The sequence below is a fragment of the Macaca nemestrina genome, chromosome 17 (assembly GCF_043159975.1).
Source record: "Macaca nemestrina isolate mMacNem1 chromosome 17, mMacNem.hap1, whole genome shotgun sequence".
Lineage (NCBI taxonomy): Eukaryota > Metazoa > Chordata > Mammalia > Primates > Cercopithecidae > Macaca > Macaca nemestrina.
The window spans coordinates 19,105,793-19,245,281 of record NC_092141.1 but is presented as its reverse complement, the minus strand read 5'-3'; the positions used below and the strand labels follow the sequence as shown (position 1 = coordinate 19,245,281).

General features: G+C 54.0%; 3 protein-coding genes and 2 non-coding genes across 7 annotated transcripts; 2 read left to right on the top strand and 3 right to left on the bottom strand.

Annotated features, from left to right (window-relative positions):
• Nucleotides 1-1,797: 1,797 nt before the first annotated feature.
• On the bottom strand, nt 1,798-2,014 carry LOC112428811 (small nucleolar RNA U3). The gene has a single exon (XR_003020861.2). It is a non-coding gene; the product is annotated as a small nucleolar RNA U3 (small nucleolar RNA).
• A 17,688-nt stretch (nt 2,015-19,702) lies between these two features.
• On the bottom strand, nt 19,703-19,910 carry LOC112428806 (small nucleolar RNA U3). The gene has a single exon (XR_003020858.2). It is a non-coding gene; the product is annotated as a small nucleolar RNA U3 (small nucleolar RNA).
• Nucleotides 19,911-37,700: 17,790 nt separating this feature from the next.
• GRA (GRB2 related adaptor protein) lies at nt 37,701-64,109 on the top strand. Of its 3 annotated transcripts, XM_011760932.3 has the most exons (5): nt 37,705-37,983; nt 43,203-43,300; nt 49,283-49,405; nt 60,417-60,585; nt 62,644-64,109. In XM_011760932.3, the coding sequence occupies exons 1-5, from the start codon at nt 37,906-37,908 to the stop codon at nt 62,827-62,829; spliced, it is 654 nt and encodes a 217-aa protein (XP_011759234.1). In that variant the 5' UTR covers nt 37,705-37,905; the 3' UTR covers nt 62,830-64,109. The 3 variants fall into 3 exon arrangements, with proteins under 3 accessions (XP_011759233.2, XP_024652193.2, XP_011759234.1); XM_011760931.3 differs by lacking the exon at nt 62,644-64,109 and having other exon boundaries at nt 37,701-37,983; nt 60,417-62,637; XM_024796425.2 differs by lacking the exon at nt 60,417-60,585 and having other exon boundaries at nt 37,702-37,983.
• Nucleotides 64,100-133,139, bottom strand: LOC105493349 (solute carrier family 5 member 10). Its single transcript, XM_011760930.3, has 15 exons — nt 132,770-133,139; nt 125,690-125,761; nt 125,205-125,309; nt 124,806-124,865; nt 123,865-123,969; nt 116,327-116,432; nt 116,062-116,142; nt 114,263-114,468; nt 109,656-109,791; nt 72,713-72,820; nt 69,640-69,790; nt 65,212-65,380; nt 64,861-65,076; nt 64,579-64,636; nt 64,100-64,466 (listed from the first exon to the last, which is right to left on the bottom strand). The coding sequence occupies exons 1-15, from the start codon at nt 132,878-132,880 to the stop codon at nt 64,360-64,362; spliced, it is 1,791 nt and encodes a 596-aa protein (XP_011759232.2). The 5' UTR covers nt 132,881-133,139; the 3' UTR covers nt 64,100-64,359.
• On the top strand, nt 83,058-114,268 carry LOC105493348 (family with sequence similarity 83 member G). The gene is made up of 5 exons (XM_011760929.3): nt 83,058-83,712; nt 98,794-98,961; nt 106,970-107,094; nt 107,799-109,065; nt 113,733-114,268. Exons 1-5 carry the CDS (start codon nt 83,191-83,193, stop codon nt 114,120-114,122), a joined length of 2,472 nt encoding a protein of 823 aa, XP_011759231.2. The 5' UTR covers nt 83,058-83,190; the 3' UTR covers nt 114,123-114,268.
• Nucleotides 133,140-139,489: the final 6,350 nt, after the last annotated feature.

Here is a 139,489-nt window from a genome sequence, read left to right as displayed (position 1 = left end):
TTTATTTTTTGAGACGGAGTTTTACTCTCGTCGCCCAGGCTAGAGTGTAATGGCACGATCTCATCTCACCGCAACGTCCGCCTCCCAGGTTCAAGCGATTCTCCTGCCTCAGCTTCCCGAGTAGCTGGGATTACAGGCATGCGCCACCATGCCTGGCTAATTTTGTATTTTTAGTAGAGATGGGGTTTCTCCATGTTGGCGAGGCTGGTCTCCAACTCCTGACCTCAGGTGATCCACCTGCCTTGGCTTCCCAAAGTGCTGGGATTACAGGTGTGAGCCACCCAGCCCGGCCCAAATAAAATGTTTTCTCTCTCTCTCTCTCTCTCTCTCTCTGTGTGTGTGTGTGTGTGTGTTTCTTTCTTTCTTTCTTTTTTTTTTGAGACACAGTCTTGCTCTGTAGCCCAGGCTGGAGTGCAGTGGAGTGATCTGGGCTCACTGCAATCTCTGTCTCCTGAGTTCAAGCGATTCTCCTGCCTCAGTCTCCAAGTAGCTGGGACCACAGGCGGGTGCCAACATGCCCGGCTAAGTTTTTGTATTTTTAGTAGAGACGGGGTTTCACTCTGTTGGCCAGGAAAGTCTCGATCTCCTGACCTCGTGATTCGCCCGCCTTGGCCTCCCAAAGTGATGGGATTACAGGCGTGACAAATAAAATGTTTTTTAAAGTATCTGTAGGCTGGGCATGGTGGCTCATGCCTGTAATCCCAGCACTGTGGGAAGCCGAGACAGGTGGATCACTTGAGGTCAGGAGTTTGAGACCAGCCTGCCCAATGTGGTGAAACCCATCTCTTCCAAAAATACAAAAATCAGCTGGGAGTGGTGGGCATGCGCCTATAGTCCCAGCTACTCGGGAGGGTAAGGCAGGAGAATCGCTTGAACCCGCGAGGCGGGGGTTGCAGTGAGCCAAGATGGCACCACTGCACTCCAGCCTGGGGGACCAAGCGAGACTCCGTCTGAAAAAAAAAAAAAAAGCTGATTTTTAATTTTACTAAAGAAACATAAAAGAAGTACGTATAGCACCCAAGAGTGATTAGGAGAACACTAAATTGCTTTCCTTTGTAACTCTCTTTAAAGAGAGCCAACTACACTGTTGGCTGTATCGCATTGCTCAAAACACAGGAACAGCAGATGTTTCGAATTAGGGAAACTCAGACTCCTACTACTATCAAATGCTACCGATTCCAAAAGTGGTAAGTTTAAAAAAAAAAAAAAAAAAAAACGGGAGCACGTCGGGCACGGTGGCTCATGCCTGTAATCCCAGCACTTTCGGAGGCCGAGGCGGGAGGATCACGATGTCAGGAGCTGGAGACCAGTTTGGCCAATATGGTGAAATCCCGTCTCTACTAAAAATACAAAAAATTAGCCGGGTGTGGTGGTGCGCGCCTGTAATCCCAGCTACGCAGGAGGCTGAGGTAGGAAACTCGCCTTGAAACCGGGAGGCAGAAGTTGCAGTGAGCCGAGATCGCACCACTGCACTTGAAGCCTGAACGCCACAGCGAGACTCCGTCCAGGGTTGGTGGCAGAGAAGAAAAAGTTCAACTTTAAAAAAAAAAAAAAAAAAAAAAAAAAGCGAGGGCAGAGGAGGTAGCAGGCGGGAAGAAACGAAAACATAGGTAGAACATACCACAGCATCACCTCTGTCAAGATTAAAATTGAAAAATCACCGAGACGAAACACCAGGTTTACCAACGCAAAAAAAGGGAACAGAACTTGCCCATAGATGAAATGAGCTCATTAATGAGGTGAAAGAAAACAACAGCTACTAAATTATTATCTGTCGTCAGACCATTAAGAAAGGAAACCGCTCAGACCGCGTCCTCTCCCTTTTGCTCTCCAAAGCGGAGAGAAGAACGAACATCTACCGCAGACAGCAGTCGCACCGAAGCCACGCCAAAACACCGCTTCGCACTCAGAACAGAACACTACGCCTCTTCCGCCCGGTTTTCCGCTGCTCTACATATTGAGAGAAACTTCCGTAATAATAAACTATAGAAACGATCCCTGGAACTCCAGTCTTAAGCTTTTAAGCCCAGCCTCTGCTGGGTTCACATCCGCCACACACTTTTTTTTTTTTTTTTTTGAGAGGGAGTCTCGCTCTGTCGCCCAGGCTGGAGTGCAGTGGCTGGATCTAAGCTCACTGCAAGCTCCGCCTTCCGGGTTCCCGCCATTCTCCTGCCTTAGCCTCCCGAGTAGCTGGGACCACAGGCGCCGCCACCTCGCCCGGCTAATTTTTTTTGTGTTTTTAGTAGAGACGGGGTTTCGCCATGTTAGCTAGGATGGTCTCGATCTCCTGACTTTATGATCCGCCCGTTTCGGCCTCCCAAAGTGCTGGGATTACAACCTTGAGCCACCGTGCCGGGCCTTCGCCACACACTTTTAACTGACGGCGAGATACTTTCGCTATTTCCGATTCCATTAGGAAATAAATAGGAAAATCGTTTGGCAGTAACATCTTTTCCAATATCATGACTTAACGACATCATATTAACGTTTCAGGTGGAAACGTAATTTTAAAAAACTTTTAAAAGTTAAATTAACGTTTTAGGTGGAAACGTAATTTTTAAAACTTGTTTAAAATGTATTTAAATTAAACTAAATTAATTTAATTTAAGGAATGCTTAATTAGCATAATACTGAATGACAGCCAATCACAACCTGAAGTTTTAAAGTGGGACGTGTTTGTTCCTGGTGTGCTGTGCCCGCCTGTAATCCGGTAATCTCAGCGTTCTGGGCTCCCACGCCCAGGCCCAGGCGGGAGGATCCTTTGTTCTATGAATTGGAGACCAGCTCAGGCAACATAGCGGAATCCGGTCCCTACCAGGGGGAAAACAAAAATAATAATAAAAGTAAAAATCAGGCTGGGCGCGATGGCTCACGCCTGTCATCCCAGCACTTTGGAAGGCCAAGGCGGGCGGATCACCTGAGGTCGGGAGTTCCACCAGTCCAAAGTGGAGAAACATCCTCTCTGCTAAAAATACAAAATTAGCTGGGCGTTGTGGTGCATGTCTGTAATCTCAGCTACTTAGGAGGCTGAGGCAGGAGAATCGCTTGAAGCCAGGAGGCAGAGGTTGCCTGAGCCGAGACTGCGCCATTGCACTCCAGTCTGGGCAATAAGAGCAAAACTCCACCTCAATAAATAAATAAATAAATAAATAAATAAATAAATAAATAAAATAAATGAAATAAATTAAAAATGAGCTGGCTGTGGTGGCACCGCCTGTAGACCCAGCTACTCCGGACGCTGAAGCGGGATGATCGCTTGCGCCAGGGAAGCTGGCTGAGTTCGAAGCTGCAGTGAGCTTTGATTGCTCCACTGCACCCCAGCCTGGGAGACAGAGTGAGATCTTGACTCTTAAAAACAATTTTTTTTAGGGGGGATGGTATAAAATAGACGTAAAACGTACCATCTTAACCATTTCTCACACATACAATTCAGGGGCATTAAGTACATTCCTGTAGCCATTGGTATGTAACCATCAGCATTATTTATCTCCAGAACTTTTTCGACATCCCAAACTGAAACTCAGTACCCATAAAACAAACTTCCCTTTCCTCCCTCTGCCCAGACCCTTGTAAGCACTATTCTACTTTCCGTCTCTAAGAATTTGATTCTTGTAGGTACCTCTGTAAGTGGAAATATGCAATATTGTCTTTTTGTGTCTGGCTTATTTCACTTATATTTGTTTTCAAGGTTCATTCACGTTGTAACATGTTGCAGAATGTCACTCCTTTTTCAGGCTGGAGTGCAATGATGCATGACGTGATGGCTCACTGCAGCCTTGATCTCCAGGGCTCAGGTGATCCTCCCACGTCAGCCTCCTGAGTAGCTGGGATTATAGGCACATGCCATCACGCTCGGCTAATTTTTGTATTTTTTGTAGGGAGGGGGTTTCAACACATTGCCCAGGATGGTCTTGAACTTCTGGGCTCAAGGGATCCAACCGCCTAGGCCTCTCAAAGTGTTGGACTAGAGGTGTGAGCTACCACGCCCAGCAGTTTTCTTAATTACATTTTTGAATTGCTCCTCGCTAGTGTATAAAAACACAACTGGACCAGGCGCAGTGGCTCACGCCTGTCATCCCAGCACTTTGGGAGGCCGAGGCGGGTGGATCACGAGGTCAGGAGATCAAGACCATCCTGGCCAACATGGTGAAACCCCGTCTCTACTAAAAATACAAAAATTGACTGGGCGTGGTGGCGCGTGCCTGTAGTCCCAGCTACTGGGGAGGCTGAGGCAGGAGAATGGCTTGAACCCGGGAGGCAGAGGCTGCAGTGAGCCAAGATCGTGCCATTGCACTCAGGCCTGGGCGACAAGAGCATAACTCCTCAAAAAAAACAAACAAGAAACCACACAACTGGTTTTTGTGAGTTGATCTTGTGTCCTGAAACTTTCCTGAATTTGCTCATTAGCTCTAGTAATTTGTGTGTTTGTATTCTTTGGGATTTTCTGTATTTATAGAGATGGTTTTATTTCTTCTTTCTCAACTTGGTGCTTCTTAGTGCTTTTTCTTACCTAAAGGCTCTGGCTACAACTTCTAGTAAAATGTCGACTATGCCGGGCGCGGTGGCTCACACCTGTAATCCCAGCATTTTGGGAGGCCGAGGCAGACAGATCACAAGGTCAGGAGATCAAGACCATCCTGGCCAACATGGTGAAACCCCGTCTCTACTAAAAATACAAAAATTAGCCAGGCGTGGCAGTGTGCACCTGTAGTTCCAGCTACTGGGGAGGCTGAGGCAGGAGAATGGCTTGAACCCAGGAGGCAGAGGCTGCAGTGAGCCAAGATCGCGCCACTGCATTCCAGCCTGGGCGACAGAGCAAGACTCCCTCTCAAAACAAAACAAAACAAAACAAAACAAAACAAAACATTGAGTAGCAGTGGTAAAGATGAACATCTGTGTCTTGTTCCTGGACTTAGGGGAAAAGCTTTTAGTCTTTCACCATTAAGTATGATGATAACTGTGGGTTTTTCACAAATATCTTTTATTATGTTGAGACAAATCCCCTCGTTTCATAGTTTTCTCTGTGTTTTAATCATGAAATGTTAAAATTTCTTAGATGCTTTTTCTGTGTCAGCTGGAATGACTGTTTTTCCCTTTGTTCTACTAATACGGCATATGACTTTAATTGATTTTCTTATGTTGAACCACCCCCTGCATTCCTGGGGTAAATCCCTCCCATCCCCTCAGCTGCAGCACCTGATTAAAGCCTTCGTCCTTGACAATAATCGTTTGTCTCAGTGATTGGCTTTCTGTGAGGTGAGCAGCAGGCCCTAGATGGAACCCCTGGTGTTTTGGTAACACCGGGATGGCCAGTAGCCTCCAGACGCTGGAGAAGTCGAGGAAGGATCCCCTTTCGAGGCTTCAACACTTTGATTCCTGACTTTGAGCCTTCAGAACTGCAAGAGAGTAATTTCTGTTTTGGTAGAGTTTCACTTCATCACCCAGGCTGGAGTGCAGTGGCACAATCTGGGCTCACTGCAACCTCTGCTTCCTGGGTTCAAGCGATTCTTGTGCCGCAGCCTCCTGAGTAGCTGCGATTACAGGCCGCGCCACCACGCGTGGCTGATTTTTGTATTTTTAGTAGAGACGGGGTTTCTCCATGTTAGGCAGGCTGGTCTTGAACTCCTGACCTCAAGTGATCTGCCTGCCTTGGCCTCCCAAAGTTCGGGGATTATAGGTGCAAGCCATCATGCCCGGCCTACATTTCTGTTTTTCTTTTTTTTTTGAGATGGAGTTTCACTCTTGTTGCCCAGGCTGGAATGCAGCTCTTGGTGTCTACCCAAATGAGTTGAAAACGTATGTCCACACAAGCCTGCACACATATGTTTATAGCAGCTTTACCCATAATTGCCAAAACTTGGAACTAAGATGTTGCTAAATAGAGCCGGGGGAGGTGGCTTGTGTCTGTAATCCCTGCTACTTGGGCAGCTGAGGCAGGCAGTCACTTGAGATCAGGGGTTTAATAGCTTCCTGGGCAACAGAGGGAGACCCTGTCTCTAAAAAAATAAAATAAAATAAAATAAAATAAAATAAAATAAAATAAAATAAAAAATATGTGTTCCCTTTGGGAGTCTGAGGCAGGTGGATCTCCTGAGGTCAGGAGTTCAGGACCAGCCTGGCCAACATGGCAAAACCCCATCTCTACTAAAAATACAAAAATTAGGCCGGGCGCAGTGGCTCACGCCTGTCATCCCAGCACTTTGGGAGGCCGAAGCGAGCGGATCACGAGGTCAGGAGATCGAGACCATCCTGGCTAACACGGTGAAACGCCGTCTCTACTAAAAAAAATTAAAAATACAAAACATTAGCTGGGCGTGGTGGCAGGCGCCTGTAGTCCCAGCTACTGGGGAGGCTGAGGCAGGAGAATGGCGTGAACCCTGGAGGTGGAGCTTGCAGTGAGCCGAGATGGCGCCACTGCACTCCAGCCTGCGTGACAGGAGACCCCATTTCAGAAAACAACAACAACAACAACAACAAAAATTAGCCGGGCATGGTGGCGCGCGCCTGTAATCGCAGCGACTCAGGAGGCTGAGGTAGGAGAATCGCTTAAACCTGGGAGGCAGAGGTTGCAGTGAGCTGAGATTGCGCCACTGCACTCCAGCCTGGGAGACAGAGTGAGACTCCATCTCAAAAAAAAAAAAAAAAAAAAAAAAAAAATGTCCTACATAGATGAATGGATAAATAAACTGTGGTACATCCAGAGAATTAGATATTATTCAGCGCTAAAAACAAATGAGCTATCAAGCCATGAAAAAACATTCAAGAACCTTAAATGGATATTACTAAGCAAAAGAAGCCAATGTGAAAGGCCATATACTGTATGATTCCATACACATGACATTCTGGAAAAGCAAAACTATGGAGACGGTAAAGGGCTCAGTGGTTGGCAGGGGTTGGGGGAGGGAGGGATGAACCGGCAGAGCACAGGGGACTTTCAGGGCCACGAAACTACTCTCTATGACATGACAATGGTGGATACGGCATTACGCATTTGTCCAAACCCACAGAATGTACAACACCAGGAATGAGCTGTAATGTGAACTATGGAACTCCTTGTGCACATTGGCGCATCAGTTGTAACAGAAGTATCACGCTATAATGCAAAATGTTACTAATAGGGAAATGAGTGTAGGGGTGTGAGAGAGAGGATGTATGGGGATTCTGTTCTTTGGGCTCAATTCTTCTGTAAGCCTATAACCGCTCCTCCCAGAAAATTCTACTAATTAATTTTTTTTTTTTCTCTTAAAGACAGAGTCTTGCTCTGTGTCCCGGCTGGAGTGCAGTGGTGCGATCTTGTCTCACTGAATCAAGAGCTTCTCCTGCCTCAGCCTCCCAAGTAGCTAGGATTACAGACATGCACCACCATGCCTGGCTAATTTTTGTATTTTTAGTAGAGACGGGGTTTCACCGTGTTGGTCAGGCTGGTCTTGAACTCCTGACTTGAGGTGATCTGTCCACCTCGGCCTCCCAAAATGCTAGGATTACAGGCATGAGCCACTGTGCCTGAACTCTACTAATTTTTTAAAATACACTGGCATAATGACAAGTCACTGGCTGTACACACACAAACAGAATAGCATGGATTATGATCCCAGTCTTAAAAAATCTTCCTGGGCGCGGTGGCTCACGCCTGTAATCCCAGCACTTTGGGAGGCTGAGGCGGGCGGATCACAAGGTCAGGAGATTGAGACCATCCTGGCTAACACAGCAAAACCCTCTCTCTACTAAAAATACAAAAAATTAGCCGGGCATGGTGGCGGGGGCTTTTAGTCCCAGCTACTTGGGAGGCTGAGGCAGGAGAATGGCGTGAACCCAGGAGGCGGAGCTTGCAGTGAGCCGAGATCACGCCACTGCACTCCAGCCTGGGCGACAGAGCGAGACTCCATCTCAAAAAAAAAAACTTATCTGTCAGCTGGACGCGGTGGTCCACGCCTATAATGCCAGCACTTTGGGAAGCCAAGTTAGGCGGATATCTTGTGCTCAGTAGTTCAAGATCAGCTTCGGCAACAGGATGAAACTGCATCTCTTCAAAAGAATACAAAGCAATTAGCCAAGCATGGTGGCACGCATCTGTAGTCCCAGCTACTTGGGAAGCTGAGGTGGGAAAATGGCTTGAGCCCAGGAGGTGGAGGTTGCACTGAGCCGAGATTATACCACTGCCTCCCAGCCTGGGTAACAGAGCCAGACCCAGTCTCAAAAAACCGAAAAACTTACCTGTCCATCCGTTCGTTCATCCTATATAGATAGATAGATAGATTGAGGCTGTGTGGAGAGAATTCTATGATGATATTCATGAAATATAAAACCGCACAGATAGGGGGAGATTTATTTCTTTTTTTCTGTATACTTTTTTTTTGAGATGGAGTTTCACTTTGTCACCCAGGCTGTAGTGCAGTGGCGCGATCTCGGCTCACTGCAAGCTCCGCCTCCCGGGTTCACGCCATTCTCATGCCTCAGCCTCTAGAGTAGCTGGGACTACAGGCGCTCACCACCACGCCCGGCTAATTTTTTTGTATTTTTAGTAGAGACGAGGTTTCACTGTGTTAGCCAGGATGGTCTCGATCTCCTGACCTCGTGATCCGCCCACCTCGGCCTGCCGAAGTGCTGGGATTACAGGCGTGAGCCACCGCGCCTGGCCTTTTCTGTATACTTTCTAAGTGGCTTGGAATTTTTCTGTTCAGCATGTTTATGAAACAAGTACTTTAAAAAATTTTTTTTTTAATTTAATGAAGTAGTGTGACATTTCTTGCACTTCTGAGTTTGTGAGCAAATATTCATAAATTTATATTTGGATGTTTGAGTTTGTTGTGAGAAAAAGACCACAAATCCATATATAAACACCCAAAAACCCAGTGTAGTTATTAATGAGAGGTAGGATAATTGTTTGTTTGTTCATTTGTTTGTATTTTCAGAGATAAGAGTCTTGCTCTGTCACCCAGGCTGGAGTGCAGTGGCACGATCACTGCCTGCTGCAGCCTCAAACTCCTGGGCTCGAGTCATCCTCCCACCTCAGCCTCCCAAGTAGCTGAGACCAGAGGTGCTCGCCACCATACCTGACTTATTTATTTATTTACTTATTTATTTATTGTAGAGGCAGGATTTCACTATGTTGCCCAGGCTGGTCTTGATCTCCTGGCTTCAAGTAATCCTTCCACCTCAGCATCCCGAAGCGCTGGAATTACAGGTGTGAGCCACCATGTCTGGCCCCTGGATTTTTTTAAGTGCATTTTATCATATTCTTTTTCCTCTTCCCCCTCCTCTTCCACTCCCCCTCCTCCTTTTCCTTCTATTTCATTTTGTAATCATGTCATTCCCTTGCTCACTGCTCTCAGTACCAGGCACTAGGGAAATAAAAATTCCTGAAATTGTATGACCTGTTAAATGGTCGCAGCCCCTGTGGGAGGTCCACAGTTCCCCAACCAAACGGGAAAAACAGGTTCACAAACTAGGTACCTTATATTCACATTCTTTAATGCTTACAGTAACCCATTTTGAAGGTGGTAGGATTAAGAGCCTTAACCTAGGAATGGAGCCCGGGTTCGAATCTGAGTCTGGGGCGCTGGGAGTGCGGTTCCTCCCAGGGCTGCCGGGTTAATTCTTAGTCTCATCCCAAGGCAGCCCCAACGGGCAGAGCCCCATCCTATGGCCCCCTCTGCCCTCTTGCGGCGGCTCCCGGAACTACAGTCGCCTTCCGGTCCCAGAAGCGAATGAGGGGTCCTCGCGGGGGATGTGCTAAGGACGGCCTGAGGCAGGGCCACTCCACACCCACCAGCACCCAGGCCACACAGACACAGAACGCAAGAGAGAGACTGAACCACCCACGAACCGGTACCCATAGACGCAGAGACCGAGGCAGAAATGACGGGATCTGCCGCAGATCGGCCAGGAGCCGGGACAGACAGCGGCTCCGCAGACTGTGGTGGGACTGGGCTGAGGCCACTCTCCTGTTTTCACCACACCCTCCCTCATCTATAACTACCTAATAAAACTTAAAATTTTTATATTCTATAAATAGATGGGTGGGGGTGTTTGTTTGTTTGTTGAGATAGGGTCTCCCTCTGTCCCCCAGGCTGGACTGCAGTGGTGCAATCTCGGTTCACTGCAACCTCCGCCTCGTGGGCTCAAGCAATCCTCTGCCTCGGCCTCCCGAGTAGCTGGGACCACAGGCTTGTGCCACCACTCCCAGCTAATTGATGTATATTTTGTAGAGACACGGGGTCTTGGTATGTTGCGGAGGCTGGTCTTAAACTTTTGGACTCAAGCCATCCTCCTGCCTCAGCCTCCCAGAGTTCCTGGGATTGCAGGCGTGAGCGGCCACACCTGGTCAATACATGCACTTAAAGGGGAACTTTATCTATTGCTACCCTTAACTGGAAATTTTGTGTCACTTTCATACCAATAACAATGAAAGTGAATACAATGAAAACAAAACGTTATTAAATGCTGTTGGATGCTTCCCCACAGAGGCTGTGCAGGGTGAGTGCTTTGTTCTAGCAAAGTGTATTTTAGCAAAGTGTGAGGACAGTTTTGCAAACATGTTTCACATTCCAACTCAGTAGACACAATTTTTCACAAAGTAACATTCTTCCTTTTCTGATATTTTCTATTTTCTGTTTTTCCATCTATTTATTTTTATTTTTTAAAGCACTCAAAGGTGGGTAGAGGCAAGAAGTATAAAAACAGGTGGGGGGGCCGGGGACGGTAGCTCAAGCCTGTAATCCCAGCACTTTGGGAGGCCGAGATAGGCGGATCACGAGGTCAGGAGATCGAGACCATCCTAGCTAACCCGGTGAAACCCCGTCTCTACTAAAAAATACAAAAAACTAGCCGGACGAGGTGGCGGGCGCCTGTAGTCCCAGCTACTAGGGAGGCTGAGGCAGGAGAATGGCGTAAACCCGGGAGGCGGAGCTTGCAGTGAGCTGAGATCCGGCCATTGCATTCCAGCCTGGGCGATAGAGCTAGACTCCATCTCAAAAAAAAAAAAAAAAAAAAAAAAAAAAACAACAGATGGGGGTCGTGGCTGAGTGGTGGTAGTGGGGGCTCATGGCTCATACGTTCCACTTTTGTACATGTCCAGATTTAATTTGCAAATTAAAAAGAAGTTGTTTGCTTTTGTTTTTGAGAGGGAGTTTCGCTCTGTCGCCCAGGCTGGAGTGCAGTGGCGCAATCTTGGCTCACTGCAAGCTTCGCCTCCCGGGTTCACGCCATTCTCCTGCCTCAGACTCCTGAATAGCTGGGACTACAGGCGCCCATGACCACGCCTGGCTAATTTTTTGTGTTTTTAGTAAAGATGGAGTTTCACCGTGTTAGCCAGAATGGTCTCGATCTCCTGACCTCGTGATCTGCCCGCCTTAGCCTCCCAAAGTGCTGGGATTACAGGCGTGAACCACCGCGTCTGGCCTTAAAAAGAAGTTTTTAAAAAAACTAGTTTGGATTCAGTATACTAACTTTATAGCTCACTAAGCGGTCACACCCCATAATTGAAAAAACTGAGTGCAAAATACAGAAAGCCCTAACAGTGTGCAGATATTTTATCTGGGCATAATCCACAGAATGAAAGTGAATGAAGAAGGAAATTGCCTTCCCACTATAGTTGATTATCTACTGAGGTGGCCACCAAGAACTTCTTCCCGCCCTGTACACTCCACCACCCCCACATCCGGAGGTGAAGCCTATTTCTCCTCCCCTTGCATCTGGCCTGGCCCTGTGGCTCTTTTCACCCCTGGAATGCACCCCGACTAGAATGCACCAGAAGCAATGTTCTGGGACTTCCGAGTTAAGACCTCAAGAGGACTAGCAGCTGCTGATTGCTATCATTTGGGATGCTCCCTCTGGAAATGACCCACCATGTTGGGAGGAAGCCCAAGAAGCAACACAGAAAGACCCATGCAGAGAACTGAGGCCCTGGGCTAACAGCACCAGCTAAGCTTCTAGCTGGCAGCCAGCAGCAACTGCCAGCCACATACTTCCTATCCATGACTACTGCTTCACACCTCAAAAACACAGGATGGCCGGGCGCAGTGGCTCACGCCTGTAATCCCAGCACTTTGGGAGGCTGAGGCAGGCGGATCACGAGGTCACGAGATCGAGATCACCCTGGCTAACACGGTGAAACCCCGTCTCCACTAAAAATACAAAAAATTAGCTGGGTGTGGTGGTGGGCACCTGTAGTCCCAGCTGCTTGGGAGGCTGAGGCAGAAAAATGGCATGAACTCGGGAGGTAGAACTTTCAGTGAGCCAAGATCACGCCACTGCACTCCAGCTTGGGCAACAGAGTGAGACTCTGTCTCAAAACAAACCAACGAACGAACAAGCAAAAACAGGATGCCCAGTTAAAATTGATTTTTGAAAAAATAGTGAAAAATTATTATCACTATTATTTTTATTTTTATTTTTTTGAGACAGAGTCTGGCTCTGTCGCCCTGGCTGGAGTGCAGTGGCACAATCTTGGCTCACTGCTACCTCTACCTCCTGGGTTCAAGCAATTCTCCTGCCTGAGCCTCCCAAGTAGCTGGGACTACAGGAGAGCACCACCACTCCCGGCTAATTTTTATATTTTTAGTAGAGACGGGGTTTCACCATGTTAGTTAGGATGGTCTGGATCTCCTGACCTCATGATCCGCCCGCCTCGGACTTCCAAAGTGCTGGGATTACAGGCGTCAGCCACCTCGCCCGGCTGGGAGATGACCTTAAGAAATAGTGATAAGGGGCCGGGCGCGGTGGCTCAAGCCTGTAATTCCAGCACTTTGGGAGGCCGAGACGGGCGGATCACGAGGTCGGGAGATCGAGACCATTCTGGCTAACACAGTGAAACCCTGTCTCTACTAAAAAATACAAAAAACTAGCTGGGCGAGGTAGCGGGCGCCTGTAGTCCCAGCTACACGGGAGGCTGAGGCAGGAGAACGGTGTAAACCTGGGAGGCGGAGCTTGCAGTGAGCTGAGATCCGGCCACTGCACTCCAGCCCGGGCGACAGAGCATGACTCCGTCTCAAAAAAAAAAAAAAAAAAAAAAAGAAATAGTGATAAGGGAGTAGGATGGGGGAAATAGTCACCAAATGGCATTGTTATTAAGTAAATTACTGCTACAGGTAACTGGGTCTTAATCCTGTCAGGGAATTCTGGGAGACAGGATAGAACACAGCTGTTACGTGCTGCCACTTAAGGAACCACCCCAAACTTAAGGTTTTTTTTGTTTTTTTGTTTTTTTTCTTTAGGAAATGTCCCTGAGTCATAACTTGTGGTGTAAAATTATCATTAATTGTTTATTACGTCTCTTGGTTCTGGTGATTGCCTCGGCTCGGCTAGATGGTGGCTGCCTCGGGTCTTCCTTGTGGTTACTGTCAGATGGAGGGGAGGGATGGAGACCACAGGTGAAGACCACTCCCATGTCTGATGGTGGATGCTGTCTGTCTGTCAGCTGAGACCTCAGTGGGGCTTTCAGGCAGCCTCTGTGTGTGGCCTGGCCCTCCTCACAGGATGGTGGCAGGGTTCCAAGAGTGAGTTTTCCAGAGAGAGGGTGGACACTGCTCATGACCTAGCCTTGAAGTTTACGCAGTGTCACTTCTTTTGCGTTCCATTTCTTCCTCTCCTTCCCTTTCTTTTCGTTTCCCCTTCCTTCCTTCCCTCCTTCCTTCCTTCCTTCCTTCCTTCCTTCCTTCCTTCCTTCCTTCCTTCCTTCCTTCCTTCCTTCCTTTCCTTCCTTTCCTTCCTTCCTCTCTCTCTTTCTCTCCCTTTCTTTCTCTCTCTCTCTTTCTTTCTTCTCTTTTCTTTTCTTTGCTTGTTCTTTCCCTTTCTTTCACTCTTTCTTTTGAGACAGGATCTCACTCTCCCAGAAATAAACCCAAACAGTTATGGCCAATTGATTCTCGACAAAGGGACCAAGGACTGTCTCTTCAAGGACAAAGTGGCAATAGACGGTATTGGTAAAATTGTATACCCACATGCAGAACAAATTGGATCCTTATCTTACACAGTACAAAAATCAACTTCCTTGTTTCTTTATTTAAAAGTTTTATTTTAAAATTTATTTTAAAAGACAGGGTCTCACTCTGTTGCCCAGGCTGAAATGCAGGGGTGCAATCTTGGCTCACTGCGGCCTCGACTTCCCAGGCTCAAGAGGTCCTCCCACCTCAGCCTCTCAAGTAGCTGGGAGTACAGGCATGCTCCATCGTGCCTGGCTGATTTGTTGCATTTTTTGTAGAGACAGGATCTCACCATGTTGCCCAGACTGGTCTCGAACTCCTGAGCTCAAACGATCCACAAGCCTCAGCCTCCCAAAGTGCTGGGATTACAGGGGTGCACCATCGCGCCTGACCGCATTCCATTTCTTTGTGTTTTTTTGTGTGTTTGTTTGTTTGAGACAAAGTCTCACTCTGACACCCAGGCTGGAGTGCAGTGGTGCGATCTCGGCTCACTGCAACTTCTGCCTCCTGGGTTCAAGCGATTCTTGTCCCTCAGCCTCCTGAGTAGCTAGGACTATAGGCGTGTGCCACCGCGCCTGACTAATTTTTGTAGTTTTGGTAGAGACAGGGTTTCGCCATGTTGGCCAGGCTGGTCTCGAACTCCTGACCTCAAGTGATCTGCCTGCCTTAGCCTCCCAAAGTGTTGGGATTACAGGCATGAGCCACTGTTCCCACTAGCCACATTCCATGTTTTAGGAGCCTGTCACCAAGACCAGCCCTTACTGAATGTGGCATGGGAGAGAGTCAAGGTCCAAGACTGGTCTCGGAGTGTCTACCCCCAGATTTTGTTATGGGAGAGAGAAATAAACCCTTTTCTTGTATAAATCACTGGTATTTTTTTTTTTTTCCTAATAGGTTGAGAATCTAATCCTGGTACCCCATCTTCTCTCTGTCCTGAGAAAGCTTTGCCTGCTCTCCTTACTCTTGTCATCATCGACCTCTTCACCTTAAGTGGGTTACATTAGAATTTTTATAAGAGCAAGAAGACTTTCCTTTTTTTTTTTTTTTTTTTTTGAGACGGAGTCTTGCTCTGTCACCCAGGCTGGAGTGCAGTGGCGGGATCTCAGCTCACTGCAAGCTCCACCTCCCGGGTTTACGCCATTCTCCTGCCTCAGCCTCCCGAGTAGCTGGGACTACAGGCGCCCGCCGCCTCGCCCGGCTAGTTTTTTGTATTTTTTAGTAGAGACGGGGTTTCACCGTGTTAGCCGGGATGGTCTCGATCTCCTGACCTCGTGATCCACCCGTCTCGGCCTCCCAAAGTGCTGGGATTACAGGCTTGAGCCACCATGCCCGGCCGAAGACTTTCCTTTTAAGTGGTACCTTCTTTCAGCCCAGCAGCCCACAGCCCATGGACAGCAAAGATAAGCAGCAAATCTTTTACTCTGAGAGGCAGGAGTGAGAGAAATAAAGTCAGAAGAAAATCAAACCAAGAGCCACCTGTGTACTGTAAGTCCAACGAAATACTTAGGTGTGTCATATGTTGTTTAACATCTGCTAGGCCTCAACATTCCCTGAGGGCACAACATTCCCTGGGTCAGTGCAGTGGAATCCTCGGCACTTATAGGAGCGGGTGAGGGAAGAAGTGACTACACCCTTATCAGTGGACACAGATACTCTAAAACATATTTTATTTACGACTGGGCATAGCGGCTCACACCTGTAATCCCAGTGCTTTGGGAGGCTGAGACGGGAGGATCGCTTGAGGCCAGGAGTTTGAGACCAGCCTGAACAGCACTGCAAGATCCTATCTCTACAAAAAATAAAAAAAAATTAGCCGGGCATGGTGGCATGTGACTGTAGTCCCAGCTACTTGAGAGGCTGAGACAGAAGGATCACTTGAGCCCAGGAGTTTGAGACCAGCCTGGGCAACATAGTAGACCCTGTCTCTACAAAAAATTAAATTTAAAAAAAATTAGCCAGGCACGGTGGTGCACAACTGTGGTCCCAGCTACTTGGGAGGCCAAGATGGTAGGATTGCTTGATCCCAGGAGCTTGAGGCTACAATAAACCATGATTGTGCCACAGCATTCCACCCTGCTTGACAGAGCAAGACTTTGTCTCAAAAAAAAAAAGAAAGAAAGAAAAGAAAAGAAAAGAAAAACACCAAAGACAAAACACTACAAGAGGCAGAAAAAGAGTGGAAGACAAAAATACAAAAATAGAAACAATGGCAACAAATAGAAAACAGTAAAAACAAAACTAGGCAGCTATTAATCCAATTACATCAACATCCCTTTGCATATCGATGGTCCAAATGAACCAATTAAAAGACAGAGATTTTCAGAGTAGAGCAAAAAACAAGACATAACTATATGTTACTTACAAGAACTACACTTTAAAGACGTATGTATTAATGGATAAAGAAAGATCTACTATGCCAACACTAATCAAGAGAAAGCAGGAGTCTCTATATGAATTTCAGACAGTACAGACTTCAGAGCAAGGAAAGTCAATCAGGAATAGGCCAGGCACAGTGGCTCACACCGGTAATCCCAGCACTTTGGGAGACCAAGACAGGCAGATCATCTGAGGCCAGGAGTTCGAGACCAGCCTGGCCAACACGATGAAACCCTGTCTTTACTAAAAATACAAAAATTAGTGGGGCGTGGTGGCACTTGCCTGTAATCCCAGCTACTCTGCAGGCTGAGGCACGGGAATCACTTGAGCGTGGGAGGCAGAGGTTGCACTGAGCCGAGATCACTGCACTCCAGCCTGGTTGACAAAGACCCTGTCTCAAAAAGAAAAGAAAAGAAAAGGCCAGGTGCGGTGGCTCATGCCTGTAATCCCAGCACTTTGGGAATGGAGGCGGGTAGATCACGAGGTCAGGAGATCAACACCATCCTGGCTAACACGGTGAAACCCCATCTCTACTAAAAATGCAAAAAATTAGCCGGGCATGGTGGCAGGCGCCTGTAGTCCCAGCTACTCCGGAGGCTGAGGCAGGAGAAGGGCGTGAACCCAGGAGGCAGAGCTTGCAGTGAGCTGAGATCCAGCCACTGTACTCCAGCCTGGGAAACAGAGCAAGACTCCATCTCAGAAAAAAAAGAGAAAAGAAAAGAAAGTCATCCAGGATAAGGACAGGGCATCACACAATTATTAAGGAGTCAATGCTCAAAGAAGACATAACAATCCTTAACATGTATGATCCTAACAACAGGACATCAAAATATGTGAAGCAAAAAGCGATAGCACTGCAAGGAGAAACTATTATAATTGGTGACTTCAATGTCCCTCTATCAGAAGCAGACAGATCCAGCAGGCAGAAAATCCGTAACTCAGTAACACCTTCTATAACTGGATATAATGGAAACCTATAGACTATTTCATACAATGACAGCAGAAAAAGAAAGAAAAGAAAAACACTTGTTTTTCCTGTATCTTAGGCTGCAGATCAGTGGCACGATCACAGCTCACCGCAGCCTTGAACTCCTGGGCTCAGGAGATCCTCCCGCCTCAGCACCCTAACTAGTTAGAACTACAAGTGTGCACCTGGCCAATTTTCTTTCTTTCTTTTTTTTTTTTTTTTTTTTGAGACGGAGTCTCGCTCTGTAGCCCAGGCTGGAGTGCAGTGGCCGGATCTCAGCTCACTGCAAGCTCCACCTCCCGGGTTCACGCCATTCTCCTGCCTCAGCCTCCCGAGTAGCTGGGACTACAGGCGCCCGCCACCTCGCCCGGCTAGTTTTTTGTATTTCTTAGTAGAGACGGGGTTTCACCGTGTTAGCCAGGATGGTCTCGATCTCCTGACCTCGTGATCCACCCGTCTCGGCCTCCCAAAGTGCTGGGATTACAGGCTTGAGCCACCGCGCCCAGCAGCAATTTTCTTCCTTTCTTTCTTTTTTTTAATTTTTTTCATCATGCAGCTCAAAATGTCATAGTTTTTTAAATTTTACTTTTCTGTAGAGATGGGATCTTGCTATGTTGCCCAGACTAGTCTTGAACTCCTGGCCTCAAGCAATCCTCCTACCTCGGCCTCCCAAAGTTCTAGGATTACAGGTGTGAGCCTGAGTCACCATGCCAAACCACAGTTTTTTGTTTTTTTTTTTAAATTGTTTGAGACGGAGTTTCGCTCTTGTTGCCCAGGCTGGAGTGTAATGGTTCGATCTCAGCTCACCACAAACTCCGCCTCCCGGGTTCAAGCGATTCTCCTGCCTCAGCTTCCCGAATAGCTGGGATTACAGGCATGTGCCACCAAGCCTGGCTAATTTTGTATTTTTAGTAGAGATGAGGCTGGTCTCCAACTCCCAACCTCAGGTGATCCACCCGCCTTGGCCTCCCAAAGTGCTGGGATTACAGGCGTGAGCCACCGAGCCTGGCCCAAATAAATATGTGTGTGTGTGTGTGTGTGTGTGTGTGTGTGTGTGTGTGTGTGTGTTTTGCTTTTTTTGTTTTGTTTTTTGAGATGGAGTCTTGCTCTGTAGCCCAGGCGGGAGTGCAGTGGCATGATCTCGGCTCACTGCAACCTCTGCCTCCTGGGTTCAAGCGATTCTCCTGCCTCAGCATCCAAGTAGCTGGGATTACAGGCGCGTGCCAACATGCCCGGCTAATTTTTTGTATTTTTAGTAGAGACGGGGTTTCACCATGCTGGCCAGGAAAGTCTCGATCTCCTGACCTCGTGATCCACCCGCCTTGGCCTCCCAAAGTGATGGGATTACAGGCGTGACAAATACAATGTTTTTTAAAGTATCTGTAGGCTGGGCACTGTGGCTCATGCCTGTAATCCCAGCACTCTGGGAAGTCGAGGCAGGTGGATCACTTGAGGTCGGGAGTTTGAGACCAGCCTGGCCAACGTGGTGAAACTCATCTCTTCCAAAAATACAAAAATCAGCCGGGAGTGGTGGGCATGCGCCTATAGTCCCAGTTATTCCGGAGGCTAAGGCAGGAGAATCACTTGAATCCGCGAGTCGGTGGTTGCAGTGAGCCAAGATGGCACCACTGCACTCCAGCCTGGGGGACCAAGCGAGACTCCGTCTGAAAAAAAAGAAAAGCTGATTTTTATTTTACTAAAGAAACATAAAAGAAGTAAGCATAGCACCCAAGAGTGATTAGAAGAATGTTAAATTGCTTTCCTTTGTAAGTCTCTTTAAGGAGAGCCAACTACACTGTTGGCTATATCGCATTGCTTAAAACACAGGAACAGCAGACGAATTGGGGAAACTCAGACTCCTACTGCTATCAAATGCTACCGATTCCAAAAAAAAAAAAAAAAAGAGAAAAAAATGGAGGCACGTCGGGCACTGTGGCTCATGCCTGTAGTCCCATCACTTTGGGAGGCCGAGGCTGGGGGATCACGAGGTCAGGAGTTCGAGACCAGTTTGGCCAATATGGTGAAACTCCGTCTCTACTAAAAATACAAAAAGTTAGCCAGGTGTGGTGGTGCGCGCCTGTAATCCCAGCTACTCAGGAGGCTGAGGTAGGAAAATCGCCTAGAATCCAGGAGGCAGAAGATGCAGTAAGCCGAGATCGCGCCACTGCACTCGAGCCTGAGCAACTGAGCGACAGAGTGAGACTCCATCTAGGGTTGTTGGGGGAGAAAAAAAAAAAAAGAAAAAAAAAAAAAAGCGAGAGCAGAGGAGGCAGCGGGTGAGAAGAAATGGAAAACCAGGTAGAATATATCACAGAATCCCCTCTGTCAAGATTAAGATTTAAAAATCACTAAGATAAAATGCCAGGTTTACCACCACCAAAATAAAAACACAGAACTTATTAAACCATCATCCGTCCTTACACCACTAAGAAAGGAAACCACTCAGACCACGCCCTCTCCCTCTTACTCTCCAAAGTGGAGAGAAGAACGATCATGAATGGCAAAGAGCAGTTGCACTGAGGCAACACCAAAAACCCCCACTTCACGCTCAGGAAAGAACACTACGCCTCTTCCTCGTGACTTTGCATGCTCTACACGTTCAGAAAAACTTCTCTACTGGCCGGGCGCGGTGGCTCAAGCCTGTAATCCCAGCACTTTGGGAGGCCGAGACGGGCGGATCACGAGGTCAGGAGATCGAGACCATCCTGGCTAACACGGTGAAACCCCGTCTCTACTAAAAAATACAAAAAACTAGCCGGGCGAGGTGGCTGGCGCCTGTAGTCCCAGCTACTCGGGAGGCTGAGGCAGGAGAATGGCGTGAACCCGGGAGGCGGAGCTTGCAGTGAGCTGAGATCCGGCCACTGCACTCCAGCCTGGGCGACAGCCGTCTCAAAAAAAAAAAAAAAAACAAAAAAAAAAAACAAAAAACTTCTCTACTAACAAACAATAAAAATGATTCCTGAAAGTATAGTCTTAATCCCCCACACTCAGCCTCTGCTGGGTCCACATCCGCCACACACTTTTAACTGATGGGGAGATACTTTCGCTATTTCCGATTCCATTAGGAAATAAATAGGAAAATAGTTTGGCAATAACTTCTTTTCCAATATCATCACTTAACGACACATATTAATGTTTCAGGTGGAAACTTAATTTTAAAAATTTGTTTTTTTTTTTTTTTTTTTTTGGAGACGGAGTCTCGCTCTGCCGCCCAGGCTGGAGTGCAGTGGCCGGATCTCAGCTCACTGCAAGCTCCGCCTCCCGGGTTTACGCCATTCTCCTGCCTCAGCCTCCCAAGTAGCTGGGACTACAGGCGCCCACCACCTCGCCCGGCTAGTTTTTTTGTATTTTTTTAGTAGAGACGGGGTTTCACCATGTTAGCCAGGATGGTCTCGATCTCCCGACCTCGTGATCCGCCCGTCTCGGCCTCCCAAAGTGCTGGGATTACAGGCTTGAGCCACCGCGCCCGGCCTAAAAATTTGTTTTAAAAATTAATTTAAATTGGCTGGGCGCGGTGGCTCAAGCCTGTAATCCCAGCACTTTAGGAGGCCGAGACGGGCGGATCACGAGGTCAGGAGATCGAAACCATCCTGGCGAACACGGTGAAACCCCGTCTCTACTAAAAAAAATACAAAAAATTAGCCGGGCGAGGTGGCGGATGCCTGTAGTCCCAGCTACTCAGGAGGCTGAGGCAGGAGAATGGCGTGAACCTGGGAGGCGGAGCTTGCAGTGAGCTGAGATCCGGCCACTGCACTCCAGCCTGGGGGACAGAGCGAGACTCCGTCTCAAAAAAAAAAAAAAAAAAAAAAAAATAATAATAATAATAATTTATATTAATGTTTTAGGTGGAAATGTAATTTTTAAAAATTGTTTTAAAAATGTATTTAAATTAAACTAAATTAATTTAATTTAAGGAATGCTTAATGACAAACCTGAACTTTTAAAGTGGGACGTGTTTGTTCCTCGTGTGCTGCGCCCGCCTGTAATCCGGTAATCTCAGCGTTCTGGGCTCCCACGCCCAGGCCCAGGCGGGAGGATCCTTTGTTCTGTGAGTTGGAGACCAGCCCAGGCAACGTAGCGGAATCCGGTCCCTACCAAGGGGAAAACAAAAATAATAATAAAAGTAAAAATCAGGCTGGGCGCGGTGGCTCACGCCTGTCATCCCAGCACTTTGGAAGGCCAAGGCGGGCGGATCACCTGAGGTCTGGAGTTCCAGACCAGCCTGACCAACATGGAGAAACACCGTCTCTGATAAAAATACAAAATTAGCTGGGCGTTGGTGGTGCATGTCTGTAATCTCAGCTACTTAGGAGGCTGAGGCAGGAGAATCGCTTGAAGCCAGGAGGCAGAGGTTGCGGTGAGCCGAGACTGCGCCATTGCACTCCAGTCTGGGCAATAAGAGCAAAACTACACCTCAATAAATAAATAAATAAATAAATAAATAAATAAATAAAATGAAGTAAATTAAAAATGAGTTGGGTGTGGTGGCACCGCCTGTAGACCCAGCTACTCCGGACGCTGAAGCGGGATGATCGCTTGCGCCAGGGAAGCTGGCTGAGTTCGAAGCTGCAGTGAGCTTTGATTGCTCCACTGCACCCCAGCCTGGAAGACAGAGTGAGATCTTGACTCTTAAAAATAATTTTTTTAGGGGGGGATGGTATAAAATAGACATAAAATGTACCATCTTAACCATTTTTCACACATACAATGCAGTGGCATTAAGTACTTTCATGTAGCCATTGGTATGGAACCATCACCATTATTTATCTCCAGAACTTTTTTGACATCCCAAACTGAAACTCAGTACCCAAAAAACAAACTTCCCTTTCCTCCCTCTGCCCAGACCCTTGTAAGCACTCTTCTACTTTCCGTCTCTATGAATTTGATTCTTGTAGGTACCTCTGTAAGTGGAAATATGCAATATTGTCTTTTTGTGTCCGGCTTATTTCACTTATATTTGTTTTCAAGGTTCATTCACGTTGTAACATGTTGCAGAATGTCACTTCTTTTTCAGGCTGGAATGCAATGATGCATGACGTGACAGCTCACTGCAGCCTTGACCTCCAGGGCTCAGGTGATCCTCCCACGTCAGCCTCCTGAGTAGCTGGGATTACAGGCACATGCCATCACACTCGGCTAATTTTTGTATTTTCTGTAGGGAGGGGATGTCACCACATTGCCCAGGATGGTCTTGAACTCCTGGGCTCAAGGGATCCACCCGCCTAGGCCTCTCAAAGTGTGGGACTACAGGTGTGAGCTACCACGCCCAGCGGTTTTCTTAATTACATTTTTGAATTGTTTCTTGGTAGTGCATAGAAACACAACTGGTCCAGGCACAGTGGCTCACACCTGTCAAATTTTGCTGAATTTGCTTATTAGCTCTAGTAATTTGTATGTGTGTATTCTTTGGGATTTTCTGTATTTATAGAGATGGTTTTATTTCTTCTTTCCCAATTTGATGCCTTTTATTGCTTTTTCTTACCTAAAGGCTCTGGCTACAACTTCTAGTAAAATGTTGACTAGGCCGGGTGCGGTGGCTCACACCTGTAATCCCAGCACTTTGGGAGGCCAAGGTGGGCAGATCACGAGGTCAGGAGATCAAGACCATCCTGGCTAACATGGTGAAACCCCGTCTGTACTAAAAATACAAAAATTAGCTGGGCATGGCAGTATGCACCTGTAGTCCCAGCTACTAGGGAGGCTGAGGCAGGAGAATTGCTTGAACCCGGGAGGCAGAGGCTGCAGTGAGCCATGATTGCGCCACTGCATTCCAGCCTGGGTGACAGAGCAAGACTCCCTCTCAAAAACAAAACAAAACAAACAAAACAAAACAAAACAAGAAAACATCGAGTAGCAGTGGTAAAAGTGAACCTCTGTGTCTTGTTCCTGATCTTAGGGGGAAGCTGTCTTTCAGCATTAAGTATGATGATAACTGTCGGTTTTTCACAAATACCTTTTATCATGTTGAGGCAAATCCCCTCGTTTCATAGTTTTCTCTGTGTTTTAATCATGAAATGTTAGAATTTCTTAGATGCTTTTTCTGTGTCAGCTGCTATGACTGTGTTTTTCCCTTTGTTCTACTAATGCGGTATATGACTTTAGTTGATTTTCTTATGTTGAACCACCCCCTGCATTCCTGGGGTAAATCCCTCCCATCCCCTCAGCTGCAGCACCTGATTAGAGCCTTCGTCCTTGGCAATAATTGTTGTCTCAGTGATTGGCTTTCTGTGAGGTGAGCAGCAGGCCCTAGATGGAACCCCTGGTGTTTTGGTAACACCAGGATGGCCAGTAGCCTCCAGACACTGGAGGAGTCAAGGAAGGATCCCCGTTCGAGACTTCAACACTTTGATTCCTGACTTTGAGCCTTCAGAACTGTGAGATAATCTTTTTTTTTTTTTTTTTTTTTTTGGGACAGAGTTTCACTTCATCACCCAGGCTGGCGTGCAGTGGCACAATCTGGGCTCACTGCGACCTCTGCCTCCTGGGTTCAAGTGATTCTTGTGCCGCAGCCTCCTGAGTAGCTGGGATTATAGGCTGTGCCACCACGCCTGGCTAATTTTTGTAGTTTTAGTAGAGACAGGATTTCGCCATGTTGGCCAGGCTGGTCTTGAACTCCGGATCTCAAGTCATCTGCCTGCCTTGGCCTCCCAAAGTGCTGGGATTATAGGCACAAGCCATCATGCCCGGCCTAATTTCTGTTCTTTTTTTTTTCTTTTTGAGATGGAGTTTCACTCTTGTTGCTCAGGCTGGAATGTAGCTCTTGGTGTCTACCCAAATGAGTTGAAATTGTATGTCCACACAAGCCTGCACACATATGTTTATAGCAGCCTTATCCATAATTGCCAAAACTTGGAACTAAGATGTTCCTAAATAGAGCTGGGGGCAGTGGCTTGTGCCTGTAATCCCTGCTACTTGGGCAGCTGAGGCAGGCAGTCACTTGAGATCAGGGGTTTGAGACCAGCCTGGGCCACAGAGGGAGATCCATCTCTATAAAAAAAAAATACTTTTAGGGTCGAGCGTGGTGGCTCATGCGTGTAATCTCACCACTTTGGGAGGCTGAGGTGGGTGGATCACCTGAGGTCAGGAGTTCCACACCGGCCTGGCCAACATGATGAAACCTCTGTCTCTACTAAAATTACAAAAAATTAGCTGGGCGTGGTGGTGGGCTCCCGGAATTCCAGCTATTCAGAAGGCTGAGGCAGGAGAATCGCTTGAACCCGGGAGGTGGAGGTTGCAGTGAGCACACATCTTGCCATTGCACTGCCGCCTGGGCAACAAGAGCGAGATACCGTCTAAAAAAAGAAAAAAAAGAAAAAAAAAAAGAAAAAAAATAGGCTAGGTGCGGTGACTCATGCCTGCAATCCCAGCACTTTGGGAGACTGAGGTGGGCGGATCACGAGGTCAGAAGATAAAGAACATCCTGGCCAACACGGTGAAACCCTGTCTCTACTAAAAATACAAAACTTACCCGGGTTTGGCAGTGCGCGCCTGTTGTCCCAGCTACTTGGGAAGCTGAAGCAGGAGAATCGCCTGGGTGAGGCAGAGGGTGCAGTGAGCCCAGATTGTGTCACGGCACTCCAGCCTGGGAGACTCTGTCTCAAAAAAAAAAAAAAAAAAGTAAAAGAAAAGAGAAAAAGAAAAACCCCGAAGACAAAACACTACAAGAGGCAGAAAAAGAGTGGAAGACAAAAATAGAAACAAAGAAAACAAATAGAAAACAGTAAAAACAAAAAAAGGCAGCTATTAATCCAATTATATCAACATCCCTTTGCGTATCGATGGTCCAAATGAACCAAGTAAAAGACAGAGATTGTCAGAGTAGAGCAAAAACCAAGACGTAACTGTATGTTGCTTACAAAAGCTACACTCTAAAGACATATGTATTAAAAGCGAATGGATAAAGAAAGATCTACTATGCCAACACTAATCAAAAGACAGCAGGAGTCTCTATATGAATTTCAGACAGTACAGACTTCAGAGCAAGGAAAGTCATCAGGAATAGGCCAGGCACAGTGGCTCACACTTGTAATTCCAACACTTTGGGAGGCCAAGGCGGGCAGATCACCTGAGGCCAGGAGTTCGAGACCAGCCTGGCCAACACAATGAAACCCTGTCTTTACTAAAAATACAAAAATTAGTGGGGCGTGGTGGCACTTGCCTGTAATCCCAGCTACTCTGCAGGCTGAGGCACGGGAATCGCTTGAGCGTGAGTGTCAGAGGTTGCACTGAGCCGAGATCACTGCACTCCAGCCTGGTTGACAGAGACCCTGTCTCAAAAACAAAAAGAAAAGAAAAGAAAAGAAAAAGTCATCAGAGATAAAGACAGGGCATTATAAAATTATTAAGGAGTCAATGCTCAAAGAAGACATAACAATCCTTAACATGTATGATCCTAACAACAGAACATGAAAATATGTGAGGCCAAAAGGGATAGTACTGCAAGGAGAAACTATTATAATTGGCGACTTCAATGTCCCTCCACCAGAAACGGACAGATCCAGCAGGCAGAAAATCCGTAACTCAGTAACACCCTCTATAACTGGATATAATGGAAACCTATAGACTATTTCATACAATGACAGCAGGAAAAGAAAGAAAAGAAAAACACTCTTGTTTTTCCATATCTTAGTCTGTAGAGCAGTGGCATGTTCACAACTCACTGCAGCCTTGAACTCCTGGGCTCAGGAGATCCTCCCACCTCAGCACCCTGACTAGTTGGAACTACAGGCTTGCATTTCTCTCTTTTTGATATTTTTTCATCAAGGAGTTCAAAATGTCATAATTTTTTTAAATTTACTTTTTTGTAGAGATGGGATCTTGCTATGTTGCCCAGGCTAGTCTTGAACTCCCGGCCTCAAGCAATCCTCCTACCTCGGCCTCCCAAAGTTCTAGGATTACAGGTGTGAGCCTGAGTCACCATGCCCAACCACAATTTTTTTTTATTTTTTGAGACGGAGTTTCGCTCTTGTTGCCCAGGCTGGAGTGTAATGGCACAATCTCAGCTCACCACAACCTCCGCCTCCCGGGTTCAAGCGATTCTCCTGTCTTAGCTTCCCGAGTAGCTGGGATTACAGGCATGCACCACCATGCCTGGCTAATTTTGTAATTTTAGTAGAGACAGGGTTTCTCCATGTTGGCGAGGCTGGTCTCCAACTCCTGACCTCAGGTGATCCACCCACCTTGGCCTCCCAAAGTGCTGGGATTACAGGCGTGAGCCACCAAGTCCGGCCCCAATAAAATGTGGTGTGTGTTTGTTTTTTTGAGATGGAGACTTGCTATGTAGCCGAGGCTGGAGTGCAGTGGCACGATCTCGGCTCACTGCAACCTCCACCTCCTGGGTTCAAGCGATTCTCCTGCCTCAGCCTCCCAAGTAGCTGGGACTACATGCGCGTGCCAACATGCCCGGCTAATATTTTGTATTTTTAGTAGAGACGGCGTTTTACCATGTTGGCCAGGAAAGTCTCGATCTCCTGACCTCGTGATCAGCCCGCCCCGGCCTCCCAAAGTGCTAGGATTAAAGGCATGAGCCAGCGTGTCCGGCCTACAGATACTTTAAAAAACATTTTATTTGTCATGCGTGCCCAGTGAGTCACCACGCCCTGCAATGATGAGTTTTATCTGGGCTGTTGTACATCTGATAAGCGTCCAGGGGATGGCGCCCAAGAGGCATTTGGAGCTCAGAGAAGAGGTCAAAGGTGGACTTGGTGGGGTTGAGGAGGCTCTTGGGGCTGTGGGAGTGGTTCCTGAGCTGTGATCCCCACTGTGCCCCAACTTACATACCCAGAACAGCTGGGCTTGGGTAATAGTGGGATCTCCTGCTCACACTCAAAGGGCAAAACTGGGCAGAACTCAGGGCTTCCATTTTTTTTGTTTTTGAGATGGAATCTCGCTCTGTCCCCCAGACTGGAGCACAGTGGCACAATCTTGGCTCACCGCAACCTCTGCCACCCGGGTTCAAGCAAGTCTCCTGCCTCAGCCTCCCAAGTAGTTGGGATTACAGATTCGTGCCACCATGCCTGGCTAATTTTTTGTATTTTTTTTTAGTAGAAATGGGAGTTCACCATGTTAGCTAGGCTGGTCTTGAACTCCTGACCTCAGGTGATTCTCCTGTCTTGGCCTCCCAAAGTGCTGGGATTACAGGTGTGAGCCACTGCGCCCAGCCAGGGCTTCCTTTTTAGGATCCAAAGTTAGGGACAAGCTGGGGCCACCCTGGCAGGTCTCTTAGCCCTGGAAGGATCTGGCTGTCCATAATTAATGAGTCTTTTCACTCTAGCGACACCAAGGTATTCCAGGGCCCAGCTTGGTAGGGCCAGGAGCCAACAATGAGTCCACTCAGTGGACCTCAGGGACCAACATGGGCAGGCAGCAGACAGGGGCCAGGGGTCATCAAGACAGCAGGCTTGGCTTAATAGCCATCCTAGGGATGTGAGGGGTGTGTCCTTGTGGGTTCGACTTGCATTTCCCTAATGATGGATGAGGCTGAGTATCTTTCAGGAGCTGTGAGCCATTTGCATACCTTCTTTGGGGAAAAGTCTTTTTTTTGTTTGTTTGTTTTTTGAGATGGAGTCTTGCTCTGTCGCCCAGGCTGGAGTGCAGTGGCCGGATCTCAGCTCACTGCAAGCTCCGCCTCCCGGGTTCACGCCATTCTCCTGCCTCAGCCTCCCAAGTAGCTGGGACTACAGGCGTCCGCCACATCGCCCGGCTAGTTTTTTTTGTATTTTTTAGTAGAGACGGGGTTTCACCGTGTTAGCCAGGATGGTCTCGATCTCCTGACCTCGTGATCCACCCGTCTCGGCCTCCCAAAGTGCTGGGATTACAGGCTTGAGCCACCGCGCCCGGCCGGGGAAAAGTCTTTTAAGATCCTTTGCCCATTTTTAATTGGGTTGTTTGTGTTCTAGTATTGAATTCTATGAGTTCTTGTATATTCTGGATATGAAACCCTCACCAGATTTATTATTTACAAATATTTTCTTCCATTCTGTAGGTTGTTCTCATTGTCTTGAAAGTGTCCTTTGATGAGCAGAAGTTTTAATTTTGATAAAATACAATTTATCCTTTTATTGCTTGTGTTTTGAGTATCACATCAAAGGTTCCATTGCCAAATACAAGGCATGAAAATGTACCCCTACGTTTTTAATTTTTATTTAATTATTGTTATTTGTTTGTTTGTTGTTTCTGGTTTTTATTCTTTGAGACAGGGTCTTGCTCTGTGGCCCAGCCTGGAGTGTAGTGATGAGATCTCTGCTCACTGTAGCCTTGACTTCTTGGGCTCAAGCAATTCTCCTGCCTGGGCTTTCCAAGTGCTGGGATTACAGGCGCAAGCTGCACACTCAGTCATTTTTTTTTTCTTTATCAAGATTGTTTTGGCCATTCTAGATCCTTTGCAATTCCATGTGAATTTGAAATCAGCTGGTGAATCCCTTTAGTGAATGTTTTATTTCAGTTACTACACTTTTTTTTTTTCTTTTTTTTCTTTTTTTCTTGAGATGGAGTTTTGATCTTGTCGCCCAGGCTGGAGTGCAATGGCATGATCTTGGCTCACTGCAACCTCTGTCTCCCGGATTCAAGTGATTCTCCTGCCTCAGCCTCCCGAGTAGCTGGGATTACAGGCCCCTGCCACCATGCCTGGCTAATTTTGTATTTTTAGTAGAGATGGGATTTCACCACGTTGGTCAGGTTGGTCTCGAACTCCTGACCTCAGGTGATACACCTGCTTCAGCCTCCCAAAAAGCTGGGGTTACAGGTGTGAGCCACTGCACCCAGCTATTTTAGTTACTATACTTTTCAACTTCATAATTTCCATTTGGTTCTTTTTTTATAATTTTGATTTTTCTTTTTTTTTTTTGAGACACAGTCTCACCCTGTTGCCCAGGTTGGAGTGCAGTGGTGCGATCTCAGCTCACTGCAACCTCTGCCTCCCAGGTTCAAGAGATTCTCCTGCCTCAGCCTCCCGAGTAGCTGGGATTACAGGCATGTACCACCATACCCAGTTAATTTTTTTTTTGTTGTTGTTGTTGAGACGGAGTCTCACGCTGTTGCCCAGGCTGGAGTGCAGTGGCGCGATCTCGGCTCACTGCAAGCTCCGCCTCCCGGGTTCCCGCCATTCTCCTGCCTCAGCCTCCTGAGTAGCTGGGACTACAGGCGCCCGCCACCGCGCCCAGCTAATTTTTTGTATTTTTAGTAGAGACGGGGTTTCACTGTGGTCTCGATCTCCTGACCTTGTGATCCGCCTGCCTCGGCCTCCCAAAGTGCTGGGATTACAGGCTTGAGCCACCGCGCCCGGCCTTAATTTTTTTTTTTTTTTAAATCTTTAGTAGAGACAGGGTTTCACCATGTTGGCCAGGCTGGTCTTGAACTCCTGACCTCATGATACACCCTCCTCGGCCTCCCAAAGTGCTGGGAGTACAGTCGTAAGCCACTGTGCCCAGCAATTTCTATCTTTTTTTTTTTTTTTTTTTGAGACGGAGTCTTGCTCTGTCACCCAGGCTGGAGTGCAGTGGCATGATCTTGGCTCACTGCAAGCTCCGCCTCCCAGGTTCACGCCATTCCTCTGCCTCAGCCTCCCGAGTAGCTGGGACTACAGGCACCCGCCACCACACCCGGCTAATTTTTTGTATTTTTAGTAGAGACGGGGTTTCACCGTGTTAGCCAGGATGGTCTCGATCTCCTGACCTCAGGATCCGCCCACCTCGGCCTCCCAAAGTGCTGGAATTACAGGCCTGAGCCACCGCACCCGGCCCAATTTCTGTCTTTTTATTGGTATTCTCTGTTTGATGAAACACTGTCATCATACATTCCTTTATTTAGTTGTGGTTTCCTTTGGTTTTATGAACATGTGTATAATGGCTACTTTAAAGTCTTTTTCTGATAAATCAACATGTGGCCTCTCACAGGCAGTTTCCTTTGCCTGCATTTCCCCCCGATCTATGGGTCATGCTTTCCTGTTTTTTAAATTTTTTGCATGCTTCATATTTTTTTTGTTGGAAACAGGACATTTAAATAATACATTGTAGCAATTCTGGGTATGAGTCTCCCCTGCCCTGGGCTTCTTATTATTATTTTCTTGTTTATTTGTTTAGTGACTGGCTGGATTATTTTAGTGAAGTCTATTTCTTCCCTATGATGTTCAGCTTCTAAGGTCGTTCTCAGGGGGGCCCAGCTTTGAGTATGCCTGCAGTTACCCTGGGATGACAGTGGTTTTCGAAGGCTCTCTTCCTCTTTCCCTGACCATACCCAGCTGTTAAGCTATGCAAATTTTCTTTTCTTTTTTCTTTCTTTCTTTTTTTTTTTTTTGAGACCGAGTCTCGCTGTGTTGCCCAGGCTGGAGTGTAATGGTGCAATCTCGGCTCACTGCAACCTCCACCTCCTGGGTTCAAGCAATCCTCTGCCTCAGCCTCCCAAATAGCTGGGATTACAAGCACTCGCCACCATGCCCGGCTAATTTTTGTATTTTTTTTTTTTTTTGGTAGAGATGGGGTTTGACCATCTTGGCCAGGCTGGTCTTGAACTGACCTCGTGATACACCCACCTCAGCCTCCCAAAGTGTTGGGATTTTAGGCGTGAGCCACTGCACCCAGCCCTTCTTTCTTTGTTTTAATCCTTGCTTGGTTGAAATAAGCTCTACAAGTTGCCAATGGATTGCTTTATAATTTCCTGTAATGCCCCGCTGTACACACTGATCCTATCAAGTCTGGCTCCTTGGAAGGAATAGTGTGTGAGGTCCATGTCTGTTATTTGTTCTGACTTCGGGAGGGCTCCTTCTACTGGTGCTATTCCCTGTTCTCTCCTGCAAAGGAGCAGCCTAGAGTTCAGCTTGTGTCTTGAATCTTCTCCCAATTATCTCTCACTGTAATCTCTACTATTCTCAAAAGCACCTTTTGGGCCGGGTGCGGTGGCTCATGCCCGTAATCCTAGCATTTTGGGAGGCTGAGGTGGGCGGATCACCTGAGGTCAGGAGTTCAAGACCAGCCTGGTCAACATGGTGAAACCCCGTCTCTACTAAAAATTGAAAAAAAAATTAGCTGGGTGTGGTAGCAGGCACCTGTAATCCCAGCTACTCGGGAGGCCAAGGCAGGAAAATCGCTTGAACCCAGGAGGTGGAGGTTGCAGTGAGCGGAGATTGAGTCACCTCACTCTCAAACAAACCTAACCAAAATCAAAACAAAAGCAACTTTTGCTTTGAATTCCTTCATTCTCTGTAGCAAATGAGGTCAGTTGCTTTGGGAAGAAATTAGGAAGTCTTTTTTATGACCTGTTTCTTCATCAGGCAAAAATCTTTCTCGGAGCCAGGGCCCTGGAGCTGGGGGTGGAGACTTTGGAAAGCTTCTCTCTGAGTGACACCCTGCGCTAGGGGCTGAGGACTTGGTGGGAGTGGGGGCAATGGCCGAGGTCCTCGAAGTTTGCCTCTCCTGGTATGGAGTCACTTCCACATGAGCCAGGGCCGGAGTGATCAGGGCCCCAGCACCCGCAGCACACTGCACCCAAGGCAGAGCCTCTGTTCCATGAGCGGGGCTGGGTGCAAGAAGGAGGCCCCCAACTCTTGGCTACACTCACCCAGGACTTAGTCTCAGCAACAGATGGCTGGGGGTAGAATAGGAAATTGATGTCCTGTTCTTCCTGGAATGAAAACCTCCTGGCTGGGCGCGGTGGCTCAAGCCTGTAATCCCAGCACTTTGGGAGGCCGAGACGGGCAGATCACAAGGTCAGGAGATCGAGACCATCCTGGCTAACATGGTGAAACCCCTTCTCTACTAAAAATACAAAAAACTAGCCGGGCGAGGTGGCGGGCGCCTGTAGTCCCAGCTACTCGAGAGGCTGAGGCGGGAGAATGGCGTAAACCCGGGAGGTGGAGCTTGCAGTGAGCTGAGATCCGGCCACTGCACTCCGGCCTGGGCGACAGAGCAAGACGCCGTCTCAAAAAAAAAAAAAAAAAAAGAAAGAAAACCTCCTATTGGGAGCTGGGGGCAGAGGGAGCCCTGTTTCCTTGGTCTGGAGGCAGCAGGGGACCCCATGTTCTTGCCTGCAGCTGTCCAGAGTGGAGTCTCAGCCTCACTGAGCTGAGAGGAAGGGCACGAGGGGCCATGATCTCAGTGCAAACACCATGGCCTCACCTTTTCAAACCAAATATTCATAGATGTTCACGAATCCATGTTTCTTCATTCGCATTTTCTTTTTTTCCAGACAAAGTCTTGCTCTGTCCTCAGAGGCAGGAGTGCAATGGTGTGATCATAGCTCACTATAACCTTGACTTCCAGGACTCAAGTGATCCTCCCACCTCAGCCTCCTGAGTAGCTGGGATTACAGGTGTGAAACACCATGCCTGGCCTATTTTTTTTGTTGTTTATTTTTGTAGAGATGGGGTCTTACTATGTTGTCCAGACTGGTCTTGAACTCCTGGGTTCAAACAATCCTCCTGCTTCAGCCTCCCAAAGTGCTGGGATTACAGGTGTGAGCCACCATGCCTGGCCTGTTTCTTCACTTTCTTTTCTCTTCTTTTTTTTTGTCTGAGACAGAGTATCCCTCTGTCACCCAGGCTGGAGTGCAGTGGCATGATCTCTGCTCACTGCAATCTCCACTTCCCAGGTTCAAGTGATTCTCCTACCTCATCCTCCCAAGTAGCTGGGACTACAGGTGTGCGCCACCATGCCTGACCAATTGTTGTATTTTTAGTAGACACGGGGAGGCGGAGGTTGCAGTGAGCTGAAGTCATGCCACTGCACTCTAGTGCAGACAGTAAAAGCAAAACTCTGTCTCAAAAAAAAAAAAATTTTTTTTTCAGGGAGTTCTCTCAGGTGTTTCAGCCAATCTCTGCTAACAAAAAGTTCCCCAGTCAGCCTCTTTGGAGTGTTCCAGGGTCTAGTAGTCTAGTCCAGTCTAATAACTACAGAACTCAAACTGCATTGAAATTGCGGTTTCTATCCCATCTCAAGATCTTTAACATAATCACACCTGCAAAGTCCCTCTTGTCATATAAGGGAACATTCCGAGTTCTTGAGGTCAGGACCTGGATGTCTTTGGGGCCGTTATTCAGCTGATCACAGGGGGTTAGGGTTTCAGCACTGAGACAGTGGCTGGGTCTGCCCTGGCCTGGTGTGGCCTGTGGCCAGTGATGAGTCTTCCTCCCATGAGCAGCTTTTGAGGGACCTCCATAAACCAAAACCAAAATCCTAAGCCCCTCAACCATCCAAACGGACTCCTTCTCTTGGCAAGGGCATTCCAAAGTTAACCTGAAAATGAGTTCAGGATATGATGAGAAGGGAGAGCTGGACGTGCCTCGTTATAACCTCCTCACTTTTGGAATTACTGATAGAACAGACTCTTTAAGTCTGATGAGAAACATTTACACTCTATTCTCTGAAGCCAGCTACCTGGAGGCTTCATCTACATAATAAAACCTTGGCTTCCAAAACTCCTTATTTTTTATTTATTTTATTTTTTTTTGAGATGAGGTTTTGCTCTTGTTGCACAGGCTGGAGTGCTATAAGGTGATCTCAGCTCACTGCAATCTCCGCCTCCTGGGTTCAAGCAATTCTCCTGCCTCAGCTTCCCAAGTAGCTGGGATTACAGGCATGCACCACCACTCCTGGCTAATTTTGTATATATATTTTTTGAGATGAAGTTTCACTCTTGTCGCCCAGGCTGGAGTACAGTGGCATGATCTTGGCTCACTGCAACTTCTGTCTCCTGGGTTCAAGTGAGTCTCCTGCTTCAGCCTCCCAAATAGCTGGGATTATAGGCACTCGCCACCACGCCTAGCTAATTTTTTTTTATTTTTAGTAGAGACGGGGTTTCACTTGTTGGTCAGGCTGCTCAAACTCCTAACCTCAAGTGATCTACCCGCCTTGGCCTCCCAAAGTGCTGGGATTACAGTGAGCCACCATGCCCAGCCTAATGTATTTTTGGTAGAGACAGGGTTTCACAATGTTGGTCAGGCTGGTCTTGAACTCCTGACTTCAGGTGATCCTCCTGCCTTGGCCTCCCAAAGTGCTGGGATTTCAGGTGTGAGCCACTGCACCCAGCCCATTCCTTTCTATTGATAATAACTCTCTCAACCAATTGCCAGTCAGAACATTCTTGAATCCACCTGTGACCTGGAAGCCCCCGACACCCGCACCCTTTCTTCCAGTTTCCCACCTTTCTGTACTGAACCAATGTACATCTTACATGTATTGATTGATGTCTTATGTCTCCATAAAATGTGTAAAACCAAGCTGTGTGGCTGGGTGCAGTGGCTCATGCCCGTAATCCCAGCACTTTGGGAGGCTGAGGCGGGTGGATCACTAGGTCAGAAGTTCGAGACCAGCCTGGCCAATATGGTGAAACCCTGTCTCCACTAAAAATACAAAAATTAACCCGGCCTGGTGGCCCACGTCTGTAGTCCCAGCTACTTGGGAGGCTGAGGCAGAAGAATCACTTGAACCCAGGAGAAGGAAGTTGTAATGAGCCGAGATTACACCACTGCACTCCAGCCTGGGTGACAGAGTGAGACTCCGTCCCCCTCCCAAAAAAAGAACCAAGCTATGGCCTGACCACCTTGGGTACATGTTCTCTGAGGGCTGAGTCCTGGGTCATTGTTCTCTCATATTTAGCTCAGAATAAATCTCTTCAGATATTTTACAGCGCTTGACTCTTCCCATCAACACTTCCCATAGGAACCCAGGCTGCAGCCCTGTGATGGGGCTTGATGCTCTGCAAGCAGCTAGCTTCTTATTTTAAAAAAAGAAAAAAAATTATTTAATTTTAATTTTTTTTTTTTTTTTTAAGAGAGTCGCATTCTGTCGCTGAGGCTGGAATGTAGTGGTGTGATCCCGGCTCACTGCAGCCTCCGCCTCCTGGGTTCAAGTGATTCTCGTGTCTCAGCCTCGTTGGGATTACAGGTGTATGCCACTATGCTTGGCTAACTTTTGTATTTTTAGTAGAGACGGGGTTTCACCATCTCTACTGGCCAGGCTGGTCTCGAACTCCTGGCCTCAAGTGATCTGCCTGCCTTGATCTCCCAAAATGCTGGGATTACAGTGTGAGCCACCGCGCCTGGCCTAAGCCTCCAGCTTCTGATGGCCCCTTGTTCCAGGCCCCAGCGTCTCCCTCATTTGGGGTCCTGCATTCAAGGGTCCTCTCAGTCAAGTCCCATTTGTGGGGTCCTCTCTGGTCTCCCAGAATCAGGGCAGATTTACCCTCCAACAAAGCTTTGCTGCTTACCTCGCTACACTCCCTGAGCTCACTGTACAGTAGGCAGCCCAGGCTCCCAACTCTGGCCTGAACCACCTTGGGCAGGAATCCTCCGGGTTGAGGCCATGTGGCGAAGGAGCTGTAGGCATGGTTTGGCCCTCAGGCCTGCCTGGGTTTGAACCCCAGCCCTGCCACCTACCAACTATTGGTCACTTACCTCTTTGTGAAGGACTTGGCAGAGAATAAATACTTCTAAAACACATAAAAATAAACCAGGCGTCTGTCCCACCAGCCCCGGGGGACACACATTCAGCTTCATAAGGGGAAGTCCTTCTCCCCTCATGTGGTTGGAAGCACCTCAAAACTGAGGCGGGGGCGGATCCCAACCCCTCCATTGCATCATTCTGAGGCTTTGAAACCTCAGCTGCAACAAAGCCGGAAAGAGGGGCCTTGTAACATCCTGTCACCCCTGGGGTCGGGGGCAGCCAGAAGGCAGGGGTCTTTGAGTAGAGGGCAGGGTGGAGGAGCCCTGGAATGGGGCTAGGTGAGGCCAGGGCCAGCTCCATCCTGCCTGGTTGGCTCAGGGACTCCACAGTGGGAGGAAAGCAGCTGTCATCTTCCCTTCTTTCCTCTCAACATTTTTTTTTTTTTTTTTTTTTTTGGAGATGGAGTCTAGATGTGTCACCCAGGCTAGAGTGCAATGGCGTGACCTCGGCTCACTGCAACTTCCATCTCCCTGGTTCAAGCGATTCTCCTATTATTGGCCAGAAGGTCAGGGTGCATTCATAGAATGATGGGTCCATGTCAAAAGGATAAGGAGCCAGCTTGAAGGAGACCCCACTGGCCTAATCAGGGGCATTTTGAGCATCAAAATAAATGTGATAGTAGTGGATTATAATCCACTGGCTAAAATATGAAACCATGAGTCCATATTAATATAAATGAAGGAAGAAAAATTTCTTTACAAAAAAAAAAATGTGACTTCACACTGATTCATCCAGTGTCCATGCAACACCACAGGGCTCTGCTTGGTTTTCCTTCCACGTCTGTGTCTCCCTTCTTTCCCAGGGAGAACCCTGGTTCCAAACAATATAGCTGTGCTTGTCCATGCATGCTCTATCCTGCAACACTTACAAAACAGTTTCAGAATTGCTGCACCGATGCCCTGCTCATAACAAACCCACGAAGGAAAGGTAGAGATTTATTTATAATTCTTTTTTTTTTTTTTTTTTTTTTTTTGAGGAGTCTCGCTCTGTCACCCAGGCTGGAGTGCAAGGGTGCAATCTCGGGCAGGAGGATCGCATCGCTTGAGTCCAGGAATTCAAGACCAGCCTTGGTAACGTGGCGAAAACCCATCTCTACTAAAAAGACAAATAATTAGTCAAACATGGTGGTGGGCACCTGTAGTCCGAGCTACTCCGGAGGCCAAGGTAGGAGGATTGCTTTGAGCCTGGATGGATCCTTGGCTCACTGCAACCTCTGCCTCCTGGGTTCAAGTGATTCTTGTGCCTCAGCCTCCCCAGTAGCTGGGATTACAGGCACGTGCCACCATGCCAGGCTAATTTTTTGTATTTATAGTAGAGATGAGGCTTCACCACGTTGGCCAGGCGGAATTCGAACTCCTGACCTCCAGTGATCCGCCCATCTCGGCCTCCCAAAGTGCTGGGATTACAGGCATGAGCCATTGCCCCAGCCCACAAGTCTTATTGACCTTAGAATTTAAGTTACACCTAAGGTGCCCGTGTTTAAACCAGAAGAGGTACATTCTGAGCTGGGCTTTGATGGATGAATAGGAGTCTCCCGGGAGCAGAAAGAGGAGAGCACCAGGCAGAGGAACCGCATGTGCTAAAGTCTGTGGTTGAAATGAGAGTTTGGTGTGGCCCCTTGCTGTGGCTGAAGCCCCGGGTTTGTTTAGAGTGAAGGGGATGACAAAGGATGAGAATGGGGGCTGTTTGTAGGGGCAGGTGGAGGTGGTGGCTTGCAAGGGCCTTGAGTGCCAGGTGAAGAGCTTGGGATTGAAGGAGCAGGAGGCAGGGCATCACAAGAGGCACCAGGGTTTAGGAAAAGATGGAGGGTCATTGGCAAATTGGTGAAGGGGGGCCAGCATCTGGTGCCATGAGATTCAGTGCCTGAGCCAGCAGGACAGCTTCGGCGCTTCTCCTCCAGGCACCTCACTTTTATGGAGGATAAAACATGGGCACAAGGGGGCCCCACTCCCAGAGCTTCAGGGAGACTCCCCAAAGGCCATTCCTGGCACCTGGGGTCTGAGGTAGGGACCGAGCTGGCTCACAAGCCCTCCCTGTTCTCTGACATGTCTATTTCCTGTTTCTCCCCCATCAGGAGCAGTTTCAGTCTCAACTTCAAAAGAACAAACACGCACTCAAAACAAAGGAAGACGGTCCTCGACTGCAGAGGAAGCAGGAAGCTGTCGGCCCAGCTCTGAGCCCAGCTGCTGGAGCCCCGAGCAGCGGCATGGAGTCCGTGGCCCTGTACAGCTTTCAGGCCACAGAGAGCGATGAGCTGGCCTTCAACAAGGGAGACACACTCAAGGTAGGGGGGCTGGAGCCTGCTGAGTTGGCCCCACACGGGGTGGGGGTGGATTTAGAAACCGGGGGCCTGGGATTGTCCCAAGCAGACGGTGGCCCCTGGAAGACAGGCCCAGCCTCTCCAGTTATTGGCTGTGTGACTCCGGACAAGCCACCTCTTCCCTCGGAGCCTCAGTTTCTCCATCTAGGAAATGGGGAGATAACTAATGACCCTCCTTTGGGGCTGCTGTGAGGATTCGATGAGATATTACCACAGTGTCTGGCAGGAGTTAGTTCAACCCCCAGTTTTCCAGGAAAAAGTTTGAAAAGAAAATTGTTGAGAGAGGGAGAGAATGAGAGCTAGAGAGAGAGACAGAGTATGGGAATGGAGAACAGAGGGAGAAAGAGGGAGACAGAGAAGGTCTTAGGAAAGAAATAAGTACACATGCTAACCTAGTAGGGCTAAAATAGCTGTGATGAACGCATCAAGGATGAGCTTCCCAGTAGTGTGGAGTAAAGGGAAAATAGGGTCATACCACAGTTCATTTTTCCTTGTCTGGGCCGCTTTTTGACAGACATTGCAGCCTTCCAAGACAGTCTAGACAGATGGGCCTGTGGAATGTGTCTCTGGAAATGTCCTTGCTTAAAAGTTTGCATACGAAAGCCATGCCCAGGATTCTGGGAGTAGCCATGCCAAGACATGTGCACTGGAACTGCCAGTAAACCACGCTAGGGAAGTGACTGCCCTTCCCTGGGGCTCAGTTTCCTCACTGGAGCAATGGGTGTTAGACTGAACGCTCCTCTGCGCTGAGCCCTGGGCGCTGCTCTTGACCACAATCTTCAAGCACAAGATGGGAGGGCTCCCTGTGCCATCACCCTGCTATAGCCAGGCCTTGAATTCAGCAGCACACCCCATGTTCCATTTAAGCAATGGGGACTGGCACCCCCATTTCACAGGTGACTAAACTAGGCACAGGGAGGCAACATGACCTGCTCGGTATGGAGTCCTTTTGTCCCTTTGACTGTATCCCTTTGACTGTGGAACCTGCACTTGGTCTGAACAGGCTGGGCTGGGGGTTGGGGTCCAGAGGAGGAGGAGCAATTCCTCCTTCTCTATGTTGGGGTGCTGGCATCTGGGGTCACTGCAGTGCTGGCTGTGGGCCTCGTGGACAGGGCCAGGCTGAGCACTGGGGCTGTGAGCCCAAGGCATGACCCTCTGCGGGGATCCAAGTCTTCGTTTCTCATCTGAGAGCACTTGGAGGTCTTTAGACCCAGGTGTGGTGTTGGGAGGGAGTGGGGCAGTGATGAAATAGGAATGGGGTGCGCGGGAGGCGCTGAGCCAGGCATGGAGGGATCAAGTGGCTGGGGTGGAAGCTGAGCTCCACGACCAGCCTGTCCTCTTGCCCAGCAAGTGTTTTCCAGCACTCCCTGTGGGCCAGCCCCTGCCACGGCACTGCCTGCCTACAGATTGAGTCCAGCCTGGGGGAGCGGGCAATGAAGCCCATTCTTCAAATCTCAACTTTGGTCTTGGATGAAAACTCTGGCTCATGGACTCACTCTGGACAAATGGCCCCAAACATCACCTCTCTGGGACAAAGCCTCCCTCCCTGATGGGCCGGGCGTTTCTGGGTGCACGCATCCCCCTGCTGCTGCCAGCTGGAGGGGGCTACACTCCCATCTCTCCACGAGCAGCCTGGATGACGTGACCCAGACTCAGGAAGCCCATGTCACCCTGCCATCTCCAGGGGAAAGGGTGACGGTCCAGCCCTGGGCTCCCCGAGCCTACTTTCTGCAGCCTGTCATTGTCTTGTCGGCAACTCTGGCCAAACCTACCTGAAGTCCCTCCTCTGGCCCAGGCCTCCATCGTCACTCACCTGGGCTTGTGTGGTGGCTCTCAAGGCCTCCCCCCGCCACCCCCTGCTTCCCAGCCCAGTCTCCATGCAGTGGCCATGACTCAGATCCTGGCCCTCCCCTGTATATCTCATGACACCTGCTCCTCCCTCCTCGGCTCCAGGCACCCTGGCCTCCTTTCTGTTTCGGGTACAGAGCTTGCCCCCACCTCAGGGCTTTGGCACTGGCTGTTCCGTCCGCCTTGGACACTGTTCCCCACATTTTCTTACTGCTGGTTCCTTCTTGTAATTCGGGTCTCAGCTTCCATGTCACTTCTTCAGAAAGGCCTTTCTGGACCACCCCACCTGTCCCGTGTTGACAATCTCCCCGCTCCCACCCAACCAGACATTCTCCATCTCTCTCCTGATGGCCATTTTTCACAACACTTACTGCTCCATTAAACTACCTTGCTTACTTGTTTCTTCCCTTGTTTATAGTCTGTCTCTGCCTACTAGAATGTGAGCTTCTTGTTCCCTGCTCTGTCGTGGGGTGCCTGGAACACAGTAGGTGTTCAGTAAACAACTGTCAAGCAGCAACTGCATCAGGCTGGGATGGTAAAGTGGGGCAGCAGCCCAGGTGGAGGGCACCATGGGGGCAAAGGCTCAGGGGCAGGCCGAGGTCTGCCTTTCACCTTGAGCAGTGATACTCCTCCAGGGAGGGGTTGGCCTCTCTCCCTTCTGAGAATTCCCGGGCCTCAGAGGGTCTGGGGCTTTCGAACAATGTTCACAGTAAGAAATCAGTTAACGTGAGGTCAAGAGATCGAGACTAGCCTGGCCAACATGGTGAAACCCCGTCTCTAGTAAAAATACAAAAATTAGCTGGGCGTGGTGGCAGGCACCTGTAGTCCCAGCTACTCGGGAGCCTGAGGCAGGAGAATCGCTTGAACCTGGGAGGCAGAGGTTGCAGTGAGCCGAGATTGTGCCACTGCACTCCAGCCTGCTGACAGAGCGAGACTTCATCTCAAAAAAAAAAAAAAAAAGAAAAGAAAAAAGAGAAAGAAATCACTAACTAACGTAACCAATGGGACACTCCTGGGTCCTCTGAGTGCAGATGACAAGGAGACAAAACAAAGCAGGGACTGCATGAGATATAGTGCATCCCGGCCGGGCGCGGTGGCTCAAGCCTGTAATCCCAGCACTTTGGGAGGCCGAGACGGGCGGATCACGAGGTCAGGAGATCGAGACCATCCTGGCTAACACAGTGAAACCCCGTCTCTACTAAAAATACAAAAACTTAGCTGGGCGAGGTGGCAGGCGCCTGTAGTCCCAGCTACTCGGGAGGCTGAGGCAGGAGAATGGCGTAAACCCGGGAGGCGGAGCTTGCAGTGAGCTGAGATCCGGCCACTGCACTCCAGCCTGGGTGACAGAGTGAGACTCCGTCTCAAAAAAAAAAAAAAAAAAAAAAAAAGAGATATAGTGCATCCCATGTCCACACTGCTGCATGCAAGGCAGGCCACAAATACACCCACTGGACAGAAGAGGGAGGACACTGAGGTCAAAGCCACAGAGAGTCAGAAGCAGACAGAATGTTCTGGAGCCCCAGGCTTCAGGGCCTCCTCCTGGAATCCATGGCTGTGGCATGTGGCCTACAGGTCCTTGTTTTCTCCTTAGGTTGGGGGAGTTGTGTTGTTTTGTTTTGTTGTTTTGAGATGGAGTCTCACTCTGTTGCCCAGGCTGGAGTGCAATGGCACGATCTCGGTTCACTGCAGCCTCCACCTCCCGGGTTCAAGTGATTCGCCTGCCTCAGCCTCCTGAGAAAGTTGGGATTACAGAGGTGTGCCACCATGCTTGGCTAATTTTTTGTATTTTTAGTAGAGATGGGGTTTCACCATATTGGCCAGGCTAGTCTAGAACTCCTGACCTCAGGTGGTCCACCCTCCTCAGCCTCCCAAAGTGCTGGGATTACAGGCATAAGCCACCGTGCCCAGCCTGTTTTGTTTTGTTTTGTTTTGTTTTGTTTTGTGTTGAGTGAAAGTTTTCCTGAGTCAGCCACCTGCTTCCGTTCGCCCCTGGGGCTGCTGACCTGGCCCAGGCTGCAGGGACAGGAAGGAAGGGGCTCAGCCAGCCTGGCCTGGTGGACAAAGTGGGGGTGGAGATGGGTGTACAGAGGCCACCTGTGAGGGTGGGGCCTCAGGCCTGGGTCCTAGGAGGCCAATCCCAGCTACTCTTGGCAAAATGTCATTGCTGGAGTTGATGCCCCTATGTTGGCCTGCCTTGGGCGTTTGGTACCCCATGCCCATTTTTTTTCTCTCAACAAGTACCCCTGAAAGATTGAGCTGACATTGGAGCGTGCTCCAGGACTCCTCACAGGAGAGATGTCCCCTCAAGCTGGGGTCCAGAGACAAAGAGGACTGGAGGCGAAAATTGGTGGGCCAGGACCCCCTTGACCAGTAAGCCAAAAACCCCGGGCCTCAGAGTCCTAGCTGACCAAACAGGCTCCGCCTCTCCCCTGCTGTGTGGCCTTGGCCAAGTCACTTCCCCTCTCTGGGCTTCAGTTTTGTTATCTGTAAAATAGCATTTGGTGATGTTGACCTTGGGGGCTATATCAGAATCAGGGGGACACATGGAAGGCGTGCCCAGGGAATGGAGGAAGGACCCCCGGCCTTGTGCTGTGCCCCTCCCAGGCCCAGCCCCACTCCGCCTTGGTCGCTTGATTGCTCCCCCTCAGGGACTCCCACCCCCGCTCTGGCTATTTCAGTTCCTCCCGGCCCACCTGTGGGGTGAAGAGGAGCCCGTGTGACTGAGCAGGCCACGCCGGGGCTGAGAAACAGCCTGTCTCAGACCAAAGACCCCCTTTTCTGCTCCCCAGAGCCTGAAATCCCCCCACTGAATTGTCACCCCTCAGCTGTTTAAATGTGAGGGACCCTAGGTGACCACTGGTGGCTGTGCTCAGGTTGGGCCCCCCGACTTTCACCCCAAGGCTCAGTGCATGGCATGTAGGTGCTGTGGACCCCCCAAACTCGCGGGCACAGCCCAGGAAGGAACTCAGGTCCCCAGTTCTGCTCCTGCAAACCCCATGGTCCGCAGGGCTCCTGCTGTTGGAGCCTGAGAGTCCAGCTGCAGCCACCCCAAGCCTCCTATGAGTCCCCGACCGTGCCTCCCTTGGAGTCTGTGAATCGCCTGAGGATGGGCTGTCCTGGGGCCAGAGGATGGGCAGGACTGAGGAACGAGGTGTTCTAATTCAGCCCTTGTGACCGTGGGCAAGTCCTGTCCCAGGCCCCCAGCCCTTCTCTGTGAGTAGACTCAGAAGCTGGTGCAGGCGAAGCCCACCTGGGGCCTGGCATGCAGTGGCATCTCCGGGGGTGACAGTTGTTCTTTCTCGGTGACTGAGTGGCTTTGTGTCTCCTGCCCACAGATCCTGAACATGGAGGATGACCAGAACTGGTACAAGGCCGAGCTCCGGGGCGTCGAGGGGTTTATTCCCAAGAACTACATCCACGTCAAGCCCCATCCGTGAGTGGACACCCTCCATCCCATCCCCGTGGCTCTATCTCTCCTGGCCATGGGACCCCCTCACTCCTGGGCCTCTGTCCATCTGTCTGGGGCCCCCAGGCTCCACAGAGGCCACCAGCCTGAGCAGGCACAGGAGACTGAGTTCTGAGGATTTACCCAGGGTTGGGGCAGAGTTAGGGCAAGCCCAGGCCTCGACACCGAGGACCTGAGCCAGTGGAGAATGTCTAGGAGGTCCCTGAGAGAGGACAAGGTCCTGGGCTTTTAGCTGGCTGGGCCACTGGCTGGTGTGTGGCTTCAGGCAGGTCCCTGCTCTCCGTTCCTCAGTTTTCCTATCTGTAACTCAAGGAGGGCAGATGCTCCAATCTGTTCAGACTGTGGAGGGTTCTAGAGCTCTTGCTGAGAGCTGGTCTGGCGCTGAGTAGTGACTGGGAGAGGGCTGGGCAGGAAGCAGATCCTGTAGGCCCTGCCTTTGGGTTGTGGGTGGAACTGGACATTGGCAGAGCAGAGTCTGGGACCAGGGTGGAGCAGGAACTGGGCCTGGGGCGCAGCTATCCTGGGGCCTGGGACCTGCCAGCCTAGGGATGTCCCAGTTGGGGCTCTGGGCAGGTGGCAGCCAATACTGCTGCCGTGAGAATGGCTGGAGCAGGGCCAGAACAGGCATGGGGCCCAAGAAATCTATGCGAACCAACTGGATATGCTTTGAATGACAGCTGAGGCAGCCCCAAGATACAGCCACTTAGTCATTCACTAAACACTGGCCACAGCTCCAGGGGTCCCAGCCTGGGCGATGCTGGAGACACAAGGAGTCAGAGCAGCCGTGTTCTGGGGGAGACAGAGGACATGAAGGACATACTACATGGGAAGACAGTGAGCATTAAGGTGATTTCCCAGGGAAGGCTTCTCAGAAGAGGTGGCAATGAGTGAGGTTTTGAAGGATGTGTAGGAATTGGCTAAGTAGAAAAAGAGAAAGGCATCCCTGGGAGAAGGTCAGGATGAGCAAAGGGAGAGCAATGAGAGAGATCCTGTGGTGTGTGGGACTGGCAGGAGGACCTCAAATGCCAAGCCATGTGGGGAACCACGGAGGTGTTATGTTAGGACCCAGTCAGATATGGAGACAGGTGACAGGGCCAGGCAGGCTAGAGGGACAGTTTGGGAGCTGAGATGTGTGTGCGGCTGTGGGGTAGGAAGGGAAGGAGGTGCAGGGCCAGGGTGGGGCCTGAGAGGTATTTCCTCTTTATCTCTCTTTAAGTTGGTTCCAAAGCTGCCACCACCTCAAGCTTCCTGTGCTGTGCGAGGCCCCCTCCCACCCAGGTCCTCAGCCACCTGCCTGGGCTCCAGGCACTCCCAGCCTCCCCCACAGCGGCTGCCGCTTCCAGTTGGCATCTGGGGCTGCAGCCTGGGTTCCAGGCCTCACTATGTCCCTCGTGGTTGTGTGATATTGGGCAGGTTTCTGTGGTCTTTCTGTCAATTAAGGGGGAGAGGGAAGGAGTAGGTGAAGAGGGAGAGAGACACAGAGAATCTGACCCAGGGCCACAAGCTGGAGCGAGTGCCCCAGGTCCCTGTAAGCCAACAGGCACATCCAGACAGGCCAGAGGGCGTGAATGGGAGCAATTCCCCTGGGCCAAGCTGTCAGGGAGGGGCCTTCAGATGGAGGAAATGGCCTGGCAATGGCTGGAAGGCTGGCTGGCCTACAGCTGCTGAGAGGGTCGCATTTGCTCAGGTAGGGGAGAAAAGATGACAAAAGATGGTGGTGCCAGGCCAGGCCAGTCGGGGGGATGCCAGTGGTCAAGGCAAGACTCTAGCAGGGCAGTTGGGAGCCATGGAGGGTTCCAGCCTTCCATGCCTCTGGGGTCATCTCTGGCCACTTGTGTCTGGGAAAGAGCAGGGATGGGGTCAGGCCCCTGACTAACCTGCCTGAAGTGGTGCCCAGGTGTGTCCTCGACTAACCTCAGCACCTGCTTTGCTCTCAAAATAACTACGGGGAAACTCCAACTCCACACCTGACTCAGCCCATAAAGGCCCCAGGGTGTGGGGGCAGAGAGAGAGCTGGGGCCTCAGAAATTCAGAGGTAGGCCTTGTGCCTGTGCCAGGCCCACTCCTTCCCTGGGCACCTCCTCTCACCCCTGCCAACCCTGGGAGCCCCTGGAGGAGGCACAATGTATGCCAAGTGTTCCAGAGCCGTCCCATCAGCAGGGACCACAGCGGCACATGACCCAGCCTCATGGCCCATGGGAGTCAGGGATGGCTTCCTACAGGAAGGGTGTGGCCCGCTGGGCCTGGAAGTTCAAATGGACGCTGCCAGGGAAGGCAGAGACAAGCCTGGCAGGGGGAAGTGTGGGGGAAGCAGCAAACACCCGCATTCAAGCAGCTCCTGCATCCTCCCAAGGCCCTAGGAGCTGAGCACCGCCATCGCTGTCTTTGAGACAAGCAGACAGAGGCACAGAGGTGGAGCGGGACTGCAGCTGTATGGCGTGGCCCTGGGCTGGGACACCCTGAAGGACAGCAGGGAAGCTCATAAGAACAGCTGTGGGACTGGGAGAGTCCAGACCATGCACTTGCTATGCAATCTGGTGGGGTGTGGGGGCGTCTCTGCCCCCATCTGGGCCTTGGTTTCCACATCAGTAAAACAGGGATGGTGCGAGGTGGCCACAAATGGAGTGACACTGGTGTGGGGGAAGGAGCCGGGCCCTGGGGGTTTCAGGAAGTGCTTTCTTCTTGCCTCCATCTGTCAAGCCATGGTGGGGGCAGGGCTGGCAGGGGACGTGGGAGACTCCTAGGAGGGTGTGATTGTGACACTCTCTGAGGGCAACAGCCGCCCACACACTGATGCCGCCTGAGGAGTTTTGTGGGTTCTTCGAAGAAACCTGCCCCTCAGGAAACTCCCGCCCTGGGCCACTCTGGGCACGGTTCCAGGATGGAGCTGGGGGCCTCCTGGTGAAGAAGCTCTCTGCGACTCCCCTCCCTGGTAAGCCCAACCCTGGGCCCCCTGTGCTCTCCTCCTGCCGCAGCCTGTGGCATTCATCTCCGGCCTTGAGACACCCAGGCTGGCTGGGCACCTGCCTTCAGGTCTCCAAACCTCAGGAGACCCAGGCTGAGCTCTCCAGATGGTTGCCCCGAGCCCTATACCCAGCGGCTACCTTCTCCACGCTCCCTCCCAGGAGGAAACTCACTGGGACAGGGCCGACGGGCCCCCATTCGTTTGGGGGCAGCAGCGGTCTAGAATCTCATGTCTAGGGCTCCAGCTTCTCCGGAAGCTGTCCCTGGGACACGAGCCTGATCACAACGAATTTATTTAGCAATGGGGAAGAGGACAGGGAAGAGGGGGAACCAGTGGGGCCCACTGTTGGTGTCATCGCTGCTGGGGGCAACCGGAGCTCCATCTGGCTGGGGATGAGCGCCAGCTGGAGACAGTACAGAATGCGCACCTGGGAGTCGTCCCTCCGGAGGGCTGGGCGCTGGGGTGTCTACCCCCCTGCTCCATCAGTCACTGCTGGGAGTCAGACCGTTCCTGGGAGCCTCAGCCTGCCCTGAACCCAGGCCAAATATGTCAATCACCAGAAAAAAAGCCCCAAGGTCTGCGCTGAGCAGCCTTCATCCTGCCAAGGCCGGTGCCGGGACACGGCCAGGACACTAGCGGCATGTGCGGCACCACACGCCTTCTGCACTCAGCCCCGAGGGCTCATCAACATCCGAGACAACAGGAAAAGTCCCGCCTGGCTTCCACCACCTGTGCCAAGCTCAGTCTGACTCAGGGAGAGGAGCATTTATGGAAGGAGTGAAGGGAAACATTCTGTCATGATCCCACCATGAAACCTCTGGCTGTTCTGAGCCTCAGCTTCCCCATCTGAACAATAAAGGGGTCAGAGCCAAAGCTGGGCTAAAACACTGGAGTTAGGAAAGCCAGTCAGAGACCACGCAGCGCCTCCAGTGGTGGGTGTTTTAGTCCTGCAGGCTGCTGTCATGGAATGCCATCCACTGGGTGGCTTATGAACAACAAACATTGGTTGCTCACTGCTCTGGAGGCTGAAGTTCAAGATCAAGGTGCCGACACATTCGTGTCTGGTGAGGCTGCTTTCTGGTTCATAGACGGCTGTGTCTTTTAGCTGTGTCCTCACATGGCAGACAAGTGAGCTCTCTGGGGTCTCTTTCATAAGGGCACCAATCCCATTCATGGGGGCTGCTAGTCACCTCCCAATGACCCCACCTCTAACTACTGTCACATGGGGGATTAGGTTTCAATATTTGAATTTTGGGGGACACAAAGTCAGCCTATAGCAGTGGCTAATTCCTGAAGAGGTCAGGGGCTACCAGGAGCCACACAGCAAGATCAGCAGGACTGGAAAAGGAGTTTCACTCCCAGACCCTGGGGATCTTGCAAGAGTCTAAGCATTTACCAGGCACCTGCTGCATACCCAGTTCTGTTTGGTCAGCAGAAAAAGGAACTTGTGCCTGTGAAAAGAATCCAGGTGGTTGCCGGGTGCGGTGGCTCACTCCTGTAATCCCAGCACTTTGGGAGGCCGAGGCGGGTGGATCACGAGGTCAGGAGATCGAGACCATCCTGGCTAACACGGTGAAACCCCGTCTCTACTAAAAATGCAAAAAATTAGCCGGGCGCGGTTGTGGGCGCCTGTAGTCCCAGCTGCTGGGGAGGCTGAGGCAGGAGAATGGCGTGAACCCGGGAGGCGGAGCTTGCAGTGAGCCGAGATCACACCACTGCACTCCAGCCTGGGCAACAAAGCGAGACTCCATCTCAAAAAAAAAAAAAAGAATCCAGGTGGCCTGGAGTCTGTGGAATGGGTACGGAGAGAGGTATTTCCTCACCAGATCAAAGCTACTATTATTTTTGTTGTCTAGTTTTATATTTTTTCAACTTAAAAAGTTGCTATGTTTTTTTGGCTGGGCGCAGCAGTAGTCCAGTAGTTCACGCCTGTAATCCCAGTATTTTGGGAGGCTGAGGTGGGCAGATCACGAGATCAGGAGACCGAGACCATCCTGGCTAACATGGTGAAACCCTGTCCCTACTAAAAATACAACAACTACAAAAAAAATTATCTGGGTGTGGTGGCACGCACCTGTAGTCCCAGCTACTCGGGAGGCTGAGACAGGAGAATCGCCTGAACCCAGGAGGCGGAGCTTGCAGTGAGCCGAGATCATGCCACTGCACTCCAGCCTGAACGGCAGAACGAGACTTTTTTGTTTGTTTGTTTTTTGAGACAGAGTCTTGCTCTGTCACCCAGGCTGGAGTGCAGTGGTGCGACCTCAGCTCACTGCACGCTCCGCCTCCCAGGTTCATGCCATTCTCCTGCCTCAGCTTCCCGAGCAGCTGGGACTACAGGTGCCTGCTGCCATGCCCGGCTAATTTTTTTGTATTTTTAGTAGAGACAAGGTTTCACCGTGTTAGCCAGGATGGTCTCGATCTCCTGACCTTGTGATCTGCCCGCCTCAGCCTCCCAAAGTGCTGATATTACAGGCATGAGCCACCGCGCCCAGCCCAAAGTTTTTTTTTTAGGAACGGGGTTGCGGGGGGCTCTATTCCCCAGGCTGGTCTCAAAGTCTTGGCCTCAAGTGATCCTCCCATCTCAGCCTCCCAAGTAGCTGGACTACAGTCATGCACCACCAAGCCTGATTTGTGTTTTGACTTTAAAGAATCTACCATCTCAAAGGGAAAGTTAGACTGAGGTTGGCTGGGTTGTGGCTCACTGGAGTGTGACTTTTCTGTTTTCATAAGGGTGTGTGTTTGCTGGCGTGGTTAGGTAGGCTGGCCTTAGGAGCTAAAATGCTGGGATTGTGTTCCAGCTCCTGCCTGCCTCTGCTGTGTGATTTTGGGTGTATTGCTTCACCTCTCTGTGCCTCAGTTTTCCCATCTGTAAAACGGGTACAATCACATCTCCCTTGTCTCAGACACTGAACACCTGGCACGGGGTGGGAGGCTGGCTGAGAGCCTGATCTCCCGCTGCCTTCACCGGCTCCCTCTCTCCACAGGTGGTACTCGGGCAGGATTTCCCGGCAGCTGGCTGAAGAGATTCTGATGAAGCGGAACCATCTGGGAGCCTTCCTGATCCGGGAGAGTGAGAGCTCCCCAGGGGAGTTCTCCGTCTCTGTGAAGTGAGCTCTGGCCCTTGGGGGTGTGTGCAGAGGAGGGTGGGCAGGGGATGGGCAGCATCTGAGCTGAGCCTTGGGGCCCGGGACGGGCTCACGGAGTGAGGGTGGAGGAATGGCATTCCTGCAGAGGGAGCAGCCCGGGCGGAGGCCTGGACACAGGTGATGGTCTGGGCACCCCAGGGTGCAGCCCAGAGCATTGGGGTGTGTCGGGAAAGCAGGCTCAGGCCAGCTGTGGAAGGCCTCAAGTGCCAGGCTGAAGGTCCAGGCTTCTACGAACATAGGAGCCATCATAGGTTCTTCATCAGGAGAGGGCGATGTCCAGGGTGGTGTTGTGGCAAGAGACTGAGGGCAGGAGAGTGCCGAAGTGCCCAGGGCGGGTGTCCAGGATGTGCTCCGGACAGGGTCCCACTCTATGTGATCTAGTTGGGAAGATGCATCCTGAGGCCAGGCTGCCTGCGTTGGAATGCTGGTTCTGCCACTTCCTGGCTGTGTGAGCTTGGGCCAGTCATTTACCTTCTCTATGCCTGTTTCTTCACATGTAAAATAGGCTATTGCATGGAAAAAACAAGTTAGTATATTTAAAGCAATTAGAATAGTTCCTGGCATGGAGGCAGGGTGGCCGTGCTGGGGAACATCTGGCATTGTATTAGGGCGGCCCTCAGCCGTGGTGTGGCAGCCTCTGGGCAGCACAGGACCCGATCCCAAAGGGCCACCCTGGGGTGATCGAGGAATCCAGGCTGGAAGGTAGCAGCAGGAATAGGGGTGGGGGGAGACAGGGTCAGACTCCTGGCTGATCTGTCCTTCCCACTGTTAGGCCCTGGTAGCATCTAGATGCTTTAATTCAAGGAATATTTACTGACTACATGCCATGTGCCAGGATGCTCTAGGGGCTGGGGAGACCACGTGGGAAAAAGCAAAGTTGCTGCTGTCGTGGGTTTCAGTCTTAGTGAGTGAACAAGAAAACATGTAAATACGGAATGGACCAAGGTGGTCAGGAAAGGGCTCTCTGAGGAGGTGGCATCGCAGCAAAGATCTGAACTAGCAGGTGGAGGCTTCCCAGATGCTCAGGAATGAGGAGGACCTGAGAGGAGAGGCTTCCAGGCAGAGGGATTAGCATTTGTAAAGACCCTGAGGTGGGAATGCGCTTGGGGTGTGTAGGAACCCGGAGGAGGTGACGTGGCTGGAGCAGAGTGAGCGAAGGGCAGGGGCTGGAGTTCCACCCACACATCCAGTGATCACGGAGGGCCTGAAAGGAGGTGGGGTCTTCTCTGAGAGCAATAGGGAGCCATGGAGGGTCTCGAGCAGGGGAGAGATGTAATTGGACTCCATTTTTAGCAGATGACTCTGACTGCTGTGAGGAGAAAGAACTGTTGGGGGAAGAGTGTGGCGGCAGGGAGGCCTGTGGGGAGCCAGGAGGGAGATGATGGCCTCTGGGACTGTACGGGTAGGGGCTGAGGGGACACAGAGAAATGACTGGGCCCAGGCGTGGAGGTGTGCGGGGGGACCACCAGCAATACCAGCTCTCAGGGCTGCTGTGGGCACAGAGCCCAGAACGGAGGAGGCGCTTACCGTGCCTGCTCTTACTGCCACCAGCAGAGCTAGCACTGGAGTGGCAAAGAGGCCAGCTGGGAGGAAGGGATGAAGGAAGGAGTGGCCCCAGAGGAGGGCAGCGTGGCCTCTCATGATCTCCTAAAGGATGAAGAAGGCCAGGTGTGGTGGCTCACACCTGTATTCCCAGCACTTCGGGAGGCCAAGGTGGGTGGATCACTTGAGGTCAGGAGTTTGAGACCAGCCTGGCCATCATGCTGAAACCCCATATCTACTAAAAATATAAAAATTAGCCAGGCATGGTGGCGAACGCCTGTAATCCCAGCTACTGGGAAGGCTGAGACATGAGTATCATTTGAACCTGGGAGGCAGAGGCTGCAATGAGCCAAGACTGTGCCACTGCACTCCAGCCTGGGTGGTGGAGTGAGACTCTGTCTCTAAAAATAAAAATAAAAATAAAAATGAAGGACAAAGAAACACAGGCCTGGGTTGACAGCTAACACTGGGGCTGGGTGTGGAGATGCAAGCTTGATGGGGCTTGGGGTCCGCAAGAAGCAGACAAAGGCAGACTTCAGACAGGCTGGGTCATGATGCCCCATGAGGGCTCCTGCTGGGGGAAAAGCATCCCCACCTGATGCCTTCCAGGCTCTGCCGGGTCCCTGTGGCTCCCGTGTGTTCAGCCAGCCCGTTTCGAAACAAGCTCAAGCTGTTCACTGTGTGGGATCAGCACATCTGCTGCTAGCCCTGCAGGGTGGTGAGCTCCCCTGGGCCTGGAGGCACCTGCAAGGGGTAGGAGCCTATGATCAGGAGGGTGGCTCCAGGGGTGTGTTCGTCCCTTTATTGTTGGGATAAAGGAACACGTGAGGCTGGGTAGTTTATAAAGAAAAGGCGTTTATTTGACTTGGTGTTCTGCAGGCTGTATAGGAAGCATGGCACTGGCATGTGACTCTGGTGAGGCCTCAGGAAGCTTTTATGCATGGCGCGTCACATGGCGAGATGGGGGCAAGTCGGGGAGGGAGGTGCCAGGCTCTTTTCAACAACCAGACCTCATTCATTACTGCAAAGAGCCACTGATGAGGGTCTGTCCTGTGACCCAACACCCCCCACCAGGCCCCACTTCTAACACTGGGTGTCACATTTCAAGGTGAGATTTGGAGGGGACAAATCAGGGAGGCAGATCCTACGTGTTACGGGTCACAGGCCCCGCACCCTGAGCCTGGTCCCCCAATTTGTGGAACCAGCCATCAGTCTTGTTCCCTTCCCTCTTCTCCAGGGGGCAGGCTGGTGATCCTGAGGGGCAGGAAGGGCGCATGCCCCCTTTGAGCCTCTATTTCCCCATCTTAAAAATGCGAGTGCTATCAGCGTGTGTGTGTGTGTGTGTGTGTGTGTGTGTGTTGGGGGGTTACTGCGCGTACTTGGCCCTGACTGCCCAGCCCCGCGATGGTGTGGGCACCTGGAGCCTGGAGTCCCCGCGGGCTCACCTCCCAGCCCCCAGCCCAGCCCCCACTTCCCTGCAGCCCCGGGGAGCTGCGGCTCCTGCAGAGGCAGGACGTGGCAGTCTTCCAAGTGTCGGCTGTCCAGGGTCTGGTCATCTCCTGGGAGTGGCGTCCGCCAGGCGGGCTGGCCTGGCTGAGTGGCTCCTGGAACCAACCCCAAAGCCCAAGGTCACCCAGCAAAGTGGGAGCAAAGGGGACTCAAACTACGTCTGGAGCCCGAGTTGAGGGGGAGGGGCTGGCCCTCCCTCCGCTCTCCCTCCGCCCTCCGCTTCCTCCTCTAGCAAATCACGCGGCCTCACGCTCCAAGTTAGCGCCCCAGTGTGCTGCCCTCTTCAGGCGTCTCTCTGTAAGTGCAGCCACCTGCGCACACGCACATGATCAGACCTGAACACCCCAGCCGTGTGAGTTTGTTCAGCACGCATTTACTGAGCATCAGCTGTGCAAGAACCACAAGGCAGGACTGGAACAGGAGACAAACCAGAGGCATGTGAAGGGGAAATGGTCACAGCCTGGCCCAGGGGTCTCTATGATAAGCAAATGAATAAATGAAATTCAATGACAGTGGATACATTCCACATAGTGTAGGCACCAGGGAGGAAGTGACATCTGAGTTGGGCTCTAAAGCATGAGTAGGAGTTTGGTGTACGAGGAGAGTAGATGATATGCCAGGCACAGGAAACAGCGTGAGCAGAGATCTAGAGGTGGGGAAATGAGGGGTGTGTTTGGATAACAGGTGTTTTCTGACCAGAAGGAAAGATGAAGAGTTTTAGGGAGTTCTTGAGCAGGTGAGCCAGCACTGGTGTTTCCTGGGAAGGGATCTGGAAGCGACCCTCAGAGAAATCCTGGCCTGTGCCCCCCAACCCTTTCTCCAAGGCACACTGGCCAAGTGTGCCCAGGTCAAAACTGTCAGGGGCTTCCTGGGCTTGGCTGGCTGTGGTTTGCACACAGCACCAACAGGTGGCGCCCTTGACCCTTGGTTTCTTCCTGCCTGGGCCCAGGCTCCTGGGTCCTGCTCCCACTGTCCATCATCTGTCATGGGGCCTCTCAGTGGTCCTTGGACAACCACCAAGCAGGGGTCAGAGTCGGAAGCTGAGGCTTAAATGGGGCACGTGGCTAAGAGCATGGTATTTTGAGCAACAGTCAGCTCTGACACCTGCTGGCTTCTCGCTGTATAATCCTGGGCAAGTTACCCCTCTGAGCCTCGGTTTCCTCATTTATAAAATGGACAGCTTTGTAACATGTTTTGTATGATGACTGGCACATGATAAGTGCCAGTTGTCATAATTATATTAAGCCCTAAAGGACCGCACACCAAGCTGGGGAGGAATTAGGGAGGCCCTTCTGGCCTGGAAGGCTGCCCCCCACCCCCTGCCCATGAATCCAACACTCTTAGAGAAGAGGCAGCAGCACAGGGAGGCAGGGAACCCAGATGCTGGGAAGCCGGGTGACCCGATGGCCATCTAGGAAAATGACAACCTGGCAGATTTGTGTGTAAGAGCTCTTCCGCCCTTGCTGGTTGGTACTTGTGAACTCTGATGCCACTATGCATGGCATCTCTGGCATACTAACACCAAGCCCCGTAAAGCTGTCAGAGGTGGGGTTTATGGGCCTCATGCTGCCTCCCAGAGCAACCATGGCCACAGCTAGCTGCCCTTTACGAGTTTGCAAAGGGCTGTCCCCCTCCTCCTCCGGGGAGCGTGTCTGAGCTGGCAGGCAGCGGGCCAGGGGCCAAGGCTGGCGTGCAATGTCTGGGCTGCCTACCTTTTGCCCCACACTCCTATCCAAGTTACTGTGGACTCTTCTGCCATAAATGACAGTTTGTCTCCAAGTGACATATTTGCCTCCTTTCTAGCCAGAGGTACCCTGGAGTCAATGCACATGTATTTGCCCTGCCCAACTGGTCACTGAGCCCCTGCTGTGTGCCAGCCCTGTCCCAGGGCCTGGGGATTCAGCCACCAACAAAATAGGACAAAGCTCTCTGTCCCTCAAGTGCTCATATGCTACTGGGTGACAGACAGTAAGTGATTAGAAAATTATATAAAATCTTACACAATGACCAAGGCTTTGGAGAAAACGAAGCAGGGAAGGGGTGGAGGGGGGGTGCAATTTTAGGAGGAAGGGACTGGCTGCAGGCAAGCATAGGGAGGAAGTGAGGAAACCTGCATGATCCCCAGAAGTCCAGCTTGCAGGTAAAGGAAACTGAAGCCTGGAGAGGTACAGCAACTTCTCCAAGGTCACACAGCGAGGAACTTAGAGCTGGTGCCCACCGACCTCTGTGCCCTGACAGACCTGCTCTGTCCTCCACCCACCCTCCCTGAGCTCCAAAGACCCAGCAGAGGTCTGTCTGCACCCGTGTCCTGCCCCTCCCAAGGTCAGCTTGACTCTGGTTCCTGTCTGCTGCCGGACAGGTTGTTCCGCCCCTCCTTTTCACAGATGGGCAAACTGAGGCCAGAAAGGGGCCATGCCTGATGGAGATCACCCAGCAGGCAGTTAGCATCCAGGTGGGCCCACAGGTCCACAAGCCCTGGTTGGCGTGGTTGGCGGGGTGGGGGGGGTCCTAGGGCTCCTGCCCCCACCCCAGCCTTGTTTTTCCTCTCTGGGCTGACACTGTTACCTTTGCTGCTGCTGCTGCTGCTGCCACCGGGCCAGAAAAACTCGCTGGGCAGGACTGGCTGCTGCCAGCATTAGGCCTGACTTGGTCCTTGGGGCTTTTCTGACAGCCCAGGGGCCAGCCTAGCCCCTTGTTCCCTGGGTAGGTGGAAGTAGGGGTCACACAAAGAGACAAAGACACTCATGATTGCTCAGTGAGAGACTCACACATAGCAGTCACTCCACAGAGTGGGAGACACGCACAGACACACACACGCAAGCATCCCAGGAATGCACGCTCAGACATAATGAAGACGCTCTCACACCCCAGGCACTGCCCACTGGAGTGAATGGCTCCAGCAGCCTCTCCTCTCACCAACTCAGGCCCACAATCCCAGTGCCCTCTCCCTCCTCTGGCTCTGGGAGGCTCATGCAGCAGAGCTGGCTGCACTGGATCCAGCCCTCCTCGTTCCGGGGCCATCTGGACTCAGATTCAGTTCCTGAACCTGGGCCTTGAAGGATGGCTAAGGCCAAGACTAGACCGAGAAAAGGGAAAAGGCATTATTTCTGGTGAGGGCCATGAGCAAGAGCCCAACCACGTTGGGGAAAAGGGCCAGGCTGGGAGAGGGAGTGACTGCTGGGGTGCTGGGCTGTGAGACGGAGACAGCACCGCTTGGCCTCAGGCAGGGACTGGCTCAGCAGGAGGGGCTCCACCCAAGCCTCACTGTCCTCTGCTGTAAAGCAGGACGTTTGGACCAGGTGGGAGAAGGGACAAGATTTGCCATTTGCTGAGCACCTCGTGTGTGCCACACACAGACTAGGTAGGGACTGGCACATGCACGTTTCCAGATTTGAGAATTCTTCAATTCCCAGGTTGGAAAGCCGTAGAATCCCTGGGTCCCTGGCTCCCTTTCTCTTATCTCCTGTTCTCCACTCCCTGACTCTACTACATGGTCAGAGAACTGCTCCAGATAACTTTCCAAGTATCTAAAGATGACCTTCAAATACCATAAAATTTAGCCGGGCGCGGTGGCTCACGTCTGTAATCCCAGCACTTTGGGAGGCTAAGGCAGGTGGATCGCGAGGTCAAGAGATCGAGACCATGCTGGCCAACATGGTGAAACCCTGTCTCTACTAAAAATACAAAAATTAGCCAGGCATGGTGGTGGGCGTCTGTAATCCCAGCTACTCAGAAACCTGAGGCAGGAGAATAGCTAGAACCCAGAGGTGGAGGTTGCAGTGAGCTGGTACCACTGCACTCCAGCCTGGCATCAGAGCAAGACCCCATCTCAAAAACAAACAAACAAACAAAAACAAATACCATAAAATTCAAAGTTGTGGTCGTTTGGGGTTGAAATCCTTTTCAAACCCACCACACCCGTTCTGTCCCCTCACTCAGAGGAGTGAGGCCACCTGTACGCAAGCCCTTCCTCGGGGCCAAGAGAGTCAGGGCCTTCTGCCTGGGTACCCGGTGCCCCAGAGGTGGAGTCATTGGGATTCCTGTCTCCAGGCTTCTCGCCTGCCCAGCTGTGCGTCACTGTCACTCCACTTCTTGAAGCACCGCTCCTCCCCGGGCACCACGACCAAAGTCCAGTAAACCCTGGGCTGGTTAGCACGTGGCACTAGGGAGTCATGGGGCTCAGAGGCTGCCTCTCGGAAGCCTCTGGGAGGCTTCGGCAGGTCAGACAGGGCGGGAGACATCCATCTGCCTGCACACCCACCTCCGCGTCACGAGCAAATGGACACATATGTCCCACAGCTGGCAACACAAGTGGCTGAGTCACTGGGAACGAGGTCCTCTGACGGCACGTGAGCACCTTTGTCTGAGGTTTGGGGACCATTGTCGAGAGCCTCTGTTCTCATGGGGAGAACTGGCTCCCCATCTGGCTTTGTGACCCTGAGGGCTGGATGCATCTTAGAGCAATGGGTCGGCTACCAGAGCCTGGGTTCAGGGTCAGAACACCTGGCGGGCTGCCATCCCAGTTCAGAACCAACAGAAGAGGGTTTCAAGAACAAAGCATCGCAATGAGGACCTAAGGCCTGGGCAGTGATGCTCTGTTTGCTGAGTCCCAGCTAGACTGGACCTTCACGGCCCACTCCTGCCTCCCTGCCTTTTTAGTGTCTCATATGCAAATCATTATGAATAGCAAGTTACAAGAAGGGTGTGAGAGGGGCTGAGGGACCCAAGAAGGCCCTGACTCTGCGTGATGGGATCTGATGCAGCTCTCAGAGGATGGGCCATTTTACCTGGGCCTTGAGGCATGAGTAGGAGTTCAAGAAAAATTCCTTCCAGTTGGAGGAAATACTATGTGCAAATGCCTGGAGGTGTATTTAGAAGTGGTTTGGGGCTGGGCACGGTTGCTCATGCCTGTAATCCCAGCACTTTGGGAGGCTGAGGTGGGCGGATCACCTGAGGTCAGGAGTTTGAGACCAGCCAGTCCAACTTGGTGAAACCCCGTTTCTATTAAAAATACAAAAATTAGCTAGGCGTGGTGGCGGGTGCCTGTAATCCCAGCTACTTGGGAGGCTGAGGCGAGAGAATCGCATGAACCCAGGAGGCAGAGGTTGCAGTGAGCCGAGATTTCGCCATTGCACTCCAGCCTGGGCAACAGACCGAGACTCCGTCTCAAAAAAAAAAAAAGAGAGAAGTGGTTTGGACCCCTTGACTGTGATGGAGTAGGGGGAATCCCATTTTGCCCTATGCCTCATATAGACCAGAGGGTGGGAACCTTGAACACATCTATATCTTAAATCTTTAATCTTAAAACATCAATAAGGAAGTAAGCCGCCCCAGGGATGACTGGTAGAGAAACTAAACCACAGGCAGGGATAGGACAGATGGAGCAGCAGATCCGGGCAGCTGGGGTGACAGGCACCACCCTCTTGTTCAGGATAACCATAGACCTGAAGGAATTCAGGCTGTGGGTGAATCCCAGCTTGCAAATGTATTGCAACCAAATTGTTTAACCAGATTTTAATTTACAACCCAGGAGGCGTGTGTGTGTGTGTGTGTGTGTGCGCGCGCATATGCACCATCAAGTCATCAAGTGCTTTGGACTGGTGGTTGGATCTCATTTAGCCCAAATGTGAACAAAAAGATCCCTAGCCTGTGGCTCAGGAGGCTGAGGGGCCATCTACCTCCCAGTGGCCATCCTGTGCCCCTACCCTGCCTCACCCCACTCACAGGGCCCCAGGCTTTCCCAGCTATCAGCTCTGCCAGCCACCTGAACAGGTGCCCTCCCTCGGGGTCCTAAACTGTCTTCTTTCTGGTTGGGAGCTGGGACTGTTCTATGTTCTCCCCACAGCCCCTAGCCCAGCCAGGTGGGCCTAGGGCAGCTCTGTTGGCAGCACCCGCACAGCCCCCAGCGTCCCAGGTCTCTCAATTCCCTTGAGAGTAGTGCACTAATGCCCACATTTGGCAGGCCAGGACGCGGAGGCCCAGAGAGGGGGCTGGGGTGTAAGTCCAGGCAGGCTGGCTATAGAGCTGGGAAGGGTAGCTAAGGTTTGGCCAGGCAGAGAGGACGAGGCAGGGAGGGAGGGTCTCCTAGGGGGCACAGCCCAGGTAGCAACATGGCAGAGTAGAAATGGACTTGGAATGATGAGATCTGGGACAACAGTAATATCATAATTGGAATAATTATTATTGCTATTGTTTTGTGATAATAACCAATCGTGAGGACACTAGGCAACATTTTATATGTGTGAACTCAGATGTGGCCCCAGCTCTGACCTTTTTTGCTGCTGTGGCTCTGGGCAGGTCGTGGCTGCACTCAGGGCCTCAGTTTCCCCACTGAGGCATGAGTTGTTCAAGAAAAATTCCTTGCAGCTGGAGGACACACTGTGTGCAAATGCCTGGAAGTGTGTTTAGAAGTAGTTTGGACCCCTTGACTGGAATGGAGTAGGGGGAATCCCATTTTGCCCTACGCCTCATACAGACCAGAGGGTGAGAACCTTGAGCACATCTTTTTTTTTTTTTTTTTTTTTTTTAGATAGAGTCTCGCTCTGTCACCCAGGCTGGAGTGCAGTGGTGCGGCTCACTGCAAGATCCACCTCCTGGGTTCACGCCATTCTCCTGCCTCAGCCTCTGGAGTAGCTGGGACTACAGGCGCCCGCCACCACACCTGGCTAATTTTTTTTTTTTTTTTTTTTTTTGTATTTTTAGTAGAGACAGGGTTTCACCATGTTAGCCAGGAAGGTTTTGATCTCCTGACCTCGTGATCTGCCCGCCTCGGCCTCTCAAAGTGCTGGGATTATAGGCGTGAGCCACCTTGCCCTGCCTTGAACATATCTTTATCTGAAATCTTTCATCTTAAAACATCAATAAAGCAGCAAGCCACCCCAGGGATGACGGGTGGAGAAACTAAAACACAGGGCCCAATTTGCTCCTCCTGGGCCGTGAGGCAGGCCAGCCACCCCCGCAGCACAGCGGGGCAGCGCCGTAGTCATGTCTGCCATGATCTTGACCCACAGCCGCACCACCTCCAGCCCCAGCCCCACGCGGCCTGTCCCGGGTGAGACATGCCGAGTGTGAGATGCTCCAGTTAGGTCCCTCTGCCTGGTCCCAGCTAGGACAGGCTCTGCCTCTGGCCAGTTTGAAAGAGCAGGCTCTCTCCTCCAGTGGGCCAGAAGGTACTTGGGGTGATTTGGCGGTAGTGGACTGGAAGTCTGGGCACAGACTGGGAATAAGAGAGAAAGGGGCCTGTTTGCTTCATCGGAGAGGATATAAAGTAAATGAAGCTGGACATGTAAGTAGAGCCGGATCTTGAGTCTGAGGTGTTGAGAATTTACCCTGAGGCCAAGGGAGAAGCCATAGAAGGTTCGTGGGAGGGGGAGGACATGAGACATCCAACAGGTCTGAGCTCCTCTCATAGCAGTAGGCTTTGGTCTGAGTCAGGATGAGTCTAGGACTTGCTCCCCAAGGGACCATGGGGACTGGGAGGAGCAGGGGAGCAGGGAGAAGGTCCAAGCTGAGGCGAATGGCGAAAAGATGTGAAGGAGACGCTCTCTGATCACGACGCACTCAGAGGTACCTATTTCACGTTGCCAATATGCCAGACACTGTGCACTTACCTATAATGGAGATGTTATCACTATGAGGAAACTGAGGTTCAGAGAAGTTAAGAGACTTGCATGAGGTCACACAGTGAGAAAGTGACCTGGTTCAGAGCCCACACCCTTAACCCCATATTCCACCGCCAGATGGGACTCCCCAGACCCCATGGGGAGCTGGCTCAGTGTGGCCTCTCCCACTTGCACCTTATCTGACTCCAGGTCCCACCCTGAGACAGGCTGGTTCCAGGTGGAAGTGAGACGGGAGCCCCTGGGACCATGCCAGGCTGGGACGGCCACCATCTGAGGTGGCCCCATGTCCTTTCCCCTAGCTATGGAGACCAGGTGCAGCACTTCAAGGTGCTGCGCGAGGCCTCTGGGAAGTACTTTTTGTGGGAGGAGAAGTTCAACTCCCTCAACGAGCTGGTCGACTTCTACCGCACCACCACCATCGCCAAGAAGCGGCAGATCTTCCTGCGCGACGAGGATCCCTTGCTCAAGGTAGGAGTGGGTGGGGGCTGGCCTGTGCGAGCCTCTCTGTGTCTCCTGCCATCTGCAGCAGAGGAAATGCTGACACCGAGGCCAAGCATGGGCCTGGTCTCCCTTCCCCAGCAGCCTGGTGTTGTAAGAGGGGTCCAGCCCAGGCTTCAAAGTTATATACTGGTGGTGGCTGTGGTGAGACTTGCAAGGGTGGGAAAGGGGAAGAGGGAAAGAAAAGCAAGGGACAGAAGGAGAATCCCATGGGGACAAACTGTCTAGCTTGTTCTCAGCTCCTAGAATAGTGTGTGGCACACAGTAGGCGCTCAATAAATGTTCATCGAGTGCAGGAAGGTAGAGACCCCCGCTGAGTGTACTGCGTACCATGCACTGAACTGGTCTCTATACTCTGGGAGCCTCATCGTGCCCATTATATAGATGAGGAAACCAAGGCTCAGAGAGTGCAGTGACACATCCAAGGACACTTACTCAGTAGGCTCAGTCCTGGTTTCTGCTCGCAGAAAAGTTGACCTTGGGTGTGGGGCAGCGGGAGTGCTCGTGGGCGAGGTCCTGGCTAGCCACGGGGTGGGGGGTGGGGGTCGTCCACCCCTTGACCTCGCAATAACAGCAATTTGCCAGCCAGCCCTTTCATCAGGCGGCCCCAAGGGCCAGCTCTGAAGCTGATTAGGATGCCGACAGTAGCCACTGGGGTTATCAACCCCAACAGGCTGTTTTCTTCAGGAGCGGGGATGCTGGCAAGGCCTGGGGCTGGAGGTCAAGACCCTGGGACACTTGAACTTGGGCTCTGCAGAGGAGATGGGGAGTGTAGCCAAGGCCTGGGGAGAAGCTGATAACCTCTGCAAAGAAGCTCCAGCCATGTCTTGTTCCCAGCACCCGCCCCCTGCCACCTTTGCATGTGATCAGAGGCCAGTTCATCCCCTCAGTGTCCCCTCTGTCCAATAGGATGAGCCCTGGGGTCTGATATGCCAGGAGAGTCAAACAGTGCCTTGAGAGACCCCCACTAGTTTCTCTTCTGTTGGCCTTCCCTGCCTGACCGAGTGCCCAGGTCACTGTGAGCTCCCAGCCTCTGGGGACTTTTCTCTCCAGCTGGGCCCCTGCCTGCCAGATCTCCATCCTCCTCCCTGTTCACTGCCTGGACCAGCTCTGCCCTGGGAGAGTGTGAGGAAGCCAGGATGGAGCTGGGGCAGGGGCAACTGAGAGTTCCCCTACACCCACCACCTCGCTCTAGCCCAGGCCATGGGGTCACCTACCCTGTGGCTCGACTCCAGAGCTGCCTCAGGCCCCTGGGACCCATGACGCCTCCTCCTTCCTGGGCAGACAGTTGCTAATTACAGCTTCTCTGCTGATCCTATCACCCGCCCTGGATGAGATTCTGCAGGTTCAGAGCTGAGATCCTGGTGGGCAGGCAGGGCCAGGGTGCTGGGTGGAATAGTCACAGTGCCGGGCAGACGTGCTGCAGAGAACTCCTGTCCAGCTGCCACGTACAGGTGGGGAAACTGAGTTCCACAAAGGGCAGGGACCTACCCAGCATCACACATGGGGCATGGATAGGACTGGAACCCAGGCCTGAGAGCTCAAAGTGACAGTTCTCTCCCTCGGTGGCTGACCAAGGGCAAAAGCAGTAAACATGGCTCTTAGCTGCATATCACTTTACAGTTTATAAGGCCCATTCTCATGGCTTTGTGACCTGGAGTCAGAAGCTACCATGGCTACTGCAGAGTCAGGGAAATAGGATCCCAAGAGAAGCAGGGACCTAACCAAAATCCCACCCTAAGGACCAGGACTCAGGTCCCCTGGCCCACCAGCCCTATGATCCCAGCTGGGCGGCTGGGAAAGCCGTGTTCTAGGTAGATGCAGCATCTGCACAGCAGACAGGCAGGGGGTGTGGGCAGCAGGAGGCCCAGTGGTGGCATCACCACTGATCTGGACTTAAAGTTCAACTTCAGTGCTGCCCCAGACCCCTCCTCACCTGTGGCAAATCACTTCTCTTGGGTGCCTCTGAGGGAGGGTGGGTTGCAGGGCTTCTGAAGGCGCCCTACTAACCACCTCCTCCTCTCGCAGTCACCTGGGGCCTGCTTTGCCCAGGCCCAGTTTGACTTCTCAGCCCAGGACCCCTCGCAGCTCAGCTTCCGCCGTGGCGACATCATCGAGGTCCTGGAGCGCCCAGACCCCCACTGGTGGCGAGGCCGGTCCTGCGGGCGCGTTGGCTTCTTTCCACGGAGTTATGTGCAGCCCGTGCACCTGTGAGCAGCCCGGCGGCCGATCTGGCCGACGGGCCATTTTACAGGAACTGAGGTCCAGAGAGGACATGGACACCCCCAGCCCGGTCAGAGTCACATGGGGCTCAGTGGACGGCCTTGGACTGAATGTGGGCTCCCAACTGCCTCCAGCCACTTTGCACAAATTGGGATGGCCCAGGTTCCCCAGCAAGGGTACCCTGTAAGGGTAGCTCTGGGGCTTCCTGGCTGGTTGCTTCCCATCGGCTGCCAGCTGTGTGACACGACAGGGCGAAGTCTGTGAAGGCCCCACCCACCTCCTCTGGTCAATGGTCCCATCTGCCAGGAAGGTTGAGGACTCCCAGGTTTCACCCACCGGAGGCTCAACCTGAGAAACCCTGGCCATGGTGGGTGGGTACACCTTGGGCTGACCACCCAATGGGCCTGCCTGCCCCTCCCTCAAAAGGCCCCTTGAGTTGTACGGGCTGTTGGGAGGTGGCTCAACCTGGAAGGATAGACTGCACACCTGTTGACCTAAACTCAGTGGACAGACTCCAGGTGGACACCGCTCCTCAACAGCCCCATGACTTCAATTCCACCTGGGGCACCCAGCACCCGCACCCCGCCACAGGACTAGAGGCCCTGAGACCCTGAAAAAGGGGCTGGCAGTAGGGAAGGTGGAGGCACACTCCTCTCCTGTTGGACAGATGAGCTCTGAGGGCAAGCCCTGGGCCCAGCCACGCGGTGACCCTGGCTGCCCTGGCTCTTGTTTGTTTAGGCCCAGGTCTGCCCAGACCAGGGCCCAGGAGAGCTCTCAGGAGGCTGAGAAACCTCCAGGTCAGACAGAAAGTTGGTGCCAGAGCTGGGTTTTAGAGATCTTACAGGATCCCAATGGGACAGCTACCTAGGTGGGGCACGGCCCCTACCTGAGAACAGGAGGGTCCTCCAGAGAATGTACCACCATCAGGGATATGAGCAGGGCCTGCCCAGAGCCTGGGCACCTTTGGGAGCGGGAAAAGTGAGGTGGGACTTGGAAAGGCTTTAAACGCCAGGCTGATGGTTGAGGGGATGGTGGGCAGGGAGGGAGGGCAAGGAGGCTCCCTCTGGCATTTGGGAGCAGGTGGGTGGAGGGAGGAGCCCCTGGAGGTGGCTACAGTCCCTTAATGGGAGGCCTTGTTCTGGGCATGTGGGGCTCTCCCTTTATCCAGAGATGGCCCAAGACCCTAGAGCCCTGAGTGCTGGCAAATCTCACTGCTCCTGACCTGGCCTGTGTATTCAGAACAAAGACAGTAAAACCAACATCAGGATGTCCATCAGAAATCTAATTTTCTTTCCAATGATGACTGCTTTGGCGCTGTTTTTGAAATGTCACATGTTTTTCTCCCATTTCCCCCCTAAGTTTTCAGGGCTCCTGCTTTGCTGGCTTGGCCAGTTCTTGGGCACCGAGCCGCTGTGCAGCCGTGAGGGGAATCTGCCCCTCTTGGGGCCTCGCGATCCCCATGAGGGAAAAGGGTGGACCTGAGGACTCGGAGCTCCTGCCTTCCTGCCCAGAGCGGCAGTGTCAGGCGAAGTAGGCGTACAAGAAGATGTTGACACACATGAGGAGGATGGCATTGAAGCCACAGACACGGGCCCAGAAAGCGTGTTTCTGGGGCATTTGGCCATCACCTGGAGGGGATTGCAGAAGGAGAGGGACGGATGAAGGACACAAGGCTACACCTGGTGCCCTTGCCTCCAGCCCAGGGTCAAGGTGGAGGAGTGTCTAAGGTCACCCACTTACCTGCTTTGGTTCCCAAGGGCAGATTCCGAGCCAGGGTCCACCAGGTAAGGTTCTCAATCTGTAAGAAACCAGTGGGGATAGGGATGGGGTGAGGCTGGCAGGGTAGGGGTGACCCAGACAGGATCAGAGGTTGGGGATGGCAAGATGGCAGCTGAGTTCAAAAAGGGATGGGGTTAGGGAGTCCAGGGCTAGAAAATTCTGAGTCAGAGTGGGTCGGGGATCAGAATAGGACCAGAGTAAGAAACTGTTAGGGGTCAGGGTCAGGAGTCAGGGCTGGCTCACCTGGACACCCTGTGGGGGTGGGGTCAGCAGGCTTCCAGCCACCACAACAGCACCGCTGAGTACGAAGAGGGCAACAGCGAAGTGCAGGTAGTGGATGCTCCCCAGGACGGCCGGCCTCGTGTCTGGCTCTCCGCAGGGCGGGGCTGGGTTCAGGAATTCCAGGACCAGCCTCGTGGCCCCCACCACCAGCCCTGCTATCAGGCCCCAGAAGGCCCCCTGGGGAGGAGGGAGACAGGGCATGTGGGGCTATGGGAGGAGGACCAAGGATCCCCTGACAGGCAGCAGGGAAGAGCAAACTGTGGCATGTCCCTAGGGAGAGCAGACCACCAAGTCCTGTCCCCCGATACCCACCTGCTCGTTGGCACGTCGCCAGAAGATGCCCAGGACAAAGACTGCAGTCACTGGTGGGGCCAGGGAGCTGGTCACTGACTGCATGTATATGAAGAGTTGCCCACTGTTGGAGCCCTGCAGGACGGGGATCCAGGCCACACTCACGCCGATGAGCGCCACTATGACCAGCCTGTGGGCAGGTGGAAGGCAGGCAGCGGTCGTCCTGGGAGGTTCTTCCTCAGCCCTCTCCCACCTCCCCTGGTCACTAAGACTTGCTCTCTAATCGTTCCCCTGCTACCCCAGCTCCAGCCCCTCCCTGGCCTCTGGTCCATGCCACTGGTGACCTGGCCAGTCCTGCCCTGCTCCAAACCCTTTGGCAGCTCCCTGGCTCCTGCAGGTGTAGCTCCTGACTCTAAGTGCTGTCTGCTCCTTCCCTGCCCTGGGTTCTCTGTGGAGCCAGCCCTTGGAGCTCTGCCATAGCCACCCAGCCTCTCCCTCTTGTCTCTCCTTCAAAGCACCTGTCCCAACCACTACACGCACATTTACCTGGGTGTCTACTTGTTTACTGCCTGTCTTCCCCTCCCGACTGGAAGCCTGGAAGCACTAGGAGAGCAGGAGCCTCATCCCTTTAGTTCATTGCTGTGTCTTCCAGCATACAGTAGGTGCTCACTAAGCATTTGCTGAGTGCATGAATGACCACTGCCCCCACATCCGGGCCAGACTGACTGCCTGGTGGTTCTTTGAAGACACTAGGCTTTTTCACACCGGCCGGCCTTTGCGGGAGCTGGGACCTCTGGCTGGCACATCCCCACCCCTACAGGCCTGTGCCGCACATCCTTCACAGGGCAACCTCCCTACTAAGGATGCAAGGTTTGGAGCCAGAGGTGTGGGTTGGGGTTAGAGCCTATACTCCCCAGCTGTGAAGCTGGAGCTCTGCTGGGCCAGCATGAGCCTGTCCCCTCCTATCCCCTGCGTGTCAGCTCCTGCCCGCCTCTCCCCTAGGCCAGAGCCCCTCCACAGCAGGCACATGCTTCACTTGTTCATCCAACGAGCCACTGGCGAGGTGCCCACCTGGGTAGGACACTACCCTAGGATCCCCAGCTGGGCGATGAGTGGGACCTGGTGCCTGCCCAGCACTCAAGAGTCCAGCAAAGAAAACAGATGAGCCTGTTACCTACACTCAGGGCTGGGCTGGAGCAGCACAGGAGAAACATCAATCTAGGAGGGCTTCCAGGAGGAGGCCCCCCCCAAGAGCCTTGAGGGGCATGGGACCCAGCTAAGGGGACAAAGCTGGGGCAAGGCATCCATCTGCTCCTTCCTGGCTGAGCACCTCACCCCTGTGTCCTGGGTCAGTTGTCATTCCTCACCCCCAAGGTGGGTGGTGGGTGACCCGCTGGAACCCTGGCTGTGGTGGCAGGGATGACAGAGGCTATGTGTTCAGCTAGGGTGGGTCCTCTCTGCGCCTGTTCGTCTTCCTCCCTCCCTTTCTTCCCTTCTAGGCCTGAGGGAGAGGGTGGAGGAAGGAGGTGCCACCTTGATTAAGGCTAATTAACCCCTAGCCAGGCAGGCAGGCGGGCGCTGCCCTCATCAAAGGCCGAGGGGGGCCTCCATTAACGCCTGCCCACCCCGCCCTCTGCACACAGCTCTCCCGCCCAACACCAGACTCTGCATCTCTGTGCCAGGACCGGGGCCACTCCAGCCAGGCCCTCGCCTTCTTATGCAGCCTTCTTACCTAGTCTGCCAGAGGACCCCCAAACCCAGAGGCTGTTCCTTCTGCCTGGAATGCTATCCCCTCCCATGCCACCATCAGGGTGGACAGTGCCCTCCCGCATCTCTCTGGGCTGCAGCCACAGTTCCCGTGGAACCTCTCAAGGAGGGGTGTCTGAGATCTCTCTGAGTGCTGTACAGGGTTTCCGGGAGGCCGTGGGCCCCATTTGTGGACTGAACAGCCAGGACCACAGACAGGGGAGAGTGGGGAGGGCAGTGGCAGAATGTTGGACTGGGGTGTGGGGGCTTGGGGCAGGCAAATAGCCGGGGAGTGGTCATCGTTGTTCCCCAACCTGTGACAGCTCCTCCAGCCTCTGCTTAGCTGGACGGAGCCATCATGGCACTGGCATGGTCCTGTACCCGGCCCTGCAATGGCCTCCTCTCCAGGCCTCTGGACTGTTGGTCTTCTCTCTCTAAGCCTTGCCTCTCCCTGACGGAGGCTCTTGTCAGGCCATTCACCCTACCAGAGATCCATGACCCACGGGGGCCTAGGAGATACTGCTCCAATGGTAGTGGTTAGGGCAGGAGGAGGCTGAGACGACTTTGAGGGGCTGGGGGTGTTGAGGGTATCCCAGTGCTGTAAGAGGGAGGGGAAGTCGAACTGGCCAGCCTGACACCTGGCACAGGGCCCTTTCTGCTCTAACCAGCTGGCAGCTGAGAGAACTGGGGCCCAGAGAGGGTGAGCAACCTGCCCCGCACCACACAGCCTTGTGCCCTGCTCCTCAGGGAGGCTGAACTCCAGGCTTGCAGGGCTGGGGGCGGGGGGTTGACTTGGCAGAAGAGGTGGGAAGGAGAGTCAAGGGCCTGGGCAGCTGTATGGGTGGGTGAGCTGGCACAGCAGGAGGCCAGGTCAGGACTTTGGTTGCAGGTGGGAGTCTGGGTGAGGAGACCAGGAAGTAGTGGGCAGGGGACATGAGGGCCACTGGGCAGGTAGAGGGGCTACCAGTGTCACACACTGGGTGGCAGAAGGGCATCCAGGTCCCAGGGCCCAGGATGCTGGAGCATGGAGGGGCTTAGAGCAAGGTCTGGCCGCAGAGGAGACGCATGGTCAGAGAGGTGCAGGGTCTTCCCCAGGCCACATGGCTTCTGAGGAGAGGCAGGGGAGCCAGAGGGGGAGAGGAGGTCAAGGGGCCAAGTGCCCAGGACACAGGGACATGGAAGTGTCCTGCCTAGTGAGAGGCGGGAGACTCCTTGTTTTGGAGGATCCTGTGAGCCCGTGGATGAGCTCACTCGCACCCGCCTCTGACATGTCCCAACAGGGCCCTTCCGACAGAAGTCTGACTGCTTTGCATCCCCAGGACGGCTGCCTGGAGCTCGGAAGGAGACCCCACCCCCAGGATGGGTGCCCTGGGCTCCTGACCAGGGGGTTCACTGTTGGCCAAGCTAAGTGCCAGAAGGCTAGAACCCTGACCAGCAGAGTGTGGGCCACACTGCTCAGAGGACAACAGGAGGGAGGGACTACAGGGGCAGGGAGGGTGCAAATAGACACACACGTGCACATGGGAGCTAACCTCTGAGGATGTAAAGGCATAAGAATGATAGAATGGGCTGGGCACACTGGCTCATACCTGTAATCCCAGCCCACTGAGGTAGGTGAATAACGTGAGGTCAGGAGTTCGAGACCAACCTGGCCAACATGGTGAAACCCCGTCTCTACTAAAAATACAAAAAGTAGCCGGGCGTGGTGGTGGGAGCCTGTAATCTCAGCTACTCAAGAGGCTGAGGCACGAGAATCTCTTGAACCCGGGAGGTGGAGGTTGCAGGGAGCCAAGATCGCACCACTGCATTCCAGCCTGGGTAACAGAATGAGACTCTGTCTCAAAAAAAAAAAAAAAAAAAAAAGAATGATACAATGTACTTTGAGGACTCAGGGGAAAGGCTGGGAGGGTGTGAGGGATAAAAGGCTACACATTAGGTACAGTGTACACCACTCAGGTGATGGGTACACCAAAATCAAAATCTCAGAAATCACCACTAAAGAACTTATTCATGGAACCAAACACCACCTGTTCCCCAGACACAGCCCTGGTCCGCATGAAGAGCCCAGATATGTAGAGAAGGGTGTCGGGGAGGTCTCTTGGCCTATAATGGCCACATGTGCTGTGGGAAGAATCTGGCAAGAGTTCCTGGGGTATGAAGGGGAGAGGGGCTCATTCCTTGGTTGAGGGTCTCAAGGAGGACTGCATGGAGGAGGGGACACAGGTAGAGTGTAGAAAGATCAGCGTGAGTCATCAAGGTGTAAAAGGAGGGGACAAGCTGGGCTGGGAGGAAACAAGCCGGAGCTCAGTGGGGCCAAGGCCATGGAGGCTGAGGGATGTGGCAGGTCAAGTGTGGCCAGCCCTGAGTGCTAGCACGGGGGCCCTCTGTGGGGCAGCTGGGAACCACAGGAGGAATGGGGGCCCAGGTTTTGGGGAAGATAGAGAGATCTGTAGCATGGCTGGGGAGAGAGGGCTGGCCCCTGCAGAGGGAATCCAGCTCGGGGGTGGAGACGCATCCCAGATGAGGGCTGCGATCACACAGAGGTGGACAGGAGAGCAATGTGAGAGGTGGTATGGACGGGGTACACTGGGCCCTTCTCTTCACTCCTCCCTGGAATCCACCTTTCTCTAAGTGGCAAACTCCCGCTCATCCCTCAAAGTCAGTGCCGGCGCCCACCCCCGTACCGTTCCCCCACCCCCATACCGTCCCACCAGCAGCAGCTCTCGCTCGCCGGAGCGGGGCCGCAGCCGCCTCCAGATGTCCATAGTGAAGAGGGTGCTGCTGCTGTTGAAGATGGAGGTCAGCGACGACATAAGCGCGGCCAGCATCACTGCGATCATCAGCCCCCGAAGACCTGGGGTGGGACGGGGGATGCGTGACCCTGTCCGGTAACAGCCCCGGGAGCCCCTCCAGCCTGAGGTCTACTGCCTGAGGCCTGCCTGCCATTCCCATGCCCCTCCAGGCAGAGGGCCAGGAGGGAGAGAAGCTGAGGAGGTTTGAGGTGAGCAAGACCCAAAATGAGGAGACTGGGGAGGCCAAGGACAAACCGTGGGGACTTCGGAGCTGGCTGCTTGAGCCCTAGGCTTGCTGGCAACCCTAGGCCCGACCGTAATTACTCATAATGCTGAGGCCGCGATCAGACCTCTCCTTTCTGCAGAGCCTGGCGTTGACAAAGCACTTTCACACCCATGCCTCCGTCTGAGGAAAGCGTGATTAACCCGCCTGACAGATGAGGAAATGGAAGCTCAGAGAAGGGAAGAGATTGCCCAGGGACTCACAGCAGGCCAGAGGCAGAACTTTGGGGTGCGGTGGGGTTGGTGAGGAAGGCTTGGGCGGGGCCTTTGCTTGAAGGTCACACCCTGGGCAAGATGCACACCTTACCCCAGCATGCAGTGCCCCAGTATCTGGAATTTTCCACCACTTCCTGTGCATGGCAGGACCCAGCAGGCATAGTGGATCCCCTCTCTCCTTGGCTCTGTGGTTTTCCAGAGTGGGAGTGAGGGCTCCCCTAGGAGGTGCGGGTAGCATTGCTGTGAAAGGCCTTCTGGGAGTTGTAGGCTCAAGAGGGCCTGGGGGTGAGGAACCCTAAAGAAGGTGGAACGATGCTGAACTGCCCGCTCTCTGCTGTGTGGCTTCAGGCTGGTCACCTCCCCTCTCTGGGGACAAGTTCAAGTCTGTCTACAAGGACTCCTAAAATTTTAAGCAACTCCTTTACCTCTACAAACTTTTGCCCGTCTGTCCTAGGATAAGCCTGGCATTGGCCTCCCTGTCCCGAAGGCACAGCCATTTATTGCCTGGCTGGGTTCTCTGGCCTCGGTTCTGCGTCTGATTGGCTGTGTGACTTCCAGGAGTCTCTGGGCTCTCTGTTCACTTGTCAGAAGCTGACTAGGATGGAGCCCAAAGGAAAATGAGTCAAATCACAGTTTTCCCCAAAACATTTCTCCACCCGCCCCCTTGTCTTGCTCATGGAGATGGATGAACTTGGACCTTATTCCATCCATTTCTGAGAGAGGGAACTCAGGGCCTAGAGAGGGATTGTGGCCCAACAATGGCTCAGTGTCAGCCCCGGGGGACTTAGCAAGTCCCTTTGCCCAGAACAGAAGAGAAAAGCGAAGCCCTTAGGTGGGAACCACAGCGTGGCCAAGCCTGCATTTTCCCAATGTCATTATGTTTAATCCCAGCAACAACGCTGAGGGCTGGGTAGATGCCATTATCTCCAATTTACAGATGAGGACACCCAGGCTCCAAGCAGGGAAGTGACATGCCCCAAATTTCTTGGCCAGCTAGTGGCAGAGCCAAGATCTAATCCTAGGTTTGTGTACTCACTTCCATTAGGCCTGAGCTCTGCAGGAGGGAGGGAGGGAGGGAGGGAGGGAGGGAGGGAGGGAGGGAAGGAGAGGAAGAAAGAGCAGGGTGGGGCTCACCCGAGGGACTGAAAGCTTCCAGGAAGAGGGAATTAGAGGGAGGGGGTCAGAGGGAGGGGGACCAGGGAAAGCTCCAGCACCTGAGAATCTGTACAGGAAAAGCTTGGGCTGCCAAAGGCTCAGGAAACTGTTTCTGCTTTTTGCTTAGGGTTGAACCTCCCACACCCCTTGCCATGTTGCTTCCTCTACCTTGCATACCTCCTGTGATGGGGAACTTGCATACCTCCTGTGATGGGGAACTCATCACCCCACATTAGAAGAGCAGGGATGCTGCTACCACGAGAAACATGGAAAAAGCCAAAACCTGCCCACTAGTTCTACCTGTCGGCTTGCAGTGTCTCAGGGCGGGGCGGTGCAGAGGATAGGCACTCATGCCTGCAGATGTAGTGGGGGGTCCTGAGCTCCTGATCCCAGCAGAGTAAGCAGTTTGTGTCTTGGGTTTGTGTCTCAGTGACTATATAACCTCAGACAAGTCACTTTCCCCTCTCTGTGCCTCAGTTTCCCCATCTGTAAAATGGAGCCAATAACCCTATCTCATAGCATTTAATGAGAAACTGTTAGTAAAGGGCCTGGCGCCCAGTAGGCATGCAAGAGGAGAGAGTGGGTGGCCTTTCTCAAGAGATGGTACAGCAAGAGATAAGAGGTTAAGGTGTGCAGGCAGATGCCTCGGGTCAGAATCCCAGCTTTGCAGCTTACTTGCCATGTGACTTGGACCAGGTCACTTAACCTCTCTGGATCTCAGTTTCCCTGTCTTTAAAATGGGGATGATATAGGCCAGGTGCGGTGGCTCACGCCTGTAATCCCAGCACTTTGGGAGGTCGAGGCGGGTGGATCACCTGAGGTCAGGAGTTCGAGACCAACCTGGTCAACATGGTGAAACCCCGTCTCTACTAAAAACACAAAAATTAGCCAGGTGTGGTGGCACACGCCTTTAATTCCAGCTATTTGGGAGGCTGAGGCAGGAGAATAGCTTGAACCCGGGAGGAGGAGGTTGTGGGGTGCCGAGATCACACCATCGCACTCCAGCCTGGGCAACAAGAGCAAAACTCCATCTCAAGAAAAATAAAAATAAAAATAAAAATGGGGATGATACTAACAGCACTAGGGGTTCCCAAGAAGAGGAGGCCAGTGCATCACCTGGGAAGCCCTGGGGATGGTGGTGGCATGCAGTGGGTGTTTGAGTGTTTTCTATTGTGAGTGCTTCTGTCCTCCTCTCCTAGGAGCAGAACAGCCCACCTGGATGTCACCCAGCATCACACTGGATCCACAGTGGCCTCCACAGTCCCCACACTCATTGGGCCCCAGGTCCCAACCCACGCCTTCCACCCAGACCCCCACCCACACAGCCTCACCGATGGGCATCAGTTCCATGACCAGCTTGGGGTAGGCGATGTTGGAGCAGCCGACCTCGGCCCCACAGGCCCGCAGGCACTCGGATGGCACCACGCAGCCCACATCATCTGTTTGAGAGAGGGACACTTGGTGTCTCTCCCCATAGACATGGGCACCTGGGGTGGGCAAGACAGGGCTAGGGGCAGGAGCCTGGCCCAGACCTGCTCTGTCAATGCCTCTGGCCTGTTACCATTTGGCCCTGGGCCTCAGTTTCACAGGGGAGTTTCACTGTTTCACAGTTTCACCGTTTGATAACCAGCTGCCCTACCCTACCATCTTTACCCCCATTAGCTTTTCAGGAGCCATGGGGAGGGCATGGCCTCTGAAAATTATTTTCCCTGCTGTTCTCCATCATAACGCTTCTCCCTGATCCCACTTCCCCTTGGCCAGGGGGCTCACCTGCCGTTGGCTCTGCTGTGTGAGGTCTGCCATTAGAGTCTACCTGGGGCCTGAGCCTCCCTTGTCCCCCTCGTCCCCAGCCATTCTCCCCAAAGGGGGAAATGGAGGCTAGAGAGGAGAGAGCCCTGCAGGATGGGCCCTTCCCCAGGCCCTCAGCCTGTCCCCTGGGCTTTGTGTTCACTCAGCAACAAGTCGACAAGCGGCGTCCGTCCATGGGCAGCTGGCTTGAGTGTGCTGTCACACAGCTGCAGCTCAGGCAGCAGGGCTGTGGTGAAAGCTCAGGGACTGGCGAGGCCTGCCTGCTCCAGCTTCCTGGCTTAGGACGTGGGGTCAGAGCCCATCCATACCTCTGTCTCCAACCCTGGGGTCCAAGCTTTAGGCCAGGCTATTTCCTGCTGCAGATTGCTGAGCTGATGCCCAGGACTCTCTAGCCGCTCAGCCTCTCAACAGTCTGCAAGACCCTGGGTGATCCAGACCCTCAGCCCCTCCCCGCAAGTCCCTCTTCGCTCCCACCCAGGCCTGCCCCAGGCCTCCCCTGAGGACTGCCTCCTTCCTGAATTCGGGTCTGTCCTCCCCACCCCATTCTCCCATCTGTCCCCTTGCCCCACATCACTTTCCCTCATCCCTTGTCATCCCTGGGAGGACTTGGACATGTTTATTCGGTTCTTGCCACTTCCCTGTGGCAGGCGAGTCCTGAGAGGATGGGATTTGCCTCGTGCTATCTCCCCCATGGCTGGGGTGGTGCACACGGCTCATCTGTTGAATGAATGAAGGACTCACGAATTTCCCAGGCTCAGGCCAGATCCCAACTGAACCCTAAATCCAGGCATCCCTCGGCCTCCTGCCCTGTGTGGGGCAGAACCCCGACCCGCATCCATAGCCTTGATGACGTGTGGGGCTCCCCTCACTGCTCCGCTCAGTGAGATTTTGCTGGTGTTGGCAGTCGCGGGCCTGACTTTGGTCTAGTGATGTAGGGATGGAGAGAGTTGACCCACATTCACGGTTTCCTTCCATAAAAGACTTTCTAGAAACCTTTAGCCCCTGCTCCCGGGGGTTCTCAGCAGGGCCCAGAGTGCAGAGCTAACCGGGAGACGATGATTATGGGGGAGTTCAGAAACAAGTTGACTGACAGCACTGCGGTGGCCTGTTAGGGGCAGGCCGAGTTGCAACACAGCAGCTGCAGGGGCGGCCGGCATTGACACTTCTGTCTTAGTGCTCCCTGTGTAGGCTGCACCCTCCAAAGCCCCTTTCTGATATGTCCCTTCTTAGATGCCCAGCCCATGGGGGAAGGGCGGGCCTCAGACCTCTTCCTCCAGGCCAGCTGGGCTGGGGCAGTGTCCTCTACCCTGGCACCCTTGACTGTGTCCCAGTCTCCAGCCCAGCCTGTTTGAGCTCCAGGCTTCCTGGACACCAGGTTCCTGTCATCCCCCAGGCACCTCCCTGGCTCCTCCCATCAGCCCCCAGGCCCGTGGCTTCTTTCCCCCTCCCGTCTGCGGCCCACCCTGCCCAATCCCAAGCTCCTCCCCAGCTTCCTGTCCATCTTCTCCACACTTTGGAATCACAGCTCTCAGCATATCACTTATTTCTTTTTTTTTTTTTTTTTTTTTTTTTTTGAGACAGAGTCTCGCTCTGCCGCCCAGGCTGGAGTGCAGTGGCGTGATCTTGGCTCACTGCAAGCTCCGCCTCCCGGGTTCACGCCATTCTCCTGCCTCAGCCTCCCGAGTAGCTGGGACTACAGGCGCCCGCCACCTCGCCCGGCTAGTTTTTTTGTATTTTTTAGTAGAGACGGGGTTTCACTGTGTCAGCCAGGATCGTCTCGATCTCCTGACCTCGTGATCCGCCCGTCTCGGCCTCCCAAAGTGCTGGGATTACAGGCTTGAGCCACCGCGCCCGGCCATATCACTTATTTCTTAGGAACCTCCTCCCTATCTCCACCTCTCAGCCCATGGCATCCTGAGGAAAAAAAAAAAAAAAAAAATCCTTTCTATGGCATTCGAGGCCCTTGACAATTGGTCCCAGAACCTCCCATCCCAGCACCGTGCACCAGCCACCCTGACCTGCTTGCATTTTCTCACACACACCCAGCACTTGGACGCCTCCATGCCTTTGCAGACGCAGTCCCTCCTCCCAGGGCACTACCGTCTGTCTAACACCCACCCCCACCCTTGTTTACCTCCTGCTTCAAGGCTCATTGCAAAGGGCTTGTCCTCTGAGGCCTTCCCTGACTCTCCCACCCCCCCCAGGCAGTAGCAGCTTCCTCCCAAGGGCTCCTAAGGCCAAAGATTGAATCACGGTTGTTTGTTTACATAGTCTACCTTCTCCACCAGGACTGAAGCTCCCCAAGGGCAGACACTGGGTTTGAATCATCTCCAAGTCCCAGGTATGGCCCAGAACAGACTTTCTGGGAACACTGGTTGAATGAATGAATAAGTGACTGCATGGTGGGGAGGAGGGAGGAAAGGCACAGGAGGAGAGGAGGAGTGGGAGGAGGCATCCCAGAAAGAGCACTGTTTGATCCAGCTGCCCCATCCTACCACCTCTACCCCCATTAGTTTTTCAGGACCAGAAAGGACATAACTTGCCTGGGGGACACAATCAGATCCAAGACAGAGCCAGGGACCCCATGGCAGAACTCTGAGGCCACTGGGGTCCAGGATTCACAGGACAGGTGATGGGCCACTGCTGATGGGCTTTGAGACTAGGCAGGCGGATTGGCACTCAGAGGACCCAGCCCTCCTGGGAGGGATAGGTGAGGTGTCGCAGCCATATAATGGTTCAGAAAGCCGGAGTCAGGAGATTCTTCGTGAGCTTCTTCAGGCCATTCCAGGCTCTCGGCATGGGAAACCGCCCTGAGTACCACTGGTTTGACTAAGTGTTTGTGCTGAGCAGCAAGAAAGAACAACTTCTCCTTTGTGAGAACAGTGGCAGTGGTGTCACCATTGAAACACAGTCCCCCAGGACTCCAGAGTAAGCAGCCCCGGGGAGGCGGAGCGGGGGGCAGTGAGAGTTGGGGAGCTGGCAGGGGTCTATGGGTTTGCCAGGGTGCTGGCTTCTGCAGGCCTAGGAGTTCCCCACTGGGCCCCACTTTTGCATCAGCCCTCCGTCTAGCCAGGGCCCACACCAGAAGCTGGGGGTTGCCTCTCCTCATCCCTTTGTCTTCCCTCCCCATGGCCAATGCCCAGTCCTGTTTGATTACTGCACTACCTCCTCGCTGTGCCTCCTAATCCACTCCCACTGCAAGCAAGCAAAGGGAACTTCTTTTTTTTTTTTTTTTTTTGAGACGGAGTCTGGCTCTGTCACCCAGGCTGGAGTGCAGTGGTGCGATCTCGGCTCACTGCAAGCTCCGCCTCCCGGGTTCACGCCATTCTCCTGCCTCAGCCTCCCGAGTAGCTGGGACTACAGGCGCCCGCCACCTCGCCCGGCTAGTTTTTTGTATTTTTTTAGTAGAGACGGGGTTTCACCGTGTTAGCCAGGATGGTCTCGATCTCCTGACCTCGTGATCCGCCCGTCTCGGCCTCCCAAAGTGCTGGGATTACAGGCTTGAGCCACCGCGCCCGGCCAGCAAAGGGAACTTCTAAACCCACCAATCCGCCCATGCTCCTCCCTGCTCACATCCGCTCCGTGCCTCTCCAGCCGCTGCAGGGGGACCACAGGCTCTAATCAAGGCCCTCCCACACCCCTTGCTATGGCCACCTCGCTCAGCCACCCTCTCCTTGACTAATTTCACCCAGACTTCTGGCACCCCAGGCTCTCCTGGACACCTCTGGGTCTCTGTGTTTGCTGTTCCTTCTCCTCGGAACACCCTTCCCACCTTCTGCCCTTCCCTGGGTTTATCCCAGGGAACTTATACTTATTCTTCTCAATTCATTATGGATGTCTGAGCCCTTCAGGCTTTGGGGCTATATCCTCCACGGCACCAATAACTCTATGCCCTGTGACTGTCCTGCCTCCCACCCAGGCTATGACTATGGGGCCTCAGGGAAAAGTCTGGGTCTCAACAGTGCTTAGCACAAGCAAACATACGGCAGCTTCTGCCAGTGTCTGTTGACTGAGTGAACGATTTTCTCCCAAGGAGGTCACTGGACAGAGTCCCTTGAGGGGTAATCAAGGTGCTCTCCACTCCCTAACCAGGCCCGACCCATTCCCAGGAGCCAGTCCAGACACTGCCATTGCAGGAGGGAGCAGGAGAAAGGCTCCCAGACCTGAGTTCAAATCCAGTTATCAGCCACGCAGAGTGGCTTACATCTGTAATCCCAACACTTTGGGAGGCCGAGGCAGGAGGATTGTTTGAGGCTGGGAGTTCAAGACCAACCTGACCAATATAGGGAGACCCCATTTCAATTAAAAAATAAAGCCTAGACCGGGTGCAGTGGCTCATGCCTATAATCCCAGCACTCTGGGAGGCCGAGACGGGCGGATCACGAGTTCAGGAGATCGAGACTATCCTGGCTAATATGGTGAAACCCCGTCTCTACTAAAAATACATTAAAAAAATTAGCCGGGCGCGGTGGCGGGCACCTGTAGTCCCAGCTACACGGGAGGCTGAGGCAGGAGAATGGTGTGAACCCGGGAAGCGGAGCTTGCAGTGAGTGGAGATCGCGCCACTGCACTCCAGCCTGGGCGACAGAGCAAGACTCGGTCTCAAAAAAAAAAAAAAAAAAAAAGCCTGGTGAAAGCATGTCTTTTCCAAAAAAATTAAAATTAGCAGGGTGGTTCGTGCCTGTAGTCTCAGCTACTCAGGAGGCTGAGGTAGGAGGATTGCTTGAGTATGAGAGGTCCAGGCTGCAGTGAACCGTGATTGCACCACTGCACTCCAGCCTGGAGGTGACAGAGCAAGACCCTGTCTCAATCAAACAAACAGAAACAACAAAACAAACTCAGCTCTCCCAATCTCTTGCTGTATGATCTTGAGTGATTAAGATCTCTGAGACTGGCCAGGCACGGTGGCTCATGTCTGTAATCCTAGCACTTTGGGAGGCTGAGGTGGATGAATCACTTGAGGCCAGGAGTTTGAGACCAGCCTGCGCAAGATGGAAAAACCCTGTCTCTACCAAAAAATACAAATATTAGCCAGGTGCAGTGGTGCGTACCTGTAGTCCCAGCTACTTGGGAGGTTATGGCACGAGAATCGCTGAACCTGGGAGATGGAGGTTGCAGTGAGCCGAGATCAGGCCACTGTATTCCAGCCTCGGAGACAGAGCAAGACCCTACCTCAAAAAAAAAAAAAAAAAAAAAATCTGTGAGGCTGTCTTCTCCTCTGTAAAAACTCTTCTGAGAACATCTATAGGTCAAAAACCGACCCTCAATCTAAACTTCACACCTTATACAAAAATTAACTCAAAATAGATCACAGACTTAAATGTAAAATGTTAAAAAAAACTATCAAACTTTTGGGGAAAATAATAGGAGAAAATCTTTAGGACCTAAGTCTAGGCTATAAAAGTTGATCATACGTATTGGGTCATTCTTGTCTACAGAACTAAAACAGAGGTAAGAGGCCAGTGGGGGAAAGCACCGAGGGTACATAACATTATTCCAAAAATGCAATTCCCTGTGAGCCTGGCTGGTGAAAGCAACGTCCTGTTACAACCTGAAACCAGTTTTATCTATAGCTGCTGAGATAACTTGCTACAAATCTAGGACTAATTTTGCTTACCACTGTCACTCACCAATCAGAACTCTCCAGGTCCCCAAACCCTTACTAGTGCCAAGGAACTTTCTCAAAGAGCACTAAGTAACATTTCTGCTTTTTAGAAAACCTCTAACCTTCTTTGTGTTCTCCAGACACATCAAAGACCACCCAGTCTTTGTGTATGCCCTGAATTGCAATTTTTCTTCCCAAATAAAACGTTAAATGTAGAGATTCGTCTCTACATTTTCATTTTGACTTCAACAAAGTGAATAGTTCTTAGACTTGACGCCAAAAGCATGATGCATCAAAGGAAAAATTGATAAACTGGACCTCATCAACATTTAAAACTTTAGCTCTGTGTAAGACACCTGCAAAGAGGATGAAAAGGCAAGCTACTAACTAGGAGAAAATATTTGCAGAGCACATACCCAACAAAGGTCCTGTATCTAGAATATATAAAGAACTTTTGAAACTCAACAGTATAAGCCTGGGCAACATAGTGAGACCACGATTCTACTGAAAATAAAAAACAATTAGCCAGGCATGGTGGTGCACACCTGTAGTCCCAGCTACTTGGGAGGCTGAAGTGGGAGGACGGCTTGAGCCCAGGAGTTTGAGGTTGCAGTGAGCTATCATCATGCCACTGCACTCCAGCCTGGATAACAGAGCAAGAGCCTATCTCTAATAAAACAAAAAAGTAAAAAAGTTAAAACTCAAGAGTTAAAAAATAGACAATCCAATTAGAAAATGTGCAAAAGTGGCCAGGCGCGGTGGCTCACGCCTGTAATCCCAGCACTTTGGGAGGCCAAGGCGAGCGGATCACGAGGTCAGGAGATCGAGACCAACCTGGCGAACACGGTGAAACCCCGTCTCTACTAAAAATACAAAAAATTAGCCGGGCGTGGTGGCGGGTGCCTGTAGTCCCAGCTACTCGGGAAGCTGAGGCAGGAGAATGGCGTGAATCCGGGAGGCGGAGCTTGCTCTGAGCCGAGATCGCACCACCGCACTCCAGCCTGGGCGACAGAGCGAGACTCTGTTTCAAAAAAAAAAAAAAAAAAGTAAATGGGCAACAGACATGAACAAATGTTTCAAAGGAGAAGACAAACAGATGGCATATAAGCCCGTGAAAAGAGATTCAATGACATTAGCCATCAGGAAAGCACAAGTTTAAACCACAGTAAGATATGACCTACCTATCAGAATGGACAAAAAATAATAATAATAATAATAATGGTAACACCACATGTTGGCAAGGATGTGGAGAAACTGGATCATGCACATATTGTTGGTGCGAATGTGAAATGGTGCAGCCACTCTGGAAAAAGTTTGGCAGTGTCTGAACACACGACTACCAGGACCCAGGAATAACACTCTTGGGCATTTATGCCAGATAAATGAAACCTGATGTTTATATACATATGTATATGAATGCTCATAGCAAGGTTATTTGTAATAATTAAAAGCTGGAAACTCCACATATCCTTTAATCACTGAAATGGTTAAGCAAAGTGTGGTATATCCGTACCGTGGAATACTAGTCAGCAATGAAAAGCACAGACCATTGATCCATGAAACAACTTGGATGACTTGCTGGAGAACTATGCTAAGTGGGAAAAAAGGCCAATCCCAAAAGTTTATATACGACATCTTCCATTTATATAGCATTCTTGAAATAGCAAAATTGTTGAATTGTAGAATAGATTAGTAGTTGCCAGAGGTTAGGAATGGTGGTGGGGGGAGGTGTGGGGATGGCTATAGACAGGGAGATCTTTGTAGTGATAGAACAGTTCTGTATCTTGACTGTAATGGTGGTTACACAAATCTCTATACATAGTAAGGATGTAGACACACACACACACAAATAAGTGCATGTAAAACTGGTGAAATCTGACTGGTGCAGTGGCTCATGCCTGCCTGTAATCCCAGAACTTTGGGAGGCCAAGGTGGAAGAATCACTTGAGGCCAGGAGTTTGAGACCAGTCTGAGCAACATAGACAGGCCCTGTCTCTACAAAAAAAAAAAAAAAAAGAAAAAGAGAAAAAAAATTAGCTGGGCATGGTGCCTGTGGTCCCAGCTACTCAGGACCCTGAGGCAGGAGGACCGCTTGAGCCCAGGAGTTCAAGGCTGCATTGAGCAATGATTGTACGTACCACTGTACTCCAGCCTAGGTGACAGAGCAAGACCCTGTCCCAAAACAAACAAAAAACTGGTGAAATCTAAATAAACTCCGTGGATTGCACCAGTGTCAATTTTCTGGCTGTGATATTATTGTATTATAGCTATGCAAAACATCGCTACTGGGGAAAACTGGGTGCATACAACCTTCCTGTTCATCAACTGCAGAAGTGTGGGGGTGGTGGAGGGGAGGGTGAGACCTTGGACTCCCTTCCTGAACTCCCCAGCCTCTGTGCATTGGTAAGAACACAGTGAGAAGCTGAGGCGGCTCAGAGAGGGTCTTGCAGGGGATCCACAGTGGCAGAGGGGCTATAAATGGGTCTTTGGGACCCTCAAAGCAGGGCTCCCCTGCTGGGACCACCTCCCCTCTCTGGCCCTGGGGCAGGGGAGGGATGCAAATATGTGTGCCTGTCCCCCCAGGGCCACTATGTTCAGTAGCATAAAGCCCTTGGGGGGGGCCTGTATGGCAGAGTGTAGGACTTCAGGCTTGAGGGGTCAGTGATGGGGACCACAAGGATGCTGGGCCTAGGAGGCCAGTCATTGTCCAGGGCAGTGGACTCAGAAGCAAGGAGTCCTGATGGGCCATGAATGGTGGAGAAGGCCTTGGAGGAGGAGGATTTGAGGGCGCAAGGCCTAGAGATGTCACCAGCCTACCGAAGCATCATCCTTAAGGGCCCCAAACCAGCCCCATCCAGATCCAGAGCAAGTATGGGGGATGGGAGGAAGGGCTGGGCCTGGTGCCTGGCAGACTGGCTGCTGCACGCGATGGGGTGGGGGCTGTTTGTTGGGCCAGGTTTAATAGGCTTTGCTGTCCCACTCTCAAAGCCTGCCTTCAGATGTGGTCTCCACGCTCCCCATAACCAGGGTCCCAACCCCAGGGGACGCTCAGCAGAGAGCTGGGCCTGACCCCAGCCCACAGCTGCCCTCTTGGCCCCTCCCTGCCCTAGGGTTCAGGTCGGGTGCTGCCCGCCACGCAGAAGCAGTCCGGGGACCCCTCCCAGAGGGGATCAGGGCTCAGGACTGAGAACTAGGTACCTGCTCAGGAAAGGCCAGAGGTTGTATCAGTCAGTGCTCTATCCCTGCCTGGGGGCTCCCAGTCCACTACCCTAGACCTATTTCCACAACTGGACAGCTGGAAATCTACACAGCCGCACGGACTTCCCGCCACACCGGCGAAACTGGGCACAGCCAGGGTTGATCCAGGATCACCAACAGACCCTGGGGGCACAGGGGGTGCCAAGGCTGTTGACCCGCTGTGTGACCTCAGGAAGAACACTGTCCCTCTCTGGGCTGGGTGTTCCAGGAGCTCTTGGGCTTAGGCCTCTGAGCTTTTCGGAATTCGGGCACCAGGGGACAGTGGGCAGTGCGCCCGCCCCAGGTCTGTCTGCCTGTGGAGGGGTGAATCAGCTTCCGGCCCCGCCCCGGGCGGCACGTGACTGCAGGTGGCGACGGTGGGGTGGGCGGGGCGGCCCTGAGTCACCAGTGCTCCCCCGCCCGGCCTCGCGCCGCCGCCGCCGCCGCCGCCGCCGCTGCGTGTGCGCCGCGCACCGCCCGTGCCCACTCGGTAAGCAAGTCACAGCCGCGCCCCCGGGATCCCGGGTCTTGCGGGGCGCCGCCGCCCCACAACCGCACTTCTGGCTCTCCTGGACCCCTCCCAGAGCCCCGTCCTCTTCAGGGCAGGCCTCCTGGGTTGCCGGCACCTGGGAATTTTAAGACCTCTCCCTTACCCGGAAGCCCTCGGTTTGCGGGGCGCCGCTGTGCCGGGGCCGCCTCCCACTCTAAGAAGCTACTGGGAAGTTCCCCGGCTGCCCTAGTTTCCCTCAGAAGTTGCCAGGACTTCAGGCAAGTCCTGGGATGTGGGTTCCCTGTTCCCTGCACATAGAGGCACGCTGAGCCCTGGGACGTGGCCCACAGCTCCCTCCCTGCTGTTACGATCCCTTACTTTCTTCCCATCCTCGTCCAGTGCCCCCACCTCATCTTCCCAGTCCCAGCCCCAGCCCCGTCCTTCCCACGCCCACCTGAGTTCCCGGCCCCGCCCCCCGCCGCCCCTTCCCGCGCGGCCCGCCCTCCGCGCCGAGCCGGGCTCATCAGGTCTTTCCCGCAGGTTGCTCATGGGCAGAGGAGCAGAGGCTGCGGAGAGGCCCCCGAGCGCGCGGTGCCCCAGCCGGGCCGGAGCTAGGAGCCGGACCTTGCCCACCCACCCGCGGCAGCAGTGCCCGGGCAGGCGGCACCATGGCCTTCTCCCAGGTGCAGTGTCTGGACGACAACCATGTGAACTGGCGCTCCAGCGAGTCCAAGCCCGAGTTCTTCTACAGCGAGGAGCAGCGGCTGGCGCTGGAGGCCCTCGTGGCCAGCGGCCGGGACGCCTTCTACGAGGTGCTCAAGCGGGAGAACATCCGAGACTTCCTCTCGGAGCTGGAGCTCAAGCGCATCCTGGAGACCATCGAGGTGTACGACCCGGGCTCCGAGGACCCTCGGGGCACGGACCCCTCCCAGGGGCCTGAGGACCACCGGGTCGGCGACGGAGAGGAAGCCAGCGGGGCGGATGGGGTCCCCACCGAGGCTGAGCCACTGCCCTCCCTGGAGTACTGGCCCCAGAAGTCGGACCGCTCCATCCCGCAGCTGGACCTGGGCTGGCCCGACACCATCGCCTACCGCGGCGTGACCCGGGCCAGCGTCTACATGCAGCCCCCCATAGATGGGCAGGCCCACATCAAAGAGGTGGTGCGGAAGATGATCAGCCAGGCACAGAAGGTGAGGCAGCGTGGGGACTCTGGGAGCCAAGGCCCAACCAGCGACCGGACCCCTCAATACAGGCTCACTCAGAGCCCCAAACGGGAGCCCAACATGGCCTTCTAGGGATTTCTGCTGTTTCCCTGGCTGCCTCCTAGGTGGAGGTTTCCTCCCCACCTTTGTGGGGATCCGCAGTTTCCTTGCAGGATAGGGTTCCCAGGTCCTAGCCGGTGACAGTGGGCTGCCCTGTCTCAAAGGGCCTCTGTATTGTTGCGGGGTGTTTCTGGTTCCCCAGAAGAAGGGACCAAGATAGGGTGGAGTGGGGAGGGGAGGAACCCCAGGGCTTCCTCTCACTTTCCCTTAGAGTGTCTCCGATTGGCTGTGAAGGCCCCCACACACCGTGAGCTCTCTGGTGGGGAGAGCTTTTGTTGCGGGGTGAGGGGATAGGCATGGTCCGAGTCCATCTGAGACTGGCCTGGAGGTCCTGGTTCAACACTGCCTGTTTCCTAGCTGTGCTGAGCAACTGGGAGCAGATTGTGCACCCTCTCTGAGTCTCTTTGTGAGCTTTGCAATGGTGGAAACTTTCCAGGCCAGGATGCACGGGTGAGGACAAAGCCTTCTTTGGCCCTCCCATTCTCCACCCCTTTTGGGCTATGCAGTGCCCTAGCTGTGGGGGCCATTCTTGGCTGACACACCATCACACATTCTCAGAAGGGGTGCTTGCCACTTGCAGAGATAGCTAGGCCACTGCTGGACAGCTGTGACCATGAGCAGGTGCTAATGCCTGCTGCACGTAAGTACCTTCTCATCATTGCCAAGCACATCTTGACTTGATAAATAAAGCTTACCTAGTGAGCTGTGTTGAGAAGGGGATTCTGAAGTCAGGTCTGGGCCTCAGGTTGTGGGATGAGGTCTTCCTTGCTGGGTCTAATCCCTTTATACTTCCAATCCCAGAGCAGAGCAGCCAATTGCACAAGACCAGAATGCTGGCTTCAGAGACCATCCTGGCTAACTGACAGGGCCTTGGGGAAGTTTGTAGGCAGAGAAACCAGAAGTGGGTCAAGAACTGATGAGGTGACCCCGGTGGCTCCTGGCCCTGGCTCCAGTTTCCAGGAAGGTGGGGTCCCTGCCCAACAAGGGGACCAGCTGGGTCAGCTAGCTGGGTCGGGGTGCCTGGTCCCCAGCCTGACTGCTCTCAATTCACTGACTGACCCTGGGCAACTTTGAGGCTTCGGGTTTTTGGTCTATAAGATGGAGGTGGTGCAGATAAAAGCTGCATCTTTGGCTATTGTGAAGATGGAATATCGGGTGACAAAAGTAAGGAAGGAGTTAGAGGAAGAGGAGGAGGAGGGGGAGGAGGAAGGGACTTTCATAGTTTGCAGGCTGAGAGACCCGCCCCACACCTGCCATGGTGTGTGGGAAGTGCTGCTGACGTCTGTGACTGGTGGAGATGACTGGCTGGAGGCTAGAGAACCCAGTCTTCACAGAGAGCCTGCTGGGATCCCATTACCCAGCCTCCACTTCCATCTTGAAAACAGAGAAACCGAGGCCCTGGGTAGGGGGACTTGCTGTGCCAAGGTTCCCACTCCTCTGTGCCTCCCTTCCTTGTCAGTGACAGGAAGGAGGCAGATGGGAACAGCCAGAGGGTCTGCTCTCTCACAGACAGACAGATCCCCCACCCCGTGATGGGCCAGATAGGGGCTCCCAGGGCCAGGGCTTCCCCTGCTGACTCCAGGTTCTTCCCTGAGTCTCTGGCTACAGCTGTGACCCAGCCACTCCATACAGTCTCATGGGCCACCTGGAGCTTCCTTTGCTTCCCACAAAAGCCCCACAAGGTTATTAGTGTCACCTAAGGTGACATTGCCTTCCTTTGCTTCCCACAAGGCTATTGCTGTCACCTGTCTAAGGTGACATAGCCAGGAAGAAGCTGGTCTCCAGTTTGGGTGCCAGTCTGTCTACACGGCCCCACAGTGAGTGATGTCCTCGAGCCTCGGACAGATGGGCCCTGCTCTCTGCTTTTCCAGCCCTCAGGAGGGGCACTCACTGCTGAGACTGCTCCCCACTCTCAGACCTCAGGGAGTCCTCAAGTGTCCCACAGTGGGGGCCTCAGAGGCAGTAGAGACTAAGCCCCTCATCTGACAGACAATGACACTGAGGCACAGAGAAGGACAGGGATTTGTTCATGACTCCACAGCATTGTGGTGAGCCAAGCGCCCTGCTTTCTGCCCTGGGCACGTCCTTCCCTGCCACATCTGTCCTGGGACCCGTGGCCAGCATGGCATATGTGGGCGGGGATAATAACAATAGCAAGTGCTGATTGAGTGCGAGGCGCTTTATAATCTCAGCTAGTGTTATCTGTCCCATTTTTCAGATGTAGAAACTTGTTAGTCCCTGCCCAAGGTCACCTAGCTAGTTCTTGGGTGGAGGGGTGGGGATCAGGCCTGTGTTTCCCTCAAACTCTAGGCTACCCCTTATGCCCTGGCCCTGGCAGGACAGAGTGACAGGCCGGGGCTGGGAGGGGCAGCTCATCCAGGTCACTGCAGTCCTCCAGCTATCCTGCCCCGGCTGCTTCCCAGGCTCACAGGGGCAGGGCCGGGACGCTGATGGATGCTGACGGTGCTCTTTGTCTGCTCGCCTGCCTGCCGGGAGCGCTCCCTGCCTTATCTCTCCCCATGAATCATCTTTCGTGCCCCTGCTCCCGCCTCCCCTTCTCACTCTGGTATGGTGTGGGGAGAACTCTGCCTGCCCCCTGCCTGGGTTGGGGATCCCTCTGCCTGGGCCCCCTCGCCACACACTGGCCCCTTCCCACCGGGAGCTTCAGGCTGGGGCTGCTGGGGCTGAGTCAGGACAGCCCAGCCCGCCGCCTCCTCACTCACCTTACCTGTTGTCAGCACAACAGGCAGACCCTGGGGCAGGGAAGTGACACAGCACTCAGGGGAGCGGCTGTGTTCCCGTCAGGACTGCTGTCAGTCCCCCCTTCCTGCCCCCACCCCCCCGTTCCCAAATGATTAGAATGGAACTAGCGGACGGCAGGACTAGGAGCCAAAAGTCCGTGCTCTGCCTCCGCCTGACTGTGTGACCTGGAACAAGCCCCAGCTCCTCTCCAAGCCCCGGCCATCCCATCTGTAAAATGGGTACAGGTCTTGAAGACTGTTAGGGGCCCCTTCAGCCCTGATACCTTGCTGCCCTGCGATCCTAGACTCTCCTGGGACAAGAGGCGGGTGGGTCCCGGGTCTCACTCCCAGCACCTTGTGCCCTCCGAGCCTAACCTCCAGCCCTAGTGGGCTCCAACTCCAAGATGGAAGGTCACTGCCTGCCCCTCCCCCAGCCCCAGGAGCCATGATTTATCTGGGGAAAAACCTGCTGTGGGGTTCCAACTGCATACCAGAGGACGGGCCTGTAGGATCACGCCTGGGAGGGGCGAGCCCCGGCCTCGCTCGGCTGCAGCCTGAGAGGGGGTGAGGCTGGGCTGGGTTGGGGCTCCCTCAGAGAGAGCTGGATGTAGATGTTCCAGCTGGTTCCTCCAGCAGGTGCTGAGCCCCCCTCAACCTGACACGGCATGGGGGCCCTAGCAGGATCCCTCACCAGCCCCAGGAGCAGGGATGGATCACACCTTCCTTATTTCACAGCTGAGGAAACTGAGGGAGGGTGAGGCGCCGGTGGCCAGGGCCAGAACGCTGATCTCTGCATGCCAGGCCAGGGCTTGGGAACAGACCCAGAGAAATAAAGTCGAACCCAGGTTTCACGATGCCTGATTCACCCCACATTTTTTCTGTCAGGCCCCTGCCTTCACACGCTGAAGTCCTGGCCCACAGTTTGGCTCTGGGAGAATAGAAGCAGCTTAATGAGGCGCTTACTAAATGCCAACCCCGTGCCAGGTGCTGAGCGGGCACTTTACCGTGCTGTGTAATCCTCCCCACAACTCTGGAAAGTAGGTGTTGTCGCCATTGTGCTGCAGATGAGGAAACTGAGGCTTGGTGGGGCCCGGAGGTGGCAAATAACTTGCCCGAGGTCACAGAACTGATATCTGGAGGGACTGGGCCCAGATCCCCAGTCTGCAGGCCCTGAGCACCCCCCATTCCCTGGAGAAGCAGTGTCACTGTTCCTTCTGAGCCCTACCCCTGCATGGGAGCACCAGAGCCTCGCTGCTGGATCCTGTTGTTTACTGATTCAGGACAGTAAAAGCGTTTTTTTTTTTTTTTTCCTTTTTGAGACAGAGTCTTGCTCTGTCGCCCAGGCTGGAGTGCAGTGGTGCAATCTCTGCTCACTGCAACCTCCGCGTCCTGAGTTCAAGCGATTCTCCTGCCTCAGCCTCCTGAGTAGCTGGGATTGCAGGCGTGCGCCACCATGCCCAGCTAATTTTTGCATTTTTAATAGAGACGGGGTTTCACCATATTGGTCAGGTGGGTCTCAAACTCATGACCTTGTGATCCACCCGCCTCTGCCTTCCAAAGTGCTGGGATTACAGGCATGAGCCACTGTGCCCGGCAGTAAAAGCGTTTTCATGAGACTCCTTGGCAGCTAAATACTGGGCTCTCTGGAGGAGAGCTGGGACGGGGACTCACAAGAACAGGGTGAGCTCTGTGGCCTGGGGACCAGGAGGAAGGCCACTCATTGCATCCTTTAGCGGGGCAGTGCCAGGACAGCTCCCCACACTGCCAGAGGCCACAGGTAGCCCAGTTGGCTCCTTGGGGGGCCCACAGGCTGGCCCAGGCTCCCACCACAGGTCAGAGAGTGGGTGGGGAACCATCTGATAAGGGAATCCCAGGTGTTAACTCCTGTGCGCTCCAAAGTCTCCCTTCCCCGCGGCGCTTTCGTCTTAATTAAGAGTTTCAGGATAGTCGGGAGCAGCCCTTCGAGGAAGGAGCTCTAAGGAGAGAGTGCCTGCCCGTCTGGGCAATCCAGTGGGAGAGGCAGCTGCTCAGCCACCGGGTTGGCCTCCTTCCCACGACCCCAAGAGCCAGGGCCTACCGTCATGTTCATATCACAGCTGGGGAAACTGAGGCTCAGAGTCGGCTGGGGCCTTCATAAGGTTACACCAAAGGTCTTAGGTGTGGCTGAACCTGGATTGGGTCTCGCTGGTTGGAGAGGGTCTCCCTAAAGCTGAGGGTCCTGGCCCCTGGGCCAGCAGAGGGTACTGGTCCCACTTAGCCACTCGCATGCTGCAGGACTCTGGACCTCAGTTTCTTCACTTGTAAAATGGGGATCAGGCCTTGTCTTGAAGTAGTGATAGACAGGAGCATCCAAAAGCACTGAGCTACCCTCTGCCTCGCGAGCAGCTGGGGAGAAAGATGGGGTCTCGCCCTGTGCCATGGCCCACGTTGGCCCCAGCCTGGCAGGCCCTAGCCTGGGTGGGCTGTCCTAGTCCCCTTTAAGGGTCTGAATGACCCCTGGCCTCGAGTACCTTGCCAGGTTAAATGCCACGTGGGGTCGTGGGAAGACAGGCGTCCATATTACTGGGACCCAGGCATGAGCCCCAGCTCTGGTGTTATCTTTAGTGGTTGCTCGGAGATAGTTGCTTGGCCTCTCTGACCTTCTGTTCCTTCCTCCTCCGTGTCATAGTGGTGCTAACAGCTAACACCTGCCTCATAAAGTCATCGTGAGATTTAAATGGGAAAAAGTGGGGTGTGTAAAACACTCTGTGTCTGGCATGGAGCTGGCATTGGTAGATGCCAGATCTCTCCCCTCACCTCCTCCACCTTCACTCCTCACTCCTGTCCTGAGAGCTTCTCTCTGGGAGTAGTCTGGGGGTGGAAGTGGTGAGCTCGCTGTCCTGGCAGAAGTTCAAGCAGGGGCTCAGTGGAATGCAGCAGAGAGCATGTGGGCACCAGGTGGCCTGGAAGCCTCAACCCTGCTCTGGCGTGCTTTGTGACCTTGGGCAAGTCCTTTCCAAGCCAGGCTTTCTGGGGCATTAGGATGCTTGATGTCCCCAGTGTCTGTTGCTCTTGGACCCTGAGAAGCTGAGGTTTTAAAGGCTTTTGAATCGGTGGTTCTGAGATTTTCCTGTTTGAAAATTCTCAGCTGGTGCCATTTGCTGCCCACATGGGATGGTCTGGTTGGCTGGATCCTGTGCCTGCAAGCCTGGAAGCTCTGAGGATTCTGAGGCTCCTTGCAGCCAGCGGGAAAGGATCTTGCCTTTTTGCCTCATCCACAGGGAATAGCCTTGGTCACCTCATGGCCTTTCTCCAAGCTCTGCCAGCCCCTTGTCTCTGCAGTATTCCTGAGCCGTGGCAAGGAAGCTGATGTCCGTCTGGGGGAGGTAGGAGACTCAGGGTAGTGCCTCCATGCCACTGGGCTAGGCAGAGCCTCCTGGTCAGAGCGCTCTGGGCATGACTAGCTTGGGCTTCTTGACCCCGACCCACTGCAGCCATTTGGTGCTCAGAAGGCCTGATCTTCCTTTAATTGGCCTTAATGAGGCTTCAGTCTTAACAGTCGGTGGGGAAGGTGTTCACAGAGCTGATGAACGTCAGAGGGGAACGGGACCTCAGAGTTCATCCAGTTTCACTCCCCGTGTTACCAAGAAGAGAAACTGAGGCTTAGAGTGGGAAGTGACCCGCCACAGACCACCCAGGGGAGGCATGGCAGAGCCAGGGAGGCCCAAGCATTGACCTTCCAGACAGTGCTGAGGGTCAGGTATTTGTTTCAGGAGCTGAGGTGGGCTCTGGGAGGCTGTGGGTGGGTTCAGAGCTTGGAATGGACACAGGGTCCCCCGTTAGGAGAAAAGCCTAGGAACAGGAGGCCTCTGCCACTAGTTGACAGGGTGGCACTGGGACAGTGACACCCCCTCTGGAAAACGGGAGTGGCCATCACCACCCCTCCCTGTCTCCAGAAAAGGGACACCTGTATGCGTGCCAGCTGGTTGACCTAATTATCCTTGCTCTGGCTGGGGTCAGCATTTGTTACCAAGTACACAGACTCCCTTTACCCTGGGAGGCAAGATGAGACTGTTAGCTAAACTAGTCCTCTCGGTAACAGGCTTTCAGAGCCACTGTATGGGCAAACTGGTTTGGAGATTGCCAGGAGGTGGCAGGGAGCACCACCCAGGGATCCTAGGAGGCCTTCCTAACCCAGAGAACCTCCTTGGGCCTCTTCAGATGGCATCTCACTAATCCTGCCAGCCGCCTGCAGGGGAGGAGGAGGGGAGAGGGAGTAGGATCATGTCATGAGCATAGAAAAACTGAGGTGCTGCAGCTAGGTCTGTCCAAACCGTGCTGCTGGAGGACGGGGTTGCGGCTGGAGGAGGGAGTGCAGGTCTGCTAGTAATGAATTCTCTCAGCTTTTTTGTATCTGAAAAAGTCTTTAGTTTGCCTTTTGTTTTGAAATGTATTTTTGCTGGGTATAAAATTCTAAGTTGATTTTTTTTTTTTCTTTTTCCATTTAGTGCTTTAAAGATATTGCCTGTTGTCTTGTGGCTTGCAGTGATTCTGATGAGAAGGCCACTTACTTTGTTCCTTGACATGCAGTTGTCTTCTTCTCTGGTTGTTTTTAAGGCTGTCTTTGTTATTGACTTTAAGTGATTTGATTATGATGTGCATTGGTATAGTTTTTTCATGTCTCTTCTGCTTGGCAGTCATTGAGCTTCCGAGACCCGTGGATTTAGTCTTTTTTTTTTTTTTTTAATTGAGATAGAGTCTTACTCTGTTGCCCAGGCTGGAGTGCAGTGGCACAATCTCGGCTCACTGCAACCTCCACCTCCTTGGTTCAAGCAATTCTCCTGCCTCAGCCTCCCAAGTAGCTGGGATTACAGTCACATGCCACCATGCCCTGCTAATTTTTGTATTTTTAGTAAAGACAGGGTTTTGCCATGTTGGCCAGGCTGGTCTCAAACTCCTGACGTCATGTGATCCACCTGCCTCTGCCTCCCAAAATGCTGGGATTACAGGCATGAGCCACTGCGCCCGGCCTTGGATTTAGTCTTTAATCAAATGGTAGAAGTGTTTTGGCCATTTTTTTCCTATTTATTTATTTATTTATTTTTGGTCTCTCCCTCACTCCCAACCCTTGTACCTTCTGAGACTGCAATTACACATATATTGGATGGCTTGAAGTTGACCCACAGTTTGCTGATGCTGTGATTATGTTCTTTCAGTCTTTCTGTGTGTCATCTTGGATAGTTTCTACTTACATGTCTGCAAGTTCACTAATTTTCTCTTCTATAGTGTCGAATCAGTTAATTCCACCTATTATATTTTTAATCTTAAATGTTGCATTTTCACCTCTTGAATTTCGATTTGTTGGCTAAAAAAAAAATCTTCCACATCTCTACCTAACTTTTTGAACACATGGAACACAGTTTTAACTGTTTTCATGTCTTTGTTTGCCAATTCTAACATCTGTGTCATTTTTTGGTTGATTTTGATTGTTGTTGTTTTTTTTTTTTTCTCATGTGCATCATGTTTCTTTGTATGTCTGGTAATTTTTAATTGGATACCAGGCATGTTGGATTTTATGTTGTGGGCTGCTTGTAGTTTTTGTTTGTTTTGTTTTCTCCTTTAAATATTTTGGATCCTTGTCCTGAGATGCAGTTACGTTACTTGGAAACAATTTAATGCTTTTGTGGCTTCCTGTCAAGCTTTATTAGGCAGGTCCAGAGCCGACTTCACTCCAGGGTAGGAGTTGCAAATTATGGACCCTGGGCCTGTTGCCGGCTTTTATAAACAGTAGAACACAGACATTTATTTATGTACTTTGTTTGGCTGCTTTTGTGTTACACCAGCGGATTTGAGTAGTTGTGACAGAGAACATATGGCCCTCAAAGCCTCACATATCTACACTCTGGTTCTTTAGGAAGTTTGCTTATGCCTGGTCTAGGACTTATTTGTCCACTGCTGAGGCAGTATCCTTCTGAGGACCCCCCTGCAGGCCCTGTGTGTTAGGAGGGGTTTCTATTCTGGCTGGGGGCACATACACTATTCCTGGTCCTGCGTGAGCACCAGCGATTGTTCCAGCCGCCCCCTTCTGGTGGTTCTCTGCTCAGCCTCCCCTTTCCGGTGGTTCCCTTCTCAGCCTCAGTAGTTTCCTCACGTTCGGGTGCTGCTCGGCCATCAGCCGAAGACTCCAGGGCGACCCTCTGCAGGTCTCTGGAGTTCACTCTGTGCAACTCTCTCCCCTGTGGCACTCCGTCCTGCAAATCCTAGCTGCCACACTCAGAGTGAACCCTGTCTCCTCAACTCAGGGAGACCACGAGACGCCACAGGGGCGCCCCTCCCTGTGCTGCAGCCTGGAAGTAGTGGGGCAATCCTGGGGTTCAGCTGGTTTGTTCCTCTTCTCTCAGGGATCGCTGTGCTGATTGAAGCCTGTTGTCCGTGGCATCATAGATTTTATCCGGGTTTTTTATTGCTAAGGCAGGAGGGTAAATTCCATCTCTGTCATTCCATTATGGCCGTAAGTGGAAGTTGAATCCAAGGTCATCATGGCCACCACCTCAACCTTTAGGACAGTCTGCTGCATTCCTGTGAGCAGCCCTGACACGTCACTTACAGCCTTTCAGCTGACCCGGAGGGAAGTGAGACGCTCCTGGCCTGTTCACCCCAGAGGGAGCCGTGGGTCTGGTGGGATGGGACTTGGGTTAGTGGGAGGACGAGGAGGGTCCGTGCAGCTGCTGTTTGTGCATCCCATGCTGGGCCTTCACCTGCATGAATTCACTGTAATTTCCAACAACCTTGTGGGTGGGGATTGTTACTGTCCCCGTGAGGAAACAAAGGTACTTGCCCACGGCCATGCAGCTTCCCAGGAGGAGCTGAGATTGGAGCCAGCGGGTGCGGAGCCCGCACTGCCACTGCCTGGGCATCTGCCATCAGAGCTGGAGAATATCGAGCCCCAAGATGAGAGACTGTCTCCACCCCCTGCACTTCTCAGATAGGCCTAGGGACTTGTCTGCAGTGTGCACAGTGTCTATGGCTGCTTCAGGGCTCCAGGCTCTGGGGCAGGCTTGGGGGTATCTGTCCTCCACCTGCCTGCAGCATAGTGAGGAGGGAGAATATGGCCACCTCTCTGCTCTCTCTTTGTAAGGCTTGTCATGTGCAGGTTGGAAACTGTCCCCTCTTACCCACTCTTGGGACTCAGTCCTTGGGGAGACTCCATTGCTGTGCCTGAGAAGAAATTCGCGAGTGATACACGCTCAACCCAGACGGGTCAGAGTGACGACACGGGAGGCTGGGGCTGCACTGGAGCTGGGATTTGAAGGACAGGTAGGAGTTGTCTGGGCAGATGCAAAATGGGCAGGTGGCAAGGAGAACAGCATGTAGGAGACACGGTGGCTTGAGGCAGGACACGTCGGGGAGAGGGGTCAGGACGCGTCCGGGAGAGGGGTCAGGACACGTTGGTCAGGGCCCCCTGAAGAGGTGCTGCTGCAGAAGCCAGGCCTGTGCACCCGTGATTTCCCACCATGTTCGGAACCAGGCCAGCCCGTCTTGCCCCTCCCCTCCTCCCCAGGCACCTCTGTGGAGACCTGTTCTACCCACTCGCCCTGCGAGGGCACTTCTGCTTCAAGAGTGGTTCTGTGGTCACAGGAAGGCTAGGAAACAGCTGTTGTGGGTGTCAGGAGCCACAGGCTATTGTTGGCACCTGTGAGGCAGGAGCCCTGTGGGGAGGCAGGGAGAGGGCGGCCACCAGCACTTCCTCTCCCAGACCCGTGGGCGCAATGAGATGTGCTAGCTGCCCAGACAGGCTCTGCCGGGCACCGGGCAGGGAACAGGAGTTGGGGTCCCTCGGCAGGAACATCAGAGACGAAGGGCCTTGGACATCTTGTCCACCTTCTCCTTTGGACAGATGAAGAAACTGAGACCCAGAATGCAGGTGTGGCTCGCCCAAAGCCCAGCCTAGAGCTCAGGCGCTGGGGCTGGGCCCACTCCGCCCGCTCCACCCGTGCTCAGGGGGCTCCGGCTGGGGCTGAGGGAGATTGAGGAGGCGCATGCCTGTGCTCCCTGCCTCTGTGACCTAAAGCCCTGTCCCACCCGCAGTGCCCGCAGCCAGCGTTATGGGGCTTCAGGCCGTGTCTGCTGGGGGTCAGTGGCCACAGGTGGGGTACTCCTTTGTGTGAGATGCTGTCACCCCTCCACCCCAGCTCAAGCCGCTCCAGTCACTGCCTGGGTGATGGAGGTGCTCCTGGCAGGGCACTGGGGATCCCTATGCAGCACCACCTTGGACCAGTGCCCTCCCCTCTCCCAGCCGCAGTTTCTGCATCTCTCACATGGAGGCAGATGTTCACCTGTCCCAAGGACACAGAGGGACACGGGGGATTCGAGACATAGGCAGAAGACAGGGTGGAGTGGGCTGGCGGATCCACTGGACAGGGAGGGTACAGCATGGGAGGAGGTGCTCATAGGGCGGGGCGCTGGAGGGCTTATGCATATGGACACCCCTGGACAGACATGCAGGAGGCGATTGGGCACCAGGAGCTCCCAGGGAGAGGCCTGGGCTGGGGCAGGCGCAGGCTCGCTTTTGGCTCACTGGAGCCCAGTGCCCATCCCACATCCCTGCTGGTGTCCCAGCACGTGCAGCCTGCCTGCCTCTGCCCCCCAGGTGTGGCCGTCCTCCCACACCCTGCCATCTTGGGTCATCCTCCCACACCCTGGCAGGAGCCAGATGGTTGTCTTGGGCATTGCGCCTCCTGGGTTCTGCAGCTGCATCTTTGAGGCCTCAAGGCTGCCCAGCAGAGGCCTGTCCATCAGTAAGATGCACAGGGACCACTGGGCTCCCTCCTTCACCTGGGAGCTGGGCTGTGTGGCCTGCGCGGCCTGCAAGATTATAGACTGCTGGGCTGGGAGCTGCCCATCGGCTCTGACAATGGGGCCTGGGGTGCAGGACACGCACGTGCCCGCCCGCCATGCCTGCCCCTATGCCAGCTGCTCACATGGACGTGGCTGGTTCCTGCCTCAGGAGCGGAACAAGCTCAGTGCTGGGATGCAGGCCACCCGCCTCCTGCCCAGTATGGCCCCTGACATACAGCAGGCAGAGCTGGTCTTTGGAGTCAGCCACCCCTCTCATTTCCACAGCCCTTGCCCTGCCCAGGACCTCTAAGAGGACGTGCGGGCTTGGGGCCGCAGGAAGCATCTGGTACTTTTCTTGACTTGGGCCAGCTCTGCCAATGTGTGAACTGGATGGAACCACAGGGGCAAGCCAGGCCCATATCCCCACTTGACAGATGGGGAAACCAAGGGCCCAGGAGGGGCTGTGGTCCCAGGTGCCCTGATTCCTGCAGTCGTTCCCAGACCAAGCCAATTGGTCTTGTTCTCAGTTGATAACAGCTCTCCAAGACCTTCCTTAAACCAGGCCCCATCCTGGGCCCAGACAAGGGCTCTGCTCTTGCTGAGCTCACAGTGTCACGAGTGAGCTGGGCCTCCCAACAGAGTTAGGCAAGGTAGCGAATGCCTCTGTGCCTCAGTTTCTTTATCTGCAAGTTGGGAAAAAGAACCACTGCCTCCCGGTGTGCTTGTGAGGACTGAACAAGGTAACAGTTGTAAAGGCTCCTTATAAACCATCAAGCAGCCCAAGGGCCCAGGACTGGCGCCCAGTCGCTTGCGCAGAAGGTGCTCTGGGTGGGGCAGGGCCCTGGGTTCTAGCCTCAGTCATGGACTGTGATCCCAGCTTTCCTGTGTATAAAATGGGAAAGGGCATGACAGGACTCAAGAGCCCCCAAGAAACCTTTGTGACTCCATGGACAGGCCAGGCTATTGGGGGTTGCCTGTGGAGCACCAGGCACCCCCTCCCCATCCCCAGCATAAGCTCGCACCTGTTACAAACCCATCTCTGACCACGCCAGGCACTGAGCCCAATGCCTGGGGGGAGCCAGCGCTGTAGGGGGATCCCTTTTGGGGTGCAGGCCTCAACATATCCAACCTGACAGCAGATGGTCCCTGGATCAAGCACCCTGCTGGCTGAGGGCAACGTGGGGAATGGCGCACATGGCGCAGGTCCTGCTGGGGCACGTCCCCCAACCCAAGCCCAGGGCAAGTCCCCATCTGCCATGGTAGGCAGGCCCTGGAGCTCTCCCGGGAGAAGCATGCCAGCTGCGCCCTCATTAGGCTCTTTTCCAGGGTGGCACGTGAGGCTGTTTGCCTGCTCAGAAGTGGCTTAACCAAGGAGATTCCGGGGCTGCAGTGGCTTTGGGTCTGGGAGATCCCAGGCAGGGAGGACCCTGCTACCATCACACACCCCTGCCTAGTGTCTCATCACCCTTGACTGGTGGCTCAATCCAGGGTCATGGTGACCAGCCCGCATTGTGTCTCCTCTGCCCTCTCATCCGCCCCCTCTCCAAGCAGTCTCTGGCCTTCCTTGAACATCTCCTGGGTCAGGGAGTGAGCTCCCTCTCAAGATCCCTGTCTAACCTGGGGCAGCCCTGGGGGCAGCAAGTTCTTCCCATCTGGTGCCAATTCTGCCTCCCCTGCCAGTCGTAGACCCTGCATCAACCAGGTACTCCCTCTGCCTCAAAACAGCCCTTCAGAAACAGAGAGATAGGGAGCAGTCATCTCCGCAGAGGACAGAGAGAACCCTAGGCCTGGGAGTTCTGTGAGTCTCAGCTGGTCGCACACCTCCGCTTCTGAGCCCCCACTGTCTGGGGGGGACCACTGTCTCGCAGGCCCTCCGAGACTAAACATCCAAGGCAAAGGGCTGGAGATCAACCCTGACCTGACTCGGAGGTGGGTCTAGGCCCTGGCCCAACTTGCTTTGTGACATCCAACAAGTCTTACGACCTCATTGAGCCTCAGTTTACCCGGCTGCATGCTGGGCTGTCACCACCATGGTGCCTGTGAGAGGTTGCAGGAGTCAGACTGACAAGATCCCCTGTAAACGGTAACGTGCGGGGTGACTGTGGGAGAAAGGCAGCAAACAGGCGTCACCAAGCCCCCCCCGCACCGCCCCCAGTCGGGCTCTTTGCAGGTGCTGCGGTATTCAGGTGTGCTCAGTTCTCCTGAGAGATGGAGCCTGATGTAGTGATGAGAAAACTGGGTCCAGAGAAGCCAGGTGTCTTGCTCAGGGTCACACAGTGAGTCTGAGGCAGGGCAGGTATGGAGCCCTCCCTTCTGCTGGAGTTTGGGCTTTGGTGCCAGATGAACGATGGGTGTCAGCAGGGGCCTGAGGCCCAGGAGGAGCCCAGATGGGCCTGCAGGGGCCAGCCTGGTGAGCTCACTGTGGGGCGTGCACACACATCCCCAGCAGGCTCCAGACCGCCTCCATCACCCTGAATCTCCACATCCCAGTAAGGCTGACTTCTGTTCCCTGGCAAACCTGGGTAGTCTGTAGCCTGACTCTGTCCCCAGCGTGCTGTGTGACCCAGGGCAGGTCCCTCGCCTCTTCTCCAGGGGGTCCTCAGACCTAGGACAGGGATGGTGGTGCCAGCCTCGGAGGGTGGGAGGGGTGGGGCCGCCCAAAAGCGGGACATATGTCTGCATCAGCAGTGTGGACGGCTGTGGCCAGGCACAGGCCCTGGCCTGACTCCCTCTTCTTGCTGCCCAGGGACAGGGAGGGGACTAGGTGTGAGAGAGGCCTGACAGTCACTGAGCCTCACTGGGGCCGGGCCCATATCACCCCATCCTGTCCTTCTGCATGCTCCACCTCACACCTTCACCCACCCAGGATCCCTGCCCTGTTGGTGGTGCTTGGCTGGGCTGGGGGTAGGTAGGTATACCCTGACCACTGAGGCCCCACCCTGAGCCAGGTCCAGCAGGTCACCTGCTGTGGGGACAGATATTGTCAGCTGACAGGAAGAGCACCTGGGTTTAGGCACTGGCCAAAGTCCACACCAGCCCAGGAATGCATGGGAGGCCCCAGGGAGCCGCCACGCCAGCTGCTGCCCTTCCGGTCATTGACACATCAGGTTCATCTCAGCATCCCCAGGTATTACAAGGAGGGCAGAGTATAGCCGGCCCTGGCCTGGGAATGCACCGACACAGGGCCCCTGGGCTGAGCCCAGAACTGGGACTGCAACTAGAACTTCAGGGCAAGAGAGGCCCCTGGTCCTGGGCCTGAGGCTCCAGGAGTGGGGTCAGAGTGGGCACCCATGAGAGGCTGGTGGCACAGGAGGGCTGTGCATTCTGCCAGGGCACCCTATCCCCACTGCTGCACCATCTGACAGGCCCCAGTCTCTCTTCTTGCTCCCAGGTGATAGCTGTGGTCATGGACATGTTCACCGACGTGGATATCTTCAAGGACCTGCTGGACGCCGGCTTCAAGAGGAAAGTGGCCGTGTACATCATTGTGGATGAGAGTAACGTCAAGTACTTCCTGCACATGTGTGAGCGGGCCCGAATGCACCTGGGACACCTCAAGGTGAGCACGCTCCTCACTTGCCTGGGTGACTGGAGGGCAGGGGTCATTCAGTCTGTCAACAAACACTTGAAGTACCTGCCTGCCCAGGACGGAGTCCTGTGCCAAGCACTGAGAGTCCAGTAATTCTAGAGCCTCCTGCCAAGCAGTCACCTAGCCTCTGCTTGAATTCCCTGAGGGACAGGATACTCACTACCTCCAACGTGGCAGAGATAAGATATGCGTTGATGAGGTGCTTGCTGACCAGGTGCTGGAGCTCATGCCAAGTGCTGCATCATGTTATTTCAGAGCAGCCCATGCCACATCGGTTATCTGTTTGCTTGCATACCTCTGGTGATAGTGTGCTCACTCCTTCCTCAGGTAGCTCGTGGCCTTTCTGGAGAGCTTCAACTCCCAGAAAGAGCTTCAACTCCCAAGTCCTTTCTTGGGTTGAGCCAAAATCTGTCTCCTTAGAATGTCCATTTACTTGTTTTAGGATCTGACTCAGACGGAGGAAGCTCCCTGAGGCGGGAGTCAGGGAAAGCTTCCTCGATGGCTGCTCAGTTGAAGTGAATTTGAGGCACAAGAGCAGAGGAGAAAGAACCTTTGGGGTGGGGGAAACCACGGAACAGAAGTGGATCAGAGAAGGCTGCCGATGGGGTCAGGGTGGGCTGTGGTTCTCAGCACTGCTTTGCTCTGTGTCCTTGGGCATGTCACCTCCCTTCTCTGGGCTACAGGATCTTATTGGTCCAACGCTCTTCTGCCCAGACACCCTGGCATTTGGTGTCTGGAGCGCTCCTTCTGCCAGCCATCGCTTGGCACCTGCTGTGTGCAGAGCGCTTCCCTGAGAGCAGATCAGCTTGCGTGATGACGGTGAATACTTCTTTTGCACTGACCGTGCGCCAGGCCCTGTCACAGGCACTTTGCATTGGTTAATTTAATCCTCACAACATCCTAGTGGGATAGGGAGTTGTTCCCATTTTGCAGATGAGGGAATAGAGCCACATACCCCGTGTCACTGCTAGTAAGTTAAAGATAGTGGGGTAGGGGCCAGCACCAGACCCTTGGGCTCAGCACCAGTGTCTGACAGGTCAGAATTCTGCAGGTTTCAGGCTTGTGGTCCTAGGAGAAGGGGCACCACCAGTCTGGTTAACAAGGGGCCGGGCTCCACGACTGTAATTTGTCAGCATTTGTCAAGCGCGCCCACCCCCCCCCTCCAACCCCAACGCCTCTGGCTGAGTCCTTTCAAGTGGTTGTGAGCACTCCGTGGTGAGTCTCTAGCTCTTGGGACATTTTTAATGTGGTGTCCCTGGTGGGTTGGCCCCAAGCCCCACGCCCACCTCACTCCCTGCTGCGTAATTAGCGCAGGGAATCGATTCCGGTGGCAGACAGCTCATGCCAGAGAGAGCCACAATGTGGAAAGGCCACTTTGGAAACCTGACTGCAGAAGGCCTGGCCCTGCCCGATGCCCAGGAAGAGACCCCAGTGGGGCCCCACCAGCACCGAGCCCTTGCCCCAGGCCCAGCGAGTGCTTTGCTCTTCCCCCAGTGTGCAGACGCAGGCAGGGAGCAAGCCTATCGGTTTGGAGCAGAGACCCTAACCTGGGACCAGCTGCTCCAGAGACCTCGCCTTCCACCCAGTGCCCCCAGGCCCCTTCTCAGCGGAGAAGCCCTGGCTGCTCCTCTGCTTGCAGAGTTCTGAGTTTCCAGGAAGTCGGAGGCGATGGGGCAGGTGGGGGGCCTGGAGTGCCTGGGACTGAAGGGGCCTTGAGGTCATTCAGATGAGGCTCCCACAATACAGATGGGGAAACTGAGGTCCGAGGGAGGCCATGCCTTGCCCAAAGCCATTCCCAACAATTTAGGGGTGGCGCCTAAAAGCCAGTAGTGAGAAATCAGCTCTGATAAGGAGGATGCAGATCCCTGGTACTCAAGCAGCAAATAATAAACAATAACTGCAAATAATAATGCAGAGCATCAAAGGATGAACTTGATCCCTCATATTAATTTCTCTCATCCTTTTTATTGGCTCAACCAATCTTCTAGGACTCCCACCCCACTCATTCACACCAACTGCTCAACTATCAATAAACCTAGGAATGGCCGTCCCACTATGGGCAGGGGAGGTCATCACTGGCTTCCGTTATAACATTAAAGCCAACTGCCAGCGCAGCCTGCCCTGGTGCTGCCCGCACGGCTCACTGGCCATTGAGCTGCCGTGGGACCTGGGCGTGTGGTTCTACCTCTTGGGCCTCGAGTGCCCCACGGCCATAGTGATACCTCACGGGGTTGTGTGAGGGTGAAATGAAAGGAGATGGTGGTTGTAAAGTGCCCTGTGTGCTGAGGAAAGTTATACAGCTGCTGGCAAGAACCATACATTCTAAACCCCAGGCCCTGGACTGGGGCAGGGGCTTGGGTATGAGGCCTGCCCTGTCCCACCCCCAGCCCTTCTGTGACCAGCCAGTCAGGGGAGGGCAGCTGGCACTGCAGGTCCCTGGCCCAGCCTGCCCTGCTCGGCCGTCTCGCTTCCCCAGGGAAGGTGGCAGGGTCTGTAAGGTGACGTATCCAGGAGCTAGACGCCTCCATGGGAAAGTGTGCCCTGGCTTCCTCATTCTCGCCTCTGAGCTTGCCCTTCCACAGCCCTGGGCGGGTGGCCAGAGGCCCTGAGAGCCCAGCCCAGTCTAGTGTCACCCTGTCAGAGGGCCTGCCTTCCCCACCTACCTCCCTCGCCTTGGGCTAGCTGGGCCCAGACCTGTCCCAGGAGCACTTCCTTTGCCGATAATCCCTGGGCCTGCCCTCAGCTGCCGCCACCCCTGCCCAGCTCTGCACCAATCTGCCCCAGCTCCTTCGGGCCCAGGGTACAGGTTTTCTGGTAGGGTCATCCTTATGACCTTGGGGTGTCAGGTGCCAGTTTGGGGGTGATAGCAGGAGCCAGTCCTGAGCCCCAGCTGTGCCACTTGCATGGTAACCTTGGGCAGAGTCACTGAATCTTTCTAGGCCTCCATTGTCTTGTCTGCAAAATGGGGATATAGTCATTTATTTGTCAGGGCTGCTGTGAAGAGTGAAGGAGGCCATTTGTGTGGTGGGCCTTCAGTCATGAGCTGCCTTCCCATCCTGTCTTTGGCTGGGGACAGGCACAGCTCCGCCATGAGACGCAGCTCTGGTCTGAGTGCCAAGCGGCTTTCTTTCCCTCTGTGCCAGGGTCTGGCCGTGGTTCACCCTGACTCGGCTCCTTCCTCCTGAGCTTGGAGCCCACACCAACACACTCTCGAAACTCTGCCCTGTTGCTTGGGCCGAGCCCACTCCTGGTCCCCAGGTGAGGTGGGAGCAGCATGCACCAGCGTCTCCCCAAGTGTGGGGCTCCCAGCCATTCCTGAGCACCTCAGCCAGTTGCCCTGGCCGGCCCCTGATGGCCTTCCAGGTGGGAGTACAGAAATGATCACCCCAAATGACAAATGGGGAGCAGGCCTTGGGAAGAGGGCCAGACCTTTCACTGCCACCCCCTAGGGTCACAGGACCAGGCCGCATGACTTGGCTGCTTTTGGGGGTGATACTGGGTGTGGGGGGATGCTCCCAGGCTAACAGGAGACAGGCTGGGCCTGAGGCTCCCAGCTTAGGACAGACAAGAGCCATGAGATGCCTGGGCCATCTGAAAAGCTAGTTGGCTTCGTACAGCCAAACTGGAAAAACTAGCAGCCCCTGGGCAAAGGCCAGACTGTTTCCCATTTCTGGTGAACAAAGAAACATCGGCTGGATGGCCATGGGAAGGCACGCGGCGAGGACGTGAGGATCACTGCCGCTCAGGCCGCACGCTGGACGCGCCCGACGCAGCCCTTACGCTGCCCAGGCTCCCCCGGTCCCCGGGGATGCCTGGGTCTTGCTGTCTCTACTTGGGCCTGGGTCTGTGATGGATTCAGGGTATAAGGCAGGGGTTCTCGAACGGGGGGATTCACTCTGCTGAGGGACATTTGGCATTTTTAACTGTCACACCTAAGGGGTACTACCAGCATCGAGTGGCCAAGGATGTTGTTAAACATCCCACACTGCTGGGGACAGATCCCACACAAAAGGGGACATGTATCAGTTGTGCAGAGGCTGAGCAGCCCTGGCCTAGGGGAGAGAGGAGCTCCTCAGACCAGGGCCTTGGAGCCAGGCTGGCCCTGCCTCTTCATGCCGTCACATACGTCGGGCCAAATGTAGTTCACAAAGGGCCCACCACCCCAACTTCACAACAGCCTGGAGAAGGCCAGGGTGAGTGTTGACCGCCCTTCCCCACCCTCCACAGAGATTGAGACAGGCTCTGTAGAGGAGAGCGGAGGCTGCTGGGGGCCAGCACCTCAGGCAGCCAGGCTCCCGCCGCCATATTGGGCTCTGTTCTTGCATTCCTCACACTAGGCCTGGCCTGGCCTCAATGTTCCCAGCTCAGACCTGGTCAGGATGCATCTCTGGGCCTCCCCACTCCTCTGCTGGGCCAGGAGATGCCGACAGGGCCCTGAGGAGGTGGGTGATGAAGAAACCCTGTCCTCAGTCCCAGGCCAGCCCAGGGCTACTGGGAGACAGTGGGCAGGTCACTTCCCTTCCCTGAGCCCACCAACCACCCACCCCATATGGCTGACAGTCTTGGCCTCCCTGGGGAGTCCGTGCCTTCCTGAATATTTTGTGGTCCTCTGTGTTGGTCCCCCACAGCCCACTGTGCCACTTCCAGTTCATGGGGCACCCAATGGGAGCCGGACACTTTCCCTGGGTGGGTCCCGCCTATACTGTGGCTCTATTCAGTCCTCACAGCAGCCTTGCAGCACACGGATGAGTAAGCCCTTTCATAGATGAGAAAACTGAGGCGTGGAAAGAGAGGCCTTGGTTGGCGTCCGTTTGGTGCTAGGACTGGAGCCTGTTTGACTGGAGCTCAGGAATGCCTAGACCCTAGACCCACTCTGCTCCAGGGACACCTGGGCTCAGCCCCCTCTGCGTCCCACCAGCGGGTTTGGTACAGTTGGATCACGAGTCCTTTTAAGCACATGTGGCCTAGAGGCCTTCGGGGATTGGGGGCAGGGTGCTGTAGTTTGCCCCAGCCCTGGAGTCCCCACCTTGCCACCCTCTGAGAGCAGATGAAGCACCGCCTGGCCATCCTCTCCTGCCCTGACTCGCCCTTGACGTCCTCTCTTACGTATGAGGAAACTGAGGTCCCAGAGGGTCCAAAGACTTGCCCAGGGCACCCCTCTTGGGTCAGCCCTGGCGTCCCTCCACCCATTTGCTGTCCTCTGCCGGGGGTGTCCCAGGAGCTCAGAGACAATGCAGCTTTGTGGGATCCTCCACCTCTGCACACGCGAGCCCAGAGTCTTGAGACGTTACCTCATCCAGGCCAGGCCCCGTGGGGTGGGGCCCATCCAGGCACAAGCGGGGGAGCAGGTCACGAGGCAGGAGGTGGGGGGCCCTGCTGCAGGCCCCCACCTGCTGCTGAGCCCCAGGTAGAACGGGCCTAAGAGTTGGAGGCCCGCCCTGCTGTGTGCTAAGGGAGACTAAGGCCCAGCAAGGGCCCGAGACTTGCTTCAAGTCACACAGCGAGTCAGCGGCCCAGCCAAGGTCTGTGGCTCACATGGAGTCTGAGTCACTCTGAGATGGAAGTGGTGACTTTCCGAGCCCTCATCAGGACAAGGTTTGGGATGGGTGGGGACAGACACTGTCCAGAGGGGTCCTGATGCTGGTGGCCGATTTTCCAGGCTAAGGAGGGGCCTGTGGCTGGGCCAGGAGCCCGCAGGAGGCGATGCAGCTGGGCTTGGTTGGCCTCAGTGACAGGGAAGGCCTTGTACCTCCTCCAGGATCTTTGTCTGACTTCTCAACCCCGAGCGTGCTCCGTGTTGGGTACAAAGTCACGAGTGCTAATTGTCCTGGGCCGTGGCCAGCTTCCTGCTGAGCTGGCTGTGTGCAGACCTGCAGCCTGCGGGGCGGGGGAGGGGGGAGCCAGCGAGGGCGGCCCAGAGCAGATCTGCCTTCTGCACTGGGCCCTATGACAAGGCGATCGTTTATCCCACGGGTGGGCATCAGACAGGGACTCACCCACGGCCCACACCTGCCCACCTCTGTGGTTGCTGGCCTGGGGCCACCCCAGCCCCACGGGTCTGGGACACGGAAAGGACTGGCGGGGCAGGAGGCTGGATGGCATGGCGGGCGGCTCTGCTCTCTCAGGCTCCGCTCCTCTCCCATAGCATTCGCTTCACACACCCACTCCCTGATGCCAGAACTGCTCCTGAGATGCACACCCAACCCCATCGCTTTTGCTCTAAATCCTCCCATGGCTCCCTGTTGGCCCCAGGGCCAAGCTCAGGCCCTTAAGAAGGTGCAGGGTGTTTTACCAGGAGCCCGCCCCTGCTCGCTCTGCAGGCTCCGTCACCCACCCCTCCTCCCCTGAGGTGCTCTTGTATAAAGGCCTCTCATGCCTGGCCTTTGAGTCCCTTCCCTGGAATGCTTCCCCACCTCCCCCTGTGACCCATGTCGTCCTTTCCTGGGAGCCTCCCGGCCAGCCCTTCACACTTCGGGCTACTCCTCTGCAACCCTGGGCATTCAGCTCGTTTTCGTTTACCTCCCTGCTTCCCCTTCACCTCCTGGGGGGGTCCTCATCACAGGCATCTCTGTCTGCAGCTGGGGGCCTCGGCAGGGGTCGATGACTTCGTGAATGAGTGGGGTGAATAAGCTGGGGCCAGTGAGTGGGTGAGGGGACAGACCAGTAAGTCACAGCTCAGCCTGACTAAGAACACATCATAGCCGAGAGCCAGAAGCCGGCACAGAGCCCCTCGGGAGGGAGTGAGACTCCCATCACAGGAGGCGTGCAGGCAGACCAGTCAGGAATCCCTGGAGTTGGTGTTAAAACTGAGATTCCCCGCCTGACCGCAGGTCTCCTGAGTCAGACCCTCAGGGCACCCGGGAGCATTTCTTAAAAACTGCCCTGGACACGGGCCAGATGAGCCCCAGATCCCCTTTACACCTGAGATTCTACTTCGGGATGCCCTTGGCCATCCTCGACACCTGGGTTCCATCCAGGCTCGCCCTGCCCTTCCTGGGGTCTGCCGTGCCCAGCACCAGCCTTTACCATGTGCTCCTCCCTCACAGCAGGCCCTGCTGCCAGGGGAAGGGAAGTCAGCACCTGGAACTTGCAACACACAGGCCCTTGGCAGCTCCAGAGACTCCACACTGGGACAGAGGGCCCTTGTGTGGCCAGGGTCCAGGAAAAGGCTGGTGACAACCTGGCCTTGGAGCTGAGGCAGTTGAGGGACCCGCTGTGCTCCTAATGCCCAACGAACCCTCTTCTCCTTGGGTCGCATCTCCCTTTGCCACAGTCTCTTGAGGGCCTTCCTGGTCTGCTCCTGGGCCAAACCGTGTAAGCCGGCACCGAATTGAATCTCTGACCATGTACAGGACCTGGCCTGGGTGCTGGGTGGTGTCCTGGCCATGGGGAAGGAGAAAGGTTTGCTGTGAGTCCTGCCCTCCAGAGACTGGGATGTTGAGAAGCACAGGGGAAGCGGCCTGGTAGGGCCACGCTCCCTGGAGGGCCACAGACTTATTGGAGTGTAAGGGCCAGATTCCGAAGGGCAGGCCCCCTTCCTGCCCTCCTCTGGCTGCATCACCCCCTAGCCATCCACGAGACACTTCTAAAACATGTGCACATTACCCTCCCGCTCAGGACCCCACCACAGCATCCACCACCCATGGCAGCATTTCCCAAACTGGCTGGCTGTGCAAGCCTTTTCCTGCCTGATGCTGCTCTTCAGACACCTTTGGGGCCAAAGCTCAGACCATCTAATCCCACCCGTTTTGTACCAGTGCCTGCCCCCTTTGCAGCTTCACGGCTCAGCAACTCCCTCCTTACCCCGGGGCCTGCAGTCCCAGACACACCAGCTCCTTCCTCCAGTCCTTATAGCCTCTTCCTTCCCCTCCTGACTACCCCAAAGTCCCCTTTGAGCCCTGGGCAGCTGCCGTCCTCCCCTCGCCCTGTGTGGTCAGGGCTGCAGTCGTGTAATTCTGTCTCTTGGTTCCCAACACAGAATCTCAGAGTGCGGAGCAGCGGGGGAACCGAGTTCTTCACGCGGTCGGCAACCAAGTTCAAGGGTGCCCTGGCCCAGAAGTTCATGTTTGTGGATGGAGACCGGGCAGTGTGCGGCTCCTACAGGTGACTCTCCAGCTTTCAGGGAAGTTGTGGGAGCCAGTCTGGTTCCCAACTGGCTTCTGTCCTTAATGCTAACTTACGACACCCTGGTTATTCCAGTTCACTGATCCCAAGGCTGCTGAGGTGTGCGCAGGGCTGGAGCACACCTGCCTGCTTGTCTGTCTCTGGAGGCAGGCAGAGAAGGGCTTTGTCTGAGGACACTGTTGTTCCAGCTTGGAGATGTCACCGGCCTGGAGGTGGGGTGTGGCCAGGCTGTGCCTCCACAGTGTATGGGGGTCACTCTGAGAGCTGTCCTCAGGGATGGGGCCAGCTCTGTGGGCACCACCACATGCGGCATGGGGTGGGCACTGCCCATGGTTACATGGGGGTTGGTGGCAGCATAGACACATGGCAGCAGTGGCCACCACGTGCAGCACCCCCCACGGTGTCCAGGGTTTTCCTGAGCTGCTTAGTGAATCCTGTACCAGCCTGAGAGAAGCACAGTGCCGTGCCATTTGCAGAGGTGGGAACAGGCTTGGTGCGACCAACTTGCTTGACATCCCAGACTCAGTCTGACCCCACAGTATGCACCTGCTCTCTGCCCCCATTCACTTCTCGATCCCAGGGCCCTGTGGCCACAGTCTGAGGCTCAGCAGCTGTGGGTACACAGGGGCTGCTGGGAGAAGCAGGGTCGTGTGCCTGACCGGCGCCCCCTCCCTCTGTTGCAGCTTCACGTGGTCGGCCGCGCGGACGGACCGGAATGTGATCTCCGTGCTGTCTGGCCAGGTGGTGGAGATGTTCGACCGGCAGTTCCAGGAGCTGTACCTCATGTCACACAGTGTGAGCCTCAAGGGCATCCCTATGGAGAAGGAGCCGGAGCCAGAGCCTATTGTGCTGCCCTCTGTGGTCCCCCTGGTGCCTGCGGGCTCTGTGGCCAAGAAGCTCGTCAACCCCAAGTACGCGCTGGTCAAGGCCAAGAGCGTTGATGAGATTGCCAAGATCTCCTCTGAGAAGCAGGAGGCCAAGAAGCCCCTGGGGCTGAAGGGCCCAGCGCTGGCCGAGCATCCAGGGGACATCCCCGAGCTGCTGCCACCCATCCACCCAGGACTGCTCCACCTGGAGAGGGCCAACATGTTTGAGTACCTGCCCACGTGGGTGGAGCCAGACCCAGAGCCTGGCAGCGACATCCTGGGCTACATCAATATCATCGACCCCAACATCTGGAACCCCCAGCCCAGCCAGATGAACCGCATCAAGATCCGTGACACCTCCCAGGCCAGCGCCCAGCACCAGCTGTGGAAGCAGAGCCAGGACAGCAGGCCCCGTCCAGAACCTTGCCCTCCCCTAGAGCCCAGTGCCCCCCAGGACGGCGTCCCAGCTGAGAATGGCCTCCCCCAGGGGGACCCTGAGCCACTGCCCCCTGTGCCCAAGCCCCGGACAGTCCTTGTGGCAGATGTACTAGCCCAGGACAGCAGTGGTACTGGCTGGGCCCTGGAGCTCCCCAAAGAGGAGGCTCCCCAGAATGGGACAGACCATAGGCTACCCAGGATGGCAGGCCCAGGCCACGCCCCACTCCAGGGGCAGCTATCTGTGACCCAGGATGACCCCGACAGACTCGGGGTGGGGCTCCCCAATGGGCTGGATGGGGCGGAAGAAGAAGATGATGACGACTACATAACCCTCAGTGACCAGGACAGCCACTCAGGCAGCTCCAGCCATGGGCCTGGCCCCCGACGGCCCTCAGTGGCCTCCTCTGTGTCAGAGGAGTACTATGAGGTGAGAGAGCACTCAGTCCCTCTCCGGAGGCGCCACTCAGAGCAAGTGGCCAACGGGCCAACCCCACCACCGCGCCGGCAGCTGAGTGCCCCCCATATAACCCGAGGGACCTTTGCTGGACCCCAGGGTGGCTCCCCGTGGGCCCAGAGTCGGGGGAGAGAAGAAGCAGATGTGTCGAGGAGGGTGCAGGCCCAGCGCTCCCCAGACAAGGAGGCACAGGTGAGTCAGGGTCCCTGCACACCAGGGGTCATGAGTCCCTCCCTGCCAGCCACCCAAGAGCCCGAGCTGCTGTCTTCTGGGCTACGGTGTCCCTAACTCTGATGACTTCAATTCCCTTGTTACAGATGGGGAAACTGATGAACAGGCAGGGGTGGGAACCATACAGGGCCGTATGGAAGGCCATCGTTAATGCTGGGGACTCTTGGTCCCAGAGTCCTGAAAAGGCAACCTAAGGAAATGACGTTTCACCACCCATACGTCTCCAATGCCTGTAGTTAGAGGATCTTGATGGCACCTTCCAGGTGGGTGACATAGTCCCTAGTTTGCAGATGAGGAAACGGCGGGGCACAGGGACATTCGTTTACAGCCTTGAGGTCACGCATCAGTAAGTGATACCTGTCCAGACCTTGTACCAAGCCACATCCATGTTAATCCCTTTGATTGTGGCCCTGAGGACCACTCTTCCCCACTCCCCAGGTTGGGGAACAGTTCACATCTATCCTTTGCCTCTCCTGGTGACCTTTGCAGGACAAGGTCTCAGAACCCTGGGTGCCCTGCAGCCTGGGCTTAGTGCCCGGAGCCCGTCCTACCTGGGAACAGTGCGCGGCTAATCATGCCCGGCATGATGATCAGGCCCATGGGGAGCATCTTGAGGTAGCTGGCCAGGATGGAGCCTGCCTTGGCATGGTTCAGGTCCCTGGCTGACAGTGACCGCTGCACGATGACCTGGGGGTGGAGTGCGAGACGGAGTGAGTCCAAGCCTGAGGGACGCTTGTGTCAGGATTGGTCCTTGATGGGCCTCAGGGAGTGGGCATGAGGCACGATGATGTCCCATTAGCCCCCGACCCGCCCAGAACAGCCACACTCAAAGCCCCAATACTGTCAGCAACCAACCAGGAGAGCTCGCTTCAGCAGGCCAAGCAGCGAGAGCCGAGGTACACTCATTCCCAGGGACTCAGTCCCCTGACCTGCCAATAGGGGAGGTGTGGATCCCTGGCAATTGTCAGGGCTGGAGGAGACCCTGGGTGGGGTGGTATGGGGACACACACCCCTACCCTCATCTCCTGGACCCTCATGACAGCAGCTGGCACGTTCATGATTCTAGGAGCAGACATTGGCACCAACTGTATTTGCATGGCTGGCAGAGTTCAGGCGCTTTAAGACCTGGGGTTTGGAAAGCTTGCAGTTCAGTAGCAGAGGGAGGCTAGAAGCTACCTGAGGGCATCGGCCCTTCTGGGTGCCTTCGGCAAATCCTAACCAGGCCTTTCCAGATTTGCAGAATGGGAGGAGGGAGCAGTAATATGGACCCATAATGTCTGAGATCCCTCCCAGCACTGATATGATTCTACTTCAAAAGAGTTACTTTTTAAACAGCTTTATTGAGGTATTCACAGACCGTATAATTCCCTCAGTCACAGTGTACACTCCCATGGTTTTTAGTATGTTCACAAAGCTGTACGACCTATGACTCTGAAACGTAAGTATTTTTCCTTTGCAGTTCCACAGTTTAAGTCACCACCTGCGACTCAGCAGCAGGAAGCCTCCATGATTTTAACTTACTTTCCAAGCTTGCTAGTTTAACGGATAGCTCCCAGCATCTACCCCTAAGCTGTGGATGTCACGGAAACATTAATTACAGAGGCTAGGAGTGTCTGCGGGCTGCAGCCTCCGAACGCAGGGCAAGCTGCTGTCCTTCCTGCTTCTCTGCCAGCTTTCTGTGACTTGGGAGAAGTCCTTGCCTCAGACTGGGCCTCAGCTGTCCCATCTGGACAATGAGAGAGTTAGATGCTGGTTCTGTCTAGGTGCTTGGGAGAGAAGCATTTCCCTAAGACCCTGCATGTCGTTCTGCCATTGATGGGATATTTGCCTCTATATTTCCATCTGTACTTATGGCAGTTGGCCCTGGGACAGGTGCTGTCACCCCAGGTGGAGAAGCTGAGGCTCAGAGTTCCCATGAGCTGTGAGGCCTGCCAGTCCCCCTGAATAGGGCAGGGTCTTTCCCCACCCCTGACTGTCAGATAGCAAGTCTGGCCCCCCTACTCAGATGTCAGCAGGCCACTGCTCACCCCCACCTCCCAGCACTCGTGTCCAGTCCCAGCCAGACCCTTTTCCCTGAGGAAGCTCTCACTCCCTGAGTGGCCATTTCACCTTGGACTCCTCGTCTGCAAAATGAGGAGAGTTGTTGCAACGACTTAAGTGAGGCTGCTAGTGTAGCCGGCCAAGCCTGTCCCTGGCTCCTCAAGGGCCTCCGCTGAATGTGAGTTCCCTTTCTCAGTGAGTAAGTTTTGGGGTGTGGCCACTGGAGTCAGCACGCTGCCCACGAAAGCTGTGGCTGCTGTTATGACTGAGGCGGCTGCTGCTGATTAAGGGAGGGCACCCAGCCTGGAGCTGCAGCATCAGCAGGTGACAGAGCTGGCAGGACCCTGGGAGGCCTTCTGGTCTGTGCACCGCCCTGTTTCACAAACAGGGACACCAAGGCCCAGGGAGGGGCAGGGGCAGAGCCCAGATGGGAGCCCAGACCAGGGCTCTGTCCACTGGACCCTCTGCCTCTTCGTTACTGGTTTTGTTTCTGGTTAGAAAAATGCCACCCATTTGTCATGGATGAGCCAGAAGATAGTGAACGGCTCACCCCTGTATCCCAGCACTTTGGGAGGCCAAGGTGGGTGGATTACTTGAGGTCAGGAGTTCGAGACCAGCCTGGCCAACATGGTGAAACCCTGTTTCTACTAAAAATACAAAAATTGGCTGGGTGCAGTGGCTCACGCCTGTAATTCCAGCATTTTGGGAGGCTGAGGCGGGTGAATCCCGAGGTCAGGAGATCGAGACCAGCCTTGCCAACATGGTGAAACCCCGTCTCTATTAAAAATACAAAAATTAGCTGGGCACGGTGGTGCGCGCCTGTAATCCCAGCTACTCAGGAGGCTGAGGCAGGAGAATTGCTTGAACCCAGGAGGTGGAGCTTGCAGTGAACCAAGATGGCGCCACTGTACTCCAGCCTGGGCAACAGAGCAAGACTCCATCTCAAAAAAAAAAAAAGCAAAACGTCCCATGGTCTCGGCACACAGAACTGCTGCCTCCCTTCTGACTAGACCGTGGGTGTCTTCGAGGGCTACCCTGGCCCCACAGCAAAATGGAGTCAGACCCCTAGGTGCCCCTAAAAGTCCCCAGTGTCAGTGAGAGCCACGCAGAGACCAGGAACCTCAAGCAGGACTAGTGCCTGGGCTTCTGGACCGAGGCCCCGCATCCAGCAGGCAGATCCAGCCTGAGGGGAGGAGGATAGGGAGATAGGGCAGAGGCCAGGCTACAGCCCGATGCTGGTTGGTGCCCTGAACCACCTGGGGTCAGCAGTGTCCCTCCTCCACCTCCCTGTGTGATCCTCTCTGGGTCTCGGGCTCTTTATCTGTGTAGTGGGGCCCGCCCAACCCTGACCCCAAGGCCAGGACGTGTGCAGATTCATTTGGCTTTGATGGGAAAATCTCCTGACTGATGTTCCACCCAGAGACGCCCGTGCCATGCCAGGCCCATGCTGCGTTGGGAGGAGGTGGGATGTGGCAGTTGTAAAGGGGCTCAGCCTGGCAGGGTACCACATGCCTACTCTGCCCTCCACGGCCAACCTTTCACCAACCCCTGGCCCACTGGGGCTGGCCCTCAGCTCTCCCAGGAGAACTGGGCAGATGCCTGCTGTAAGCCCATGTGTTCCCTGGAGAGCCCTCCCATGAGGCATGGAGGATGTGAGCAGCTTGTGAGCACAGCATGCCGGAGTACAAGGGGCCCTGCTTGAGGACCACGTGTTACAGATGGGGAAACTGAGGCCCAGCCTTCCAGAGCTTCTGATAGCTCCCAGCTGGGGTCCGTTCTTACTGTTGGAACCCAGGGAGGGTCTCTGGGCAGATTCTGATGGAGCCTGTGCTGCTTGGGAGAGGAAGAGCAGAGCTGGGAACCACGGAAAAGTCACTCCACTCTGGGTTCAGATCCGTCTCTGTCTTTGGCCTCAGTGCTCTGTCCTATGAATGGAGCTGGCGAGGCCTACTCCCAGGGGAGGCCCCATGGGAAAGGCTTGTGTGAGCGCTGTTATCGTTCATTCCACAGAGGCTGCCTTATCCTATGGTGGACCCCTGGGGCTGGGTCCAGAGGCATGGACAGTCGTGGGGCCTGTGGCCACTGCTTCCCAGACCTTTTCCCACACACATGCTCCCTGGAGCTGCCCACGGCCTTTGGGACAAGCAAAGCAAGGGCACCATCTGCTTCTGTCCAGAGACGGGAAGCAGTTCATCTGAGGTCACCTGGAGGGCTGGTGACAGGGTCTTGGGGGCAGGGCCAGAGTCACCCCCTGCACTCAACACAAACTCCTGCATTGCTTTCGACAACCCCATTCAGCCCATTTCCAACCACGTCCAGGCTTGTGTCGAAATAGAGGAGGCTGGTGGGGGTGAGCTGGGAGGAAGCTGCCTTGCTACACCCACAAAGGGCAGGATTATTCCTATTACAGACAGGGGAACTGAGGCATCGAGTGATTAAACCAACTGGCCTAGGCCCACTAGCTGGTGAATGGCAGAGCCAGGAGGTGAACCCGGGCCTGCTGGCTCCTGTGTGCCTGAGCAGGGTCCTGTGCTGGGGCGGGGTTGGCCCTTCTCGCTCAGCCTCACTCTCTGCTCTCTCTCTTCCAGGCCCAGCAGTTTCATCATCACAGGGCCCCTGCCTCAGGGACTAGGGATAAAGACGGCTTCCCAGGACCCCCTAGGTACCGCTCTGCTGTTGATGGCGTCCAGAGCTCTACCAGAAACGCAGGCCCAGCCGTGGCCGGCCCCCACCGCTGGCAGGCCAAGGGAGGCCAGGTACCCCGCCTGCTGCCGGATCCTGGCAGCCCAAGACTGGCCCGAAATGCCCGCCCCTTGGCCGATGGCAAGGCCACCGAGGAGCATTCGAGTCCCTTCGGAATCCCATACTCCAAACTGTCTCAGTCGAAGCACCTAAAGGCCAGGACGGGTGGTAGCCAGTGGGTCTCATCTGATTCTAAACGGAGGGCTCAAGCCCCCCGGGACCGCAAAGACCCCTAGCAGCCTGTCCCAGCCTGGAGCCACACCTTCGGAGGCCCCAGCCCGGACTCATGATGCGGAGGGCAGACGGGCCACCTGGGCCTACCGGAGCCCGCTGGGACGGCAGGAAGGTGGGATGGGCGGGAGACGTTGGCACTCACCTGGTCGGTGCACCAGTACCAGGTGGCCATGATGGTCAGGCCAAAGGTCATCCCGGTCCACGGCAGGTCCCCTGTGTGGGGGTCTCGAAACATGTGCATGGCGTCTGCACGCGGCAGGTGGCAGGTGGTGTTGGCAATGGTCCTGGAGGGAATGGCCCGGGCATAGGCTGCCTCCAGCTGCCCGTAACCGCCGATCTGGTCGAAAGCTGGAGGGGTCAGGGTGGGACAGGGACAATTTGGTGGTTGGGGGGCCCTGACTCCCCGGGCTCCCCCTACCTTCATCTCACAGGAAACTTCCTGATGCACCAAACTAGGGTTTTTTTCCACCTCATCTTTCCCAGTGTTTGGAAAGGTGTGAGGGTAGAGGGGTTTTTTGTTTTTTTTTAAAGGTGTATTTGAATGACTATTTTATTTGTATTTAAAATAATACTATTAAGTGAGCATTTTGCACATGGGCACCCCAGTGTCCTGCTGGCCCGGCAGGAGTCACTGTTGGCCTCTGGACACCCATCAGCCTTGGGCAAGAGGTTCTCAGCCAGGTTTCTGATTGTCGATTCAAGGAAGCAACAGTAATTTTTCTTGACATTTGAGGACCTTCCTGAGGCTTCTAAAGTGTTCATCCTGATCACCTGAAGGGTGTGATTTTAGCAGAGCTGAGAGTGGCTGGTGGTGACGTGGCCCCAACCCCCTGAGGCACAGAGAAGAGGGAGACAGAGGTCCAGAGAGGGAAGGGGCCTCCATCAAGACCACACAGCCCATCTGGTGGCCTCAAGCTGGGCCTTTTTCCTCTCCAGTCCGGAACGCCTCACTGTTCCTGTCTACCTCGGGGTCAGGGCCTGGCATGGCCAAGCCCTGGCCCGTCTGTGTCTGTCACTCCCCTCCCTTCCAGACTGGGCCTGGCTGCTGGGATCCCTCTCATGAGGTGGGTCCTAGGGACACTAGAGCCCCTGGTCTGAGAGGAAGAAGCCGGGATGTAGGAAACTAGTTTCCACCCCAGGCCCCACTCCCTAGCCTTTTCCAAGTGGGACATGGAAGAGGCAGCCTGCTGCCTGGATGCTGGTCCCCCAGCATCACCGTTTCCATGGAGCTCAGGCCAGGCTCTGTATTCAGACCAAGGGTTCGTGTGAGGCTCAGAGCAAATGAACAAGTGCCATTCAAGGGTTAGAAACTGCTCAACCACAGGGTCCCAGTGTCTGAGTCTGGAAGAGTCTTTAGACATGTGTTCACTCTCTGCGGGGTCCTCCTGGCTCTGCTTACATACTTCCAGGGACGGTGAGCTCTGTCTCTCTCCGGGCAGCCCTGTGAGCTTCCTGTCTGTTCCAGACTAGTATTGCCAATATCTCCAAGCTCTCTTCTTTCCTCCTTGGCCTTTGTCCTGCAGGAGGTGGCATCACCTCTTGGGATTTTGTACATGCTTTTAAACAATTGGAGGAGCCGCCCAGGCAGTTTTGTGGTCTCCTGGTTGTGTGCCTTCACACCCGCCTACAGCCCCACCTCACCGTCGAGCGCTGAGCCAATGTGGGTGTGGCTGGTCCTGAGTTCCTGAGTCAGCTCCTTGCCAGGGCCAGAGCTGGTAACAGTGGGGCAGTAGGGTGGGCAGCCTCTACCAGCCAGGGCAGTCACTGAGGGGCCAGCAGTGGGGCTGACTGTCTAGTGGCTCAACCTCCTGAACCCACCCACCCCCAGCGATGCTACCCAGAGCCCCAACAGCATGAGTCCTGCAGAGTGCCGGGCAGTGCCAGACTCCACAGGGCTTGCTGTGGGGATAGCCCCGCCATGGCCACAGACCTTGTCCTCACCTTTGATTGTCAGGATGACGGCCCCCACCACCATGATGAGCGTCTGCAGGGCATCCGTGTAGATGACAGCGGCCAGGCCCCCTGCCAGTGGAAGCAAGGTTGCTGGAGAGGGCACTGGCCCCAGGGAGGAAGGACACAGGGAGGAACTTCTGGGGCTCCTGCTGGGGCCACTTCCTGGGCTGCTCCCTCGGGCCTGTAGGAGAAGGTGGCCTTCTGCCCCTTTTACACGTCCCCTGGGTGGATCTCCCTGCTGTGGGCGCCATACCTGCGATGGTGTACAGGGCCGTGATGCCGAGCGTGAGGATGGTGGAGAGGTAGAAGTTCCAGCCCAGGCAGATGTGCACAAACAGAGCCCCTGCATACAGGTCCAGCTGCGGAGGGAGAGAGGCTTGTGTGGGTGGCTGAAGTCGCTGTTAGACCCAGGGCTCCAGCAAGCCACTCCCTAGGTGACCTCAGGCAAGGCCCTCTCTGGGCCTCAGTGGCCTGTGGATGAGGAAGGGAGACCCCCACTCGCCTGTCTGCCTGCATCACGGGGGCCATTGTGAGGTTGGGGGAAGAACTGGCCATGGAGAAGCTGCAAGCTTGTGTGGATGTCAGGGGACGTTACTGTTACTAATAAAGTCCAAAGTGGCCAATGCCCTTCCTGAAAGCAGCGTTGTTATTGAATCTGGCCCCTTCCCCAGGGGATAAAAGGTGGAGCCCTGTCCCCTCGGTTCCCAGGGGGACCTTGATGAGGAGTTTGTGAGGAGTCCGTGAAGACCAGTAGGCCTCAGGAAAAGTGTGTGCTGGGCGGGCCAGGAAACAGAGGGTCAGCCTTGCTTCCTGCCCCCACCCCCCGGTGGGTTTGGAACTGAAGCCTGGAGTGGCTCAGAGGCTGGGTCTCAGGCTGAAGCTGGTCTCCCACTGACTGAACACAGCCCCTGCCCTCGCAGAAGCTGGGACTGCTCCTCCTAAAGGCAGGAGTGTTAGCCTGGAGGCCAACCTCAGCCTGGCATGGGCCTCACAGACCAGCAATCCCACCCTCCACCTGGCAGTGGGGGCCCAGAGAGAGGGAGGGCAGGACCCTGTTGTCTGGGACATGGGCTGGTAACAGGCTTCATCTTGCTCCACCCCGAGTTCCTAAATCTACCGCTCTGCTTTGACTCAGGAGATGCGAGATGAGCCAACACACAGCCTCTGGGGCCAGGAGCTTCCTGAGAAGGCCGGAGACCTGCGCTTCCTAGTGTGGGGACACATCTGCACGAGGCTCAGGAAGTGCAGGCCCCAGGCCCCTTTGAGCTCCCCCAGGCAGGGATCCCTGCCTCCCCCAGTCCCAGGGACACAGGGCCCAGGCGGGTTGGGATCTGGCTCCAAAGCCTGTGCTTCCTGTACCTCTCCCTCCAGGCGCCTCTCAACCTGTCTTAGAGAGACCAGCCAGTTTGGAAACTGGCCAGGGGCTTTCAGTAGAACCTCGGCCCCTTCTGGTCCTTATCTTTGGTTCTCTGTGTGTGTGTGTGTGTGTGTGTGTGTGTGTAGGAAGGGCAGGTGGTTCAGGGGAAGGTGTGGTGGGGGGTGGGGGCTTGATCTGCCTCCAGCCCAAGCAGAGAAGTGCAGAGGTGCTGAGTATCAGAGCAGGACGGACTCTTCAAGCCGCTGCCCCATCAGACTAGAGGAGAAACTGAGGCCCCAGGAAGGGAAAGGACGTCCCCAAAGTCAGCCCCTAGTAGGTATCAGAGATTGGAGTTGCCAGGAGAGGGAAGGTCAAGAGGGACCAGGAGGCTTCTAGAAGGCCCACTACAGCAGCCTGCAAGCTTCTGTCCTAAAGTCACCGCTCCAGGCTCCCGCTGGACCCTGGCTGCCTCTGGACAGAACCCAGGTCTGTGTGCCCGGCCTCTGGCTCTAGCCACGCCAGACATATGGCCCTTCATCCCATGCCCAGAACTTAGCTGCCTCCAGGTCCTTGCTCACCGGCTCACCAGATTTCCTCTGCCCTGGAACATCCCAGCCTCTGCTTCTCATCGTTCAAAACACAGCCATGCCAGCCCCTCTGCTCCTTGAGTTTATTGTTCATGCACCCTCCCTCCTGCCTGCCTCCCTCCTTCCTGCCCTTCCTTCCACGGCGGCAGGCCCCAAAGACTGAAGAGAAGTCCCGCAGGTGCAGGAACAGCAGGAGCAAGGGTGTGTGGTGGGCCTTTCACTGCTGTCTCCCCTATAGACTGGACCCTACATGGCATCCAGTGAAGGTTTGCTGCTGCTGCTGCTGCTGCTAGAGGCCCAGTAGGTGTGCAGTTGCCTGTAACTCCCAGGCAGCCCCCGGGTGAGGAAGTCAGACAACACCTAGCCCTATCCAACCCCTCCTGCAGCCTGAGCACTCTTCTCTGTGGGCCCGGGCAAGCTTCAGCCTGACAGACGCCAAGAGCCACACAGCCCTGGCTCTGTGTCCCTGGTCTGCTGTGTCCCAGCCGCATGGCTTTGAGCAGGCCACTTTACCCCCTGAACCTCAGTGCCCCTGATCTGTGACATGGGGAAGTGGGTGTGGAGCACACATAGCCAGCCACCCAGCCCCTCCATACCTGCCGGCACCCTGCAGCCCCTCCACCCCCTCATCTTGGCACGGGATGGCCCCTGGGACCATCTGAGATAGCCAACTCTCCTCTGTGCCTCCCTCCCCAGTGACCCAGGAGCAACTGCAGCCTTTTTTAATTTTGAGACGGAGTCTTGCTCTATCGCCTAGGCTGGAGTGCAGTGGCGCGATCTCGGCTCACTGCAACCTCTGCCTCCCAGATTCAAGCGATTCTCCTGCCTCAGCCTCCTGAGTAGCTGGGACTACAGGTGTGCGTCATCACGCCCGGTTAATTTTGTATTTTTTTTTTTTTTTTTTTTTTTTTGAGGCAGAGTCTCGCTCTGTAGCCCGGGCTGGAGTGCAGTGGCCGGATCTCAGCTCACTGCAAGCTCCGCCTCCCAGGTTTACGCCATTCTCCTGCCTCAGCCTCCCGAGTAGCTGGGACTACAGGCGCCTGCCACCTCGCCCGGCTAGTTTTTTGTATTTTTTAGTAGAGACGGGGTTTCACGGTGTTCGCCAGGATGGTCTCGATCTCCTGACCTCGTGATCCACCCGTCTCGGCCTCCCAAAGTGCTGGGATTACAGGCTTGAGCCACCGCGCCCGGCCCCCACATGGAACTTGTATCTCCCATCCTTGGTGGGACAGCAGAGAAGCTGGGCTGAGCCCTGCACTGGCAGTAGGAGTTGACTATGATTTCTTCCAAATCTTTTTGGTGTCCTCTGCCCCTGAGCCTTGCCCATTTCCATGGAGGCCATCACCGTCCTCCGGGGCTCCCCCTTGCCACACTCCCCACCTCTGACCCACAGGCCACTACTGTGGATTCCCTCTCCAAAACACATACCCACTCCCCGAAACCTCTACTGACCCCATCCTAGGCCCAGTCCCCTTGCCAGCCCCTCACTGGTCCCTCCTGCACTTGGCTTGTGCAAGGAAAACCTGGGGCTCTGCATTTCTGTTTTGTTTTTGTTTTTGTTTTTAAAAAAACCTCCGCCTCCCAGGTTCAAATGATTCTCCTGCCCCAGCCTCCCTAGTAGCTGGGATTACAGGTGTGTGCCACCACGCCTGGCTAACTTTTTGTATTTTTAGTAGAAACAGGGTTTCACCATGTTGGCCAGGCTGGTCTCGAACTCCTGACCTCAGGTGATCCCCCAGCTTGGCCTCCCAAAGTGCTGGGATTACAGGTGTGAGCCACTGCGCCCGGCCAGGTTCTGCATTCCTACCATTCTAGGAGTAAGGTGCACCCCCACCCGGCAGAGGCCCTGTCCAGAGGCTCTGAGTGGTCCCCACTGCCTCTCTGCTCTTGGTCATCGCTACCCCTCCATATCCCTACGCAGCCCCAGCCCCACCAGCTTCCTGCTCCTGGATTTGCCAAGCTCTTTCCCTGAGGCTGCAGCAAGGCTGGCATTTCCACCCCAGACTGCGCTGTCTCCAGTGAGCCCAATCCCTGATCCTGTCTCCCCATTTCTGCCCCACCCCCCTACCGTGTTTACTTCTTTTATCACACTTTTACCATTTCTTATGATTTCCTTGGTCTGTTTCCTTACCCCGTCTAGATGTCTAGAAAGCATCTATGGCTGTGGGGGGCTCACCCAGGGCCTGGCACACAGTAGGTGCACAGTAAGTAGGCGCTTTCCATAGGGCAGGGAGTGGCAGCCCAGAACCCGCAGGCCAGGCCCAGTCATGCCTTGCAGTATTGTCTGCAGGCACTTTCAGGCCCCAGGGGCAGAGTTGAGGAGTGAGGACAGAGACCATGTGGTCTGTGAAGCTGAAAATATTTCCTCTCTGGCCCTTTGCAGAAAAAACGAGCTGACCCCTGGCACAGATTCTCTCACCTAGACCCACGAGGCATGCGGGCCACCCTGGGGATGTGCCAGTGAGCAAGGGAACCAACAGAGCACACAGCCAGCAGGCATTCCCGGCCCATGGGGGTAGAGCGAGGTAGGGGGCTGGCCCGCGGGGACGGGGGTGAAGATGGAGGGAATGGAAAAACTTGAGGGACATGAGGGAGCCACGTGGATATCCAGGCAGAAGGTTCCAGGCAGAGGCCACAGCAAATGCAAAGGCCTCAAGGTAGGAACATGCCTGGTGTGTCCATGGAAGCGCAGAGGCCAGTGTGGCTGGAGCGGGTGGGGGCAACAGGGCGAGGGAGGGGTGAGGTCAGTGAGGGCGCAAAGCGACCCCGTGGAGGACCTTTACTGCAAGTGGCGTGGGACATCGCGCCCGGTTCCAGAGGCTAAATGACTGGCTAGAGCCCCACGGTGATGGAGCTGGATTTGGGTCCCTTCGTCTGAGGGTCAGGGTGGTGATTCTCCATGTCCTGCCATCGCGGGTCCTCCTGTGGGCCAGTGCCCCTGCCTGAGGGATGGCAGCAGGCACCCTAAGATCTCTGTCTACACAGGCAGCGGCTGGGACAGGTGCTGGACGCGCAGACACATGAGGCATTCCTGGGGCACAGCCCAGTGAGGTCAGGACCTCTGGGGACCGCCTGGGCGCGTGGCACTTCAAACAGCCAGGGTACCAGTCCTCTTGCAGCCAAGCCCAGCAATTAGCGTTCCTCAAGCTTCGTCCTCTGCTTCATCCAGGCAGCCCCAGCATTGGTTCTGAAGCCCAGCCTTGATGTGAGTGGGTGCTCACTGCTTTATAGTTGGGTACACTGAATCACTCCCATCACAAAGTGGAGTTTGAAGGGCCATGTCCTGGCTGCTTCAGGGCAGCAGGGCCGAGGTTGGGCCTCTTGGCCGGGAGGCACAGGCCTGGGTTCTAACAGTAGTCCCTGCCTGACTCGCTGTGACCTGGACCTCAGTTGTGTCATCTGTAAACTCGGAGAGCCGGACAAGATTGTCCCTAAGATCCTCTCACTTCACTGAGCTCTTCCTTCTGCTTTTTTTTTTTTTTTTTTTTTTTGGAGACTCAGCTCACTGTAACCTCCACCTCCCCAGTTCAAGTAGTTCTCCTGCCTCAGCCTCCTGAGTAGCTGGGACTACAGGCGCACGTCACTACATGTGGCTAATTTTGTGCATTTTAGCAGAGATGGAGTTTCACCGTGTTGCCCGGGCTAGTCTTTAACTCCTGAGCTCAGGCAATCCGCCCGCCTCAGCCTCCCAAAGTGCTAAGATTACAGGCGCCAGCCACCGTGCCAGCCCCCTCTGCCTCCCAAAGTGCTAGGATTACAGGCGCCAGCCACCGTGCAGGCCCCCTCTGCCTTTCTAGAAGTCCCGCCCAAGCCATCCACTTTCAGGACCCTCCGAGTGTGAGGTATAAGCTCCACCGCAGAGAAGCCAGCAGGGTGAAACCCTGTGCCCGCGGCTCAGCCTCCCTCCCTCACCAGACCTACCTGGGGCCTCCTCACAGGCCTGGCCTCCTCTTGTCTCTCTCCCCTCCAGTCCACCCTCTGGAAGATTCCAGAGAGCACAAAGTACAAACACGACCATGTCACTATCCTACTTAAAACACCACCCCTGTTCCACTTGGGCTCCCTGGATACTTCAACCTCTTACAGTTAAACCTCCCTCATCTCATCTCTCACTGCAGGCCAGACGCTGAAAGCTGGCAGCTAAGAGGCAAATGTGGCAACGGGCCTGTCGTGTGTGAATGCTGAGGCATGTTCTCTGGTTTGCTTTTGTCCCCACTACTGCCTGTTACTCACTCCCAGCTTCTCCCCACACTGTTCTTTATCTGGTCCCCAGAGGTGTCTGACTTAGTGATCCCTACAGTCTAGGGCTCCAGACCCGACCACCCCAAGACACATCCTGCCTCTTCTCACCTCTCTCTTTGTCATTTGCTCCTGTCCCCCATCGGCATCCCTGTTTCCATCAGAGCCCAACTCAAATGCCACCCCCAGCAAGCCCCACTGTGTCCTCTTCTGAGCTTCATGCCTGTCCCATGCATCCATCTATTTCTCACTGCAGTGCGAGCCCCTGGCAGGCCGGGGCCAGGTCTTGTTTATTTCTGTATCTCTGGCTTCCAGGGAGGTGGCTGGCATGGGGTGGGGTGGAGATCAAGAAATGTGGGAGAGGAAGGGAGAATATGAGTGGAAAACTCTAAACTCAGCCTTAAGGGCAGGCCAAGGCCAAGTCCCTCCGGACTCTAAAGGGCTCCCAGAGAAAGCAAACCTCCTAGAGTACACCAAGGGCATCTGGCGAAGACTGTGGCCCAGGGTTTGCTGCTGGCCACCCCTGAGACCTGCCCACAAGAAGGATGAGACACTCTGGGAACCCCCTCAGAGTCACCCAGCAACGCCAGTGCAGATGGAGGCCCAGTGGGGGCTCTGGATGGACCCTTTCAGGGTCCTCTTTCCAGGTAATCCTGCCCACAGCTCCTGGTTGACCAGCGAGGCCTCTACCTCTCCTGCGCCTCCATTCCCTCCACTAAATCGACGCCTCTTCTGGGCTTTCCTAGTCCCAGAGCTATGAAGACGGCCCAGGAGGCCGTTTGCCTCTGAGGGAAAGCCGGGCCTCACAGAGCGCTTCCCACAGACACAGCAGCCCTCACCGGCCTCACAGGAACCCTGGGAGACAGGGTCAGCTGCCCCTCCTTACAAGGGAGGAGCCCCAGGCACAGGGACGCTTGGGGGTCTCAGGGGCTAGTGTCGGCCCCCTCAGAATCAGGCAGCCCCAGGACTCAAGCCCCTTCAGAAGCCTGGGGCTGGATGAAGCTGGCTGCCCCCAGGGACTTGGAGTGAGAACGAAAGGCCTGGTGTTGCCACAAGGTCACCAGGAGGGTTGGGATAATCTTCCCCTCACTGGGCCTTAGTTTCCCTCTCTGTAAAGTCAGAGGCTTGGACAAGATGAGCTCTATGCTTCTGACATTCAAGGTGTGTTCCTCCTCTTAATATGCCAATGGGGCAGGGCCAGGCCCCCAAGGATAGGTGTCAGTGATGGAGCCCACCAGCCTTGGGGCGAGAGGCAGGTCAGCTCAGTGCAGACCAGACAGGGCCAAGACCACGTGGGCTTTTGGCGCCCCCTAGTGGGAGGTCCTGGCTCACCCCCGTGTCGGCCCCAGTGCTGACCTCAGACCATCGTAACACCCTGCGTCAGAGCAGAAGTCAGCAGGTTGTGTTCTGTCCCTGACTAGGGAGCTCTGGACCACCTGTCCAGACTCGCTGCGTGACCCCAGGTAAGTCATTGCCCCTCTCTGGGCCTCAGTCTGCCCAGCTGTGAAACAAGGCAGAGATGAATGAGAAGACGTCAGGTCCACTTGAGGGGCTCACAGATTGAGGGTGTTTCCAGGCTATGCCAGCAGGGAGCGGGGGGCAGCTCACCGATATCTTGGTGAAGACAGACAGTAGCAGGGACAGGACAGACAGGTACATGCGGATCCGCTGGCCTCCATAGCGCTTCTGAATGTACTCAGGTAAGGTGACGATCTGGGGAGGCACATGGGTAGGGGCTAAGCATCCCCCAGATGATGCCCAGCGCTCCAGACAGGGCCTGTCTCAGTCACTCTGCCTCTCCCACCGCCACAAAGCAGCTGTGAGCCTCTCAAGGGCAAGGCCCAGGCACTGACCCCTTACAGCCTCAGCACCCGGCCTTGAAGCCCAGGCTGCTCCAGCTGCGTCCCGAGGGTGTCAGGCAGGGGAGTGGCAGGCTGAGATCCCAAGACTGGCTCTTTAGGGCCGAGACGAGGAATGGATTGGAGGGGCCGTGGCTGGAGACAGAGGGACAAGTTTAGAGGCTGTTTTGACAAATCCAGGTGCACTATGATGAGGCTGGATGAGGGAGGTGGCTGCGAGGGGCAGAGCTGGGGACAGGCTGAGAGACATCTGGGAAGTGGAGTTGACTGGACTTAGTGGCTGCATGGCCAGGGCTGAAGGAGTGGGCAGAGTCGAGGATGGTGCAGCCAGGTGTGCCATTCAGGCATGCCACCCAGGTGTACAGCCCAGGTATGCCACCCAGGTGTGTGGGCCAGGTGTGCAAACCAGGTGCATGGCCCAGGTGTGCAGCCTATGTGCCCTGCTGGATGGGACATTGTTCCTGAGATGCAGCACTCAGGGCCATGGAAACCAGCCAACACAGCACCCAGGCTGAGGTCCGAGGGGACCCACCTTAGTGGGTTGATACAAATGTTAGTTGGGCTAATAGCAAACCCAGCCCTAAGAGTTCACCAAGTCCTGATGTGAGGCCACGGTGGTCCTGTCCATTACTACCATCAACTTGGACCAAGGCCCAGCCCCCCGGTTGGAGGCCTCATGAGTAGACTCACCTCTGAGGAGATGTAGATGGGCACGAACACCCACGCCAGTGCCAGCAGCACGTACGTGGCCTGTGGGGACAGAGGCAGGTGAGGACTGCAGGTGCAGCTCCCACAGCTCTGCTCCAGAGACACAGCAGACAGAGCCATCTGGTGGCCTGGCTTCCCCCCGCCCCTCCTGACTTGCCATGAGATCCTGGGTGGCTTCTTCCCCTCTCTGAGTCTGGGGAAAGGCCCACAGCTCCCTGCCAGTCATGCCATCCAGCACCTTGGTATTCTGAAGACAGGATTTGGCCCAGAGCCCACCTGGACATGGGCTGACACCAGCCACTGGGAGCTGCCCCCCTCCAGGGCTGTGGCCGCACCTTGTGCCCTGGCTCTCCCACAGGCTGCCCGTCCTCCAGGACTCACATTCCACTCGAAGCCTGCCACGGCCAGACCTCCTGCCGCGCCTGAGCCCGCCAGTCCAATGAAGAGGCCAGAGCCCTCGCTGCTGGCGAAGAGGGAGGCTCCGATCTGGAGGAGAGAAAGGGAAACGCATCAGAGGCAGGCTCCCTGCACCGGCCCCATCCTGGGCCTGACAGCTTCTCCTTCATCCTCACAAACCTAAGCGGCATCCTAGCCTCACCTCATGGATGAGGAGCCCAGGGTGTGAGTTCTACCCATGACTAGCTGCACAGCTAAGGAGTGGATGTAAGTTTCACACTCCAAAGCCCCTGCCCCTTACACAATTTCTAGCAGCTCAGACCTATGCCCCTCACTTGGGGACCTCCTGCCCGCCTCCGGCCTGTTCCACTGAATTGGACTGGCTCAGAGATGCAAGTGCCAGGTGACCTAGAGATCAGACACAGCTCCACGGACAAAATGGGGTGTGTGAGAAGTCAGGGTGCACTCACCGGCCACCACGTCATGTCCCGGCCTGCTAGGAAGTAGCCATTCACCGTGTTCCTGCTGGCCCGACAAGAGGACTGCAAGAAGAGAAAGACGAACAGAAGTTGGAAGCCCGTGCACTGCTGGTGGGAAGTAGAATGGGACTGCTGCTGCGGAAATGGCGTGGCAGCTCCTCAAAAAGTTACGCACAGAATCACCATATGACCCAGAAGTTCCACTCCTAGGTGCATGTCCAAGAGAACTGAAAATACACATCCACTCAAAAACTTGTACGCGAACGTTCATAGCAGCATTATTCATGATAGCCAAAAGTGAAAACAACCAACATTTCTGTTGACTGATGAGTAAATAAACAAAATGTGGTGTATCCTATATAAAGGAATATTATTCAGTCTTCAATAGGAATGAAGTTCTGCTGGGTGCCGTAGCTCATGCCTGTAATCCCAGCACTTTGGGAGGCTGAGGCAAGTAGATCACTTGAGCCGAACAGTTTGAGACCAGACTGGGCAACATAGTGAGACTCTAGGTCTAAAAAAATCGCAGGGTGTGGTGGCACACGCCTGTGGCCCCAGCTACTTAGGAGGCTGAGGTGGGAGAATCACTTGAGCCCAGGAGGTGGATGATGCAGTGAGCAGTGACTGTGCCACTGCACTCCAGCCTGAGCAACAGAGTGAAATCCTATCTCAAAAAACAACAACAGATATCTTGGGAATGAAGCTCTGATGCATGCCCAACTTGGATGGACCTTGACAACACGATGCTTCATCAACAGAGACAGACACAAAAGGCCACGAATTGTATGATTCCATTTATATGAAATGTCCAGAACAGCCACATTTATAGAGATAGAAAGCAGATGAGTGGTTGCCAGGGGCTGGGGGGCAGGAAGAACGGTGCTTGACTGCTTATGGGGACAGGGTATCCATTTGGAGTGATGAAATGTTTTGGAGCTAGCTACAGGTAATGGTTGCCCAACATTGCAAATGTACGAAATGCCATGAATTGCACACTTTAAAATGGTTAAAATGGGCAGGCACGGTGTCTCACGCCTATAATCCCAGCACTATGGGAGGCCGAGGTGGATGGATCACGAGGTTGAGATCGAGACCATCCTGGCCAACATGGTGAAACCCTGTCTCTACTAAAAATACAAAAATTAGCTGGGCGAGGTGGCAGGCGCCTGTAGTCCCAGCTACTCGGGAGGCTGAGGCAGGAGAATTGCTTGAACCCGGGAGGTGGAGGTTGCAGTGAGCCGAGACTGCGCCACTGCACTCCAGCCTGGCGACAGAGTGAGACTCCGTCTCTAAATAAATAAACAAATTAAAATTGTTAAAATGATGAATTGTATATTATGTAAATTTCATCTCAACTTTTATAAAAAGAACAGAAGCAGTCAGTTCCTTACCCACGTATTCCCACATGCCTTTGGTTTCGGGGGAGTGTAGAATTTTGTCCTCCATGTAGATGGAATAAAAAAATCTGCAATCAGAATGTCTGGGAGTAAAATCCTGTCTTCTCTGCTTCCTGGCTATGTTACCTTGGGCAAGTTACTGAACGCATGTGCCTTGGTTTCTTCCTCTGTAACATGGTCCTAAGAAGTTCTTCCTTCATGAATTTTGTTTTGTTTTGTTTTTTGACAGAGTTTCACTCCATCACCCAGGCTGGAATGCAGTGACAGGATCTCAGCTCACTGCGATGTTCACCTCCAGGGTTTGAGCGATTCTCCTGCCTCAGCCTCCAGAGTAGCTAGGATTACAGGTGCACACCACCACACCTGGCTAATTTTTTGTGTTTTTGGCAGAGAGGGGGTTTCGCTATGTTGGCCAGGCTGGTCTCTAATTCCTGACTTCATGTGATCCACCTGCCTTGGCTTCCCAACGCTCAGAGGGTTTTTATGAGCTTTAGTGGGTTAATACATGTAGCATGCTGAGAACGGTGCCTGGCATCTGGTAAGTGTTCGATAAGGGTCAGTGAGTACCTGGATTTTTCTTTTTTCTTTTTTTTTTGAGACGGAGTCTTGCACTGTCGCCCAGGCTGGAGTGCAGTGGGGTGATCTCGGCTCACTTCAAGCTCCGCCTCCTGGGTTCACACTATTCTCCTGCCTCAGCCTCCCGAGTAGCTGGGACCACAGGCGCCCGCCACCACGCCCGGCTAATTTTTTGTATTTTTAGTAGAGACAGGGTTTCACCATGTTGGCCAGGATGGTCTCGATCTTCTGACTTCGTGATCCACCCGCCTAGGACTCCCAAAGTGCTGGGATTACAGGCATGAGCCACTGCGCCTGGCTGGTACATGGATTTTTCAAGCCCCTCCTTAGTGCTATTTGGATGGGAGAAATTGAAGTTAAATCATCTGGGCATGGTGGCTCATGCCTGTAATCTCAATACTTTGGGAGGCCAACGAAGGAGGGTTGCTCAAGCCAGGGATTCAAGACCAGCCTGGGCAACATAGTGGGACTCTGTCTCTATAAAAAGTTTTAAAATTAGTTGGACATGGTGGTGCATGCTTGTAACCCCAGCTACTCGAGAGGCTGAGGTAGGAGGATCACTTGAGCCCAGGAAGTCAAGGCTGCAGTGAGCCGCAATGGCGCCACTGCCCTCCAGCCTGGGCTGCAGAGCAAGACTGTGTCTCAAAAAAGAAAAAAAAGAAAAAAGAAAGAAAAAAGGAAAAAACAGAAGAATTTGAAAAGAGGGGCACAGGACAGGTATTTAGACATAGATTTTGTATTTCTTTTCAGAACATACATAAGGCTGGATCACAAAATATATCCATCAATATGCAGGTCTCTTTCTTCCCGCATTAATTGCCCTGCCCTATACTCAAGATGATTAGGCTTCATTGTATGGACTCACCATTCAAAGTTTTATTTATCTATTATTTATTTATGTATTTATGTATTTATTTTTGAGACCGAGTTTCGCTCTCGTTGCCCAGGCTGGAGTGCAATGGCGCGATCTTGGCTCACTGCAACCTCTGCCTCCTGGGTTCAAGTGATTCTCCTGCCTTAGCCTCCCTAATAGCTGGGATTACAGGCATGTGCCACCACGCCTAGCTAATTTTGTATTTTTAGTGGAGACGGAGTTTCTCCATGTTGGTCAGGCTGGTCTCGAACTCCCAACCTCAGGTGATCCGCCTGCCTCGATCTCCCAAAGTGCTGGGATTACAGGCATGAGCCACCGTGCCTGGCCTTTTTTTTTTTTTTTTTAAGACAGGGTCTCATTATGTTGCCCAGGCTGGTCTTGAACTCCTGGGCTCATGTGGTCTCCCCGTCTCAGCTTCCTGAGTAGCAGGAACCACGTGGACACCACCACACCCAGTTCAGAACTTTTGATGTGGCTCCTGAATGTTTCTCTCCAGCTCCAGCTCCAGCTCCCACCACTTTCTCTTTGTGTGCTGTGATCTTGCCATACTACATGCAGCATAGTCTGAAGGCTCACCATCTTGGCCCGGATGGCCATATCCAGATGTGTACGGGGTGCACTGCACAACTTCAGAGCATCTATGGTTACGGCCAGTGCTTTTTCCTGACACTTCTCATCTTTCAAGCCTATAGTGGGCATTGTCAGTTGCCTTCTTATATCCAGGGCTCTGGGGGCTGCTGGCAGTTGCTGGGGGCCACATGTACCCATTTAAGGCTCCCCAAGGACCCCCTATGCCAGAGTTGGCTTCAACTGCTTGAGCTGTGTGGAGTTCTTAGTCCTCGCAACAGCTCTTATGAAGTAGGTGCCATGTTACCAATGAGGAACCTGATGGTGTCAGAGATGAAAACATACCCATCTAGCAAGTGGCGCAGCCTGGATTTTAACTCAGGCTCAATCGCTGGGCTGGTCATTTCACATCAGGAAATGAGGGGAGCTGGCTTAGGACAGAGCTACACATGGATGGAGGCTAAGAGAACCACAGTGAGGTGTAGCCGTATCCTTAATAATGCTGTGAACCTGGATCATACTGCACCTGAAGCCCTTTCTGTTGCTGGACGCAATTACATTTCCTGTATTCTTTTTTTTTTTTTTTTTGAGACAAACTTTCACTCTTTTGCTCACGCTGGAGTGCAGTGGGGTAATTTCAGCTCACTGCAACCTCTGCCTTCTGGTTTCAAGCGATTCTCCTGCCTCAGCTTCCCGAGTAGCTGGGATTACAGGCACCTGACTAATTTTTGCATTATTAGTAGAGATGGGGTTTCATCATGCTGGCCAGGCTGGTCTCGAGCTCCTGCCCTCGTGATCCGCCCGCCTCAGCCTTCCAAAGTGCTGGAATTACAGGAGTGAGCCACTGCGCCCGCCCTACATTTCCTATAATCTTCGAGCTCATTTGAAAGTAGTTTTCTGTCACTTGTTAACAGATATTTTAATGAATGCAAAGGCTCAGCTCAAAGTCCCCTCCTCCAGGAACATTTCTTCCTTAAAGGCTCCCGCCGCAGACTCTCCCAGGCCCACCATCTAAACATCGTTGCAGGGCTGCACCTGCCTGGCTTGCTCTGTCTGCTTCTCCCTGTGGGATGCAGCTCCAGCATCCTCCCTGTCTGGTTCTGATCTTTTCTGGATGTGCTCACTGCTCTCTGGCTAGCCACTCCCCACCGGGCCAGCCTGGCCTGCTTGGAGGGACAGGGCAGAAATCCTACAGCCCTACTGCCAGGGGCACCAACCTGCAAACAGCAAGGCTGAGCTATGAGAGGTGGGTCATGGGCAACAAGGGCTGGTGACCCAAGTCACTGCGCTACAAAGGGCCTGGCCTCGGGTGCCCAGAACATCTTTCTTAGACGTGCACTTCTGACGAAATACCCCACCTGTGCTAGCCAGGACAGCCTTGTCTCCCCTCCTCTTTCCCTCTCAGATCTTTTTTTTTTTTTTTTTTTTTTTGAGACGGAGTCTCGCTCTGCCGCCCAGGCTGGAGTGCAGTGGCCGGATCTCAGCTCACTGCAAGCTCTGCCTCCCGGGTTCACGCCATTCTCCTGCCTCAGCCTCTGGAGTAGCTGGGACTACAGGCGCCCGCCACCGCGCCCGGCTAGTTTTTTGTATTTTTTAGTAGAGACGGGGTTTCACCGTGTTAGCCAGGATGGTCTCGATCTCCTGACCTCGTGATCCGCCCATCTCGGCCTCCCACAGTGCTGGGATTACAGGCTTGAGCCACCGCGCCCGGCCTCCCTCTCAGATCTTACCTGGCCCTTACCTCCCCTCATCCAGAAACGCTCCACTGACTGTTCTGCCCCACGTGGGCACCTCTTCCACTGAATTCTAGCCACCAACTCTCACAGGAATATAGCACATTACAGTTTGCAACAGATTTTCACTTCTATTGGCCCCTTGCTCCTTGGAACAGCCCTGAGATGTGGGCTGCACAGAAACCCACATTGCGTGTTTGAGGAAACTGAAGACCACAGAGGTTAAGTGACTTAAGTACACAGAGCAGAGCCGAGACTTGAACTCGGCTTTGCCGATGGCCAGCACTGGGCTACTTGTAAGTTAATATTTAATCACATACAGGTTGAGGAGCCCTTATCCGAAATACTTGGAACCAGAAGAGTTTTGAATTTCAGACTCTTTCAGATTTGGGGATATTTGCAGAATACCTGCCCGTTAAGCATCCCCAACCCAAACATCTAAAATCTGAGATGCTCCAATGAGCATTTGCTTTGAGCATCATGTTGATGTTCTAAAAATGTTTCAGATTTTGGGATTTAGATTTTTGAAATCCAACCTGTGATAATTAATTTTAATGACTGCGGCTGCTACTATTATAATCACCACTGCTACAACCACCACCACCACCACCACTACCACTGTAGAACCAATGGCAGCAGCAAGGTCTGGTCCTGTGCGGGCCTCTTGATAGCAGACCTCACCCCAGGTAGGTGGTGTCTCCATGTCACAGATCAGAACACTGAGGCCCAGAAAACTAAGGGGACGTGACCAGTCTCCTGTTTGCCAGGCCTTCGTGCTTAGGCCAGGGGTTATGGTAGATAAGAAGGGATACTCGGCCGGGTGCGGTGGCTCTCGCCTGTAATGCCAGCACTTTGGGAGGCCAAGGTGGTCAAATCCTGAGGTCAGGAGTTCAAGACCAGCCTGGCCAACATGGTGAAACCCTGTATCTACTAAAAATACAAAAAATTACCTGGGCGTGGTGGTGGACGCCTGTAATCCCAGCTACTTGGGAGGCTGAGACGGGAGAATTGTTTGAACCCAGGAGGTGGAGGTTGCAGTGAGCCAAGATAGCACCACTGTACTCCTGCCCTGGTGACAGTGCTAGACTCCGTCTCAGTTAAAAAAAAAAAAAAGAAGAAGGAGTACTCATTCTCCCCAGGAGACTGTCAGGGCTCAGGTATGCCAGCCTGGGGACCTCTGGGACTAAGGAAGTGGAGCCCAACCTCCAGGCACTAAGCGTGGAGCAGGTGACCTGGACCAGGCTGTGGCCACCTTCCCTCAGGAAGGCTTCCATGATAGACCAAAGGGGAGCCCTTCCCTTGCCGCAGGGCCAGAGCCTTGGCTTCTCCATCGGCACATGAGACAGCCTGTCTCCAAGGGCCCCGCTGCGCCTGGAATCTGTGCGTGGGGTCAGATCACTGCTCACTTCTCACTCTTACGAAAGGAGAAAGAACCGGCTTATGATCTAGAGCTAGGCCACAGGATGTGAATCCCAGGGAGCTTGTTAAAAATAAAGACTCCTAGCTCCCAGGGCCCTCCCTTCCTCCGGATTCTGATCCAGCAGCTCTGGGTGCAGCCAGGGAATCCCTGGGAGCCTGTTGTTCAAGCAGATGGGAGTCACTGACACCATGGAGACTGGGACCAGGAGGCTGATGGCCACACCTAAGGACTCCAACTGGGCAGCAGCACAAAAGCCCAGTTACCTGTTCCAGAGACCTTCCTTCTCCTCACTTTACAGATGGAGACGCCATTACCCAACTAGAGAAAGGGGCTTGGTCAAGGTCTCCAAACAAATCTGCCCCAGGCTGGGAGGAGGACCACAGGATCACCAGGCCACCAGGTGGGACCAATGCTGACACCATAGGGACATGCTGGACCCCGGTTCCCATCCCAAGCACCCGCCCTGAGAGCCCAGTTGGCCGCCACTACCACAGTTCCCCTTACCCATATGCCCACGGCCACATTCAGAGCAAAATACATGGTGATGACAATGATGTCAGCCACGCTTAGCTGCGTCCCGGGAGCATGGAGGTCGCTGGTGGAGTTGGCGGCCATGGCTGTCCTGCCGCAGGCACTAGGTCCAAGCCCGAGGGACTGAGGGGCAAACCAGGTCAGAAAGGACTTCCTGGCAGGGAGCTAATTGATCATTAAACCGAGCGGACAGTGGCATCTCCAGCCCATGGTGTGGCTGCGTGCAGGGCAGCTGCGTCACCATGCCGTTCGGCTTCCTCATCCCATAGTGGGGAGCAGATCTCAGAGTGTAGGAGTCAGGGAGGCTGGGAGAAGCGAGTGGGAGGAGGAGGGGAGGGAGCCTCCTTTGAAGGGGTGGCCTGCCCCTCCACACCTGTGGGCGAGGTGGAACGAGAGACTTGAGAAAAGAAATAAGACACAGAGACAAAGTATAGAGAAAGAAAAGCGGGGGCCCAGGGGACCGGCGCTCAGCTGACAGAGGACCCACGCCGGCACTGGCCTCTGAGTTCCCTTAGTATTTATAGATAATTATCTTTACCATATTAAAGATAAGGGAGTGGCAGCACAATAGAATCCTTTTTAGGGAGGAAATCAGCAGTAAGACTTAAGAACAAGGATCTCTGTGACATGAATAAGTTTAAAGGAAAATCCTGTGCCTAGAGATAAACCTTTTAGCAGCATTGTTTCATCCTATCACATGGGGATAAACCTTGGACAATACCTAGCTTTTCTAGGAACAAAGACGCACCCTGCACGCCCAAAATCCATTAAACCTTGAGTTACCACAGCACATGTCTCTTGCAAGGACAAGGTTGGGGGTAGGGTCACAGATTAACAGCATCTCAAATACAGAACAAAATGGAGTCTCTTATGTCTACTTCTTTCTATATAGACACAGTAACAGGCTGATCTCTTTCTTTTCCCCACATCCTTGAACTCGGAGGGGGCTTGGGGAAAATTAACTGTGTTTAGTGGACCCAGGGGCAAACCAAATAGTCCCAGAAAGGCTGGGTTGCTTAATGGGTGGCTTCAGCTATATCTAATTTGTATAAGAAGCATAGAGCGTCGGGACGAATGCCTTACCTCTGAAGACACTGCCGTGGTGGGCAGCCATGTCCTCCCTTGGCCATCGGGCTGTGAGTGGACTGAGCAAGGCTTAGGAGGGTGACACCTGCATTATGGCTCACTTCCAGCCAACACAGCTCAGGCTCAGAGACAGCCCAGTGTTGGACAATAAAGTCCTGCTGCCAACGTTTCTGCTGTCTTTTTCTAGACCGGTGAAACAGCCCCAAGCCCCTCAACTTGACCATCCATTCTGCCCCCACCCCCAGTGTCTGCTTGGGACCACAGAGGGACCCAATGTCTATCAAACACCAAGGACCATGCGTGGCTGTTCTGCACATGATCCCATTTCACGCTCCCAGCAGCCACGCCGAGTAGGCAATGTCTCATCCCACTCAAGGAAATGGCCATCCGCCGTTACACAGCCGTTGAAGACACAGAGCAGGTTTCAGTGCAGATGTGGCCCCACCGTCTCCACCGCAGTGACAGTGACAGTTCCATTTGGATTCCATCAGAGTGGGATGCTTGCTCACTAATTCTATCAGTGTACACAGCAGGGCTGGCTGGCAGTCTCACACCTCTGCTCAGTGACATGACTTTGCAAAGCATTTGCAGTTTAACCAGACAAGCAACACTTCCAGAAGTGTTAATGAGTGAGCGACTGCCACCAGGAACACGCTGGCCTGCAAACCCAGCCAGCCTGTTACTGGATAACCCTGAGGTGCAGGTAAAAATTAATCACCTCGGCCAGGCGCAGTGGCTCATGCTTTTGGGGGGCTCATGCCTTTAGGAGGCCAAGGCGGGTGCATCGCCTGAGGTCAGGAGTTTGAGACCAGCCTGGCCAACATGGCGAAACCCCGTCTCTACTAAAATTACAAAAATTAGCCGGGCATGGTCGTACGTGCCTGTAATCCCAGCTACTTGGGAGGCTGAGACAGGAGAATTGCTTGAACTCAGGAGGTAGAGGTTGCAGCAAACCAAGATTGCGCCATTGCACTCCAGCCTGGGTGACAGAGGGAGACACCATCTCACAAAACAAACAACAACAACAAAAAAACCCAGTTAATCCCCTCACATACAGGGCTAGGTAGAAGAAGGAAGGGAAAAAGGAAGTCACTGCTGAGAGAACCCACAGGCAGGCTCAACTGCCTGCCATCTCCCTTTGCCTCCGGCCAGCCAGTCTCAGATGGTGTTTACTTCCCAAGCCATTGCTCGAAATGTGTTATAAAATAAAAGACTGCTTTGCACTGATCAGAAGGACCCAGCTGGAAGGATCCACACTTATCCAACCTATCTCATTAAGATAGAGTAGTTGTACCAGCAGCATTGGCTCTGAGAGCCTTGGCTAGGTCTCAGAAGGAAATAAACCACTTAGTGATAATTGCCGTCTTTGGATCAAAAGTCCTAGGGATTTTTGCCCCTGAGTTTAAAGGGAAAAAAAAAAAACAATGAAAAAAGAGAAAAAAATGCCTGGGGAAAGAAAGCACCAGTAAAGGTGCTCTTTTTTTTTTTTTTTTTGAGACGGAGTCTCGCTCTGTCACCCAGGCTGGAGTGCAGTGGCCAGATCTCAGCTCACTGCAAGCTCCGCCTCCCGGGTTCACGCCCTTCTCCTGCCTCAGCCTCCCGAGTAGCTGGGACTACAGGCGCCCACCACCTCGCCCAGCTAGTTTTTTGTATTTTTTAGTAGAGACGGGGTTTCACCATGTTAGCCAGGATGGTCTCGATCTCCTGACCTTGTGATCCACCCGTCTCGGCCTCGTGATCCACCCGTCTCGGCCTCCCAAAGTGCTGGGATTACAGGCTTGAGCCACTGCGCCCGGCCAAAGGTGCTCTTAAGGGCCTGAGACTGATTTGTTGAAGGATGGGAACAGGAGGAGGGTGGTGGCGGAGGACATGGAGGGAGAAGTACCAAACAAGCCCAGCCATGTCTGCGGAAGATGAAATGCCACCTGGAACCCAATCACACCCACATTCCCACCCCACCTGACCCAGCAGGGTCACCTTTTCACTCACCCCAAGAAAGATGGAGACCGTTCTAGCTGAGAAGTCATCCGTACCACCCCCCTTTAAGCCGCTTCCATCCCCAGAAGAAGTCCCTCAGACTCATAAGAACCAGGAACGGGACGTGGAGGGGTCAGCGGAGCCTAAGCGGGATGACTGGAGCCATTTGTATCTTGTGTATGGGGGACATCTATGAGTTTATGAGTTTCTTTCTTAAGTGTTTCAGAATTGTGACCAAGGCGTGACCAACCGTGGGATGAGCTGGGCAGCACTGGAACGGACCGCACGTGAGTGAAGGGAGCCCACGGTCATCTGTGGCAGCTTGCAGCGAACCCCTCCAGGGCCTCTCTCTGCCTGCCTGCCAGGTCTAGTTCCAGCTTATCTGTTGCTCCTGCTTTTGCAATAAGCACAAGACTGATCATTTATTCCTGCTAAGTATTGTCTGCCTGTCTGCCCTAATGGAAACACTCCCCAACAGTCCCAAGCTGCAAGGGCAAGCGTGCTCAGGGCAGCCAAAAAGTTTGGAAATTTCCTACATAACCACCCAGAGAAGGTGGTGAGTGAATTATGAGACCTCCAAACCATGCAACACCATGACCATTGAAAAGATGAGGTGGCTTTATATAATGGCATGGAAGGATGATATACTTGTTTTTTTGTTTTGTTTTGTTTTGTTTTGTTTTGAGACGGAGTCTCGCTCTGTCGCCCAGGCTGGAGTGCAGTGGCCGGATCTCGGCTCACTGCAAGCTCTGCCTCCCAGGTTTACGCCATTCTCCTGCCTCAGCCTCCCAAGTAGCTGGGACTACAGGCGCCCGCCACCTCGCCCGGCTAGTTTTTTGTATTTTTTAGTAGAGATGGGGTTTCACCGTGTTAGCCAGGATGGTCTCGATCTCCTGACTTCATGATCCGCCCGTCTCGGCCTCCCAAAGTGCTGGGATTATAGGCTTGAGCCACCGCACCCGGCCAAGGATGATATACTTGTAAGTGAAAAAAGCAAGCTACAGAATATAGATCTATATCCATGTTTATCCTCTCATTATGTACAATGTAAGGTGCTGAACAGTCACAGTGTTTTGAAGGACACACACCAAACTGCTAAGGAGAGGAGAAAGGAGAATTATCACTTTTTTTTTTTTTTTTTTTTTTTTTTGAGACAAGGTCTGGCTCTATTGCTCAGGCTGGAGTGCAGTGGTGCAATCACAGTCTCAGCCTCCTGGGCTCAAGCGATCCTCCTACCTCAGCCCCCCAAGTAGCTGGGACCACAAGCATGCACCACCATAGCCAGCAAAGTTTTGTGTTTTTTTGTAGAGACAGGGTCTCACCATGTTACCCAGGCTGTTCTCAAACTCCTGGGTTCAAGCAGCCTTCCAAAGTGCTGGGATTACAGGCGTGAGCCACTGTGTCTGGCCCAAGTTATCACTTTTTACGCTCTGGTGTGGGTTGGGCTTTTTTGTAAGACCTCTGACCTTGGCCTTGGTTTAGACCAGCAAGCTGACCCCCAGGCCGACCCTGCCTGGGCTCCCCTCACCAGTCAGGTCAGGCAGGTTCCTGCCACTGATAGGGAGGCTCAAGGACAGTGTTGCCAGGTGCTTTGTGAAGGGTGGTGGGTCCTGGACAACCATTTCCTGAATGCTCACCTGCCCACCTGTCCTGGGCACCTGCATCTGCGTTGGTTGGTCGCCTCCCAGCAGCCCTTCCAGGTGACCTTCACTTCCCTCCACGCCGCTGCTCTGCTGGCCGAGTACCACGTTCTCACATCCAGGTACCCTCTTGACTACTCCCCTTGAGGGCTTCAGGTTTGAGAGTCCACCCTCCATCACTCCCCATCCACCCCCCCACCTCCCAAAGCTCAGTGGGCTCGGCTGGGACCCCAGGGGCCAGCCCACAGCCTCATCTTTACCACGGTTACGGACGCCTACTGAGCGGTCCCATGTGTGCACGCATGGTCCACCCTCAACTCTCCCAACTCTTTGAAGGATGGAAAATCTGAGGCACAGAGAAAGAGAGGAACTTGCTCGAGGTCACACAGCAACTAAGAGACAGAGGAGGACTTTGAACCCAAATTGTCCAGCTCTTGAATCTGCCCTTTTAATATTAAACTCCAACACCCAGCATGGCTCATGACAGGTATTCAGTGGGAATGAATGACTGCCCCCCTCAGCCCCTGGGGTCCCAGCCAAGCCCAGGGAGCTTGGGGAGAGGGTGGGTTTGGGCAGGCAGTGATGGAGGTTGGACTGTCCAGCCTCAGGCCCTCGGGGGGAGTGGTCAAGCGGGCACCTGGATGGGAGAACCCGGAGCTCAGCCAGCAGAGTTAACAGAGTGGAGGGAAGTGAAGGCAGCCGGGAAGGGCTGCTGGGAGGTAACGGAACCGATGCAGACCAGGCGCCCAGCACGGGCGGAGAGGGACGGATCACCGGCCTCCAGTCTTATTCTTTTGAATCTGCCCGCCATGCACAGGATGTCAGAACACCCTAAAAGCCTAACCCTGGACATGACACGCCTGTTTCAAACTTACCTTCAACGGCCTTTACTGCTCCAGAGATTGAATGCAAGGCCTTGGGCTCGGCACCAGGGGCCCTGGAACCTAGCCCTGCCCCCACCCAGCTCTAGTTCCTGCTGCCCCCAGTTCCTCCCTGGGTGTCCTCAAGTCCCCCTACCTCTCAGTCTGCTCGGTGAACTGGTACTTATCCTTCAAGATGGAACTGAGACATCACTGTCTCTGTGAAGGCTTCCTTGGCTCCTCCCTCTTCTGGGCCTCCCTGGCCCTGCTGGGCTCGTGGCTGTGCCACCACATGACACAGTAGTATCTGCCCCCACCCCCCCGCCACCCCGCTCCTCTGGTGACCGACACAGGGTCTCCCCTCACCACGTCACTGCAGGAGGTCCAAGGAGCCCAGGGAACTGAGGAATCTTCAGATGCTGGGGCCGCTGAGGCCCTTCAATCCCAGAAGCCTTTTCTTTCTCTTTTCTTTTTTTTTTTTTTTTTTGAGACGAAGTCTCGCTCTGTCTTGCTCTGTCGCCCAGGTTGGAGTGCAGTGGCACTGCACTGGGCTCACTGCAAGCTCCACTTCCCGGGTTCACACCATTCTCCAGCCTCAGCCTCCCAAATAGTTGGGACTACAGGCGCCCGCCACCACGCCCAGCTAATTTTTTATTTGTATTTTTAGTAGAGACCGTGTTAGCCAGGATGGTCTCGATCTCCTGACCTCGTGATCTGCCTGTCTCAGCCTCCCAAAGTGCTGGGATTACAGACGTGAGCCACCACGCCTGGCCCGCCTATTCTTTTTTTTTTTTTTAAATCATTATCGAGGGAGAACACTAACATAATGTTTTTATCATTATCGAGGGAGAACTTAACATCTGTCATTTTAATCCCTTTAAAGTGTACAAGTCTGTCGCTTCCAGCACCTTCACAATGCTGTGCACGCATCACCATTACCTATTCCAACATTTTTTTTTATTTATTTAATTTTTTCGAGACGCAGTCTTACTCTGTCACCCAGGCTAGCGTGCAATGGCGCGATCTCGACTCACTGCAACCTCCGCCTCCTGGGTTCGATCAATTCTCCTGCCTCAGCCTCCCAAGTAGCTGGAATTACAGGCATGCACCACCACGCCTGGCTAATTTTT

What these genes read in the sequence shown, in the direction of transcription:
- LOC105493349 (XM_011760930.3), bottom strand. Translation starts at nt 132,880, where the DNA reads ATGGCCGCCAACTCCACCAGCGACCTCCATGCTCCCGGGACGCAGCTA. An exon ending in TGGCAGGCTTCGAGTGGAAT is followed by an intron (nt 124,866 to 125,204) that starts GTGAGTCCTGGA and finishes CTGTCCCCACAG; the next exon opens with GCCACGTACGTGCTGCTGGC. An exon ending in GGCGACGTGCCAACGAGCAG is followed by an intron (nt 65,077 to 65,211) that starts GTGGGTATCGGG and finishes CCTCCTCCCCAG; the next exon opens with GGGGCCTTCTGGGGCCTGAT.
- LOC105493348 (XM_011760929.3), top strand. Translation starts at nt 83,191, where the DNA reads ATGGCCTTCTCCCAGGTGCAGTGTCTGGACGACAACCATGTGAACTGG. An exon ending in TGCACCTGGGACACCTCAAG is followed by an intron (nt 98,962 to 106,969) that starts GTGAGCACGCTC and finishes TTCCCAACACAG; the next exon opens with AATCTCAGAGTGCGGAGCAG. An exon ending in CCCCAGACAAGGAGGCACAG is followed by an intron (nt 109,066 to 113,732) that starts GTGAGTCAGGGT and finishes TCTCTCTTCCAG; the next exon opens with GCCCAGCAGTTTCATCATCA.
- GRA (XM_011760931.3), top strand. Translation starts at nt 37,906, where the DNA reads ATGGAGTCCGTGGCCCTGTACAGCTTTCAGGCCACAGAGAGCGATGAG. An exon ending in ACAAGGGAGACACACTCAAG is followed by an intron (nt 37,984 to 43,202) that starts GTAGGGGGGCTG and finishes TCCTGCCCACAG; the next exon opens with ATCCTGAACATGGAGGATGA. An exon ending in GAGTTCTCCGTCTCTGTGAA is followed by an intron (nt 49,406 to 60,416) that starts GTGAGCTCTGGC and finishes CCTTTCCCCTAG; the next exon opens with CTATGGAGACCAGGTGCAGC.